Genomic DNA, 121,896 nt, shown 5'->3' with positions numbered 1-121,896 from the left:
AGAATTTTGATGGAATGATGCAAGTTAAAGCCAGATTGCAAGAGGTTAAGGAGTAACTATCTAGTGAAGAAATGGTGGCAAAGAATGTAGACTACTGTATTGTTTGCCACAAAGCATGGTAGTAAAAGGAATGACAGAGAAGGAATTGAAATTTAAACAGAAAGTTGGGGCCCAACAAGTTTATTTTACTTCATTTTATTTTTAATATTCGTGCTATTTGACCCAGGAAGCAGTCATCTACTTCCGTGGGATGACTTGAAGGACTCCTGGCTCTCTTCCAACCAAAAATAATTTTGTACTAGCCTACTAGTGATGTCCAAATTGCTACCATTAGTGATTTGGGGTTATTGAATTAAAGGATTATCTCCTAGCAGTTAGTAAGTACCCTCTTAGGCCCCCATCTGTAGGTAATTTATTAAGCTTTTAGCAGCTATTTGTATGTCAATGTGAATTGGCTTATCTGATTTTTTGGTAACAACCAAGAATATATTTTGATTAAAGGGGGGAGAGGGTGGTGGTGAAGAGCACTGAAGGGTTTTTTACAGTTTGGGATGTAGCACCCATAAGGAGGCAAGGTAAAGAACTCCCAAAAGGGAAGGTGAGGTTCTCAGGAGTAACCTGTCTATCTCACAGTCCTACCAAAGGCCAGCTGCAATCTGAAACTCTTTTCTTCTATCATGAACCATTTTTTAAAACAGCTTTTTTTTTTTTTTTTTTTTTTTTAATGATAGTCACACACAGAGAGAGAGAGAGAGGCAGAGACATAGGCAGAGGGAGAAGGAGGCTCCATACACCGGGAGCCCGACGTGGGATTCAAACCCGGGTCTCCAGGATTGCGCCCTGGGCCAAAGGCAGGCGCCAAACCACTGCACCACCCAGGGATCCCTTAAAACAGCTTTTGAGTAGAATATTGTCAAAATTTTCTGGGGAAACACATTATGTCCTGGATGATAGAAAGCAGTCCTGGACATGGATTCTGAAAACCTGTTCTCAAAAGAAAAAAGAAAAGGAAAACCTGTTCTTATCAAACACTTACTTTGCCTGTGAAGAAGCAGCCACATAGGTTGCAAGTGACACATAGGTTGTAAAATACCTTATTTACACAGATCCCTTCAAAGGCTCTGGGAGGGATCCTAGCACTGTGTTCACATGATCATGCATTTTTGGAAAATTTGCAAAACAAGGTAATTTAACTACAATAGACCACTGTCTCTATCCACTCCCATTTCCCTTTGTCACATTTCCCTTAGTGCTGGGTGGCACTGAAGTAACCAGTCATTTTTGCTATCCAGGGAACTTGAATTGGGGATATAGTTTGGGTTTACTGGTATATATTTTTATGGTTTGTTGTTATTTCTGTGTATTGTTAGGTTATTGTTAGCTCTTTTGGTGCAGGCATGTCTTATAAGGAATATTTCTACTGCTTGTTGAGCTAATTTATGTGTCACAACATGAATATGTAAGGCCCTTGATTACAAACTAGCTAATGAGTGTTGTCAGTGTCAAGGAAAATTGAAATGTCTATGTCTTGAAATCTGTTCATATATGAAAGAAACTTCACAGAGGCTTTCCCAATTTGATACCAATCCAAAAAATTACATATGGCATTATTAACGAATTATGAAACTGAAAGAAGCTTTTCTAAATCATGAATAAAATGTTAAAAACAACCCATAATAGAGGAAAGACTGAATTATCTATTCAAGTCTGTAGTGTAAAATTGTTGTCATATATAGAAGCAATAAAAGAACACACAGGGGAAAAAAAAGTAGGGAAAAAACTATTCTAGAGATATATATGAAAATTAATAAACTTATTTTGTTATCATTTGGATTTTGTGATGTTTGTTGTATTTGCTAGGTTTTAAAATTTTGTAATTGTTGTAATTTTGTACTCATAAATTTGTATCCTTTATCTTAAAGAGTATTCTCCCCTTCAAGTTATCTAAACTTTAAGCCCTGGAAAATCTGGATTCTTCCCTGGTCCTGTGGCTGCACAAGTAACGTGAGCCTCCAGTTTTATCTGGAAGGTAGGAACCATATCTGCTGACTCACCTCACAGCATTCTTGTGAGGAAGTGAGATGGTGCAGCTGAAAGGATCTCATTACTAGCTATGAAGAGCAATACAAATGTAAGTAAACTGGGATCACCGCTTCTTCCAAAAAATAGACCTTGCATTTTCCCTAAGAGGTTATCTTTTTTTCACTGATCATACTTACATTTCGGGTTATCCGGAATTGCAGAATGGGCTAAGGTCCCTTTGGAGAGCTTCATATAGATGACAAGCAGCCCCAGGCAGAGTTAAAAGCCTAAGAAAGAATGATGTTGCATTAGCACAAGTTCATCCGTTACTATGGCTGGGAAACCAACATAACGGGCCCTCCCTGGTAGAGGTGGTGAGCTGACCTGCTTCTAAAAACAGCATTTAGCATTCAAATTCAGTAATATTTCAAATATGTAGATGACATCTATTAAAACATAATTTTAATATGTACAGCTTATTTCCTTGGCCTGTCATTTAATAAGGAAAAAATGGGAAAAGGGAAGTTCTATTCACTGAACACCTAATATATGTGAGCATCTGGTCCTCTGGTTTTATGTACATTACCCCAAGCACTCACAATATCCCTGGATATTACCAACCTCATTTTGTATAAGTAAAACCTGTGGCTCAAAGAGTTGAGTGACTTGCCCAAATCTATTGCGATTAAGGTATCTTAAGCAAGGTATGTTTGATCCCACCCTTTCAAGTATCAGTTTATTGCTACATGCTGTTTCTAGTATAGTTTTTCTTTTCCTATTTGCTTGTCTTTTCTATTCCTATTGAATCTGGTTCATACAGTCACACTTGTCTGCAAAAATAATTTTGTAGATCATAGGATATGGATAGGTCTTTAGTTCAAATGCATACTTCATCATGAATTTATGGAAAGTCGGGTGTATATCCGATGCAATAAAATATTCCTTTAAATCGTACTGAATTTGAATGAACAAATCTTTAATAGGAATTTTAAGTGTCTGAAAATGTTTGAAATGCATAATAAACTAGTTGACTACCAACCAGACTGTGCATATCAAATTAATATGCACAATCTAAACTAAGATATTTGATTTCATGCTAAAAAATTCAAGGCTAATCTCCTCAGTCTGAAAACAAATAGTAAGTCAACATTCTCAGGTTGCAGATTGACAGTGCCAGGCTAAAATGACTTTCCACGAGGCAGCTTTATATATATTTTATCAGAACTCAAAATTACACACAGTTCACTTGCTTCTGTCCATTAAAATTTAAAATCGAGATGAATTTAATAGCCAGTAGATCTTCACAGGGCTTTTGTGATTAAGATTTTATTGAAAATTTTTGTTTTCACCCTTACTTAGCCTAAGCATGGGGGTGGGGTGCCAATCAAAGATCTTAAAATTGGACACCTGGAGTTTGTGAGTTTTTTGTGTGTGTGTTTATCTTTTAATTTGTAGGTCTAGACTAAAATGGGGGAGTAAAGGAGGGAGGGAGAGAGAGAAAGAAGGGAAAGTTATTTTGGAAGGGGAAACTTCTATCATTCTGTAACAGACAAAAGCATTATGAATTTTATTATATAGGGTCCAGAGAGTGTGATAGCTAGAATTTTTGAAACCTAAAGGGATGACTCTGACCTGTTTGGGAAAATGTGCATGTGATAAGGTAATTTTCATGTTAGGAACCCAAAGCCACAGGATTCTGAAAAACGGTATGCTTAAGAGGGAGTATCAATCCCAGAGAACCTGACAAGTAGGTCAGAGCTGCTAACCTGAGGTATTTAAGTGAATGTTGGGGTCCAGCCTATATTCGTCACGTTTGCTCTTCAAATGAACTCAGAACTAGCAGTAAGCCTCCACTAATTCGAGACAGGTTTCAAGAAAGACCCATTCATTCTTTCAGTTTAAAAATATTTATTGAGGGATCCCTGGGTGGCTCAGCGGTTTGGTGCCTGCCTTTGGTCCAGGGCTTGACCCTGAAGACCCGGGATCAAATCCCATGTCGGGCTCCCTGCATGGAGCCTGCTTCTCCCTCTGCGTGTGTCTCTGCCTCTCTCTCTCTGTGTGTGTCTCTCATGAATAAATAAATAAATAATCCTTTAAAAAATATTTATTGAGTACCTACTAGTAGGCCAGGTCCTGGAAATATAAAGATGGATAAAATTCAATCCCTGCCCTTAAGGAGCTTACACTCTGGGCGAGGGGTGGGGGTGTCCAACATATCGACAAACGCAGACCTATATTACAATGCTTAGAGCACACATCGTATAAGGTCCAGGGAGAGCACTATAAAGGGAGCGGAGAGGTCTCCAAGGGGAGCGCCCCGAATCACCAAGGCCCCCTTGGAGGCGGCGCGGGCTTCCACTGGCACTGGCGAGCCGCGGAGGCAGGCGGCCGAGCGGGCGCAGAGGCGGCGGCCGCCGCAGCGAGCAGAGGCACAGGCGTCAAACTGCGTGTTCCGCCCTGGGATCGCCCTCGCGCCCCTCTGCCTCCACACAACGCGACTCCGCCGGCCACCAGTCCGCTGCGGCAGGGCGAGTCCGAGGCCGTGTGGGAATACAGATCCTAGCAAATAGAGCTGCAAGGCGTGATCCGACCTGAGGAGATCTAGAAGAGCCGGAATGGGAGCCGCCAAGCTTCCGGAGGACCCGGCGAGGGTGGCGGCGGGGGCCCGCCCGAGGGCAGCGGTGCCGCCGGGCCGCCGCTCGCGGGCGGTTTTCAGCGCTCCGCTTTCGGTCGGCGCCCCGACGGCTGGCGGGGATCTGCGGGGCGCGCCAGGCGCTCCGCCCCAGGCCGCGGCTGCCCGAGTCGCGAGGCCCTCTGCCGCACGCCGCCGGCCGCCGCCCAGAGCCCGCCGGGACAGCCGCGGCGGTCGGGCCCCGGCGCCCCGAGGCGCTTACCGCCGCGGGTGGCGAGCGGCCGTCCGCGCGCAGCCTCCTCACACGCAAGCCGGACGCGCGCGGCAGCAGCCCGCGCAGGCCCAGACCCGCGCTGCGGCCTCGCGGCGCGCGGCGCACCGTCTTGCACGAGGCGCACGAGCCCGCCGCGCCGTCCGGGGCTGTGGGCGAGCGCGCGCCTTTGTGTACCCCCGCGCCTCGGGTTTTAACCCCGCGTCCCCCTGGGTTCTGAGAGGTTTCCTCTCCTCGAGCTATTTGAGTCAGGGGCTCTTAACAATAGGACTGGCTCGCGGCCTACACGTCTGAGAGGTTCCAGGGCGCCTGGACGGAAAAGGTGGGTGTGTGGTGGAGTCGTCGCCTCCCGGAGTCGCGATCCGAACCCCGGAGGAGGGACACCCCTTCCCGGGGACTCTGGGCCCACCTCTGGGCGTCTCCGGGGAACAGAGTTGTGTCGGGGCTGCCTCCCGTACGCGGAACCCACGCACCCGCCGTTCCCGCCGCCCTGTCGCAGCAGGCCTCCAGGGGGCCTCCCGGCCGCGGCCTTCCAGTCGGCCGCTCCCGGCCCGGGGGCCGCCGCGCGGGGAGAGGGACGCGCCTCGGCGCCCGGGCCGGTGCGCGAACAATGACCCCTTTCCCCCTCGCCGCCGCCTCTTCCCCGACACCGCCCCCCTCGCACCCCCAGGCGAACCTATTAGCCATTCAGGCCGACAAAACCCCGCGGCCCCGCGCATTGTCCCGCGGAGCGCCCGGCCACCGTCATTAGCCCTGATTACGCTGAGCCGCCTGACAGCCCCGCGGGCCGCTCGGCAGACCCCCCATTCACGGCCGCCCCCGGGCCCCGCCTCACAATGGGAGCGGAAATCGTCCGCGCTCCCGCGTCCCGGCTGAATAGAGCGAAAAGCTGCTTCTCTTCTCCTCCTCCCCCCCCCCCCCCCCCATTCACGTTCTCTTTGGATACAATATTTTTTTTTCCTTTTTGTTAAAATTAGGGAGAGAGAACGAGGTCAAGGAAGATTTTGATTGAGCTCTTTGCCTGTCATTTGTTTAATGTAAACAAAGAGCAAGTCCTCCCCCCACACCTCCTCCCCACCCCAACCTCTCATCCCCCCCCCTCCCTCCCTCACTCCCAGATTTTTATAAACAAACTGGAGAAGGGAAAGGGGGCGGAGGGGGGGGGTGCTGGGCGGGTGGAAGCGAAGTGGGTCGTTAAAGTGGAGGAAGCGAGCAACTGCGGCATTTGGGGAGCGGGAGCCATCGCTCTTTTGGTAGAACTGGCGAGTGGTTGAAATATTTATAACCAATAAAAAAGCCTGAGCTGGGGCTGGTGGTTAAATGCACACATTGGTCAGTTTTTTTTAAAATGCAGCTTCTTTCCACTCCGCTGGAGTAACTGCTTTTTGGGAAATTGTTACAGGAAATAAATTTCAGAAGACCGAAAGGAAACCCACCATATGGAGATTTCTCCAAAGTCGGAAACCTTCAGCCTTGCTACACTACCTGGAATTAAAAACAAACAAAACAAAAACCTTTCTAGACCGGGATAAAACTGATACAGAAAAAAAAAAAAAATCTTGGAAAGAAAACGAAAATTTTTACAATACCTGCCCAAGGGAAGATTTGGACCAATTATCATAAATATCTGTGTGAAGATTTGGACCAATTTCCAACATGTAATCATCAAGGAATTGATTACTCACAAGAGCAATTAGGTGCCACCAGGTTTCAGATAAACATTTTAAAAATTCTTTAAAATAACATGTCACCCATTAAGATTCTAAAGTGAAATTAGATAAATAAACCTACAGATTGGTGAAACAGAATACCTGCTTTATAATGTAATCCTTAGACAACATGTTACTTTAAGCAAATTAAATGTATTGAAAGGAAAATGTACTTTAAAGGCTTTCACTAAAGCTGGAAGAAAAGTCCTCCATAACTGTTTGGTCTTCTCTTTTTTTTACCAAGCCATAAGGGTTATTTAAAAATTATTTGTAAAGAGATAGCTTAGTTCTTAGCAGTACAGCCCTTTGTTCTTGAGAAAAAAAAAATCTTTTTGGACATTTTCTTCTCCCTTTAGGCATCAATTGAACTGGTGAGTGGGATGGGATTTTTAGAATCTTAACTGCCTTTACATCATTCTGCTAATTAGTCCTTTCCCTTCCTTCTTAGACATGAAAACAGCAAATGCTGATCTGGATAGCTCCTTGCTTAGTACCTAGAAGGTCTGGTGAACAAGACTGGAAATCTCTTGATTTTTCCTTGAAGTGCAATACTCCTTGGCAGATTCAGGATGAGGGTGAGGCAAGGGAAGCACTTACAGTGCAAAATTTAAGGAGGCACTCATTCCCAGATGCTTTGTACTTGCTTGACCTTGAGAGTGAATGAATGAATGCCTCCTTAAATTTTGTACTCTAGGTACCTCCCTTGCCTCTTAGGAATCCTGGCCAAGCTCCTCGGCATTCAAGGAAGTGGGGGTGTGGGGTGGATTCCAGGAAACAAAATAAGAGTCTTCGGAAGCTCTACCACCCTAGTTTTTCTGGATCCACAGAAAGGCATTTGCTTGCTTTCCTGAGGAACACCAGCTCCATCAAAAAGACATCCCCACTCCTTCTATCTAGAGCTCTTGTGCAAGAGAGTTTTGATTGTTAACAGTTCTCTGGATAAGGGCCCCTCTCTATACAATTAAAACAATTTATAAAGCCCAAATGAGGCCAAATCTGTTTAAGTGATTTAAAAACCAAAAACCAACCGTATTCATGTCTTGGGCTTCTCTCATATATCTTGCCATTTGACTGCTTTTTGTCTTCCATGACTTCACTTTTTTTTTTTTTTTTTGGCTTGCACATTGGCACTTCTACCCAAATAAGTTAGTAGGCTTCTGAACCAAAGGACATCGGCTAAGGACAGAGAGGTGAATTGAAAGTCCAGTGTGTGTGTGTGTGTGTGTGTGTGTGTGTGGCAGGAGGAGCTCAAGGAGGGAAATTCAGCTTAAGTGATTTAAAGATCAGTGTCAAATTTTATAATATACAACCCATTTCACCAGGAAAAAAAAACTTTAGAGACTCTCGATATACTTTTTTTAGTGCAAGAACAGTGGGTTTGTTTTGTTTTTTGGTATGTGTGTGCCTGCATGTACCTACACACTTTGGGAGGACAAATTAAATCCTAAAAATACTTGATAGTTTCAATTGAGGCAGTTACAGGACAATTTGGAATCTAGATGACTCATTTCATGTTTAATACAGATATCAGACTTCTAAAATGCCAGTCATTTCTCTGCAACCTTCTATTTCACCTCAATATGTCTGATTACATCCTTTCCTTCATCTAAGTATCCCTTTGTGGAAAGTATGTTTGATTAAAATCTGCTTCTTCATCAAGAAGATGTTTAGTTATTAAAACCTCTCCTATCTTTTGTCTTATTTTAATAGGAGTTCAATCCTAGATGTAGTACATACTCACTCTAGCATGGTCATGGGTGCCTGTTGCTTTTGTATAGGAGGAGTCCTGAAAGGAGACCAAAAACCTTCCTAATTGTTGAGCCTAAATCAGAATACTCTTGCATTTTTATAAAATAGGACTCAGGACTGTGTCCCAGAGTTTGGCTTGTTAAATTGTTCCTGAAAGCCATTGAAACTTCATAAAAGTGAGTGTCAGGTAGATAAGCAATAGTAACCTGTGCTTGAGGATGTGTGGAGTTGCCTTATACAGGATGCTCATGTTGCCATTTTCTAGGTTTAATTATGTCATACACACATATATACATACAGACAATTTTTGAGCAGGTGGTTATGGATCTACCATGGGCCATTAAAAAATATAAACCAGGAGACATCAGAGAATGCGAAAGAGAAAAGAAGACTCTCCTGAGACTGTTTGCACAAGGGCTCCTGCTTACCTGGTGAAGAGTTTTTTTTTTTTTAAGGAATCTGAGAGCATCTCACTTAATTAAGAAAGGTTGCTCACCAGGTTTTTATTGTTTGGCTTCTTCACACGGAACCCACATCTGCTCCACCGTGCCCCTTTAGAAACAGCAAGTTCCCAGGATACAGAGAAACCTATCAGGGCAGTCTCTTAAATAAGTAAATAAACAGCATATATATGTTTTGTTTTGTTTTTTAAAAAAAACCTTTAAAGCAAAAGTTATACATATATAACAGCGTCCTTTCGACGTGAAATACCCACGGGAGATTTAGGGCAGGCGCTCAGCGTGCAGTTCGGATTCCGGAGGCATCTTTGCAGCAAAATTCTTGGGAAAAAGCAAAGCAAGGAGAAGGTAGCGTTGGGTTGGGCCTCACCGCGGACCCCTGTGATAGCGGCCGGAGGGCGCCAGTGGAGCCAGGCCGGCGCGGGGCGGAAATGGGCAACCCGAGCCCACGGGTCCCTGGCCACCTGGTTTCACAAGCGCTGGGTTTGCTTGGTTTCTCAACTTCCCTCCCTATTTCATTTTGTCTTGTTTTTACACTGAATTCTGTTTTTGAGCGTGCTGGGTGGGCAGTTCAGATGTCGCACTCGCTGTCGCTAGACGTAATGGAGATGGCCGAAGTGGCTGCCTTGCTGGATAGGCTGGCGGCCGGGCTGGCGGCGGCGCCCAGCACCTCGGGCGTGCCCTCTTCCTCAGCCCTTAGAGCCCGCCCGGACCCCTGCGACAGGACCTGCTGCTGGAGTCTACGGAAAGGAAAGGGATACCAGTCACAGCGCGAAACACAGCCGCCCATTGCCCCCCCTCCCCCGGGTCTGCATCCCTTAAGCCCAGCGGCCACGGATCTCCCACAGACCCGGGCAGTTTAAGCGGGAGAAGTGAGGCAACAGGACAGGCCGGAGTCTGCGGCCGCCTCGCCTCCCCAAGTAGCCCTGCGGTTTTCTCATCCTTCTTCCGAATCCTTTCTCGGCTCCCCATCTGAGATGCTGGGCTCGCAGGATCATTCGCGGTTGTTTGCCACCTTTGGGAGATTTACAGTACTGTCAAGATAAATGAGCTGCGGGTGACAAGGACGTATCGGGCTCCTGGATTGGGACCCCCTTCCCAGCGGGCGCCTGCTCCCGGCGCTCGCTCGTGTCAGTGCCCTCGAGGCCGGATCAGACCAAAGCTAAAAGCAAAAAGCGCTGCCTGAGGACTGCACGGAACGTTTGGGCCTGGGGGATGAGGCTGGGTTCCTTGCCGCAAAGTTTAGCTAATTTAGATCCCCGCTCTGCGGAACGGAAAGCCTCAGCTGACTAGTTTGCTGTTTCGAGGCAGGGTTATCCACGCGTGGAAAAAAACAGAACTCACTTCCATCCAGAAGTCCATGGAAAACTGTTTTCAAACCGTCAGAGGAGAATTCATCTGGGCTTTTAAAATGACCACAGTAACCTGCCACATCGCTAATAAGCCAGGCTTTACTTATTAGGAGCCTGGGCCGAGGTTGACAAGAATTAGCCTCGGGGTCCCTAATTATTGCTGGGATTTTAAGTTTTATTTCTTTCTCCTTCCCAGTGCAGCCTTGGTTTGGTGACTGGAACTAGCAGGGGAAGCAACCCCCAGGCACCGAGAACCAGAGAAAGAGTATGGAGAACCAAGAGCCCTGAGGGAAACCTTCCCCCTCCTCCCCACCCAGGATCCCAGAACGCAGTGGGCTTGTACCTGAACACAGACTGAATTCTCAACTCCTGGGGATCCAAGTCGCCCGGCCCCCCGGGGTAAGGGCGCCCGGGTGCCTTCGCCCACCCCACCCGGCTGAGCGGCTGAGCGGCGCAAGGCGTGTAGGCCTCTAGGTACCAACCTGTTCTTGGCCGCAGCCGCCCGGTCCCTTTGTCGGCGGTTTTTGAACCAGTTGCCCACCTGTGTAGGGGTCAGTCCGGTTGCCTGGGCGAGCTCACGCTTTTTGCTGGGGTTGGGGTACGGGTCCTGCAGGTACCATTCTCGTAGCAGATGCCGCGTGCGCTCCTTGAAACAGTGTGTCTTCTGTTCGCCGTCCCAAATTGTGCGCGGCAGCGGGAACTTCTTTCTCACACGGTACTTGTCCACCGGCCCCAGGGGCCGTCCACGCAGCTTCTCGGCCTCCTGGTAATGCGCTTCGAGCCACAGCGCCTGCAGCTTGGCATGCGACTCCTTGGTGAACTTGTGGTTTTCCAGAATATGGTAGAGCTCGCGGTAGTTGCCACCATGAAAGGCCACGATGGCTCGCGCGCGCAGCACCGATTCATTCTTGTTGAGGGCCTCGCAGGCCGCAGGGGCCACGGGCAGCGACCAGAGGAAGCGACCCAGGCGCTCAACGTCGCCGCTCTCCTCCAGAGTCTCGCATACCCCGGCCACTTGCTGGGGACTGAAATTCAAGATGGGCAGCTGGAACATCGAGGCAGTGCCGACTGCAATGGGGACGCTGAGCGCGGAGCGGGACGCGCAGCAGATGCCCGCGGGCCTGGCCGGGTGCGCCAGGCTCTCCTCCGTGAAGCGGCTTAGGGCAGCGGGGACGCACTGCCCCGCCAGCTGCGGCGGCTCAACGGCTGGGAGCGAGCGAGCGGGAGGGATTGGAGGAGGTGCCGGCCCCGCAGCCTAGGTTCGGCTCGGCTGGGTTAGGGCACGCAGGCCGGCGAACTGGCGCCGCTACTAGAATGGGCGGATTGGCGGCGCGGGCGCCATGGAGACCCCCTGTCAGTCACCGGCCCTCTCTGCCAATCAAGACTGCGACCAGCGCGCCCGGGTCATTTCAGCACCTCCCCGCTCTCGACAGCGCCCGCCGTTCACCCGTGGACATTTCCTCGGTATTTTACAGAATCTGGAGGAGGAAAAGACTGGAGAATGGCTAGGAGAAAAAGGCAAGAACAGCAGCGTTTCAACTCCTTCCTCCAGCCTTTTTCTTCCATCCCCAACCCCCTTGCCAAAAGAGGCAGTAGTGCTACAGGAATCCACTTTGGAGTGATGCGCTGCCTGGGTCAAGAGGTCTCCAGAGGACAATGAGGACTGGGCCAAATTGAAATCCTCCGAGAATTCGCCAAGTGTAATTGTAATGAAACAGAAAACTTTGGGGGGAGCGCACGGATGGGGAGGGAGGAAAGTAGATTACTTCATTTTCCCCCCAGCACCTATCCCGCATGCCTTTCCCCCTTTTCCAGCTGCCAAAGCAGCCGAGTGGGAAGTGAGTCTGAAGCAGAAGGAACAGGACCAGGGATCTGTTAAGAGGTCAGTTCGAGCTATTCCCAACACCTTCAAAAGCCTTCTGAAATCATTTTAAATACCAACTAGAACAAATCCCATACCTGATAACACAGGTGTTGACCATGAAGTTAGACACTCAGGAAAAGGGGCGTTGCACCCCCTCCCAAAGTTTATACTTTTCATTCCCCTCTCCCCAGTTTAATGGACTTGAACAAATGTGCAGCATAGCCACATCTAGAGTGAGAAGTCACTGGTAGGTCAGGACAGCAACTTAAAAGCTTATTTCAAACATCTTTTTAAAAATATTGATTTGCTCTTCTTGCAGGCTGATTTTGCCCTACTCTGTGTTGGAACATTTAATTCTTGAGCTGGGGATAGAAACTCTAACCTTGGCCTTTTTGCCCCAAAGAAACTCAGTACAAGTAAAATAGAGAAGGGGGAACCTCAGCAATGGGAATGGGGGCAGAAAGCACTTTCTAAGCTGCTGAGCATTGACCTCCCCTGCAGAGAGGAAGGGCTTTCTTGGCAGCTCTGCCTTTAGGGCCAACAGATTGAATTGGCAACTTTTATTGATTACCAATTGACATCCACATCATACCATTTTCTGAGGTCTCTGTCAAAAGAAACTACGATCTTACCTGACCCTTTGATAGGGGCTTGCCTGTTTAGTTGGAAGAAAATAATTGGGAGAGCGGATTCCAAAGAAAATGGCTGAAGAAGCATCTTTGTAGATCCATCCCTAAAGGAATCAGATAGGAATGTTCGCCACAGATCTGGACTGGGCCCTGCGTCTTTTCTTTAGTATCAAGTACAATTTGTATGCGGCTTCTACAGCTCTGGTAAATCAGAAGGCGGATAGATAGCACAGATGGTTGGAGGTGTCGGGTCAGATTATGCTACGCCTGAGTGCAGGGCAAAGCTCGTTCTGACGGAAAACCCTGATATTATTTTCACAGATCTTCGCAGTTCACTCGGAAAAAAATAGCTGAGGTGGGGGGGTGGGATCTGCAACCATTTACATCATTTCTGTGAGACTGCCAGCTGCCTCCACGGAGATCCGGCTTTCTTTTCTAAGAGTTCATTTTTTTTTTTTTTTGAAATGCGACAAGGCAGGGGCAAAATAAAGAGGGCGGTGAGGATAATGTCAAAGCACAAATCTTCTCTAGCTTGGGGTGATTTACGAATCCGCTTGACGAACAACTTTTAGTGAGAAACATCGCACACAAAGTGCCCCAAATACGTAGTGTAGAAAACCTGGCGGGCTATGGGGATCGGGCAGGGGTGAAGCGGAAGCAGGAAGGCTGTGTTCCCCGTCCCCGCACTTTTGGTCAGGGAAGGAAAGTATCCCCTTGCTGGGGATGCCCCCCCCCCCCCATCCCCTTAGCAGAATGGCCTCAAGCTCTCCTTCTGTCCGGAAGAAGCCGCAAGTCTGGGAGACCCCACAACCCCAGAGCCCAGAGAGGACCCCAACACCTGCATCTAGCCGCTGGAGGTGAGAAGTTGCCCGTACCTCACGGGACTGTGCCTCTCCGCCCTTTTGCTAAACAGTTTGAAAACTGTGAATTCAGGGAAGACTGGGTTTTAACCCTTAGTTTTTGTCAGCAAAACCGTGTTAATTTTCCAAGTCTACCTTCCTTATCCAGGAAATGAGAATATCCCATTTTTTCGATAATAGTTCTGCAAATATTAAAGAAGAGGGCACGTTGGCTTCTGCGTGTTTGGGGCTCTCAGGCAACTGGGGCCCAAATCCTGGCTTGGCTGCACCTTGGAAGGGAGGCTAAAGGGCTCTGGTTAGGGGCAGCAGAGTCTTAGTTCTGCCAGACGCTATATTTGGACCCCAGGTGTGCAGAGGTCTGAGAAGTGTCTAGAGTACCGGGTCTACTATCAGAAAATCCTATCTTTGTTCTCACAGGGGACTTGGTTTAATTTTATTAACTCGAAGGAAATAAACCACCCCTGAGAAACTTAGGATCACATTTTCATTCATCACCTTCACAAACAGAAGAAATGCATGCCTGCCCCTGCCCCTCGCCCATCCCTTCGAAGGAGAGAAGCTCCCCTGGGTTCCTTAGAAATATCCCCATTGTGGACAAGGCGGTGATCCCCATCCCACCCTTAAAGTGCAAGGTGAAAGCTGGACCTTCGGGTTGACTTTTTTTAATTTTACAGAAGGATAGATTTTTACTAGTTTTGAAACTTTGCACCACCCGTGCGGGCAACCATCTTCTTGCCACCCCCAACTTTATTTTTCTTTTGTGTTTGACCAGGAAACCTAGAAAGCTCAGCGGCTCAGTCCTTGGCCTGGTTTGTAGCTTTCTATGGCTGGTCTGCAGCTAGTAGATTGGGGAGGCCTTGGGCAGGCAAATGCTTGATACTCACTGGGAATCCAAGGATGTCTATTCTGCTCTCTGCAGACTCAGTTTTACTTTACCAGGAAAAAAATATGGAGAAAAATTCTGTAGAAGGCAATGCCCCGGGGAAATTCTGGGTTTAATTATTCAGTGAGGGAGCAGCAGAGCAAAGTGCCCCTCCACCCCTCCTGGAAGTTGTGAGGTTCATACCAGAAATCTTCAGAGTGGGGTTTCTTGTGCTTATCGATGTCACCCCTCATTTTGTCCTTTCTGATTTGCCTTTAGAGTAGAGTAACTGGAGCCCCAGTTACACTTTGCTGAATGATTTGCCAGTGGATTGCGCTGCTTAGAGGTCAATACAGTCTTACCTCAAGACTCCAGTCTCTTGTTTTGTTTTGTCTTGTCCTGTCTTTGACTTTTCCTAAATCAAACACCTGTAAAATAAATGATATATTTTTGTTTTCTTTCCTACATAATTTCACAGTCAGGGATTTTAAGAACGTAGTAATTGAGTGCATCTGAATTCCCTGATAAAGATGTATCTGCTGCATGTGAGAGTCATAGACTGGAAGACAATGAGGTCCTAGTCTTTTGTGTAAGTCCATTTTGACATTTGGGGGAGAGATCTTGGTTTCCCTTTCCTGGGCCTCAAAGTTGTGTGTTGCTAGTGGATGAGAATAACATAAAAAAAGATCTAGAAATTAAAAAAAAAAAAAACGTTTTACTGTCTTTGAATTTACAGTATTACAATTTTACACTCTCAAACATTTATTCATAAGTTTAGTATTCTTTCAGGTGATAACATATGCATAAATATAGATATATGTTTATGCATTTGGTGGTCTAAATTTTTAGATTATGGAATTAATTCAATATCCTAGTTTTAAGATGCTGACTGTCCTAATAAGCTCCCAAGGTAGATTATTCTATTTCATGCATTTTTCCCCAGTATGTACCTTGTAACAAAGAACAGAGATGCCTCTTTATTGTGTATTCCTGAGAACAAACACCATTTGTCGATCTACACATATTTTATAGATTTCCTGGCACTGTGAAATTAACTGGCAAAAAATATTATAATTCAAATGTTCTAATTTTAAGGGATTAGAATTTTTTGTTGTTATTTGCAAAATTATTCACCAGTTATTTTTTAAATGATTCAAAATTGTTTATGTTGTTAAGTGGAGAAAATTTGTGTAAAGCTTAAATGTGGGAAAATGTACCATTTGAAAGTAATGATTAATTAGCAGTAACTTTTTTTTAAATGTTAGGCTGACTATACAACTCTGTTTTGACCTCTAGCTTGTGGTTAATCCTAGGCATTTGAATGAGAATTTGTATTTAAACCAAAGAGTATATTATAAGTCATACTCTTTGTTTAAACTACAGTCTTAAATTCACTTTTCTCTTTTTTCTGCTTCTGTGGCATGATTCTAAATCTGTACAGGGCTAATTATACCACAGCATAACTTGCTTTGGGCTATACCCCTGTGGGTTCGTGTATGAAGGATTAATGCTTAAAAATGTAACCAGCATGTCACTTATAAACATTTTATTATCAGTAATTAAACATTAGTTGAATGACTGGAAGAAGGATTAATTCGTAGTTCTCTACTGGAACTTTATTTTTTTCCACCAGCAGATTATTTTTGGCCATTTTCAAATCCAAGGTCAAAGTATCTTTCAATAATATACATAGAAATCTTAAAATTTAATGGAGTGAAAGAGTGTAAGTTTTTTTATGCCCTTTAGGATGAGCCAAACAGTATTCATGTTAAATTATGTGTGTGTCCCGTATATGTATTAATTACATGTATTTTATGTGTAAATAATAATTTCCTTCCAATACTGTAAAATCAAATAGAGGTATTAGCCTCTAATAAAAACCTAAAATTTCCTGGTAATCCAGTTGGTTAGCATAAAATAGTTTTAAAATATTGTGTTATAAAAATAAATAAGTACTGCATTACAAAAAAATACATTTACATGACCTCTTATCTTTCAAAACAGCAAATCTCAACAGAGAGCAATTTTACTCCCCCTTTCAGGGGACATTTAGCAATGACTGAAGATACTTTTGGTTGTCACAACTAGTCTCTAATGGGTCGATGCCAGAGATGCTGCTAAACTCTTACAATGGACAGAACAGTCCCCCAAAACAGAACGTCAATAGCACCACTGTTGAGAAACTGCTTCAAAGAATCTCAAAATAATCATCAAGGCATAGACATACAAAACATGCTAAAATTCTGTTTATTCTGGAGTCGAAGCACTTTGAAAGGAATCAGTGCCCTTTTAATTTCACCATAGGTCTAGTCCACACCAATAAAATCTGTTCCTAAGAGCTGACTATAATGTTATTTCTTCTTAAAATTTACTGTAAATGATACTTATGGTGACTGAATACTTATACATTTAGAAATATCTCTGGAAAAGGTGGAGTTTTGTTTCTATCATGTTGGAATTTATATTGTTTGAGTAATTGGTGGGATATGCAACAGTGGTTGAAAGTTATTCCTCAGCCCTTCTCTATTTTACAAATGAATAAAATATGAAAACAAAAGAGGCTAGTGATTACTTGTGTTGCACAATGATTAATGGCAGAGATAGATTTAAAACACAGATTCAAACCTCTATCCATTATATACCTTACTTTCCCTACCCAAGGAAGATGGTATAAATGCAGTTGAGTTTGAGCCCAGAGGATCTGAATCACACATGAATATTTATTGGTGGCTGCCATGTGTGAGGTCTTAGACTGTTTCCTGTTGCTGTGACTTTCAGAGGTTGGTGCACTCTAGTTCATGGTTCTCAGAGATATTTAAACCATTTGGGGTCCTGTCAAGTTTTGTACCCTTGCAAGCCATTAAAAGGCCTAGAATTTCAAATGTGACTTTGGGACTTCTCTGAGGGGGTGGGAATGTTGGAGTCTGGGTTTAATTGAAGACCTTTCTCTGAGTCATCATGCTGTATACTATGGGAAAATGGGACTGAATCCAGCCTCTTGGGGAGGAGAGATTGGAGTTGAGGTGCTGGAAGGCTTGGTTTAAGTAAAAAAAAAAAAAATCTGAACTCTTTTGTCAGGTTTTTCAAAAGAATAACAGTGATGCTCACTAGCATTTCTATAATTAACAAGCTGTCAACATTTCTATTACAACCACAGAAGTCTATTACAGACCACAGAATTGTGATAAATGTTTCTTTAGGTTTGAAATGTTAGCCTTCATCTTCTTTTCAGCCTGAGGGCAATTTTTGAAACCAATTTTGTTTCAATCATTTTGGATCAGTTGTGTGGTAATTTTGGAAGTGCAGATGCTCTAGGCCCACCTATTGAAATAAAGATTTTTAAATGGAAACACAGAGAGGAGTCTGCTTAAGCCCCAGTGGGGACCAGCTGCAAAGCTCTGGTAGGGAATTATACAGGCAGACAGTGGGAATAGATTTAGAAAAAAAATTAAGGGACAGAGAAATGTGTGTGTTTCCTTTAACAGCATATTTTTTTTTTTTTTCAGATCCTTTAAACTATGGAATTTTAATTCTCTGCTTTTTCTGTTTTGTATTCTGTCTGTTATTACTTTATTATTCTTGGGTTTTGGTGAAATTAGTGTAAGAAAATTTGACATTACAGCTATTAAAATTTGAGGCTGAAATGACTTTTGTGGAATTTTAGTATTTAATTTTTACCCTTCATTTAATTAAATTTTCTTCCTATTCCTCTCATCTCTTTTATGCTTACCTACCTTTTTATCCTTACCTATCCTTTTTGTGGACTCTGAAAGTTCGTATTTCCCAATGATTGTAGTTCTCTGTAGTGTAATGATTTGTATTTATTTTCTCTCTTTTCTGTTTGTTCCCATTCCATGACCCCTTCCTTTTGCTTCCCATTCTCCATTGCCAAATACCTCCTCACTAAACTAAGCCTTGTTAAAATTGTGAGATAGACAAAGTGCTTACTCTTGTAGATGGGGAATGGGAGTGGTTCTCAGAGAAGAGGGGTATAGTGTCACTATAGTGATGTTTCAGGGAAGTGATGCTTCTCAAGCTAAACTTTGTGTAAGTAGATAAAATAGTAGGAATAGCAAGGACTCTAAATAATTTAACTTTATATCATTACACTAACCACATGATATTAAGCTGCAGTTTCTTTATTGGATTATGCGTGACTATTCCTTGCATAGTGCCTGGCTTATAGTAAATTTACAACAAGTATTAGTTCCCTTCTTGTGGAAAACCATCCAGTTAATCTGTTAGTTTGACCCTCTATGTTTAGTGATGGCTCACTTTCCATCTTGTCCTCCGTCTCATAATCCTTTGGTGTTTTGCTAAGTTCTTTTGAAACTTTCCAAGGAATAAATTATTTTATTTTATTTTATTTTATTTTATTTTTATTTTTATTTTTTTAGGAATAAATTATTTTAAAGTAGACTTCGCTGTTCTGTGGACCACTATTTTTGCAATAGGTTAGTCTAAAGAAGTCAGTTGATAGTTACATGAAATTTCCCAAATGCTCACTATATTAGTTTCTAATAGCTGCTGTAACAAATTATCACAAACTGGGTAGCTTTAAACAACAGAAATGTATTCTCTCACGGCTCTGGAGGCCATAATTCTGAATCAACATGCAGTGCTCCCTTCAGAGGCTCTAGGGAAGAATGAGTTTCTTGCCTCTTCCAGCTTCTGATGGCTTGCTGGCATTTCTCAGTTTGTAGCCACATTTCTCCAATCTTTGCTTCCTTCACACCACATCTTTTCCTCTCCTTTCCTCTTTTTCCCTGAACCCCTGCAATCTTTTAAAATAAATTCCAATGTTGTTAACAAACAGCTATATTATTTTCAGGTATATAATATAGTGATTCAACAGTCCTATACATTACTCAGTGCTCATTAAGATAAGTGTACTCTTAATCCCCTTCACCTATTTCATTCTCCCCACCCCCTACCTCCCCTCTGGTAACCCTCTGTTTGTTCTCTATACTTAAAAGTCTGGTTTTTGAAGTGTCTCTTTTTTATTCATTTGTTTTGTTTCTTAAATTCCACGTATGAGTGAAATCATATGACATTTTCCTTTCTCTAACTTATCTCACTTAGCATTAAACTCCCTAGCTCCATTCATGTTGTTGCAAATGGCAAGATTTCATTCTCTTTTATGGCTGAGTAATATTCCATGGTACATATGTGCCACATCTTCTTTATCCATTGGATAAATCCATTCTTTATCAATGGATATTGATGGACATTTGGGCTCCTTCCATATAATTTGGCTATTGTAGATAATGCTGCATCCTTCCCTCCTGTCTTGCTCTTACTCTCACTATCTCTGTGAAAATTCCTTTGGCTTATATTTTGTAAATGCATGTGATTGCTTTTAGGGCCTACCTGTTTAATCCAGGATAAGTTCCTCTTCTCAAGATCCTTAACTTAATCATATTTTTGCCATATAAAGTGATATTCAGAGATTCTAGGGGTTAGGAAGCTTTTTTTCTGAGCCTACCACACCCACTTATATGACAAATGTGCTAGTCTCAAATGTCTCTTGGAAGAAAAGTAAGAGAATAGGGCATTATAAGTAGTCTGCAAGTAAGAAAATAACCTTTTGGCTTTGTTATTATAAATTGCAGACTTTTAACCTCATCATTATTCAGAGTTAAGATCGGCAAGATCCTAAATAAAGGAGAGTGGTCATTAATTTCTTTATTTTCATATTAAGTTTTCTTTACAACTTTACTTACAATAACTGAATTAAACAATTAAAGTAGTAGATTTATCTTATGTGGTAAGATAAAAAGATTCTATCTCTCTGCATGTGTTTATTATAAAAATAAAACATATTATGGTATTAGGTTGAAGTACAATTCACAGATATGAGAAGAAATTTACAGTTTATTTGTAGTTTTCTTTAGTTCAGTTAGTTGAAATAATGTTTTGGAAGTTCTGCAGTCATTTTTAGTCCATCAATGGTTATGTTTCTTTGCCCTGCTCTCCTTGATTGTTACATATGACTCTATTACAGTTTATAAACTAGATACTCAGGGACACCTGGGTGACTCAGTTGGTTACAGGTCTGGCTTTGGTTTGGATCATGATTCTAGGGTCCTGAGATCGAGCCCCACATCAGGCTGCCTGTTTCTCCCTCTCCCTCTGTCCCCACTCATCCTCTTTCTGTCTCTCTGCCAAATAATAAATAAATAAATAAATAAATAAATAAATAAATAACCTTTTTGAAAGATACTTAATATTCCCCAATCAAGATGTACTGTTTTTCCTACCATAAAATTTTCCACAATGGTGCACCAATTTGCATTCCCACCAATGGTGCAAGAGTGTTTCCCTTTCTCCACATCCTTGTCAACACTTGTTGCTTCTTGTGTTTTTGATTTTAGCCATTCTGACAGATATGAGTTGATATTTCATTTTGGTTTTGATTTGCATTTTTCTGATGATGAGTGACTTTTCACGTGTCTGTTGGCCATCTGTATATCTTCTTTGGAGAAATGCCTGTTACTGTCTTTTGCCTATTTTTAATTGGATTATTTGGTTTTTGGGTACTCAGTTGAATCAGTTCTTTATATATTTTGGATACTAATCCTTTATCTGATATGTCATTTGCAAATATCTTCTCCCATTCAGTAGGCTACCTTCCTTCAAATTCTTGGAAGTGAAATGAATGGGCTAAAGGATTTGCACATTTGAAAGATTGATACATTTCCAAATTGTCAGCCAAAAGGATTTTTACTTCTATTCATACTATATAAGCAACTAAGAGTATAAGATTTCCTCTCATGCCCTGGCTATTATTCTTTTAAATTTTTGCCAAATTGATAGATGAAAAACGGTTTTTCATTTTTAAAATAGGCATTTCTCTGGTTATTAATAAGGTAATATTTAGATTTCCACTTTGAGAATTTCTCAATTATATACCTTGATTGGGATTCTTTCCCCTTCATTTGTAATATTTCTCCAAAATATTAAAGATCTGTTTTTCCCTGTCCTATATTGCAAATGTTTTTCCAACTTTTTCACTTGCCTTTTAACTTTTGGTGTTGTTTTCCCTCTAAATTTATAATTTTTACATAGATCTATCAAATCCAATTCTTTTTTTATTTTTTTAAAGATTTGATTTATTTATTCATGAGAGACACAGTGAGAGAGAGAGGCAGAGACACAGGCAGAGGGAGAAGCAGGCTCCATGCAGGGAGCCGATGTGGGACTCAATCCCGGGACTCCAGGATCACTCCCTGGGCTGAAGGCAAGCACTAAACTGCTGAGCCACCCAGAGATCCCCATCAAATCCAATTCTATTTTGGATATTGCCTCCCTTTCAAATTATATAAATAATCTATATATTTTTTCTCCTACTCTACCTAGATTAAAAGCATGTTTTTTTTTCCCCTTCAAATTATTTTCTAATTCTTCTGCAATGCATTCTTTTACTATGGATTTGAGGTGCCACCATTATCATGCACTAAATTTTTATATATACATATTTCTATATATTCATACAATACATAGGTATTCTTCTGAACCTTTTATTCTTTTTCTTTGCTATGTCTAGTCCTATGATTTTACTGCAGTTAAAATACATTTTAATTTTTTATATTTTTAAAAGATTTTATTTATTTATTTGACAGAGAGAGAGCATAAGTAGGGGGAGCTGAAGAAGGAGAGGGAGAGGCAGGCTCCCCATGGAGCAGGGAACCAGTCAAGGGGCTAGATCCCAGGACCCTGGGATCATGACCCGAATAGAAGGTAGACACTTAACTGACTGAGCCACTCAGGTGCCCTTAAAATACATTTTAATATTTGATAGGGCAAATTATTCTTCAGCATTTTTAAAAGAAAATTCTTTGGCTGTTCTGTCAATATTTTCTTCTAGATAAAGGGTCAGTTTTGTTAAGTGTCTTTTTCACACCCCAGAAAGTCCAGTGGGAGTTTTTGTGGAATTGTGTTTATTTGCAAACTGGCCCCCATGTATGGAAGGCAGGAAGAGACCAAAGAAAGAAACAGCCTACTCCAGATTGGTATGTGGCAGATTTCATAAGCAAGGGAACTTGCTTACAAGATAAGTAGATCTCTGTACCTGCCTACCAAACTTAAAAATTTATATAGAGGCCATAATTGGGTTCAATCATGTATTCAGGTTTCAACAATATCTTACCCTCTCAAGGCTCAAGGCTATGTCCTTGAAAATGTCTCCCACTGTGGAAATGGTAGGCAGAACTTACATTCCAAGGATAGAGAATGGGGAGGCTCCAGCTGACTGGGCCCAGCTCTCAGGTCTATGGGTAGTCATGTCCTCTCAATGACGTTCTCCAATACTCCATCCTTCATGAGTGGCTCTTACAATCTTACATATACCCATCTTCCACATTATGCCCTGAGCAGTCAGTAAGGGATTTCATTAGCATAAAGATGGCCTATTTGGTGGCTTTCTAGCAGTGGGATGACGCCATCCTGGTGGGATGCCCCATTGTAAATTCCAGTAGTTGTTGCCTTTCCCAGGTATGATGGAGCTTTGGTGTTCTCAGAAGCATAGCAGGCTTTTGTGTATGTGTGTGTGTTTGGTTTTTTAAAGGAGAGAGAATTTTATTGAATACACTGCAAGGGAATGGTGGGTAGGAGAGCAAAGGAGAGACTGTCTGCCATGAGGCAGTGGGTGTGGCATATACTGCAAGGGAGAGGCATTCAGGACAGCAATGGAGAGGCTGTCTGCCAGCAGCATAGCATGTTGATCCTTGGTGAGAGCTGTTTCCTACAACTTCCATATCTTTATGATATTGGCTATCAGTAGGAGTCCCCAGTCTGGCATATGGGGGCAATAGGCTCTACTGGTTGATCATTCAAATATATTAGAGCCTAGGACAGTAGTCTATTTGGCCAAGGTGGTCTTAATTTAATCTGTTGCTTTATTATTATATTTTCCTTTCTACTAACTCTGCTGCTTATAGATTATAGGGGAGATGGAACTTCCATTCAGTGTCATGTTCTTTGATCCATTTTGCATATCATGACCTTTCAAATGTGATTCCCAATCGCTGTCTATTTGATGAGGGTATCTGTACATAGTACTCAGATTTGCTAAGGCTCTAACGGTGGTGGCCAGGTTAGTGCAGCAATAGGGGAAAGCTTGGGTTAGGCCATATGCAGTATCCATACAAACCAAGGCACATTTAGAACCCTCACTCTGAGGGATGAGACCAATATAATCAGTTTTCCCATTTTTCACTGGTTGAGAACTCTGGTGGATGGCCCCAGACAATTGTCTCAGGCATTGTTTAGTACAAACAGGGCATGCTATTACTGCATTAACCAAGTCACTGTATTTCAAGGGCAATCCAGCATCCTTGGCAATATGCCATCCCACCCGGGTGCTGTGGTGCCTGCTCTTTCTATACACCAAATCTGTAGCTACTGAAGGGTCAGTTGCGAGGGCTCATACCCAAGCCAAAGGCATCAGCTTCCTGATTGCCAGCAGGTGCCAGTGCCTTATGAGCTTGGACATGGAAGATAATGAGGACTGCCTCAAGCTCTGGCAGGTAAATCCAAATGTCTTTCTATGTATCCTAACCACACAAGGGCTTATTCATAATCATCTACCCCTCAGCTTGCTATTATCCAAGCCAAAGGGTTAATCCCTTCAGAACAGCCTGTCAGTGCAGAGGGTAATGGCCAGGGTTCATAAGTCAAACTTATGATCTGAGCCCATTGAAAATCACACATTGAACATCAAACTGTTCTAAGTTTAGCCTATTGGCTGCTTTGGTTTGTTCCTGTTTCCAAGCATCTGTATACTAGGCATCAGTGGGAATTCCCCCCACTCTCTCTCTCTACAGCTTGCAAGGGTCATCACAAGAATAGGAGCAGGAACCAGGTGGCTGGATGGCTCTGACAGTCAAGCATCTGGCTTCGGCCCAGGTCATGATCCCAGGGTCTTGGGATCCAGCTGCCTGAGCAGGGAGCCTACTTCTCCCTCTCCCTATGCTGCTCCCACTGCTTGTGCTCTCTCATTCTATCTGTCAAACAAATAAAATCTTAAAAAAAAAAAAAAGGAATAGGAGCAGGAGCATTTGGAGGATCTACATACTCTACAGGACTTGGTAACACAGCATGTATAGAGACAATGGGCTGGCAGACAGGATACTCCTCTGTTACAAATAAGCATGCCACTTAGACTTAAGAGTTTGAGCTATGGCAGAAGTGGGTCAAAGGAACATATTCTCCATGAGCTGCTTGATAGGAAGGGAAGATCTTACTATGATATGCTGTTCCTTTGTTAGAGGCTCTACCTAGAGGAACACTGTATACACTGCTAGAAGCTGTGTGTTTGTGTGGGATATATGGAGTTCTGCCCTCTTCCAGAGCTGGGACAAAAATTCCCAAGGGTACTCTCTTCTATTTCCTGTGCCATAGTGCCCAACCCATACCTTCTGGAGACATAGACACTTCTCACTCAAATGATAGCTCTGTGTGGGAGATGCCTAGAGCTTTAAGCTGCTTCATTAGGATTTTTGCCTTTTTAAAACTGGCTCTGATATCCAGCCCTACATGTACCCTTTCTTCACCAGGTGGTATAAGAGACAGAGGCACTGTAACAGATGAGGAATTAAAGTCCTCCTAAATCCCAAATCCTTATAAAAGCTTGTACCTCTTTCATATTCTTAGAGGTTGGATAGGCTTGCATGTCATTGATCACAGCTTCTGGGAAAACATGCATCTTTCCTGACCAAACAATTCATAGAAACTTTACAGCAGTGACTGGGCTCTGAATTTTCTGTGGGTTCACTGTCTATTCTCTCCCTCACAGATGTTCTAGCAAAGTCTACAGAGTGTCATGCAGCAGAGGCAAGGCTTTACATGTTAGTTCTGTATTGTCAACATAATGGGCCAATTTTACTGATAAGAAGAACAGGGATAGGTCTCAGGCTACTATTTTATAATGCAGGGCTATGCAGATAGCCTTGGGGAAGCACATGAAAAGTCTATTATTATCCCTCCCATGTGAAAGCAAATTGAACTTAGTTATCAGAAACCTATGCTTGTCAGAGTCTTTTCTATAAGTATCTTTGACAATGAAATACTTTTGCAGGAACACTTATATTAATAACATATATTTATGTGAAATAACAAAGTTTAGCATCACTTCTTTTTTTTTACAATGCTTTCCATGTAATTTTACATGACAAATATGCCTGATTAGTCTAATATCTCTCTTTTATAAGGAGAGAGAGCATATTTTTTGAGATATTCTAGGGCTCCTCTGAAAAATCCCAAAGTTAGCTCAAGGTCAATAAAAGCTTATTTAGAATTTGATTTTGGGGAATTTTGTCAAAATTATCAAAAAGTTAAAACTCTTGATTAAATAGGATTATAGGTCACTGTGATACAATACTTCAGTTATCCATTTAGCCAAAGTGATAATTAAAGATTTCAAATACCCAGGAATAAACAAGAAGGTGAAAGACCTGCACTCCAAAGCCATAAAATACTGATGAAAGAAATTAAAAACAAAACAAACAAATGAAAGGTATTCCATGCTCATGGATTCGAAGAACTAATACTGGTAAAAATTCATACTACCTAAAGCAATCTACAAAGACAATGCAATCTTTATTAAAATACCAACAGCATTTTTCACAGAAAAAAATAATACTAAATTTTTTATTTTAGTATTTACGAAAGACCCCAGATAGCTAAAGCAATCTAATCTTGAAAAAGAAGAACAAAACTAGAGGTATCACAATCCCAGATATCAAGATATACTACAAAGCTATACTAATCAAAACTGTGTGGTACTGGCACAAAAATAGACATATAAATCCATGGAACAGAATAGAGAGAATCTGTGACAAACAAGACAAGATATACAATGGGGAAAAATTCTCTTCAATAAATGGGGTTAGGAAAGAAAATTAAGTTTCAGTTTAATGTAAGAACACTATTGATTTTAAATCTTTTTTTTCTGTAAGCCAATTGAATAGAGCTCTTTTACAAATTTATTTTGGCAATACCTTCTGGAGGCAGAAAGTCATCACATATATACAACATATATCCACAGACATGCATAAGCATACAGACAAAATCAAAGACTCTGTAGTTTTCATTCCAAAACTTTATTCTTGAGTCAGGTATAACAATGTAAAACTCACTAATTTCTAAAACCCAAATGTGTCTCTGATGAACCCAAATGTGTCTCTGATGCAACAAGTTAAGGTTACTCACTAATGTGGCTAAAGCTTTTACTATTTGTGGAGAAGACTTTTAAGATTTGTATTTGCCCTTTACTAGTAATCTTTTGGTGGACTGGATCTGGAGTAAGGAAGGTTCTGTAGCTGTCTTTATTTTTAAAAACTTCTAGTGTGTCCGGGTATCTCAGTCGGTTAAGTATCTATTTTTGGCTCAGGTCCTGATCCTAGCGGGACTGAGCCCCATGTCAGGGCTCTCTGCTCAGTGGGGAACCTGCTTCTCCCTCTCCTCTCTCTCAGCCTCCCTCTTTCACTGCTCCCTCTCCCTCTTGCTTTCCACCAGCAAGTGTTTTTATTGGTTTTTCCACCACCTGCTTGTGCTCTCTCTATCTGTGTCAAATAAATAAATAAATGAAATATTTCTTTTTCCTTTTCTTTTAAAAAATATTTTATTAATTTATTCATGAGAGACACAGAGAGGCAGAGACACAGACAGAGGGAGAAGCAGGCTCCTTGCAGGGAGCCCGACATGGGACTTGACTGGATCCCCAGACCCGTGATCGCGCCCTGAGCTGAAGGCAGACAGACATTCAACCATTGAACCATCCAGGCATCCCAATAATTGAAATCTTAAAAAAAACCTTTCCCTCCCCTTTTTCTTCTTCACTTTCAGTCAATTGTAGGTCAATGTTTTAGTTATCTGCTGGGATGTTTACATTTCAAATATGATAAATTTACAACCTCAAAGGACAAAGAAAGAATGCACATTTTCTCCTAGGAGTTTTGGGGTATATTTTTCTATTTTCAGAATTCTAGGATAATTACTATTTAAAATTGTCCTTTGTATTATGGGTCAGACAGCATGGGACGCTCTGTATCATTGTGGATAACCACAACATCTTCCACTTTGCTCTCCTCACTTTTTCAGTAATTCTACCTTTTAGCATCCTAATCAGGCTTTGTCACAGGTGTTTGGATCTTAATCTTTGGCAGTTTGTGCTCTCCTTGCTTTGCAAAATGGCATGCTAAAGTCTCCAACTTATTTCAGAAACTTACTTCTGTGGACAGAGGGCAAGAGAAACCAAAGGAAGAGTCAGACTGTTTCAGGCAGGTAGGTGGCAGGTTAAATAAGCAGGGAAACTTATTTACAAGTCTTATCTTGGGTGGCACAAGATGAGTAGATCTCTGTATCCACATGCCAATCTTAAAAGTTTATAGAGGCCTTAACTGGGTTCAGTTATGTATACAGTCCAGTTGGTCTCATTAATACCTTACTCTCTCAAGGCTATGTCCTTGGTGGGACATGGTAGGCAACCCAAGGATAAGGGAGGAGTTGAGGAACCTCCAAGTGCTTGGGTCTAGCTCACAGGTCAACCAGCAGCCATGTCCTCTCGACCTCCTCCAAAAAATTGCATTACATAAATAGATTAATTTGGGATAAAGTACAGCTTTATGATGTTGAATATTCCCATTCAGGTACGTGGAATGGCTGTCACTTATTCAAATGTTCTTTTCTGTCCTTCAGTAAGATTTTATAGTTTCCTCATATAGGAAAAGCAGACATGAGAACTGCTTTCAGGTTATTTTTAAAAAGGTCTTAAGTCCTATACAATTCCATAGATTTTGTAGGCATCATTGTATACAGCATTGTACAATAATGAATATTTACTATTGTTTAAAATGAGGGCAGCCCCGGGTGGCGCAGCGGTTTAGTGCCGCCTGCAGCTCAGGGTGTGATCCTGGAGACCCTGGATTGAGTCCCATGTCAGGCTCTCTGTATGATGCCTGCTTCTCCTCCCTCTGCCTGTGTCTCTGCCTCTCTCTCTGTCTCTATGAATAAATAAAATCTTAAAAAATTTTTTCATTAAAAAAATAAAATAAAATGAATGAGGAAGTTTTTCTGTTGATTCTCCCTGAGTTGGTAGTTATAGATAATTAAAAGGGGAAGAGGAGCAGAAAATGAGGTTATAGGGATCCCTGGGTGGCTCAGCAGTTTAGCGCTACCTTCAGCTCGGGGCATGATCCTGGAGACCCAGGATCGAGTCCCACATCAGGCTCCCTGCATGGAGCCTGCTTCTCCCTCTGCCTGTGTCTCTGCCTCTCTCTCTCTCTATCATGAGATAGATGATGGATCTATCTATTTATTTATAATAAATAATAAATAAAATAAAATCTTAAAAAAAAAAGAAAATGAAGTTATAGCTTTGAAAAATTATCCAGAGCAGGGCCGTGGTAAATGGACTCTGCTATCCCTTCTTACTCCTGTGAATGCACCCAGACTGAAGCCTAAGAAATAGTCTGTAATGAAATTGAGTGATTAGCCTGGCAAGGTATTGGTCTCTCAAAATAGTGTTTATGCTTATTCTGAGCTTAGAAATTATGCTAGTACATTTGACAAGTAGTAAGGCACCTGAGGTGTTTAATGATATGGTGAAGAAGATATGTGATTCTTCTCTTTATAGGTGGGGAAAAGTATAATTGAAACTCCAGGAAAAACAAAATATGTATAAGAAATCATGGACCAAATATGAAACAAACTAAAACATGGCATGATTATAATTAATTGATGGAAACTAAACAAAGAAAATTTAATTAACTTTGATGCTTGGGAACTCAATGCAATGAATTTTCAAATGGCATTTGTAATGATACAAAATTTTATCATCTCTGTTTTTCTGCATTTAAATATAAGTGCAGGCAATATAAACTGAACTTAGACTATCATGAACAAATAGGGAATCTATTGACTTATAGAACTGGAAGTCCAGGAGTAGTTGACTCTTCTATATCTTGTTTCTGCTTTTGTCTCTGTTGCCTTCATTATAGGGCAGGTTTTTCCATGTGGAGAGAAGGACACTGAGTAGCTCCAGCCTTACAACGTTTTTGGAGCTCAGTAGCTTAGAGCGACATTTTTCTTTTATCATTCTGCACATACCATTTAAGGAAAGACTGGCCCCAGGGATGGGGTACTGTGATTGGCCAGGCCATTCCTGGCCTGGTCACATGTCCATCCCTGAGATGAGCCCTGTGATAGCTAGATACATAGTGTGATTGGTTTCTGTTAAGATAGAGGAGTTCTTTTTGTCTGAGAAGGGACTCTTTAGTGTCCTAAGCCTTTATTTCTCTACAACTGATTTAATTGGGTCAAGAAGAAACTTTCCAGTTGAGAGGAACATTGAACACAAAGCCATGGAGGCTTAAATAAACATAGTGTCTTCATGGATCAGTGAGAGAATTGGGCTGCTAAAAAGAGAGGATTTTGTTGGGAAATAAAATCAAGGTCAAATTATAGAAGGTCTTAAAATAGTACAGACATTCCAATTTGAAGGAGAGGAAAATTAATCATTAATTTCTTTCAAATTAGATGGATACCATAATGACATAGATGCAAGAAAAATCAGTATTGTTGTCGGATGGAATAGGAAGAATATAAGATAGATCAAAGGGATTGGATCATCCCCAGTCTGTTATAGTAATCCTGATATGAAATGATAAAACCATTTCTTTAGCACTTCTCATTCATTCATTAATTAAAGTATCTGTTGAGTGTTTATCTTGTGTCAGGCACTGGCTAGATGTTGGGCGTACAATGGTGAATAAAAAGAAATAAAAGTAAAGAATTATGTGACATAAAGGATAGAATAAGGGAGGTAAATTAGAATTTAAGATCTCACTTATTAGGATTTTAGAAGTAAGTAGATATACTTAGGGAAATAGGATTGCATCAAAACCAGAATCAAAGATACCTGAACAGTAAAACAATGAATGGGTCAAATTAACATTAAATGGTGCCTATGAGATCTACAGGAACAAAAAAGGCTGTTTTCATTTGTTTGTTTGCATTTGCCTAATATGGTTTGCATGCATTTAGAAGGAAACCTACTAGGATTAGGATTATTGTCAATAAAACAGAGCAGAGTTGTCAAATAACTACTCGTATTTTATTGATGTGGTAATTCAAGGAAGTGATGAAAGTACAAACCAAATGTGGCCAGGAGGGTGATCTAATCTTACCACAAGGGATCAGATGAAGAAACAAAGGAGAGAGGGTTGTTTTAATTAATATTAACATGTAAATTTAATATTAAAATGTAAATTTCATCATGCATATTTGAAAATCTGGGCATGCTTTAAGCTTTTTGTTTTATTTTTTTCATTGACCTGATTGCCATCTATATAAATAAATTTGTGTTAGCAAATTCAAATTGCTTTATTTCCTCCTCTATGATTGTTTTCCCTTATAAGGACTGTTCTTAGAATGGGGTGCCATTTAATACCTTATAATTGCATGTGAATTGAGTTGGGATTATTCTTTGTGGAGGTCAATGTGTTTGTGTATTGGGGGAGGGGTAACAGAGGGGATGGGGCCTGTTCTTATGAAATCTAAAAATATAATGGATGAGAGATATTTATATAATAATTACACACATAATGTAGAATTATAACCATGTTAAAGGCTATGAAGGATGAATACATGAACTCTGAGAGTTTATAATGAGCATTACCAAGGCTATGATACTTGAATAGAGATTTGAAGAGTTAGGATTTTATTAAATGAAGGATAGAGCATTCCAGGCCAGCAAGTGCAATGTCTGTAAAGGAACATGTTAAAAACTGAAAGAAGGTCTATAAAGCTGGATTCCAGGGAAGAAAATAAGAGTTGGCATAATATGAAGAAGCAGAGGTAGATAGGGACAGGATCATAAAGGGCCTTACAAGCCATAATAACAATTTGGTCCTCAGAACAATAATAGAAAGTCATTGCCATTGAAGTGTTTTAAGGTGTGTGTGTATTAGAGACAGAGAGACAGAGACAGAGACAAAGAAAAAGAGAATAATAAACTTACATTTAAAATCACTCCACTGAAAGATGAATGAAGAATGGACTAGCCCTTTCACGAAGAAGATGGCGCCGAAGGCGAAGAAGGAAGCCCCTGCCCCTCCCAAAGCCCAAGCCAAAGCCAAGAAAGCGGTGCTGAAAGGCGTGCACAGTCACAAAAAAAAGAAAATCCCCAGGTCACCTACATTCCGACGACCCAAGACCCTGCTTCTCCCAAGGCAGCCCAAATACCCTCGAAAGAGCGCCCCCAGGAGAAACAAGCTTGATCACTATGCCATCATCAAGTTCCCCTTAACTACTGAGTCAGCCATGAAGAAAATAGAAGACAACAACACACTTGTGTTCATTGTGGATGTCAAGGCCAATAAGCACCAGATCAAACAGGCTGTGAAGAAGCTCTTTGACATTGATGTGGCCAAGGTCAACACCTTGATCAGGCCTCATGGAGAGAAGAAAGCATATGTTCGACTGGCTCCTGACTATGATGCTTTGGATGTTGCCAACAAAATTGGGATCATCTAAACTGAGTCCAGCCAGCTATAAATCTAAATATAAATTTTTTCACCATAAAAAAAAAAAGAAGAAGAATGGACTAAAGGGCCAGAGTAGATATACAGCAAAACTAGTTTGGAAGCTATTCTAATAATCAAAGTGAGAGAATGATGGCAACCTGGACTAAAATGGTGGCAATTGAGATGGAGAGAAATGGATGGATTTGAAAGATATGTAAGAGGTAGATTAGATATGGCAGATGATATGAAAGGAAAACTGTCAATGATGATGCCTAGATTTATAGCATGTACAAATGGACACTGGTCATATTTATGGAAAGAGAGATAACAAAAAAGGCCCAGCATTAGTGGAGGGAAAAACATGAGTTATGTTTTGGCTAATTGTGTAGGCAATTAAGATATTTACATCTGCAACTCAGAGGATAGGTATCATAGAAAGTTTCTGTTATTTTTTTTACTTCTCAGCATTTAGATTCACTTATAATTAGAGAATATTTTTTACCTTCAGTCTTAAGGAAACAAGAGATGGAGCGCATGGCCTAGGCTTCCCCAAATCAAATGTACCCATCCCAAATTTTGAATTGGGAGTGACACAAAGAAGTGTGCCCTGGGAAGAATTTCCTCTGTCAGTGGTGGCAGTTAAAATAAGATCAAGTTTGTAGGGCAGTTTTGGTAGTAGAGGTAACAGAAGCATCTTGTGCTGGTGGTAGTGGAAAAAACTATAGTCCTTAGTGCTTTGTGGTTGTGTTGTCTTGACCTCCAATTCTTTGATATGAATTTGGGCATTGCTCCTTGCTAGGTTGCCTCTGAGTCTGGTTCTGTAGCTATTCTGGGGATTTTGTGATAGGCAATATCATTTAAACAAATTCTGTTTTTGCTTAAATCAGCTACAATCACCTTCTGTTGTTTGTCACTAAGGATGTGGATTGATACTAGAGGTCTGGGCTAGGGATATACATTTGTGAGTCATCTGTATAGTAGTTGTAGAGCAAGCTGCATGCAGGGATGAATTACTTTAATGTAATTCATTACATTACAGAATAAGGAAAGGGCTAGGAATGAGCCCAAGGAATTTATAACATTTCATGATTAAGTAGAAGATGAATCTGAAAGAAGAGATCAATTATTAGAAATAGAAAAAACAGGTAAATACTGTATCTCAGAAGTCAAGATGCTGGGTTTTTTGTTGTTGTTGTTGTTTTGTTTTTAAATAATCTCTAAACCTTACATGAAGCTCAAATTTACAATCCTGAGATCAAGTTGGTACAACAGGTAACTACCTGTTGTACCAACTGAGTCAGCCAGGTGCCCAAAGATGTTAGACTTACTCATTCTCATTTTATATTTGAGGAAACTAAGCTTGGGTTAGAAGCTTGCCCAATGCTTTAATTTAAGAAATTATAGAACCAGAAGTTGAATCCATATCTGTATGCCTACAAAAACGGTTTATGAAGTTGATTGGATATATATGAGGGATATATTAAAGAAAAAATCAACAAGACTTTGTGAATAGTTACAAGAGATGAAGGGAGTAATGATTCATAAAAGATACCAACTTTCCATGTAATTGATTTTGGGGGAGGATAACTGCTACTGAGACAGATGTGTTAGAGGGAAAGGAAGAGATGACTTTGAATTTGGATCAGATTGAACCCAGATTGATGGAAAAGCATGTAAATGTAAATATTTATATAACTCTCAGATAATAAGATAGGACCAGAAATACCGATTTGGGAATTTTAAGCACAGAAATAACTAAAGTCATTAGAATGAATAATCCAAAGAAAAGAGTATAGAGAAGGGCAGAGTTCAAGAAAAGGCTTTGATAAGAGTCCATAGTTGGGTAGTGATGGTAAACAGTAAAGAAGTAGAAAGCAGAATCAGAACTGCAGGTAGGAGAGGTAGAAAACTATGAGAGACTAGTGTCTTGGAAGTCAGGGTTGCAAAGACTTTTAATAGGACCAAAGATGGGGAAGTTTTTTTTTAAAAAGGTGGGGGGATAAGACTGAGAAAAGACCATTAGATTTGGGGTAAAATTATTTTATTGATTATCTGATAAAGCAGCTAAATGTGATGGGGATAGCAGATGAGTTTAAAAAGTCAATGGGGAAAGGAGTGGAAATCAATAGTAAACAGGAGATGTGTTTCTGTTGGATAGATTTAGAAGTGAAAGGAAGAAAAGGAATACAGTACAATTAGAATGGGGAGCAGGTTTAAATAAAGAATTTCTTCAGTTTCTGATTTGCATGTCTGGAGCAAAGAGGAAGGTGCTAATAATAGGTAAGAAAGGATTTTTTATGGGAGTACTTTCCCAGAAAATGATTTGTTAGGATAAGTGTTTACCTGAGTCAGTGGTCTGTAAGTTTTCAAATGGTGCTGTATATTTTATTGGGGTAATATAGAAGGAAGAATAAAATTTGTTATTTAAAACTCTCCAGTAGGGACACCTGGATGGCTCAGTCTGTTACGTGTCTACCTTTGGCTCAGGTCATGATCCCAGGGTCCTGGGATTGAGCCCCTCACCTGGGAGCCTGCTTCTCCCTCTGCCTACTGCTGCCCCTGCTTGTGCTCTCTGTCAAATAAATAAATAAATAAAATCCTTAAAAAAATAAAATCAAACTCTCTAGTAGTTCCAAAATCAACTTCTTCATTTTCATTGCTTTCCAGAAGGAATTTTTTTTGGAATGGAATCCGTAGTAGTGGTTTTGGTAGAATGCAGTTGTATTTTTGTGAGAATAATCAGGATATGCATAATGTGAATTTAAATGCAAACACATTTATTTTCGGGTGTCAGCAAGGTGGGGTTTCTAGGTTTCCACAAATTTTTATAAGAAAATCTACTTTTAAGTTGAACTGAATCAACTCTTTTGACCTACCAAATTGTCTTGTCATAGCAATGTAGTACCAACAAATCTAAATAAGTTTAACTTTCATATTTATGCTCTTATGCCTTCCTAAACAGATGTCATAAACAAGTATATGAATAAAGCTGTTAAATCTCTTACTTCATCAAACTTCATTAGTTTTGACGGTTTACTATCATTAATACTAATGAGCAACTTTACATCACATAATAAAGTCAGTTATGCACACATAATCTGAGGTATTTAAGCAAGAAAAACCTCTGAAAATTTCTTTTTCATTTTCATAATCTGTGAGTTTGAGTTGCGAATTGAGGCAATTATTTAGATCATTTAGTATTAAAAATGTCTTTACCAGAAATATACCAATAATTAAAACAATTGGGGGCTAATTTGCTTAAATAACTTTTTTTCTCCACTCTTTTCTACTTTGGATATGCTGACAAATTCTAAGAGCACAAATTATCCAAAGGTAAGCAATTCGACAAAAAATATTAACGTGCATTTTAGTTGAAACTACACAAACGAGTCACTCAATGTTTGTTGAACGAAAATGTGTTTGAATTACCACGCTTGCTTTTATTTATTTATTTTTTTTCCACGCTTGCTTTTAAAGAAGCTTTGAAAATGCTCAATGCAAAATTGAATTCCGATGATTGATTTCGAGTTTTTTTTTTTTTAACTTTCACGTTACAGTAATTACCAATTTTTATTGCCGTTCTCTCAAAACACTTTTTTAAACTGTTCTGTCACGAGAGGAATGAATAGTCTTAAAACAGCATTTGTCTTCAAGGCCACAGGAGAATCCCTGACGGGGCCCCCGTTCCTCTCGTCAGGGCTCCCGACTCCCCACCCCTCCGGGGGTTCCAGGGAGCTCGGCTCGCGCTTCGCCCGGGGAGGCAGGCCGGTTGCCGCAGCGCAGGTCTCGCGGGGAGTTCGATCTCGCTCCTGAGCGCGATCTGCAATTCCCGCCGCGGGCTTCGCGGGCTCTCCCGGGGCTGCGTGAGGCCGAAGAGGACGGCCGCCCTCCTTTCGGTGTCGGGTTCTGCGTCCAGGACCCCGCGCCGGTACCCTGGGTAGAGCTGTGGGACCCGGAGAAGGGACGGTTTGAACGTTCGGGTCCCCGAGGGGCTGTTGAGGTGGGCGGGGAAGGGAGCTGTGTGCGGCAGTTCGTCCCTGGGCCGGCGAGCCTGAGGGGTCTGAGGGGCTGACGGGCCCCGTCCCCGGAGTTCGCGCAGCGGTCGCGTGGGGGGCTTGCGGGCGCGCGGCCTCCCCCCGACCCCCGGCCTCGGAGCCGCCCCAAGCAGTGGGCGCCTCCGCGCGGCCGGAGGGCGGGGAGGGAACCGGGTGAGGGGAAGCGCCTAGGCCGTGAGGGTGGGGGTCGTGAGCGAACTTCGCGCTTCAAAACGGCTCCTCGAATCTGCGCGTGACGGGTAATACGAGTCCCGCCTCGGGCGTATTTTGTAACGCGGCTTGGCAGTCCTGTGGAAACCTCCACTTTTTAGATTTTTTGGTGGGAAATTCGTTAAGTGTAAATTAGCCCTCTTCCTTGTTTTTTTTTTTTTACCTTGGTGTCGGTTAAGGACTTTCCTTAGGGATCTTGCTAAGGCGTAGTAGTACAAACGCTGAGAAAGGACATCCTCAGAGATAATATTTATTTTAAAGGTCATATCCTTTAGAGAAGTCTTGGTGCCTGTGCACTCCAGAAATTCAACGAAGTGTTGCAATACCACGTCTGAAGGATTATGAGGCCCCTCCCCCCGCTCGCGCCCCCAGATGTTTCAGTCCTGCAGCGAGTTTCAGCAAGTTATTCCCTAAGTGCCTTACTAGGGCTGTGCCCAGTCCTGAGCTGAAGGGGTCTCGCGCCTCCTCGCTGCTTGCTCCCCCCACATTTTTCTGTAATAATGCCTGGTTAAAAAGGTTGTTACCGAACGAATATATGCTATTTTGGATATGACTTCAGAAAATCCTTAACAATTCTTTTTCTTTTTTAAAATACAGTATTCAAGATGAATGACAGCCTCTTTGTCAGTTTGGACAGACTTTTGCTAGAATTTGGTAGGTATAAAATGAAAAAGAAATAGGTAATTATTTGTATTATCATTTAACATTTTAACAATGAAGTCACAAAATAATTACTTTTTTTTTTTTAGTTTTCCAGTATGAGCAAGATATAAGTACCAAAGGAGATATGATTCAACGAATTAATAGTAAGTCTTTTTGCATGATAAAGTTATTCTGTTTTTTAAATTTTTTATGGTATATAAGACAATAAACATCTGCCTTGTTTAGGATAACTTATAGTTGGCATTTTAACTTTTGTGCCGGTTCTATATAGTGACTAATACTAAGCTGTTTGCCCTAATTACAGCTTTTCAGTACTAAATTTCTGTATTCATCCTTCAATGATTTTGCATTGAAGAATTTTGCTTTAAGCAGACATAATGACTTAATTAAGCACAGTTGAAAATACGTTATTTTTCTCAAACAGGTTGTTTCAAACGAGTGAATTTTTTTATTTCTTTTTAAATTTTTTTAAAGATTTTATTTATTTATTCATGAGAGACACAGAGATACAGGCAGAGAGAGAAGCCTCTGCCTGTAGAAGACACTGGATGCGGGACTTGAAGGCAGATGCTCAATCGCTGAGCTACCTGGGCGTCCCTTGATTTTATTTCTAAATTTATTTTTTTGTAGTTTCAAGTTTTTATTTAAATTCCAGTTAGTCAACATGCAGTGTAATATTAGTTTAAGGTGTAGGATTTAGTGATTCATTACTTACATGCAACACTCAGTGTTCATCCCCAGCATCCTCCTTAATACAGATCACTGATTTAACCCATTTCCCCCACCTACCTTCCCTCTAGCAAGCCTTGGTTCTCTATTGTTAAGAGTCTGTTTTGTGGTTTGCTTCTCTCTTTTTTTCCTGTGTGTTCATTTGTTTTGTTTCTTAAATTCTACATGTGAATGAAATCATAAAGTATTTGTTTTTCTCTGACTGACTTATTTTACTTAGGATAATACTCTCTAGCTCCATCCGTGTCATTGCAAGTGGCAAGATTTCATTCTTTTAAATGGCTGAGTAATATTCCATTGCATATATACACCACATCTTATTTTTTTTTTGGAATTATTTATTTATTTGAGAGACAGCATGAGTGAGAGGGTCAGAGGGAGAGGGAGAGAGAATCTCAAGCAGACTCCACACTGAGCATGGAGCTGTTTGGGGGGCTCAATCACACGACATGGACATCAAGACCTGAGGTGAAACCAAGAGTCAGATGCCCAGTTGACTATATCCAGGTCACCATATCTTTATCCACTCATCAATGGATGGGCATTTAGGCTCTTTCCATAATTTGGCTATTGTTGATAATGTTGCTATAAACATCAGGGTGCATGTGCCCCTTCGAATTTTTTTTTTTTTTTAAGAAAGAGAATGTGCAGGGGCGAAGGGGTTGCAGAGTGAGAGAGAGAGATCCTAAGCAAGCTCCACACCCAGCACAGACCCTGACCCAGGACTCCATTTTACAACCCTGAGATTATGACCTGAGCCAAAACCAAGAGTTCATTGCTTAACTGACAGCCACCCAGGCACCCCTCGAATCAGTATTTTTGTATCCTTTGGGTAAATAATGAGTAGTGCAATTGCTGGATCACAGAGTAGTTCTATTTTGAACTTTTTGACAAACCTCCTTACTGTTTTCCAGAGTGGCTATACCAGTTTACGTTCCCACAGCATTGTAAGAATGTTCCCCTTTCTCCATATCCTTGCCAACATCTGTTGTTAATTTTAGCAATTCTTACAGGTATGAGATGATCTCTCATTGTGGGTTTTTTTTTAAATTTTTGTTTAAAGATTTATTTATTTATTCATAGAGACACACACACACACACAGAGAGGCAGAGACACAGGCAGAGGGAGAGGCAGGCACCATGCAGAGAGCCTGACCTGGGACTCGATCCAGGGTCTCCAGGATCACACCCTAGGCTGCAGGCGGTGCTAAACCGCTGCGCCACCAGGGCTGCCCTCATTGTGGTTTTGATTTGTATTTCCCTGATGATGAGTGATGTAGAACATCTTTTCATATGTCTATTAGCCATCTGTATGTCTTCTTTGGAAAAATGTCTGTTCATGTCTTCTGTTTATTTAAATAGATATTTTGTTTTTTGAGTGTTGAGTTTGATAAGTTCTTTATATATTTTTGGGTCATTTAAGTGAATTTTAAAAATCTTTTTAGACATAGTTGGCTATTGTGGACATTGCTGCTATAAACATTGGGGTGCAGCTACCCCTTTGGATCACTATATTTGTATCTTTGTGGAAAGTACCTAGTAGCTATGGAAAGAAGTCAGATGTCCATTGATAGATGAATGCATAAAAAAGATGTGAGATATATGCATATATATGCATAAATATATATGAATATATATGAATATTACTCAGCCACCAAAAAGGATGGAATTTACAATGATATGGATAGAACTGGAGGGTATTATGCTGAGTGAAATAAGGCAGTTGGACAAAGACAATTATATGGTTTCACTCATATGTGGAATTTAGGAAACAAAAGAGATGATCATAGGGAAAGAGAGGGAAAAATAAAATATGAAATTAGAGAGGGAGGAAAACTATAAGAGACTCTTAAGAATAGGAAACAAACTGAGGGTTACTAGAGGAGAGGTGGCTGGGGAGTTGGATAACTGGATGATGGTCGTTTAGGAGGGTACAAACATGGATGAATAACAACTCTACTTCTGAAACTAATCATACAGTATATGTTAACTAATTGAATTTAAATAAGTGAATAAAAAAATAAATCTTTTAGATGTCATTATTAATTTCTTAATAGTTCTGAAAATGTAGAATTTGATTAACATTCTGCAACAAAAAAGAATGTAGAGTGTTAAGGCTTTATTTTAATCTTTAAGAAATTGCATTTTTGTATTTATTCCCTAGTAACAAAGAAATAAGTGAGTTGAAGGTGCATTTAATAATTAGTTGACATGGAATCGATGAAGACAAATTTTATATTTGTCAAAACCAAGATCAGCTAGTATCATATGAGACTAAATATTTACATGAACTCATACTCTCAGAAGATGCCATTGATCTTAGATGTCACTTAATCTAGCTCTCTTATGTTAAAGATAAGGAACAGGGACATTTCTTTCTTTCTTTCTTTCTTAAGTTTTTATTTAAATTCCAGTCAGTTAATTTCTAGTATACTATTAGTTTCAGATGTACTTCTCTTCTGTCCCAAACACAAATCCTTTGCTTCTGGATCTAGGAGCAAGCCTGGTTCTGGTTCTGTGCTTTTTAGTATTGGGTCTTCCCATCTCAGTCCTCATTTCCTCTCCTTTCTCTAATTCTCCTCCTTTTAGGTCAGTTGCTATACCCCTTTTTCCTCTGTATTTGTTAATTTTGAGTTTATGATTTCTACCTTAAGAAAATAAACATTTCTCCTTTCCAGAATGCTTTGAAGATATTAAAGAAAACAAGGCAACTATTTGTAAGATACATGAAACTATAAATACAACAGATGAGGAAATTGGTCATTACTGTAAACATAGTAAGGAGATCAAAGACAACTGTAGTAAGTGAGTATTTGAAAGAAAGTAACTTTCAGTAATTGTTAGTAGATTTTTTAAAAAGATTTTATTTATTTATTCATGAGAGACACACAGAGAGAGGCAGAGACACAGGCAGTGGGAGAAGCAGGCTCCATGCAGGAAGCCCGATGTGGGCCTTGATCCTAGGACTCTGGGATCATGCCCTGAGTCAAAGGCAGACGCTTAACCGCTGAGCCATTCAGGCGTCCCTGTCACTAGATTCTTTATTCAAGGTTTCTGTTATTTATAATTTATATCATTTATAATTGAAGACATTGTTGCTTTAAAGTAGTGTTTTGTACTATCAAATAATCAGGTCTTAAATTGCTTTGCTACATGCTTTGGTAAAAAGGGATCATAAGAAAATCAAAAGAAAAGTAGAAGTGCTGTAAGATCTCTCTAATTAATACAGCTCCAACTCCAGAATTCTACAGAATTTTGAACAATATAGGCTCAGTATATAAAGTTCCTATTAGGTCAGTACAGTTGAAATGATTTCCATCTTTAAGTTTTTAAGATTATCTAGGGGAATCTAGACTCAAATAAGTTCCTTTTCATTTTTTTTTTAATTTCTTTTAATTTTTTATGATAGTCACACAGAGAGAGGGAGAGAGAGAGAGGCAGAGACATAGAGGGAGAAGCAGGCTCCATGCACCGGGAGCCCGACGTGGGATTTGATCCCGGGTCTCCAGGATCGCACCCTGGGCCAAAGGCAGGCGCTAAACTGCTGTGCCACCCAGGGATCCCCATAAGTTCCTTTTCAAAGTGAAAATATTCAGTATGTTAAGAATTCTTTCAACATGGTTTCAGGTTCTGGAACATAGTAGTTAAATTTATTATAAGACATAAACATTTTGAAACAAAGCATATTAAGAAAATAAAATGTATTAGTTTTCTGTGCTTTATGTAGACCGTTATCTTTGTATTAACTACTATACTTTAGAATCATATTTGTTTTAAAAATATTTATTCAAAATTTTAATAAGTCTTTTTTGATTTTCCCTTTTATAAAGATAATACATACCAGGAATAGAAATTCAAAAACTATATAAATGTGTAGAGTAAAAAGTTATTTTCTGCCTGCAGTTCCCACCTCAACCCTGTCTTCTTCCCTATAGGTAATCATTTTTAATGGCTCTGGCTATCTTTTCAGACATTTTTCAATAAAAATACAATGTCATTGGGGATCCCTGGGTGGCGCAGTGGTTTGGCGCCTGCCTTTGGCCCAGGGCGCGATCCTGGAGACCCGGGATCGAATCCCACATCAGGCTCCCGGTGCACGGAGCCTGCTTCTCCCTCTGCCTGTGTCTCTGCCTCTCTCTCTCTCTCTGTGACTATCATAAATAAATAAAAATTAAAAAAAAAAATACAATGTCATTATTAAATAAACTTATGTGTACATCTATCTATATATTTTTTTTTACAAAATGGGATCATACTGTACTTACTATTTAAAAAATCAACATGTTCTGTAATTGATACTATACATGTAATGATTATGTATAGATTTCAATCTTTAACAACTCCATAGGATATAGTCTTGGTTTATTTTAAATGTAATCATTCTCCTATTATAGACAGTTAGGTTTCCAGTTTTTCCCTCTTATGAACAACCTGTACAGGTATCCTTCCACATTTATAGACCTGTTGCTGTAGAATGAGTCTAGAAGTGTGGTTGTTAGATCAGAGAGTATGCATATTTAAACATTTGATAGATAATGCCAAACTTCTCTCCACAAAAGGATTATATTAATTCATACTTTGGCCAACAGTGTATGAATGTTCCTGTTTCCTCATGCCCTTGCCAACACTGGAATTATGTTTATTTTTTAATTTTTTTATTTTTTAAATATTTTATTTATTTATTCATGAGAGACACACACAGAGAGAGAGGCAGAGATACAGGCAGAGGGAGAAGCAGGCTCCATGCAGGGAGCCTGACATGGGACTTGATCCCAGGACTCCAGGATCACACCCTGGGCTGAAGGCAGGTGCCAAACCGCTGAGCCACCTAGGGATCCCCTGGAATTATGTTTAAATTATTTGCCAATCTGATCAACAAAACATATTGTTGAACTTTCTCTTTTATTTTGATTTAAGCTTTATTGTAGGACATTTTACCAGTGGTTTCCTTCAACTAGCTGCAGTGGTCATGGGAAAAGTAGTTTCCTTTTAGAACCTGCTGTGTCCAAGATATAATATACTTCATACGTTTAATCTCTGCTGGGTTCTGAGGACAATTTTTTTTGAAAGATTTTATTTATTTATTCATAGAGACAGAGAGAGGCAGAGACACAGGCAGAGGGAGAAGCAGGCATCATACAGAGAGCCTGACGTGGGACTCAATCCAGGGTCTCCAGGATCACGCCCTGGGCTGCAGGCGGCGCTAAACTGCTGCGCCACCGGGGCTGCCCGGTTCTGAGGACAATTAGTAGGATTTTAATACCATGATATACCTCTAATTCATGATTTCAGCATACTGGTTAAGAGATTTAAATGTGGAATATGAATTCATAAAAGTACTAGAAGAAATATAAGTGACTGTATAATCTCAGAGAGTAGAAGGCCTTTGTAAGTGTAACATCAAAAGTAGAAAGTAGGGAGATCCCTGGGTGGCTCAGTGGTTTAGCGCCTGCCTTTGGCCCAGGGCGCGATCCTGAAGTCCCTGGATCGAGTCCCTGGATCGAGTCCCTGGATCGAGTCCCTGGATCGAGTTCCACGTTGGGCTCCCTGCATGGAGCCTGCTTCTCCCTCTGCCTGTCTCTGCCTCTCTCTCTCTATGTCTATCGTGAATAAATAAATAAATAAAATCTTTTTTAAAAAAAGTAGAAAATAAAAGGAAACAATGGATAAATATGATTACACACAAATTAAAAAGAGAAATGCCCTCAAATGATACAAAAGGCAAAAGGATAGGGTAGGAAAAGTATCAAGTAAGTGCTAATTTTTAAAAATATAAAGTACTTGTGGAAAATAAGTAAATACCAAAATGAAGAAACATATGTCTAATAAATATGTGAACAGATGTGGAATCTTACTATTAATCAGACATCCAAATTAAAGCAACAATAAAATGCTATTTTTTTTGCCCTTAAGTTTTGTAGAAATTTAAAGAAACACAATATCCTGTGTTGACCAGGGAATAAGAAAATCACTTCTCTTGTACACTATAGTAATGTACACTGGTATAAACCTTTTAGATGACCCATCAGTGTATTTTTAAAAAGCTTTAAAAATAAGCCTGACTTTTGATTAAAAGTTTCTATTTCTGAGAATTTTTCATAAGGAAATAATTAGGCACAATACTGTACAATAAGGTGTTTATTTCAAACTTTTCTTTTTAAAGATTTTATTTATTTACTCATGAGAGAACAGAGAGAGGCAGAGACATAGGCAGAGGGAGAAGCAGCCTCCCCATGGGGAGCTTGATGCAGGACTTGATCCCAGGACTCTGGATCATGCCCTGAGCCAAAGGCAGATGCTCAATCACTGAGCCACACAGGCATTCCTATTTCAACCTTTTTTTTTTTTATGATGGGAAAACATTGGAAAGATCTAATGTTCAACATTAGGTGATGGGTTAAATGAATTTTGGTATATGCATATGAATTAACAGTAGGTAGCCAATAAAATTGTAAGTGTATATTTACTGATATGGAAAGATGTTAACTTTCTATTAATATGGAAAGATGTACATTATGAAGTAAGCAAAGCAATAAAACAGCATTCGTAGTATGAGCCCAATTAAGTAATTGTATATATATAGTAGAAATAATCTAGGAATATGTATGTCAAAATGCTTACAGGAAATACCTTTTTAAGGAACATGTATTTCTTATGGAATTTTTAAAATACTCAGAATATGTGTAATGTATAACCTTTGACCTTATCATCTCGAAGATGTTAAATATAGGGATGCCTGAGTGGCACAGTCAGTTAAGCCTCTGACTGTTGGTTTTGTCTCAGCTTGTGATAGGATGGTGATATCCAGCCCTGCATAGGACTCCTCACTCAGCGGAGAGTCTGCTTGAGACTCTCTCCCTTTGCCCCTTTCCCCACTATTCTCTCTCTCTCAAAGATATAAATAAGTCTTTAAAAAAATATAATAAATATATACTTTATAATAAAAGTTAGAAATAATTTAAACAATCATAGTAGTTATTATTCAGTGTTGAGAATAATGGATAATGGTTATTTTCTTACATATACTTTTCTGTGTTTCCAGAGTGGGTATGTGATTGTTTTGAATCTGAAAAGAATATTAAGACATTAGAAAAAAGAGAAAATAGTTGAACAACACTTAGAATGGAAGCTGACATGGTGTATGCAAATTTTAGATTTTTCCATATTGGTAACATTTTTTAAGTCTTGTAATAAGACAAAAAATATATAAGACAGCTATTCATTTTATTCTTAGCCTCTGCTTTTATAAATTATTTTGGTCTAGTTTCTTTCTTTCTAGTTCAGGACGGTATAGCAACCTGACTTTCTAAGTTTCGAAAGAAAAAAAAAAAAGCCTCTCTTTAGCCCCTGTTCTTTGAATCCTTAACTCCAAAAGAATTTCTTAGCCAAGATCAAGTATGATGAGAAGAGAAGCCTGATGGTGGAGTGTTGCACAGTATCTTCTAGAAATGCAGGAGCAATACACAGTCCAGCCATGTAACATTTGCTCCTGCCTTAGTCATGGTTCCACAATGGGTTTTATGTAAAAATTAATGGATAGTTTTCCTTGAGTGTATTTATGATTGCCTGAATGATGGTAGTGGTGGTGATAGGGGGGTAGGAATATTTTTTTGATATAAGCTTATTTTCTCTAGGAAGAGAAAGATTCATTTATTTTTAGATGGTTAAATTCATTTTTATTATCTCTTACAAGTTATCATTCTGAGATTCTAATTACATTATTTTTTTTTCCATAGCTGGAAGCCAACATGTGATGTTTTTCATAAGCATGAAGACTATATGCAGGACCAATTTACTGTTTATCAAGAAACTATTGAAAAAGACAAGTACAATACATATATTATTAGTTCTATAATTTAGTACTGATAGGATATGCTTAGTAAAAATGTTGCTTAAAAAATGCAGAAACTTTGTATATTAGGAGAGGTTCTTTTTGTTTTTATTTTTAAGTAAACACAGTGCTTTGGACTCTTTGGGTGCCATTGGAGGCCTACTTATTTGTTATAAAGTTCTACCAAACTCTGAATATGTTTAGATATGTCCTTAGAAAAAAACAATTTATCAGTAGCAATTATTATAGCAGAGTGCTTTGATTAAAGGTTTTTATAATTGAATTGTTAGAGGTAAACATCTGGGGAATAGTTAGCTATAGAATTAGATTATGAAAAATTTGGAGTATTGACTTTTGAAGGGGATTCTATATGAAACTTCTTTTTTTTAGAGAGCTTATGTAGTGGGGTGTTATATTCTAATGTAGAGACCCATTGTATAGTTTTATTTTATTAATGTATAAAATAACCTCATTTTGAGGACTAAATATAATTAGTGAATATAATGAAACAAGGTGAGAGACTTTGAACACATTATATAGTATTATAATTTCACTTAATTTAAAAATTTAAGTGTTTTCATTTTTAATATAATTGGACAAGAGCATGATTATACACACACACACACATATATATATATATATATATATGAGAGAGAGTGAGAGAGAGAGCACAAACAGGATGAGGGACAGAGGGATAAGCAGACTCCCTGCTGAGCGGGGAGCCCCATGTGGGATCCAGTCCTGGGATCATGACCTGAGCCAAAGGCAGATGCTTAACCAACTGAGCTACACAGGTGCCCTGATTTTTTAATATTTTTAATATTTTTGTTATCTTTTTATACTTTATTTTTATTTTTTACTACTTTTCCTCCCAGCTTTATTGAAATATAACTGACATAACATTGTTTAAGTTTGAGAGGTACAAACATGATGGTTTGATACATGTATATAATTTAAACTATCTGGTTAGGATAAGGTTAGGAAGGTAGCACATCTGTCACCTTGTATAAGTACTATTTTTTTTGTAGTTAGAACATTTAAGATTTACTCTTAGTAATTTTTAAATATATAATACAGTATTGTTATATTTACCATGTCGTATATTATATCCCCAGAACTTAATTCACCTTATAACTGGAAGTTTGCATCCTTTGAGCAACACCTCCCTATTTCCTCTACTCCTGGCCCCTGGCAGCCACCATTCTACTCTTTGTTTCTATGATTTGGCTTTTTTTTTTTTTTAATTAATTTTTATTGGTGTTCAATTTACCAACATACAGAAAAACACCCAGTGCTCATCCCGTCAAGTGTCCGCCTCAGTGCCCGTCACCCATTCCCCTCCACCACCTGCCCTCCTCCCCTTCCACCACCCCTAGTTCGTTTCCCAGAGGTAAGAGTCTTTATGTTCTGTCTTCCTTCCTGATATTTCCCAACATTTCTTTTCCCTTCCTTTATATTCCCTTTCACTATTATTTATATTCCCCAAATGAATGAGAACATACACTGTTTGTCCTTCTCCGATTGACTTATTTCACTCAGCATAATACCCTCCAGTTCCATCCACGTTGAAGCAAATGGTGGGTATTTGTCGTTTCTAATTGCTGAGTAATATTCCATTGTATACATAAACCACATATGATTTGGCTTTTTAAAAATTTTACATATGAGTAGGATCATACCATATTTGTTTTTCTCTTATTTACTCAGCTTAGCACTCTCAAGGTCCATCCATGGTGTTGAAGATGGGAACAGTTCTGTTTTATGACTGGATAATATTCCATTGCATGCATAAGATTCATTTTATTATTATTATTTTTTAAAGGGTTGAAACTCAGTGCCCAATGTGAGGCTTGAACTCATGATTGTGAAATTTAGTCACATGTTCTCCTGACTGACCCAGCCCAGGTGTCCCTATATACACATTAAAAAAAAAATTATTACTGAAGAATAATTGATGTACAATGTTATACTATTTTCTGGTATACAACTTAACGATTTGACAATATTTTTAAAAGATTTCTTTATTTAGCTTAGAGAGCACTCACAAGCAGGGAGAGGGGCAAAGTGAGAGGGAGAGAGAGAATTTCAAGCAGATTTCCTGCTAAGTGTGGAGGTCGATGTAGGGCTTGGGATCCCATAACCCCAGAGATCATGACCTGAGCCAAAACCAAGAGTTGGACACTCACCTCACTGAGCCACCCAGGTACCTTCTCATTTATTTTATGACTGGAAGTTTAAACCTCTTAATCTCTTTCATGTATTCCACCTCCCCTGCTGCCCCTATCCTGGCAATCACTAGTTTTTTTTCTGTATTTAAGAGTCTGGCTTTTTGTTTTGTTTGTTTTTAGATTTCACATGTAAGTGAAATAATGTATTTTCCTTTCTCTCTGTGACTTATTCCACTCACATTAGTACCCTTTAGGTTCATCTATGTTGTTGCAAATGACAAGACCTTATTCTTTTTGTGGCTGAGTAATATTCCATTTCATATATATATATAGATGATATATATATCATCTATAGTATATGTGTGTATATGTGTGTGTGTGTGTGTGTGTGTGTATATATATATCTCCTTTATCCATTCATCTATTGATGGACACTTGGGTTGCTTGCATATCATATCTTGGCTATTGTTAAACAATTCAACTGTAAACGTACGGGTGCAGATATATTTTTGAATTAGTAGTTTTATTTTTTTGGATGAATACCCAGTAGTAGAATTACTGGATCATAGAGTATTTTGGGATCATTTCTATTTTTAATTTTTTGAGGAATCTCCATACTATTTTCTATAGGGTTGCACCAATGTACATTGCCACCAATAAGTGCACAAGGATTCTTTTTTTTCCACATCCTCACCAATAATTATTATGTCTTGTCTTTTTGTTACTAGTAATTCTGACAGGTGTAAGGTGACATCTCTTTGTGGTTTTGATTTGCATTTCTCTGATGGTTAGTGATGTTGATCATCTTTTCATGAACTTTTTGATCATTTGTATGTCTTTGGAAAAGTGTTCAGATCCTCTGCCCATTTTAAATATGAATTATTAGCCTTTTGCTATTAACTTATATGAGTTTATTATATACTGATCCATGAACACAGAATATCCTTCCATTTATTTGTGTCTTCTTCAATTTCTTCAATCAATGTCTTACAGTTTTAGTGAACAGATCTTTCATCTCCTGGATTTAATTTACTAAGTATTTTATTATTTTTGATGCTATTAGAAATGGAACTGTTTTATTTTCTTTCAGATAGTTCATTGTTAGTGTATAGTGATTTTTGTATGTTGATTTTGTAGTGTGAAATTTTACTGAATTTGTTGATTAGTTCTAACAGTTTTTGGGTGGAGTTTTTTATGTGTAAGATCATGTCATTTTGCAAACAGAGACCATTTTACTTCTTCCTTTCCTACTTGGATGACTTTATTTCTTTTTCTTGACTAATTGCTGTAGTTAAGATTTCCAGTACTTCACTCCTATTTGATTAGGAGTGGTGGGAGTGGCACACTTGTCTTATTGGTATTTTTGGAGGAAAAGCGTTTAGTTCTTCAGAATTGACTGTGATGTTAGTTATGGAATTGTCATACATGGCCTTTATTATGTTGAGGTATGTTCCTTCTGTACCCAATTTGTTGAGAGTTTTTATCTTGAAAGGGTGTTGAGTTTTGCCAGATGCTTTTTCTGTATCTATTGAGTGGATCATATGAGTTTATCCTTTATTCTATTAATGTGGAATATCATGTTTATTGACTTGTGTATGTTGAACCATTCTTGCAACCAATGGATAAATCCCACTTTGTCATTGTGTATGATCCTTTTAATGTGCTGTTGAGTTTGGTTTGTTAGTATTTTGTTGAGAATTTTTTCATCTATATTCCTCGGGAATATTGGCCTGTATTTTTCTTTTCTTGTGGTGTTCTCATTTGGTTTTGGTATCAATGTAATGCTGGCTTCATAAAATGAATTGGAGGGTGTTGCCTCCTCTTCAACTTTTTGGAAGAGTTTGAGAAGTCTCTTATGATCCTCTGTATTTCTGTGGTGTCGGTTATGTAATTCTTTGTATTTCTATGGTGTAATATTTCTTCTTTCATTTATAATTTTGCTTATTTGAGTCCCTCTCTTTTTTTTCTTGGTTAGTCTAGCTAAGGGTTTGCAAATGTGTTAATCTTTTCAAAAACCCAACTCTTTCTATCATTGATTTTTTTTCTGTTTTCTTCCTCTTCCCTATTTCATTTATTTCTGCTCTAATCTGTGTTACTTCTTTCCTTCTGCCATCTTCAGGCTTAGATTGTTCTTCCTTTTCTAATTCCTTGAGGTATAAAGTTAGTTTGTTTATTTGAGGTCTTTCTTTTTTCTTTTCTTTTTTTTTTTTTAAGATAAGATTTTATTCATTAATTCATGAGAGACACACAGAGAGGCAGAAACATAGGCAGAGGGAGAAGCAGGCTTTCTGCAGGGAGCTCGATCCCAGGACCTGGGATCATGCTCTGAGCCAAAGGCAGATGTTCAACCACTGAGCCACCCAGGCATCCCAGGTCTTTCTTTTTTCTTAATGAAAGCATTTATTGCTATAAATTTCCCTTTTAGACCAACTTTTGCTGCATCCCCTAGGTTCTGATGTATTGCATTTTCATTTTCGTTTGTCTCAAGATACTTTTGATTTCTTCTTTGACCCAGCACTGATTGGGAGTGTCTTGATTAATTTCCACATATTTGTGAATTTTTCATTTTCCTTCTGCTGTTGATTTCTAGTCCTATATCATTATGGTCAGAAAAGATACTTGATATTATTTCAGTCTCCTTAAGTTTATTAAGGTGGCTTTGTGACCCAAGATATGATCTCTCCTAGAGAATGTCCCATGTGTGCTTAAGAGGAATATATGTTCTGGTGTTGTTAGATGGAATGTTAGATTGAATGTTTTGTATGTTATTGTTAGGTCTATTTTGTCTATAGTGTTGTTATTCAGATATACTGTTTCCTTACTCTGTCTGGATGATCTTCTCAGTATTGAAAATGGGGTATTGAAGTCCTTGACCATTATTGTTCTTATCTTCAGTTATGTTAATGTTATGTTATGTTAATATTTGTTTTAAATATTCAAGTGCTTTAGTGTTGGGTTGTGCATATATTTTCAATTATTATATCTTACTGGTGAATGATCTTTTTATCATTTTATAGAGATTTTCTTTGTCTTATGACTGATTTTGACTAATGTCTCTTTTATCTGGCATAAGTATAACCACTTTTTCTCTCCTTTGGTTGTCATTTGCATGAAATATCTTTTTCCATTCCTTCACTTTCAGCCTTTGTGTGTCCTTAAAGCTAAAGTGAATTTCTCATAGATGGCATATTGTTAGATCTTGTTTTTTATTTTATTTTTTAAAAAATTTTATTTATTTTTAATATTTTATTTTATTTACTTCTTTTATTTTTAAAATTTATTTGACACACACAGAGAGAGAACACAAGCAGGGGGAGCAGCAGGCAGAAGGAGAGGGAGAAGCAGGCTTCCTGCTGAGCAGAGAGCCCAATGTGGAGCTTGATCCCAGGATGCTAGGATCATGACCTGAGCCAAGGCAGAGGCTTAACCAACTCAGTCACCCAGGCACCTTCGATCTTGTTTTTTAAATCCATTAAGCTCTGTACCTTTTGAATTTAGTCTGTTTATGTTTAAAGTAATCATTTTTTAGAAGATGTATTTATTTGAGAGAGAGAGTGTGAGAGTGTGAGACTTTGGGGCAGAGGGAGGGGCAAAGGGAGAGGGAGAGAATCTCAAGTAGACTCCATGCTGAGCATGGAGCCTGATGTGGGGCTTGATCCCACATAACCTGAGATCATAACCTGAGCTGAAATCAAGAGTTGGGCACTCAACCAGCTGAGCCACCTAGGTACCCCTAAAGTAATTATTGATAAATAATTATTATTGCCATTTAGTTAATAGTTTTCTAAGTTTTTAAAATGGCTTCTGTCTTCCTCTCTTGTTATCTTCCTTTGTGATTTGTTTTCCATAGTGGTATGCTTTAATTCCTTTCTCTTTATCTTTTGTGTATCTACTATAGGTTTGTTCTCTGTGGTTACTATGATGCTAACATAAAACATTTACAAATGTAACACTATTTTAAGCTGATACAACTTACCTTCAATGCATATAAAGACTCTACACTTTCACTTCCCCTCCCCAAATTTTATACTACTTACATCTTTATTTTTTTAAAGAATAAGGGTTATATAGGTGGTTAATTAATTAATTAATTTAAAAGTTCCTTTTATTGTTTAATACATTTTTAAAGGTAATCTCTACCTCCAACATGGGGCTCAAACCCAGGATCCCAAGATCAAGAGTCAGACACTCCACTCACTGAACCAGCCAGGCACCCCACTTTATATCTTTTATACTGTGTATCCATTAACAAATTATTGTAACTATATCTATTTTTTAATATTATTGTTTTTTAGCTTATATACTAGAGATAAAAGTGATTTGCAAGTCATTAATACAGTAGTATAGTATTCTGAATTTGACTATATGTTCACTTTTACCAGTGAATTTTATACTTTTATGTGTTTTCATGTGGCCTTTGTCATTTCAACTTGAAAAATTCCTTTAAAAATTTCCTGTAAGGCAGCTCAAGTGGTAATGAATTCTCTGAGCTTTTTGTCTGTCTGGAGAGGTCCTTATTTCTCTTTCTTGAAAAATGATTATTTGAGTTCTTTGGAAGGTAAATAGTAGATCTCTATTCCTTTGGGGTTAGTTACTAAAGCTTTATTACTTTCCTGAGTGGTTTCATATTTTCCTGGTATTTTGTGATCTGTGTAGCTTTGCATTAGTGTCTTTATACTTGAATGAACAAAACCTCTTTCAGTCTTTACAGATTGGTTTTGGCAGGTAAAGACCTTTTCCTGTTGGTTTCTTAGACTGATGGGATTATCTCTAGACTTGCAGTCATGCTGAGTTAGAGTTGGTTTTGATACAGTCACTTTGTCTACATTGGGATCCATGGTTGGTGTGCTTATTATGAGGGACTCAGGCAGGTATGATCCTTCCTGGTCCCTGGGTGAGTGTAACTGCTTCCAGTAGTTCATTAAGTTGGATAGCACTTGGGACAAAGGTCTGCTTCAGGTTCCACAGTTGATCCCCAGTCAGCAGGACTTATATGGCTCCCACTAAGAACCTGGTAGAGCTCTTGCCTGATCACTGGATGGATCTGCGGGTGGTCAGAACTGGCTCTAGACTGGCCAGGAGGGGCTAGAACTGAGCCTTAGAGATGTTTCAGGTTCTACAACGAAGACTGAGGTCGGTAGTCGTGGTTCTGAAGGCGCAGATGGGCATGTCTGCCACCAGTTCCCTGGGTAGGCTGGAGTATTCCCTGACCGTATTTGGGGGACTGGAGCCAAGTATAGGTCCCTTTTAGGATCTCCAGGGGTACCTATAGGAGTACCTATTTCTGGGTTCTAAGGCTGGCAGTTCTGCTGGTGGCTTTTAGCTATGAGGGACCTGGAGTATACCCATGTATATGGTTCTTTAGAATATATTAGGGTGCAGATAGGAGTGTCTCCCACTGGGAACTAGTTTCTCAGTACTGCTGGCAAACTGTGGCTCTGAGGGGGTTGGAACCAAGTATAAGGCGCTTTCAGGATCTTCAGCGGCACAGATAGGAGTGTCTCCTGCTGGGTCTCTGTGCCAGCAGGATTCTTTGGTGACTGTGGCTGGATTGGGCTGGAGCCCAGTTATAGGGCCATTTCTGAATCTATGGTCTGAATGAGTTTGGCAGGCTAACCTCCAGGGGCTCCCAGATTGCAGCCACAGGGACTGGAGCTGGTTCATGGGTCACTTCAGGATCTATAGCTGGACCAGAGTATGTATGCCTATTAACTGACACATGGATAGGCATGACTTCTTCTAGGTCCTTTGGTGAATGGTGCTAGTAACAGACCCAGAACCAAATGGGGCTGTAGCTAAGTTCTCAGGGGGTATTAAACTATTTCCAGGTCTGTAGCCAGGACCACAGTCAGTGAGTTAGCTACCAGGATGTGAGCCTGCTTTCTCAAAATGACTCTCCTTAGTCTTGGACTACACTAGGGCTTCAGTCTTCTATCTGTATCCAAAAGCTCCCCCCCCCCACTTTTGTCCATGGATGGATGTTAAATTATTATTTTTGATGTGCAGTACATGAGGGATGTTTTATTCTGTCATTTTGCTGACATCACTCCAATCTTTTGTATTTTAATTAAAAACCAACATGCAGGAGGGGGAGGGGCAAGATGGCGGAAGAGTAGGGTCTCCAAATCACCTGTCCCCAACAAATTACCTAGAAAACCTTCAAATCATCCGGAAAATCTACAAATTCGGCCTGAGATTTAAAGAGAGACGAGCTGGAATGCTACAGTGAGAAGAGTTTGCGCTTCTATCAAGGTAGGAAGATGGGGGGAAAAGAAATAAAGAAACAAAAGGCCTCCAAGGGGGAGGGACCCCGCGAGGAGCCGGGCTGAGGCCGGGCGAGTGTCCCCAGGACAGGAGAGCCCCGTCCCGGAGGAGCAGGAGCTGCACCAACCTTCCCGGGCGGAAAGGCCTCCCGGGGAATTGGAGCAGGATCCCCAGAAAGGCGGGGATGCCCTCAGGCTCCCTGGGACAGTAACAGAGGAACTGCGCCCCGGGAGAGTGCGCCGAGCTCCCTAAGGGCTGCAGCGCGCACGGCGGGACCCGGAGCAGCTCGGAGGGGCTCGGGCGGCGGCTCCACGGAGGGGGCTGCGCGGCTCCGGGAGCAGCTCGGTGGCGGCGGCGGCGGCTCGGGCAGAGTAAGAAGCTCCGCGCGGAGGGGGTGGAGCGGAGGGGGCTGCGGGGCGGGAGCGCGAATCCAACAGCGCAGGCTCCGGAGCACAGGGCGCCGGGACACAGCCCAGGATCCGGCCTCCCCCCGGGACAGGCAGAGGCCGGGAGGGCCCAGGACAGCAAGGACGCTCCTGCCTGGAACTGAGCAGATCAGCGGCCCCGCCCGGGAGCCCCCAGGCCCTGCAGACGGAGAGCCCCGGAGTTACTGCGGGAGCTGACTCCAGGTTCCCAGAGCTGCCGCCCCACCACTGTGGCTGCCTCACGGGGTAAACACCCCCCACTGAGCCCTGCACCAGGCAGGGGCTGAGCAGCTCCCCCAAGTGCTAACACCTGAAAATCAGCACAGCAGGTCCCTCCCCCAGAAGACCAGCTAGATGGACCAGTTCCAGGGGAAGTCAAGGGACTTAAAGTATACAGAATCAGAAGATACTCCCCCGTGTTTTTTTTGTTTTTGTTTTTGTTTTTGTTTTGTTTTGTGCTTTTTTTCTTTCTTCTTGCTTTCTGATTGCTTCCCCCACCCCACCCCCTTTTTTTTCTTTCTTTTTCTTTCTCTTTTTCTTCTCTTTTTCCCCTTTTTTTCTTCTTTCTCTTTTTTCTTTTTCTCTTTTCTTTCCTTCTCTCTCTTTTTCTCCTTTTCCCAATACAACTTGTTTTTGGCCACTCTGCACTGAGCAAAATGACTAGAAGGAAAACCTCACCTCAAAAAAAGAATCAGAAACAGCCCTCTTTCCCACAGAGTTACAAAATCTGGATTACAATTCAATGTCAGAAAGCCAATTCAGAAGCACTATTATACAGCTACTGGTGGCTCTAGAAAAAACCATAAAGGACTCAAGAGACTTCATGACTGCAGAATTTAGATCCAATCAGGCAGAAATTAAAAATCAATTAAATGAGATGCAATCCAAGCTAGAAGTCCTAACTACGAGGCTTAATGAGGTGGAAGAACAAGTGAGTGACATAGAAGACAAGTTGATGGCAAAGAGGGAAACTGAGGAAAAAAGAGACAGGCAATTAAAAGACCATGAGGATAGATTAAGGGAAATAAATGACAGCCTGAGGAAGAAAAACCTACGTTTAATTGGGGTTCCCGAGGGCGCCAAAAGGGACAGAGGGCCAGAATACGTATTTGAACAAATCCTAGCTGAAAACTTTCCTAATCTGGGAAGGGAAACAGGCATTCAGATCCAGGAAATAGAGAGATCCCCCCCTAAAATCAACAAAAACCGTTCAACACCTCGACATTTAATAGTGAAGCTTGCAAATTCCAAAGATAAGGAGAAGATCCTTAAAGCAGCAAGAGAAGAAAAGTCCCTGACTTTTATGGGGAGGAATATTATGGTAACAGCAGACCTCTCCACAGAGACCTGGCAGGCCAGAAAGGGCTAGCAGGATATATTCAGGGTCCTAAATGAGAAGAATGTGCAACCAAGAATACTTTAAGAGAGAGCAAGGCTCTCATTCAAATTGGAAGGAGAGATAAAGAGCTTCCAAGACAGGCAGGAACTGAAAGAATATGTAACCTCCAAACCAGCTCTGCAAGAAATTTTAAGGGGGACTCCTAAAATTCCCCTTTAAGAAGAAGTTCAGTGGAACAAACCAGAAAAACAAGGACTGAATAGAAATGATGACACTAAACTCATATCTGTCAATAGTAACTCTGAACGTGAACGGGCTTAATGACCCCATCAAAAGGCGCAGGGTTTCAGACTGGATAAAAAAGCAGGACCCATCTATTTGCTGTCTACAAGAGACTCATTTTAGACAGAAGGACACCTACAACCTGAAAATAAAAGGTTGGAGAACCATTTACCATTCAAATGGTCCTCAAAATTAAGCAGGGGTAGCCATCCTTATATCAGATAAATTAAAATTTACCCCGAAGACTATAGTGAGAGATGAAGAGGGACACTATCTCATACTCAAAGGATCTATCCAACAAGAGGACTTAACAATCCTCAATATATATGCCCCGAATGTGGGAGCTGCCAAATATTTAAACCAATTAATAACCAAACTGAAGAAATACTTTGATAATAATACACTTATACTTGGTGACTTCAATCTAGCTCTTTCTATACTAGATAGGTCTTCTTTTTTTTTGTTTTTTAGAGGCAATTTTAGATCATTTTATTTATCTGTCAATTTATCGCCAAGATCTAACATTTATGATTTTGCTACATTTGGATGAGCACATGAGAAAGAATGTAAATTAAATACTATGAAAGTTGCCTTTTAATGAATCATGATCTTAACAGGAATGGATATATAAATTTAGTGGTTTTATTGCATTATTAGAAAATTATATTATGAAAGATACAAAAAAAATCAATAGATGTTACTATTGCTGTTTATTTCACCATCAGTATGCCAACTTTTACCATTATGGCTTTAAATTTTCAAACTGCCCAATAGATTTCAAAGAATAGTTTATTACATGCCTAATAAAACACTTAAAATATTTACAGATTCAAAATAGGTGTTTCAAAACATATCCAAAGAAACGAGAGCTTTAAATGATACACTGGACCAGATGGATTTCACAGATATCTACAGAACTTTACATCCAAACTCAACTGAATACACATTCTTCTCAAGTGCACATGGAACTTTCTCCAGAATAGACCACATACTGGGTCACAAATCAGGTCTGAACCGATACCAAAAGATCGGGATAGTCCCCTGTATATTCTCAGACCATAATGCCTTGAAATTAGAACTTAATCACAACAAGAAGTTTGGAAGGACCACAAACACGTGGAGGTTAAGGACCATCCTGCTAAAAGATGAAAAGGTCAACCAGGAAATTAAGGAAGAATTAAAAAGATTCATGGAAACTAATGAGAATGAAGATACAACCGTTCAAAATCTTTGGGATGCAGCAAAAGCAGTCCTGAGGGGGAAATACATCGCAATACAAGCATCCATTCAAAAACTGGAAAGAACTCAAATTCAAAAGCTCACCTTACACATAAAGGAACTAGAGAAAAACCAACAAATGGACCCAACGCCCAGCAGAAGAAGAGAGTTAATTAAAATTCGAGCAGAACTAAATGAAATCGAGACCAAAAGAACTGTGGAACAGATCAACAGAAGCAGGAGTTGGTTCTTTGAAAGAATTAATAAGATAGATAAACCATTAGCCAACCTTATTAAAAAGAAGAGAGAGAAGACTCAATAAAATCATGAATGAAAAAGGAGAGATCACTACCAACACCAAGGAAATACAAACGATTTTAAAAACATATTATGAACAGCTGTATGCCAATAAATTAGGAAATCTAGAAGAAATGGACGCATTCCTGGAAAGCCACAACTACCAAAACTGGAGCAGGAAGAAATAGAAAACCTGAACAGGCCAATAACCAGGGAGGAAATTGAAGCAGTCATCAAAAACCTCCCAAGACACAAAAGTCCAGGACCAGATGGCTTCCCAGGGGAATTCTATCAAACGTTTAAAGAAGAAACCATACCTATTCTACTAAAGCTGTTTGGAAAGATAGAAAGAGATGGAGTACTTCCAAACTCATCCTATGAGGCCAGCATCACCTTAATTCCAAAACCAGACAAAGACCCCACCAAAAAGGAGAATTACAGACCAATATCCCTGATGAACATGGATGCAAAAATTCTCAACAAGATACTAGCCAATAGGATCCAACAACACATTAAGAAAATTATTCACCATGACCAAGTAGGATTTATCCCCGGGACACAAGACTGGTTCAACACTCATAAAACCATCAATGTGATAGATCATATCAGCAAGAGAAAAACCAAGAACCATATGATACTCTCATTAGATGCAGAGAAAGCATTTGACAAAATACAGCATCCATTCCTGATCAAAACCCTTCAGAGTGTTGGGATAGAGGGAACTTTCCTCGACATCTTAAAAGCAATCTACGAAAAGCCCACAGCAAATATCATTCTCAATGGGGAAGCACTGGGAGCCTTTCCCCTAAGATCAGGAACAAGACAGGGATGTCCACTCTCACCACTGCTGTTCAACATAGTTCTGGAAGTCCTCGCCTCAGCAATCAGACAACAAAAAGACATTAAAGGCATTCAAATTGGCAAAGAAGAAGTCCAACTCTCCCTCTTCACCGATGACATGATACTCTACATAGAAAACCCAAAAGCCTCCACCCCAAGATTGCTAGAACTCATACAGCAGTTTGGTAGCGTGGCAGGATACAAAATCAATGCCCAGAAATCAATGGCATTTCTATACACTAACAATGAGACTGAAGAAAGAGAAATTAAGGAGTCAATCCCATTTACAATTGCACCCAAAAGCATAAGATCCCTAGGAATAAACCTAACCAAAGAGGTGAAGGATCTATACCCTAAAAACTATAGAACACTTCTGAAAGAAATTGAGGAAGACACAAAGAGATGGAAAAATATTCCATGCTCATGGATTGGCAGAATTAATATTGTGAAAATGTCAATGTTACCCAGGGCAATTTACACGTTTAATGCAATCCCTATCAAAATACCATGGACTTTCTTCAGAGAGTTAGAACAAATTATTTTAAGATTTGTGTGGAATCAGAAAAGACCCCGAATAGCCAGGGGAATTTTAAAAAAGAAAACCATAGCTGGGGGCATCACAATGCCAGATTTCAGGTTGTACTACAAAGCTGTGATCATCAAGACAGTGTGGTACTGGCACAAAAACAGACATATAGATCAATGGAACAGAATAGAGAACCCAGAAGTGGACCCTGAAATGTATGGTCATCTAATATTCGATAAAGGAGGAAAGACTATCCATTGGAAGAAAGACAGTCTCTTCAATAAATGGTGCTGGGAAAATTGGACATCCACATGCAGAAGAATGAAACTGGACCACTCTCTTTCACCATACACAAAGATAAACTCAAAATGGATGAGAGATCTAAATGTGAGACAAGAGTCCATCAAAATCATAGAAGAGAACACAGGCAACACCCTTTTTGAACTCGGCCACAGTAACTTCTTGCAAGATACATCCACAAAGGCAAAAGAAACAAAAGCAAAAATGAACTATTGGGACTTCATCAAGATAAGAAGCTTTTGCACAGCAAAGGATACAGTCAACAAAACTAAAAGACAACCTACAGAATGGGAGAAGATATTTGCAAATGACATATCAGATAAAGGGCTAGTTTCCAAGATCTATAAAGAACTTATTAAACTCAACAGCAAAGAAACAAACAATCTAATCATGAAATGGGCAAAAGACATGAAGAGAAATCTCACAGAGGAAGACATGGACATGGCCAACATGCACATGAGAAAATGCTCTGCATCACTTGCCATCAGGGAAATACAAATCAAAACCACAATGAGATACCACCTCACACCAGTGAGAATGGGGAAAATTAACAAGGCAGGAAACAACAAATGTTGGAGAGGATGCGGAGAAAAGGGAACCCTCTTACACTGTTGGTGGGACTGTGAACTGGTGCAGCCACTCTGGAAAACTGTGTGGAGGTTCCTCAAAGAGTTAAAAATAGACCTGCCCTACGACCCAGCAATTGCACTGTTGGGGATTTACCCCAAAGATTCAGATGCAATGAAACGTCAGGACACCTGCACCCCGATGTTTCTAGCAGCAATGGCCACAATAGCCAAACTGTGGAAGGAGCCTCGGTGTCCATCGAAAGATGAATGGATAAAGAAGATGTGGTTTATGTATACAATGGAATATTACTCAGCGATTAGAAACGACAAATACCCACCATTTGCTTCAACGTGGATGGAACTGGAGGGTATTATGCTGAGTGAAATAAATCAATCGGAGAAGGACAAACAGTGTATGTTCTCATTCATTTGGGGAATATAAATAATAGTGAAAGGGAATATAATGGAAAGGAAAAGAAATGTTGGGAAATATCAGGATGGGAGACAGAACATAAAGACTCCTAACTCTGGGAAACGAACTAGGGGTGGTGGAAGGGGAGGAGGGCGGGTGGTGGAGGGGAATGGGTGACGGGCACTGAGGCGGACACTTGACGGGATGAGCACTGGGTGTTTTTCTGTATGTTGGTAAATTGAACACCAATAAAAATTAATTAAAAAAAAAAAGCCATAGAATGGATGGGTGGCTGGAAACAACAAAAGTCTAATATATAATTTCCCATCTTTCTCTAGAATTTGACTTCACCACAAAATCTGACAACTTTCAATAAAAGCACATATTGAGATTGATCTTTACATGAAAATGATTAACTTGATCCACAAAACATACAGTAAAAACAAGTGATAAAGAAAGGAAGCTAATAAAGGAAATTGATTTATTTGAAACAAACAAACAAACAAACATGCAAAATCTAGACTATAATGACCTTTATATTTAAAAATGAGTCTTAAGAGAAGGTAGGGACTAAAGTAATAGTAACAAATTTCATATAATTTTATGTATCATGAAATATTATGATGACTTTTTCAATAATTTGAAAGTCCCACTCAAGACTTGTGGTCAAATAGGTGACCACCTATCTCTACCTGAGTTGGACTGGAGGAGTGCCTCCAAACTGCTGTAATTTTCTTCTTGTTTTCCCTAATCTTCCATTCAAGACATTCATGAAGACTAGTATTGTTGGCAACAGATGAGATAGTCACGGTTCTTCTTGAATCATGACTTGGCTCTGCTGGTGTCTGCTAAAGTCCCTGTATGGAGCGTATAAGAAGAGTGGGCATGAATATAGAAACTGGTGACTCAGACTCAGTTTTCTAATAGGTATTTCCTTCTTCCCTGGACCAATTCCCCAAGAAGTGAGGGATTAATTAGCAAATACACATTTAGAGGAATAGGAGTTTGTTTTGGGCTCAACTGCTTTATTTTGAAAAGGTGACAGAGTTATTAAGTTAAAAGTTTTTCATTATTAAGAAATCAAAACGTTCAGAAAATTCAGATCTGCTGACCAGTACAATGTTGTTATCCTTATTTTTTTCCTCAGTATACAAGCATTTATGAAAACTATTCTTGTTTTCTCATCTACTAAGATGAGATCATCATTTTAGTATCTTTAAATAAATTTCCACCATATAATATGTCTTGATTTAGAAAACTTATAGAATTATTAGGAACATAAGGACTATATATATTTTTAGAAAATTTTCAATGAATATTTCTTAAAACTAAGTATTTGACAAAAATTGAGCAAAAAGGATCTAATAATATATTTGCTATAATGAACCTGGATTGAACGTTCTCATTGTTGTAGATTAGGATTGGCAAACTTATTTTTAAAATAAAATGCCAGATAGTAAATATTTTAGGCTACTTGTTATATAGTCTCTGTTGATACTTAACCCGCTGTTGTAATGCAAGGACAACTTTAGACAATATGTAAATGAATGTGTTCTAATAAAACTTTTATTTGTGGATATTATAGCTTGAATTTCATATAATTTTGATGTGTCATGAAATATTATGATGACTTATTCAATAATTTTAAAATTCAAAGATTATTTTTAGCTCACGGGCCATACAAAAACAGGTGACAGGTTAGATTTGGCCCATAGGTTAGGATTAGCAAAAAAAAATGAGATGGAAGAATTAATATCCTTTTGCAAGAATTAACTCTCCCACTCAAGACTTGTGCCCAAATAGGTGACCACCTATCTCTACGTGAGTTGGACTGGAGGAGTGCCTCCAAACTGCTGTAATTTTCTTCATAAAATAATTAATGGTTTGTATAATAATGATTATGAACCCAGAGTTCTAATACATAAAACATGATCTTCTGTTAAAATGCCAGCTTAGAGAATTGAAGACTTAAAAGGCATAGTTATAGAGATAGCTGAACTGAGGAGAGTAGAAACTGAAAACTCCAGGAGGATAGAGATCAGGAAGTCATTGGAAGAACCATGTTCTCATTGTAGTTCTAATTTGTGTTTCCCTGATGATGAGTAATGTTGAGCATCTTTTCATGTATCTGTTGGCTCTCTATATATCTTCTTTGGAAAAATGTCTATTCATGTGTTCTGCCCATTTTTAATTGAATTATTCATTTTTGGATGTTGACTTTTATAAGTTCTTTATATATTATGGGTACTAACCCCTTATCAGATACGTCATTTGCAAATATCTTCTCCCATTCCATAGGTTGCCTTTTAGTTTACTGTTTCCTTTGCTGTGCAAAAGCTTTTTATTTTGATGAAGTTCCAAGTATCAGTAACACAAGAAACAACCATGTGTTGGCAAGGGTGTAGAGAAAGGGAAACTCTCCTGCACTGTTGGTAGAAATGCTAGATTGTGCTGCTACTCTGGAAAACAGTATGGAGGTTCCTCAAAAAGTTAGAAACAGAACTCCTCTATGATCCAGCAATTGCACTACTAAGTATTTGCCCAAAGAATGAAAAAATAGTAATTCAAAGGGACACATGCACGCCAATGTTTATAGTAGTATCATCTACAATAACCAAATTATGGAAACAGCTCAAGTATCCATCAACTGATGAATGGATAAAGAATATATAGTACCTATATACAATGGAATATTACTCAGACATAAAAAGAATGAAATCTTGCCACTTGCAATGACATGGATGGAGCTAGAGAATATTATGTTAAGCAAAACAAAAACAAAAACAAAAACAAAAAAACCCCAGAAAGACAAATACCATATAATTTCACATATATGTGGAATTTAAGAAACAAATAACAAAGGGGGAAAAAGAGAGAGGGAGGCAAACTGAGAAACAGACTCTTAACTATAGAAAACAAACTGATGACTACCAGAGGAGAGGTAGGTGGAAGGATGGGTTAAATAGGTGACGGGAATTAAGGAGTCCACTTGTTGTGAGGCTGGGTGATGAATGGAATAATTATATTTTATATCTGAAACTAATATTACACAGTATGTTAACTAACTGGAATCTAAATAAAAACTTAAAAAATGTAGGTTCTGCAATGTCAATTAGGATGAGAAATAAAAAGATCACTGAGTTAGACAATTAGATCATTGGTGATCTTGGGAAGGGTAGTTTCTTTGGAATGGTGAGAGTAAAAGTTAAATTGAAGAGGATTAAGGAATGAATCACTCAGGTAGTGAAAAGAAAGACTAGACAGTTGAAAAATGTGATAGAGTTTAGGAAAATTTGAAGGGCAGACAGTATTTTTTTTTTTTTTAAGATTTTATTTATTCACGAGAGACACAGAAAGAAAGAGAGAGAGAGAGAGGCAGAGACACAGGCAGAGGGAGAAGCAGGTTCCATGCAGGGAGTCTGATATGGGACTCGATTCGAGGTCTCCAGGATCAGGCCCTGGGCTGAAGCAGCGCTAAATCGCTGAGCCACCAGGGCTGCCCAAGGGCAGACAGTATTGAGGGAATAGGGATAAGTTGGTATTTGGCTTGCCTTTTATGCTTAACTTACTAGACTTTAACAGGTGATACTTAGAAAGTTTTTAGATATATTCTTGTTATATTGACATTATTTCTTTTAATTTTAACAGAAAAATGTACCATGGTTATATATGTCAGTATAAAGATGTTTTGAAGCAATATCAATTAAAATATTCAGAAACACCCCTTTCACATGAATATTATAAGAAGAAAAGAGAACATGAAGAAATTCAAAATAGAGTGTTGGCTTGTACTGAACAACTAAAAATGAATGAAACTATCTTTATGGAATTTCTAGGTATTAACATTTTTGTTATATATTGTTTAAATAATGATATCTTCGTAATGAAAAAATAATGAATCAGACTGAAGTATGATTTTGTTTTTCAGTGCCTGCTCCTTTTCCATCGCTTACTAAATGGACATTACATATGTATCCACAAAGTATTTCTACCTATAATTTTGTTAGATAAATATTATTTCTGTATTTTAATTGTTATTGTATTTCCCTTGTAAGAATCAAATGGATTTGGAGTTTTTAAATTATATATATATATATATATTTTATTGGAGTTCAATTTGCGAGATTTTTGTTTAAAAAAACTTACACGTTACTTTGAAGGTCATTTGAGGTTAGTTTTCATACATGTGCATGTGATCAGAAGCAAGCAATTCTAATGAGCATAAAGTGGTATATGTATCTAAGTGTTGTATCTTAGCAAAAAAAAAAAAAAAAAAACAATGAAAAAGTCATCTTGGTCTGACTTACCAAAGAAAGAATTCCAGTTAAATCAGTTGAATTATTATTTGTTAGGATGGAAGGTGATAAGGTGAGTCACAATTATCTACTGACCTATAGTAATTCATTGGATATTGTGCCAGGCAATGCTCAAAAAGATACAGAACTTTCTTGCAAAGGCCTCACATTTTAGTAGGGGAGACAGACATGTAAACAAATAATTCTAATACAGTGGCATTGTCTTAGATGATTAAGTAATTCTTAATTGGTCTAAGTCTCATCTGTTTGTCCAGGAGATTTTCCCTGATGATGAACTTAGAACTTTAATCCTCTTCCAACCTCTACAATCCTTCATATGCTTTCCTATCAGATTATAACTCCACTGTTTGTACTAAGACTTCTTTATCCCTGCATTCTACCTTTTATCGTAAATTATCCTTTTAACTCCTTAGCTCTTTGTTCTCTTCACGTTTAGATTTTAGTTTACCCTGTTTTTAGTTGTTCATTTGCTGCCTATCTGTGTTGTAATTTCTCAATGGGAAGAGACAGAAATTGGTTGATACATGAAGTATAGCAGGAGGTTAGGAAGTTTGATGTAGGAAGGGATAAAATACAAGATTATGTGAGAAACAAGAAGAGGTGATGGAGGTAGGGAGAATTGAACATTAGGATTTAAATGTCTATGTAAAAAAAAGTCTATGTAAAAATTTTATGTATACTTTTTATAATAATATAGCATTAAAATTATATTCATTACATTCTAGCATATATATTATGTATTTTAAGGCAGAGTAGGAAATATTCTGCCTTAAATAGACAGGTTTTCTCTGGAGTTCTTGTTCACTACCACTATTCTATTAATTTTTAATTTCTCCTTAATGGTTTGCAGAGTAACTTAGGAAATTGTAGTAGTTAATAACCATGCAAGATGTCTGTTAACAGGTGAGAAATTCTCTACTTAAAATTGGGTATAAATCCAGTCCATGCAGAAAGACCAGATGGAAGATCTAGCTGTCTTTTAAGCCCTGCAGGCTGCACTGATGAACCTTACAGAGCAAGAAAAGGGAAATTGGGTGGATATTTATTTATTTATTTATTTATTTATTTATTTTTTAAATTGGAGTTCAATTTGCCAACATATAGCATAACACCCAGTGCTCATCCTGCCAAGTGCCCTCCCTCAGTGCCCATCACCTAGTCACCCCAACCCCCCATCCACCTCCCTTTCTACTACCTCTTGTTCGTTTCCCAGAGTTAGGTGTCTCTCATGTTTTGTCACCCTCACTGATATTTTCACTCATTTTCTCTCCTTTCCCTTTATTCCCTTTCACTAATTTTTCACTGGATTTTTATTTTATCTATCTATCTAGCTATTTATTTATATTTTTAAAATATATATTTATTATTTTAGAGAGAGCATATGTGTGTGTGTGGACAGGAGGGGCAAAGGGAGAGAGAAAATTTCAAGCAGACTCCCTGCTGAACATGGAGCCCCACTGTGGGGCTCGGTCCCATGACCCGAAGACGAGGACCTGAACCAAAATCAAGAGTCAGACACCCAACTGACTGAGCCATGCAGGCACCCCAGGTGGATTAAAATAAATGTTGGCTTTGGAATAAAGAAATAATGGAAACACAAGAATTTAAATTTGGATCTGAATTGATTATGTATTATTAATCATGCCAAATGACATGATGAACTTGGGTAAAAAAACAAAAGCAAAAAAACCACATATAATTATTTAAGTGAAAGAAAAAATTCTAACAAATATTTTAGATGAAATGTTTGCTCAATATATAACATAATTTGCTCAATATATAACGTAGGTAAGCAATAAATTATCTTTGTCAGCAAAATGTTTATGTTAGCTTTATCTCTATTTTCAGGTACTGTTATTGTTGCTTATTGCTTACATGGAACATATATATAACGTTACATAATATTAACTATTTCTGATATGGTACATATATTATAAATGTAAAATTTACTCCCATAACAAAATTCCTTAACATGAAAGTGTTAATGTGAGATGTAAAACACAAGATATTCTTAAACATGCCAGCAATTTTTCCAAAAGTTCATCTGAATTGAAGAAAGAAGTAGATGAAGTGGAAATAGAAATTAATTATTTAAACCAGGTATATATTTTTAAATATGTCTAGTGTATGTATTAATGTATAAGTATAATGCTGTTAGTCAACAGTCTTAGAAGAGCTGTTTCTAAAGAGCCTAAGTATGGAGAAAGACTTATTTTTAAAAAAGATTTTATTTATTTATTTGAGAGAAAGAGAGGAAGCATGAGCACGGGGAGGAGCAGAGGGAGAAGTGGGATCCCTGCTTAGTGGGGGCTCCATCCTAGGATCCTGGGATCATGACCTAAACTGAAGGTGGACACTTAACTGGCTGAGCCACCCAGGCACCCCGTGGAGAAAGACTTATGATAACTTATTTACCTTAGATTGCCTTTGGAGCCAAAATATGTTTTAGGTACTGAGTATATTTAGTTATGAGTTTTAGGGAACAGTTTTCTTTGGCAGCTGAAAAAAGATCAATAAAGAACAAGATGCAGCTTAAGAACAGGAATTTAAAGGCACTAAAAGGGCTTACAACAATGTTGTTAAAAAAGAGAACAAGACAGTGGATTGTTCAGAGAATTTAATCTTGAAAATTTATGGCTATAATCTATAGAGCTTAGCTAGAACTAGTTTAGCCTTTAAGATTGGTGGTGCATGTATTTTCTTGAATACATGTTTAGTGTCATCTATTGAAATGGTTTTAATTGACTGAGAACTCATCGAAGTCACTTCCAAATTCTGAGAAAAAAACTGAATAGCTAATTTTCTGAATTTTTTGAAAAGTCTATTAAAGAAGATATATTTACCATTCGTAGCTATAAGGTTCCAAATAGCAATAAAATCATTTTAGTAATAAAAACAAAGTAGATGCTACTTCCTTTAAAATATATGGTAACTATATCTATATATAGGAAATTGATACCTACTTTGCTTCTGACTGTCCTTTTTAAAAGAGAAAATGGAGGGGATTCCCAGTGGCTCAGCGGTTTGGCACCTGCCTTCGGCCCCGGGTGTGATCCTGGAGACCCGGGATTGAGTCCCACATCAGGCTCCCTGCATGGAGCCTGTTTCTCCCTTTGCCTGTGTCTTTGCCTCTCTTTCTCTCTCTGTGTCTCTCATGAATAAATAAATAAAATCTTAAAAAAAAAATAAAAAAGAAAATGGAAGTTCATTGAATCTAGGTTTGCTAATGGAGTTGTAAGGAAAAGTTAAAGGAGTATGATTTGTTGTTAATTTTTACCCTGTTTTAGCAACTTTCACTAAAAGATACCTAATGCCACAAAAGCATAAATTCTGTGATTATATAGAAAAAATCATATTCATTAGTTGAAGCATATGTTTCTTAATGCTTTGCAGATAATTATTTTGTTTCGTCATTTTATTTTTTAGCAGATTGCAAGATTTCATGAAACTAGGAATCTTGCAGAAACTCTGGAAGAAAAAAATAAACACATGGAAAAGAGAAAGGAATTGAAAGAAAGGTATTGGTAAACTTTATTTTTTTAAGGTTTTATTTATTTAGGGAAAGAGCATATATGAGCAGGGGGAGAGGCAGAAGGCAAGGGAAGGAGAATCTCACGCAGTCTCTATACTGAGTGTGGAGCTGGATCCAGGGCTTGATCTCATGAGCCTGACTGAGATCATGACCTGACCTGAGATCAAGAGTTGGATGCTCAACTGACTGAGCCACCCAGGCGCCCCTAGGTAAACTTTAAAATGGGTTTGGGTTTTATGAATGGTTATTCTGCATCTGAGCATTTGATTCTATATTCTATCCCAAACCACTAATATTCACATAGAATCTATATAAATTTTTGTGTAGGCTATTTTCTGCTTATTTCTTATGAAAAATACTGATTTTACCTTTAAATATTATAGACTAACATTCAAATACACTTGTTACTTAGCAAGGACAAGGATAATGTGTAGAGAAATAACGTAGTAGCAGCACATTTGCTGTTTTATAACCTGTCATTGTACATTTCATTGAGTTTTCCATGATGAGTCACCAGTAGGAATAAAACAGGAACAGTAGTGGGAACAGTCTTGTATTTACCTTTTTATCATCCTGTCACCAGCTTGATTAGTTCTTTTGCCACAGAGAGTAAAGATGAATCAAAATGCTATTGAATCTGTGGAATAATATGTTTCCTTGTCTTTCCTCCTAATGGTGAAAAAGTAGACATCAGTGGTGGGGGCATTAAAAAAAAATAGATTGATTTTGTCTGTTATTGTGTGGCAGAAAAATAGGTGTATTGCTGTTGCTGTTTCTGATTCTGTCTCTTCTCTTTCTGCCTGTATCCTTTATAATTCTTAAAGTCGTCTCTTTAGGCTCCATTACTATTGTCCTGACTTTTCAACACTTTCCTCTCCCAAGTTAATTTCTCATATCTCACTTCTTTGGATCTATTATTTTCTTGATTCCCCCCTTCCACTTCTCGCAACCATAATAATGTGTCTTTAATTCTGTGAAAAAGTCGATTAGAAAAATAAGTACATGTACAGAATTCCACTTCATTGACAATGTTATAGTATTGTAAAACCCCTCTATATTGAGAGGAACTTATTTTTTACTTAATGTCTGTTTTGATAAATAACATCATTTTTAAGTTATTTAACAATCAATAGTTAAAATTATTTCTTTAATTTAGGAAAAATTCAATGAAATTATTCTTCCAGTAAAAAACTTTAAAGACATATTTATGATTATAATATTGTTTTAGTGATTTCTAGATTCATGCTAGCTGATTTGTTTCTGAATAATTATTTTTAAAGTTTAAAGTACTATGAAATTTATGGCATGCTTTTTGTGGATAAGTTTTGGTTAAAATGTTTTTGACAGGTTTAGAAATTCTTTAAAAATGATTGTGTTTTAAAAACAAGAGTTTGGTATGTCGAAAAGAGCACTGGACTTAATCAGGAAAAGTGTGCTTTAGTTGTGACACCAGTAAGTAATTTAATAATATTGGGCAGATTTGTTAAATTTTCTGGGGCTCAGTTTCACTGTCTGCAAAATGATTTTAAACTAAAGTACATAAATATCTCTCCTAGCTTTAAAATATATTAATTTTCTACTTACTAAATATTTAATGTAATTCACTTTTAGAATTTTTGAAAAAGATGAACAACATATACTTATATTGAATAAAGCCCCTCAAAACAGTCAATTATTTCTTCCATATGAATCTCAGAAATTAGTCAGACCAATGAAGATGCATTCTTCAGAACCAGAAGTTATAGGTACAGTATCTGTTCATTATTTAAAAGCTTAATTTTCTCTGCAAACACATAGAAGAAGAAATAGAAGCAATTTTTGTTATAATGTGGTGTAGGCAAGAACAAACAATACTAGAGACTGGTAGACTCAAGAAAGTACCAGTTTGATTCTTTCTGAGAGCAAACAAGTTATGCGGTCTATAGCAAAGTTTTTTCTCTAAAAAAAATCACTCAGAAGATAATAAAGTATTCTTGTCTGGTTGCACAGCTGTCAGAAGAGGATGAATAATAATAAATTTTTCATTTGAGAAGTTGTGTTATCAGTATGTATAATTAAAGTGGGTAGCAGACTTGTGTTAATGGTATTTGTGACTTAGTCACTAAGATATTTGAATCATATTTCATTCAGTGGATCCACAGATTAGATTAACTACATTGTAGTAGATTAACTGCATTAGCTGTTCTTTTTCTTCTAGTCGTTTTTGGTTCCTTATTATAAAGATGTAATTTTGTAAGCTGGCTTTCTTTTTACATTCATGCTTATTGTAATAACTGGTATATATATATAGTGAGGAATTAAAAGTTATGTAGGATTTTCACATTTCTATATTTTAATTTAAATGTTCATGTAACTTGATTTTTTAAATTATAAGGGTAGGTTGAATGTTGGGCATAAATATTGATTCTGTCTCTGGAATTCATTTGAAGTTGTACAATTTAATAATCTAGATAAAAAAGAAGAAAGTTCTGTGAAGCATGCAAAGCTTGCCAATATTGATTTTAGACAGAAAGAAAACAAGATGCAGGTAGGCATTTTCTTTTTTCATAGTATACATTAAATATTTGCTTGCATTAAATGAGATAGGCAATGTACTGCATTTAGAACATGGGTTTGTGTGTGTGTGTGTGTGTGTGTGTGTGTGTTATAAATATATTAACTCAGCTGATACTACAACCTCAAGGTCTAAAAACCTTAAAAAGAATGTCAATATGGCAGTCTGAACATAGACTGTGACCTTCTCACTCTTAAAAATACAAAAGATATTTTACAATACCAAGCCCTGGGGAGCTGACTGACTAGAATTTGGCTCAGGTTATGATCTCAGGGTTATGAGGTTAAGCCCTGAATTCAGCACCATGCTGGGCATGGAGCCTTTCTCTCCTTCTGCCGTGGCCTCTCCCTTGCATGTTCTCTCTCACTCTTTCTCTCAGAAAAACAAAAAACAAAAACCAACAACAAAAAAAGCCCCAACCAAACAAACCAAGCTGTGTTCCTGGTAGACCAAAAACATATTTCTGAAGGAGGAAAACAGGATTGGATTGAAGAGGGAAATTGTGGCCCAGGATTTGCATACAATATTTTTGCAGAAGGTATAGCTGAGGGGACAATGAGTAGGTAATTGATTGGGTTACTTCAGTGGAAGCTAGTTAAAACCTGTTCATCTCATATCCCCTATGCCTTTGGGCAGTCATCAGCAAGGGGATGACTGTCTCCAGGTGGAAGCAGTAAGTATAGGAGCTTGGGTTAGAGCAATAGATGGTACGTTAGGGGATTCTTGATGCTTATGGAAAACAAGGAACATACCACACAGAAAGCTAGCTTCTGGTGTGGCACATCTGAAAATTCTCCCTGAAAATAATCCAGAGGGAAATTTTCAATGGAAAATATGATTGCCTTTCATTAATTCATAATTAATATACACAGATAGAGGTGTATTGATAACCAAAGTAATTAGTGAAACTTACTAATTCTCAATATGTATTAATGACAAAAAATATAAAAATCTGGTACTTAAATTTCACACAAGATCAATATGGAATGAAGGTGGGAAGATAAATGAAGGAAACAAAAGTTTACCCAAGTTTTTTTTGTTTTTTTTTTTGTTTGGGGATGGAGGTAGAAGAAATAAATACTGATTCACATATATTTTTGGAAAAATGTGAATTCATTCTTGTGTATTAAACATGTAAAGGTAACGAACATAAGAGAAGTACAGTGTGTAAGTTTTAAAATGTTAGAAGAAAAAAGATAAAACCTTAGTCTAACCAAAGACACGAATGGGAGAGTGGATAGAATAGCTAGAACTGGGCAGCCCAGGTGGCTCAGCGGTTTGGCACTGTCTTTGACCGGGGGTGTGATCCTGGGGCCCCGGGATCGAGTCCCATGTCGGGCTCCCTGCGTGGAGCCTGCTTGTCCCTCTGCCTGTGTCTCTGTGTCTCTGCCTCTCTCTCTCTCTGTGTGTGTCTCTCATGAGTGAATAAATAAAATCTTTAAAAAAAAATAGAACACATTATAAATAGAAAATAAATAGGATGTCATAAATAGTTCCAAACAAATCAATTATCAGAAATACAACAGAGTGTGCTTCTGTGGGATATATACAAATACAGCCATATACTTTTTTTCTCTTCCAAGTTTTTAAATTCTAGTTACTAAACAGAGTGTAATATTAGTTTCAGGTATAGGATTTAGTGATTCATCACTTACATACAACATCTAGTGCTCATCACAGTAAGTGCCCTCCTTAATACCCATCACCCATTTAACCCATTCCCCCTTCCTACCTCCCCTCCAGCAACCCTTGGTTTGTTCTCTATAATTAAAAGTCTGTTTTATGTTTTGCCTGTTTTTTCCCCCACAGTGTTCATCTGTCTTGTTTCTTAAACTCTACATATGAGTGAAATCATATGGTATTTATCTTTTTCTGACTATTTCACTTAGCATAATGCTCTCTAGCTCCATTCATACCATTGCAAATTTTCATTATTTCATTATTTTTTATGGCTGAATAATATTCCAGTGTGTGTGTTTGAATATCTTCTTTATCCATTCATTAATCGATGAGCATTTGGGGCTCTATTTGGCTATTGTTGATAATGCTACTGTAAACAGAGGGGTGCATGTATTCCTTCTAATTAGCATTTTTGTATTCTTTGAGTAATACCTAGTAGTGCAATTGCTGGATCATAGGATAATTCCATTTTTAACTCTTTGAGGAAACTCCAAACTGTTTTCCAGAGTGGTACAGCCATATACTTTTAAAACAGAAGAGCTGAAACAATTTGACAAATGGTAAAAGTAGAAGGAAATGAGAAATTATACCAGGCAAATGCAAATAAAAAGCAGATGTAACAATGCCATATAAGATAGAGTTCAAGACAAAAAGCATTAATAGGGATAAATATATTTCATGTTTTTAAAGAGTAACTCAACAAGTCATAAAAACTACAGTGCACCAAATTATACAGTTTTAAAATACAAAAAGTAAAAATTGATAGATTTCCAAGGAAGTATTGAATCCACAGTTTAAAAAGGAGAGCTCTCTCAAAAAAAGGTACCATCTTCAGTTTAGGGGTTGGGTTTGGCTACATGTGTAATAATACAAAACCAAATGAATGAAATAATAGCATCTTAAACAAGATAAATACTTATTTTTCTCTTACCTGCCATGAAATTGAAAGTAAATGACTCAGGTTGACTTATCAGGGCTGATAGCAACATTTCTACAGCATCATTTTTCAGGCTCCATATAGGCTTTCTTTTCCTGATATTTGCAGTATTCACCAAAATTGACCATTTACTACAAGTAAAAGGATATTTCAACCAGTTCTAAAAAGTTGCTCTCTTCACTTACCCCTATATAAAAAGAGAGAAGTTAAACAAAAAGAAAACCTTCCTTTCAAAAAAGTACTTAGGGATCCCTGGGTGGCGCAGCGGTTTGGCGCCTGCCTTTGGCCCAGGGCACGATCCTGGAGATCCGGGATCGAATCCCACATCGGGCTCCCGGTGCATGGAGCCTGCTTCTCCCTCTGCCTGTGTCTCTGCCTCTCTCTCTCTCTCTCTGTGACTATCATAAATAAATAAAAATTAAAAAAAAAAAAACAAAAAAGTACTTAGCAGAGGAAAAAGAAATATACACACTTTCAAATTATTTGAGGGTTATAGAAGAAATCAAAATAAAATTTAAAAACTATTTAAAAGAATACTGTAAATCCAAACCTGTGGAATATAGCCAAATTGGTCCTCCGAAATATATATTTGAAAATAGTATATTAGAAAATAAAGATTAAAATTAGCTGAATTTTAAGTATGAAAAGTTCAGTTCACAGTATGAAAAAAGATCAACTCAAAAGAGGAAAATAACAATCCAGAGAAAGTAGGAATTAATAAAGAGAAAAGCAGAATTTTTTTTAAGGGAAAGGCAGAAATTAATGAAATTAAAAAGTTGGGTTAATCAGTATAGCTAGAAGTTAATAATTTCTAAATATCAACAAAATAAAATTTCAGCAAGTATAAAAGAAAAAGAGAAGTCCCCCCCCCAAAGAAAAGAATAATAAGGGAAAAAATACATATCATTGTACATATGGAAGAAATTTTTCCAAAGTCCTAAGAGAATACTATGTAAGAATTTATATCAATAAATTTGAAAATTTAGGTGAGGGGTCAACTTTCTAGGTCAATATAAATTGTTAAATAGACTAAAAAAAATGAATACATCAATAAACTAGAAGAAATGGAAATATAAGTGAAACTGAAATGTAAGCAAATCTGTGTTTTCCTCTTTTCTCCCATACTTGCCTTATTCGTCTGTCACACACACACACACATACACACCTTTCAGAACACACCAGAATTGGGACACCTGGGTGGCTCAGTGGTTGAGCATCTGCCTTTGGCTCAGGTCATGATCCCGGGGTCCTGGGATCAAGTCCTGCATCGAGTTCCCCACACAGAACCTGCTTCTCCCTGTGCCTGTGTCTCTGCCTCTCTCTATGTGTCTCTCACGAGTAAATAAATAAAATCTTTAAAAAAAAAACCACACACATCAGAATCAGTTTTCAGGTGCATTCTACCAAACCTTTAAGGACTAAATCAGAGTTTCTAAACTGTTATACTATTGACATTTTAGGCCAGAAAATCCTTTGTTATAAGGTCATCCTGTGACCTCCTAGGGGCAGTAGCACCTCACTCCTAAAAAAAGACAATAGAAAATGTCTCCAGACATTGTCAGATGTTCTCTGAGAGGCAAAATTGCCAGTTGAGGTCAAATTTTTTATATAAGCAATTCTAGAGTATAGAAGAAGTTGGAAACTATCCAACAAATTATGCATGGCTAATTCATTAGATAGCAATGATAAAGGTAGTGAAAGAAAAAAAATTATACATCAGTCTCAAGAATGAACATACATGTAGAACTCCAAAAAATTAAAAAAAAAAGAACTCCAAAAAATTATAAGCAAAACTAATTTGGCAATGTAACATTAAAAAATAGTATAACTAAAACTTGGTTTTCCCAAGAATTGCAATGATAGCATTAGAAAAGTCTGTCAGTCATTTTGACACTACATTAGCAGAATACATGATTTTAAATAAAGATTTAGAATAAAAGATCTTTTTAAACATTGTAAGGAAAACTCATATTCTTAGATATCAAAATGTTTATCATAAAATTCATTTTAAAATGTACATCTCAGTGGTTTTTAGTGTATTCATGAGGTAATGTAAACATCACCACTGTCTTTTTTTTTTTTTTACACCACTGTCTTAATTCCAGAACATTTTCATCATCTCAGTTTTTTTGCTTTTTTGTTTTTTTGTTTTGTTTTGTTTTGTTTTGTTTTAAGGAAGGAGAGAGAACAAGCGAACCAGGGTGGGAGGGGAGGGGCAAAGAGAGAGGAAGAGAAAGAATCTTAAGCAGGCTTCACTCCCAGTGCAGAGTCCACTGTGGGGCTTAGTCACAAAAACCTGAGCCAAAATCAAGAATTGGTGGTTTCACTGACTGAGCCGCCAAGGGAGCCCCATCCCAGAACACTTGTAAACATTATCAAAATGCAGTGATTATAACAGTGTGGTATAAGTAAAGACAAATTGATCAATGTACTACATCAAAATAAAAAACTTCTATGTGACAAAGACACCAACAAAGTTAAAGACAATGACAGAATGGATAGGAGATTGGTATGCAAAATCTATAATATGTAAAGAAATACATACTGCTTACAAATTAATTTTTTAAATAGGCAAAAGATAAGATAGTTTACAGAAAAAGTGTCACGAAACATAAGAAGGTGCTTGATCTCAGGGGTGCAGAGAAATGCATATTAAAGCAATGACATTCTGGATCAGATTTGCATACACTACAACATTTGATAATATCTAGTAAAGTCAGCAATAGTGGGAATGTAATTTGGTGTAATTACTTTGGAGGACTGTTTCATAGGTACTTATTACAAATAAAAATGGAAATATTCAGCAGTTTTAGTTATTGGCATCTAATCTAAACGACGACTAAATTTGTACAAATACCTGTACTAGGAAACCCATACAAAATGTATGTTTTTTAAAACATACATCAAAACAGTAATAACACTTACTCTTTAAGGGACAAGGCAAAGTCTTTTCCTATGATCTAAAAGCACAACAAAATGACAGAATTAAGACCAGTGGTGGTTATAGCAAAAATAAATGAGGTAAACTTTCATATTAAAATAAAAATATTTTTATGTTGAGTCAAATAAGAAAAATCCAGAACTCTTCAAAATGAGTAACTGACAGAGAATGAATAACTTGAAACAGACAATACAAACATTAGAAAAACAGTGGCTTAGATATTAATATTAAATAAAATTTAATTAAAATTAAAAATTAAATAATACCTTTTTCATGCATATTTTTTAAAAATTCAGGTTTTAATCTTTTAACCTATTTTGCTTTTTTTGTGTTCAATTTAAGAGGTTATAGAGAATAGATACAGAAATCATTTGAGAAAACATTAAGATTGACTTGATTAGTCATAAATACGGGATAAAAATTTTAAGTTTACCTTAAATGTAGAAATACTACCAAGCATAGTTGTTATATGTGTCCAAAACATCAAATTCCGTAGGAGTCTTAAACTTTGTTTACCAGTTGACAATATTTTGTATGTAGTGGTTTCAGTTAATGTATATAGTTGCTGTTCATATTGATAATGATGAGGAGGAGAATGACAGTATTCTTGGAGGATCCTCAGTCACTATGGCAAACAAAAGATTTGTTTTCTGTGTAGCCAGTCCTAATGTTTAATTTCTTTTGTTTAGGTACTTAATGACTCTACTCTGAATATCCATTCAAAATGCTCAAATTCTGTGGCTATTAAAAATTCACAAAATATGATGCATTTCAGGTAACTTTGAAAAGTAGGAAGATGCTTTGATTTCTGAAATAATTCATCATCAACTCAGCGAATAATATAAAAATTTTATTTATTATATTTTAGATTGTTAACTCCACAGAAACAATCAGCTTGCAGCCAATGGTTTGAAAAAGGAGATGCAGGTATTTGCTGTTTATGTTTTTCCTAAGTGGAAGTAACAAATTATATCCAGTTTTTATACTATTCAGATACACTGTGGATTATTTGCATATCTGGTTAAATGACCATGCATGCCTGGTTTAAAAACATTTTTCACTAAATATAAAACATACCATCTCATTGTAAAAGACTTGGAAAACAGAGAAAAATATAAAATAAACAAAGATAACCATCATCCAGGTATAACTAACACCGTTCATATTGGTATACATCCTCATGCTTTTTTCCTATGTATATGTGTTTTTTTATTTCTTCCCCCAAATTTGAAACATACTATGTATATCATTTTGTAACCTTTTCTTTCTACTTGATATACTGTTGAGGGTATTTTTCTATGCCATTAAATAGATTTTATTTTTAATGACTGTATCATATACCATTGTAAGGATGTGCTATAATTTATTTAGCCATTCTCTCAAAATACTGATTATTTTTATATCAAATTATTATACTTAGCCATTCTCTTTTAAAATATTAAATATTTTATTGTTTTCAGGTTGGGTTTTTTTTTTTGCTATGATGAATAATGCTACTATATTCTTTACCATAAATCTTTTTATCTTGGATTATTTTCTTTGAATAAAATCATAGGCCACAGGATATGTATATATATATATATATATGGATATGGATATACAGATATATGTATGTATATATGACTTTATTATCCTAGAATCAACTAGGTGTTGGAAATTTTTAAGGGTATCATATCCTTGAAAAAACTCCTTCATGTCTTTATGTATATATATGATATAATGTGTAACATAAGACATCTCATATGTACATATACATATATACGTATATTGGTAATCCAGTAATGAATAACAGTTATTCCACTATGTATATATTAAGCTATATAAAAAGTTTTCACTTATTACTTCTTTTTTTTTTTTTCACTTATTACTTCTGAAGCATGTGGATTACATACCTTTATTTTGAAGTTTTTATAATGGCTAATTCTGTTGAATTAGTAGTAAAAAAAAAATCTCCCAACAAGTAAAAGTCCAGGGCCAGATGGCTTCACAGGCAAATTTTACCAAACATTTAAAGGAGAGTTAATACGTATTTTCTCAAACTATTCCAAAAGATAGAAAAGGAAGGAAAACTTCAAAATTCATTTTATGAGCCCAGCATTACTCTGATACCAAAACCAGATAAAGACTCCACTGAAAAAGAAAACTACAGGCCAATATCTCTGATGTACATGGATGCAAAAATTCTCAAAAAATACTAGCAAACCAAATCCAGCAGTACATTAAAAGAACCATTCACCACTATCAAGTGGGATTTATTTCTGAGTTGCAAGGGTGGTTGAATATTCACAAATTAATCAAAGTGATACATCACATTAATAAAAGAAAGGATAAGAACCATACGATTTCAATAGATGCAGAAAAAGCAGTTGACAAAGTACAACATCCATTCATGATAAAAACCCTTAACAAAATGGATTTAGAGGGAACATACCTCAACATAACAAAGTCCATATACAAAAAAACCCACAGCTAAAATCATCCTTAGAGGGGAAAAGCAGAGCTTTTTCTCTATGGTCAGAAACAAGACAGGGATGTCTACTCTCATCAGTTTTATTCAACATAATACTGCAAGTTCTAGCCACAGCAGTCAGACAACAAAAAGAAATTAAAGGCAGCCAAATCAGCAGGGGAGAAGTAAAACTCTCATGATTTGCAGATGACATGATATTCTATATAGAAAACCTGAAAGACTCCACCAAAAAACTGCTAGAACTGATAACATGAATTCATTAGAGTCATAGAATGTAAAATCAACATACAGAAATCTGTTTCATTTCTATATGCTAATAATGAAGCAGCAGAAGGAGTAATTAAGGAATCAGTCCTATTTATAATTGTGCCCAAACTGTAAGATACCTAGGAATAAACCTAACTAAAGAGGTGAAAGACTTGTATTCTGAAAACTGTAAAACACTGATAAAGAAATTGAAGATGACACAAGGAAATGGAAAAACATTCCATGCTCATGGATTGGAAGAACCAATACTGTCAAAGTGTGTACATTACCCAAAGCAATCCATACATATGATGCGATCTCTATCAAAATACCACCAGCATTTTTCACAGAGCTAGAACAAATAATCCAAAATTTGTATGGAACCACAAAAATCCCTGAATAGCCAAAGCAACCTTGAAAAGCAAAGCTGGAGGCATCACAATTCCAGATTTCAACTTAATATAAAAAGCTGTAGTGATCAAGACGGTAGGTACTAGCACAAAAACAGACATGTAGATCAGTGGAACAGAGTAGAAACCCCAGAAATGAACCCACAGTTAAATGGTCAATTAATCTTTGTCAGTGCAGGAAAGAATATCCAATGGAAAGAAGACAGTTTCTTCAACAAAAGGTGTTAGGAAAACTAGACAGCCGTATGCAAAAGAATGAACTGGACTATTTTCTTAAACCATACATAAAAATAAATTCAAGATGAATGAAAGAGCTAAATGTGAGATAGTAAACCATTAAAATCCTAGAGGATAACAGAACCTCTGACCTTGGCCATAGCAACTTCTTACTAGATACATCTTCTGAGGCAAGGGAAACAAAAGCAAAAATGAAGTCTTGGGACCTCACCAAAATAAAAAGTTTTCGAAGGAAACAAAATCAACAAAACTGGTATCTGATGGTTACCAGAGAAGAGGGAGGTGGGGGGATGGGTTAAATAGGTGATGGGAATTAAGGCATGCACTTTTGATGAGCACCAGATGTTGTTTGTAAATGTTGAATCACTAAATTGCACACCTGAAACTAATATTACACTGTGTTAACTAACTGGAGTTCAAATAAAAACTTAAAAAATAAGGGGCACCTGGGTGGCTCAGTTGGTTAAGTGTCTGCTTATGGCTCAGGTCATGATCCCAGGACCCTGGGATGGAGCCCACATCGGGTTCCCTGCTCCAAGGGAGAGCCTGCTTCTCCCTCTCCCTCTGCCTGCTGCTCCCCTTACTTGTGTTCTCTCTCTCTCTCTCTCTTAAATAAATAAAATCTTAAAAAAAAACTGGCTCATTTTGGCAGTAGAAAATTCTGTAAATGTATATTCAGAATGGTCTTAAACTATTTCTATTTCTCTCACTCTCAATATAATATTCAACCAGTATAATGTGCTTGTTCCACGTAGATGGATTTTCTTCCTGCTGTCTTCTGGAATAATTATATCTTACCTGCCCAGGTGATTTGTTCCACCTGTTCATAATCCTCTGTATATACTAAGCTGATAAAATGTCAAAGGAGGAATGGCTGTTTTCTAGGAACAGTGCACCCCTAATACAGATATGTGGGGAAATGAATAGTCTAGCTACCATTCAACATATATGGTAAGGCTTCATACCCAAAAAGGCGAGTAATTATCTGAGGAGAAAAAAAAGGACTCTTCAACAATCTCCAAGTTTGTTTTTTGAGGAAGTTAATATGTGGTGAAAATAATAGTTGTGACTTAAATGCAAAAGGCAAAACTACAAACCTTTCAGATGATCAAATAGAAAAACATCTATTCTAGGTAGGAAAGAATTTGCTAAATAAGAATTAAAAAAAAACAATTAAAAGGCCCAATCATAAATGAAAGGTTGATAAATTTGGCTATATAAAACTTAAGAATTTCTGTTCAAAGACATTATAAAAAGAATGGAAGATGAGGATATATTTTCAACACATAAACCTGTCAAAGAACTGGTTTCCAAAAAAGTATAAAGAACTACAAACCAAAAAGAAAAAGCCTAATTAGAAATGTGTGCAAAATATGCAAATAGGCACTTAATATGTAGAAACTCATGGCAAATAAACACATGAAAAGATGCTCAGCAAATTAGGAAACTAAAAAGTAAAACCACAGTGAGTTATTACACATCCAACAGATTAACAAATTCAGAAAGTCTGACAATACTAAGTATTGATAGGGTTATAGTATGATAACTCTCATAGCTATTGGGAGGAACTCTCGTTTATAAATGACTATATGTTGAGACTGTATCTAAATTATAATTAGAGCTAATAGTTTGGTGAAATTGAATGAGTTCCTTAGGTAACTTGGGATGACTGGGTACCACAACAAAAATTGATAGTTTGGAAACTAACCTTTGGAGAATATTTTAAAATTTGGCAAAATGTAAGATAGACACACTTTATGCCTTGTAATTCTACTCCTAGATATATACCTGGAGAAATGCAACTACATACATACCAGTATATATAAAGTATATATAAAGGAATGTTCATATCATTACTGTTTGCAATAGTCTCAAAGTAGAAACACCCTGAATGTCCAGTTGCTGGTAGAATAGATAAATGTGTTGTGTTTGTACAATGGAATACTTTACATCAATACAAGTAAGCAAACTATGTCTATATCAAGCAATACAGATGAATTTCACAAGCCTATGCTGAACCAAAAAAAGCAAGACAAAGAATACCTGTGTTACTGTTTCATCATGTAACATTTTAAAACAGGAAAAAAAAACTGTATTACTTAGATGATAAAACTATATAAAGCAAATCAAGGAAATAATCTTCACAGAAGTCAGGATAGTGATGACTGCTGAGGGGGATGATATAAGGAATATGGGCCTTTTGAAGTATGTGTGATGTTCTATTTCTTTACCTGGATGGTGGTTACATGGGTATTCTCTATAATTTTCTTTATTAAAATGTTCATATGGGTTTTATTCTTTTATCTGTATGTATTGGGTTAAGCTGCATGAAATTGCTATTTTTGTAGGTCAAAAACAGTTAAACATTGGAAATTTCTTATTGTTCATGTGTTTTATTTACAATAAAATTGCCAAAAGCAAAAATAGTTTGTTCTCATATAACAAACAGATGCTGAGTGTGAAGTTAAAGGGACAGTAAGACAATTGAGAGAATCAAAATGTACACACGTAAGTCAAATGTTTGGTTTCTAATTCCTAAGCAAAATATTCCAATTTAAAATATTGTTTCCACTTTAATTTCAGATTAACTTTAAGGAAGATTATATATGTGAGATATACATGTTATTAGGGTAGTAATCAAGCTCCTGTGGTGTCAAAGCTTCTATCCCTTAGATAAGTTTTAGATTAAAAAATGAAGCCACCAAAAGTTACCATGAAAATATACAAAAAGAGTTGTCACTAATATTTCACTGTATATATTGACACCACAACTAAATCACAGCTGAAGAAAACAGTTTTGTTAAAATTGAATGATTTTCTAAGGCAGTTCAAGACCAGTAGTTGCCACAGAAATATCTTCAAGATATTTTTCAGTAATGGAAACCTTCAATGATAGATGTAGAAACAATGTATATTGACTTACTAAGTAGCTACCAAGGGTTAAATCAAGACTAATGACATAGTAGAATTCTGCTCAAGAAATACAGGTAAAAAGAACATTATAAATTTTTTTGGTAGACCCAAAGTTTTTCTGAAATAGGATTTAGTATAGCAAACATATTTGAGAAATCATATTCCTACCCTACAAAATGATATAAAGGAAAATTAGTATTCAAGTGCTCAACGTTTGCAGAGAGAGTAAATATAATGAATCTGTAAGGACAAAAAAGTACAAAACACAGCCAATGAGAATAAGATTGCTCAGAAGTAAATTACTTTTTCCATTTAAGGAGGTATCATTCACAATTCCTGAGCCAGAGCATGATGTGGAAATTAAAAAAAAAAAAAAATCATTCCCAACCATTTTTCTTCATCAATTTGAGTATGTTCTGATTATCATTTACTTTTTTCAGGTAGAGGTAAGGGAGGTGGCGCTGGGAAGAAAAGAAAAATTAAAAAATTAAAAAATAATTATTTTTCCATATTTTGTACAATTATATTTTGGTATCACTTTTATCAGTTATTCTTATTTTTCTTACTTTGTCTATGAAATGATAACATCATAGATTAATATGGTGTTTTCTACCTCATTTTTACATATGTGAATTTGTTAATGTAATAACATTCTTTTTAAAAAATAACAGTTTTATAGTTTTCTGTTATTTTAAATTTGCAGGTTATATGTGCAGAACATTTTGGGAAGCCAATAGAAAATAATAGTGATGAAGTAGAAGAAAGGGCTGAGAATCTTCCACAAACTCCAGAAATTCCTTTATTTTTAAGAACTCCTGAAGCTGTGAAAACACCTGAATCTTTGGAGAAATTATTGTTCCCTAAAACTCCCTCTTTTGAAATGTAGGATTTTAATTAATACTTATAATTAAAGAATCTATATATATATTGAGCCAATATTATATAAATAATTGATAGGAGTAGTAAAATGTCTAGTTCCTGTAACTTTAAAAACTTTTATTATAGAATATTTCAAATACACAAAGGAGAGAGAGGCTAGCATAATGAACATCCATGTACCTACTATCCTGTTTAAACAACATTTTGCCATTCTTGTTTCATAGAACCTCTTCCCCATTTTTTCTGCATGTAGCTGAAGATGGTATAAATTCTGAGTACTTATCTAGTGGGCAATACTGTATACATTTAAGATTTTCCAAAGGATAAAAAAATACAGAAAAATTAAATGTCAAGCTAAAAAGCTATAATCATGTATGGTAAATTGTGGGCATTAATTATTGAATAATGTTCCAGCTGTCATTTTTCCTTATGTTGTAGTGTGTAAAGCAAGAATTGCCATCTGTTAAGTTACCTTGGTAGGCAGAAGTATCTCTAACCCGATTATTTAACTTTGGAAACCACAGATTTGTGGTTTACAGCCAAACGAATAGGCTGCATTTAACCTTTTTGTTAGTTTAATCCTTTTAAAACTATAAACTTTAAGATTTTTAAAAAAGATTTTATTTATTTATTCATGAGAGCACACAGAGAGAGAGAGGCAGAGACACAGGCAGAGGGAGAAGCAGGCTCCATGCAGGGAGCCTGATGTGGGACTTGATCCCAGGTCTCCAGGATCACACCCTGGGCTGAAGGCAGGCACTAAATCGCTGAGCCACCCAGGGATCCCAAAGATTCTTTTAAAACACATGTCAAACAGATTCCTCTTCAGAAATCTCTTACCCATGTTCTACTTCTGCATTTTAATGCAGTAAGAGTTTTATATATATGAAAGTCATGCTGTGGTCTCACATACAATATATTCAAAGTGGAACCCATCAAATATAAGAACTGTAAAAGGATATGGCAGCCACATGCTAAAATCTCTATTTATGGATGAGAGAACTGATCTGCATCTAAATATTTTATAAATATTGCTTGGGCAGCCCGGGTGGCTCAGTGGTTTAGCACCGCCTTTGGCCCAGGGTCTGGTCCTGGAGACCCAGGATCGAGTCCCACATCAGGCTCCCTGCATGGAGTCTGCTTTCCCTCTGTCTGTGTTTCTGCCTCTACCCCCCCCCTTTCTGTCTCTGTCTCTGTCTCTCATGAATAAATGAATAAAATCTTTAAAATATATTTTATAAATATTGCTCATTTAATATTCACAACTTTATGAGATGAAAATACATTATGCTTATTTTATAGAGAGGAAACAATCCCAGGTGATACAACTTGTCAGTAATTGAGTTGAAATTCAAACTCAGGCAGCTCTATCTCCAGAATTCATGTATTTAACCACTCTATTCTCTAATTATTTTTCCCAAATAATTTTATAGTTTAACTTCCTTATGCAATAATATATAATAGCTGACTCCTCATCAAGACTATAACCTTGTAATTGACACTCAAGATCTTGGAGACAGTATAGCCTCAAAGTTAAGAGCTTGGACTTTGAATCTGGATTGTTGAATTCAAATCCCAATTCTGGCACTTACATTTCTTGAGAGAAAGTCATTTAACCTTCCTAGATTTCAGAATTTTCTTTTGTAAAATGGAGATGGTAATAATAGTACCAATTTCATAGAATTACTGTGAGGAATAAGTACGTTAATGCCAGTGGAGATATCTAGAATAGAGCCTGACAGTATATTCTCAGTTGGAATTGATTTTTATTTCGTAATTGATTGTTCTACTTTAACATTATTCTCCGCCTCAAGCCATCTTTTTCTCAAGAGGTTTGTCACTTCAATAACTATTCCCTTCCTTTCACTGCTGTGCTAATTCTTACTTCTGTGCTATTGCTTATGGTGCTTACCAGTCTGCAATATTTAGTAATATATTTTTAACATTTTAATTATTTTTTATTTTTCTGTAACAGAAATAGAAATATAATTCCTGAGGGTCAAACACAAAAGGAATCCCCTGGATTTTCTTTTCTTATGAATTATACTTCTAGATCTCCTGGATTGAATTTATTTGATTCTACCATATTTGATTCAGAAATCTCATCAGATCAGGTAATATGAGAAGTTAAAATTTTATTTCTAACAAACTACACTGGAACCTCAAGTAATATTTGTTTAAGAGGGAGAGAGCACACACATACGCACACACAAACAGGGGTAGGGAGGGGCAGAGGGAGAAAGAAGGAATTTTTCTTTTTTAAGATTTATTTATGAGAGAGAAGGGACAGAGGGGGAGGGAGATAATCTTAAGCAGACTCTCCACTGAGTGTGGAGCTCTGTTTGAGACTCCATATCACGACCCTGAGATCATGACCTGAGTGGAAACCAATAGTTGGAGGCTTCACTGACTGAGCTATCCAGATGCCCCTCAAGTAATTCCTTTAGTATCAAACTGTTTGGGACAGAGTACAAAGCAGAGGCAATTTTTTAAAAGATTTTATTTATTCGCGACAGACACACAGAGAGAGAAGCAGAGACACAGGCAGAGGGAAAAGCAGGCTCCAGGCAGGGAACCTGACGTGGGACTCGATCCCGGGTCTCCAGGATCAAGCCCTGGGTTGAAGGCAGCACTAAACCACTGAGCCACCCAGGCTACCCAGCAGAAGCAACTTTTTAAAAAAGATTCTGAGTATGGATAGTGTGGCAGAATTCCCCCATTATGTTGTTTTGAACTTCAGGTGCCTTCAGTTGATATCTGTTGATAAAAAAAAGCAATTTCAGGATAGGGATGACTTAAATTGCAGTTAAAGGGCAGTTTAAAATTAATTTGGCTTTATAGTTCATGTGCCTAACTTCTAAATGAACTTTGCACATTCTTATTGTGAAAAATTCTCCAGGTTATATGTGTATGTACATAGCAACATTATTAGTTAATAAAAGACCTAATTTTCTTCTAATAGTGATTTCTGTTATACAGTGATAAAACAGTCAAGTGCTTATTTCTATATTTGGCAATTGAAACTGAAAATTAAGATGTGCTTTATTTGATCAGTAGAGACAGCATGGTGTAGTGGCTAAGACTAGACTCTTATGCCACACTAGTTGAGTGTGTACAGGATGTAGGATTTTGAGTACATAGCTCTCCGTTTCTCGTCTGTAACATGGAAATAAGAACTTTTATCTATTGGTTTTATGGATATTGAATGAGTTTATATGCATAAAGCCTTAGAAAAATTCTACCCACTTAATAATGTTAATGTATGTAGCAGTGTAATATAATAAGTATTGTATTTTTGTTGCTCATTTAAATTAGTCACATTTAGCTAGTTTTAGTGAATTAAAATATTTTATTCCTACACCCCCCACATTATATTAAATTGTTGAAATTATAAGTTTATTGATGGTTAATATAGTACTATACATTTCATAGCATTTCATGTCTTCAGTTTTTTCCCAATTTTTATTTCAATGCTTATTTTAAAACCAGGTAATTCCCAGAAGGTATGTGCCGGGTATAAAAAAAGTAGAATATAGTTAGACAATTACCATTTACAATATTAGCTTTAATATAAAATACATATATATAACTTTAACAGGAAACATGTACATATGGATAAAGCAAACCACAAAAATTACTAAAAACTTATTGAGTTCATGGAGAGACATACCAAGTAGATAGATGGGAATAAAATACTGTAAATATATATTTCTTCCCAAAATAATTTATAAATGTAATCCAGTTCTAATCTAATTGGGATCCTGGCAAGATGGTTCAACTTTAACTTTTTGTTTTGTTTTGCTCTGTAGTGTTGGGGTGGGGAATGAGATTGGCAGATAATTGCTAAGTTTCCTGGTCAAGAATAATCAAGGAAATGTTCAAATTAAGATTGGCAATAATTAAAATGGAATTCTAAAGAAAAAACCCATTAACCCAAAATAAAGCAGAGAATTAATAAAGTAACAAGACACAGATAAAGCAAACAGAATACAAACAGTAAAATGTTAGACCAAAATATGAGGTTTTAATAATCACATTAACTATAAATGGGCTAAACACTCCATTAAAGGTGGAGATTTTAAGAGTGGATCAAAAAGCATGACCTGGGATCCCTGGGTGGCGCAGTGGTTTAGCGCCTGCCTTTGGCCCAGGGCGCGATCCTGGAGACCCGGGATCGAGTCCCACATCGGGCTCCCAGTGCATGGAGCCTGCTTCTCCCTCTGCCTGTGTCTCTGCCTCTCTCTCTCTCTCTCTCTCTGTGTGTGTGTGTGTGACAAATAAATAAAAATTAAAAAAAAAAAAGCATGACCTAACTATAAGCTATCAATAAGAAACACACTTTATTTTTTATTTTTTCAAGTTTTTATTTAAATTCCAGTTAGTTAACATGCAGTGTAATATTAATTTCGGGGTAGAATTTAGTGATTCATCACTTTTACATACAACACCCAGTGCTTATCTCAGGAAGTGCTCTCCTTCACATCCATAAAACTTTCACTATATGATACACACACACACACACACTGGAATATTAATCAGTCACTAAAAAGAATGAAATCTTGCCATGTGCAATGATGTGGATGGAGCCAGAGGGTATTATGCTAAGTGAAATAAGTCAATCAGAGAAAGAAAAGTAGGATTTCATTCAAATGTAAAATTTAAGAAACGAAACAGATGAACATGGGGTAGAGAAGGAAAAATAAAGATAACAGAGAGGGAAGAAAACTACAAGAAACTCTTGAGAATCAGGAACAAACAGTGTTGCTAGAGAGGAGATGGGTGGGGGGATGGAGTAAATGGGTGATGGGCATTAAAAAGGGCACTTGTAATGAGCACTGGGTGTTATATGTAAGTGATGAAGCAGTAAGTTCTACACCTGAAACTCATACTATACTGTAGTTAACTAACTGCAATATAAGTAAAATCTTGAAAGTAAAAAAAGTAAATGGAAAGAAAAAGATATATAAAAAAACTATAAGAAGGTAAAATGGCTATACTTATATGATTTTAGGTAATCTTCAAGGCAAAGAATATTGCTAGATATAAAGAAGGACATTTCTTAAGGATAAAGGGGCCAGTTCTTAAGGAAGATATAATAATGACAAATGTGTATATGCCTAATAATAGCTTCAAAATACAGAAACAAATGAAAAGCAGACAATAAGTAATACAGTCAATGATATGTAATAGCAATGTAATGGGACAGATTGTAGCTATCAATGTGATGAACATAGCATAATGTATAAACATAGCATAATATATAAACTTGTCAATTCACGAAGTTGTATACCAAAAACTAATGTAACATTGTGTGTCAACTATACTAGAAAAAAATACAGAAACAAAAATTGACCAAATTAAAGGGAGAAATAGAAAAAAAACACAAACTTGTGTGGAGATTTCTAGTACTCTTCTCTCAAAAATTGATTGAATTAGACAACATAATCAATAAAGATCTATAAAATCTGAACACCACCACCAATTCCCTTGACCTAACTGACATGTAGAGAACACCAACCACATCCAGCAATAGCAGCTTATATGGGCATGTCTTATTTTATTATACTTTGGAGATACGGCTTTTTTTTTTTAAATAAATTGAAAGTTTGTGGCAAACCTCTGCCAAGCAAGTCTACTGGCATCATTTTTCCAACAGCATTTTCTCACCTTGTATCTACGTGTCACATTTTGGTAATTGTCACAATATTTCAAACTCTTTCATTATTACATTTGTTATGGAGGTCTGTGGTCAGTGATTAAAACTCAATGAAAGCTCAGATGAAGGTTAGCATTTTTTTTTTTAGCAAAATGTATTTTAAAATATTAAGTATGTGCATTTAAGACATGATGCTGTTGCACACTTAATAGTATAGTGTAAACGTAACTTTTATATGCATTGGGAGACCAAAAAATTCATTTGATCTCCTTTATTGTGTATTCACATTTTTGTGGTGATCTGGAACCAAATTTATGATATTTCTGAGGTGTGCCTGTATATTCTTTTCAAGTGCTGATGGTACATTCACCAAGACCATATTCTGGGCCATAAAATAAGTCATAATAAATTTCAAAGGATTGAAATCACAAAGAATATGTTCTCTGCCCACAATATAACTAAATTAGAAATCAATAATAACAGAGAAGGAAAATTGTAAATAAGTAGGCCATGGATCAAAGAAGAAATCATGAGAAAAATTAGAAAAGATTTTGAAATGAATGATTATGAAAATTCAGTGTGTCAAAATTGAAGAATGTTGCCAAAACCAGAACAAAACCATAGCTTTAAATAATTTAATTATTATTTTAAGTAATTCAATTAATAGAAAAGTCTTAAATAAGTAATTAGGTTTTCACCTTGAAAATCTAGAAAAATAAGAACAAAGTAAACCCAATGTAAATATAATGAAAAAATAAGATAAAAGAAATTAATGAAATAGAAAATGAGCCTTATTTTACTATAAGCAAATGATAGGTTTTAAAGATAGGTCTCTTTTTTTAAAGTACAGTAGTATGCTATAGGCTCTTACCATTTTGTCTATATTTATTATGCTAATTAGAAGAACCAGGCTTTATGGTCAAATATAAATGCCATATATATACTGTTCTACTGACTTCATGAGTAATAATGAATGAAAATTATTTTTCAGTTTAGTGAACATAATTCCGCAGGAAATTTAAACCTTCTCTCATCACAACAAGAAATTGGTAAGTGATTTGAAGTTTGCTGCATATAAAAAACATGTTAATTTCTCCACTTTTTATTTAGTTTGCCTCTGATTTTCTCAGGTCCTCAGTTTATTCTTTTAAAATTGTTACTTCTGCAACACTCACTAATTATTTTTGGTAGCAATTTAACTTCTTTTCTCACTACTCCACCAAATTCTCCAGTATTACTAGTGACTTAACAATTATTAAACATTATGGGAATCTTGTGTTTTATCATATTCACTATCTTTGCAGCATTTAATGTAGTTGACTATTCTCATCTTTCTGAAGTTTATAGATTTCCTCTGATCTCTTTGGTGCTTACTTTTTATTGGATCTTCTTTCTTCTTTTGTCCCATGATTAATTCAACATATAAATATATATATGTGTGTGTGTGTGTATACATATAGTATATTTTATATCCAGTATAAAAATATTTATGTTTTTACATTTTAAATGTATGTGTATATACATATAGTATATTTTATATTTGGCTCTGGTCATAGAATAGTGGACAAGAATGAAAATTTCTTTTTTTTTTTTTAAGAATGAAAATTTCTAATGGGGTTTTTGTTCTGGTGGGAGAAACTGAAAGTAGAAAAATGATTATATGTCCGGTAGTGCATGAAACAGCAGTTGATAAGGGTTTGAAGAGGCAGTTGGATCCATACATTACAACTTTTAATCTAATATTAGATTTACTTAGGTTTATAGAAAGATACAGAATAGGTAATAACAGCATTTATGGTATCTTAATCTCACCAGTCCACCAGCTCCCCAAATTATAAGGTTTCATTTGTCACCTCACTCACACGGGACATGTTAGGCTACTATGGACAAAAGGTATGGTGCATGTAGGTCACCTTGAACTCGTCTCATCTACTTCAAGTGCAGTCCCTCACAGTACACTAGGAAGATACAACATTATACATTTATTTTAATTCTGTATTTTCTAAGAAAATAGTGCTGTGAGAAATAAGACTTCAAGATCATTCTTCCAGGTGGTCTTGAATGAGTGCAGGCTTGATGTTACCTCTTTACTTACTGGTGGTGATAAATATTATTAAGAAAAGTGAAACAGAGTAAAGGAAATAGGGAGCACTTGGATTGGGAAGGTGATTGTGATACAAGATAGTAAGGGAAGGCATCACTGAAAGGCATTGAGCAAAGACCAGAAGGAAGTGCCAGGTACAACCTACTAGGATAAGTGTTCTAGGCAGTAGATGCAAAGGTCTTGAGATGGGAGCATGCTCAGTATGTTCATTGAATTGAGGATAAATTAGTATAAGTGGAATCAAGTAAGAAGGGACAAACTTGTAAGAAATTAAATCAGAAAGGTTGGAGGGAGAGCAAACCATATGAGGCCCTAAGACAATTAAGAACTTTGGGTTTTTCTCCTAAGTGAGATGGGAAGCTTATTGGAGAGTTTTGAGCGAAGGACCGAAGTGATTTAATACGTTTTAAGAGAATTATTTAGCTGCTATATGGAGAATAGACTGTATGGAAGCAAGGGTGTAATCAGGGAGATTGATTAGGTAACTAAAATAATATGTGTGAGAATTAATGATGGCAAGGATAGTGGTAGTGGAAGTGGTGAGAAGTGGTCAGATCTGGTCATTAAGGGTTCTGAAGATAGAGTTGTATGGATTTGCTTATGGACCAGATGTTAGGTATAAAGGAAAGAAATAAAGATAATCTGAAGATTTTGACATGAGTAACTATAAAATGGAAATGTCATTTATTGGAATATGGAAGGCCATACATTAGAGATTGACAGGAGCTGGAAGTTTAGTTTTGGAACTGTTAACAACTGAAAAGCCTATAATATTACATAGCTAAATAAAAGTAAAGTAGGAAATTGTATATATGAATCTGGAATTCAGCGGTGTGGAAACATAAATTTTGGAATTATCATAAATGGCATGTAATGCTTTGAGACCAGAATGCATCTACCAATTGTAGACATTCTTTAAATGCCTACTATCTAAAATAATAAATTTATTTAATATTCTTTCCTTTGACAACCTTAGTCATTTGACACTCATTCACTTCAAATATTATAATATAGGTCCTGATCAAATTTATATGTTCCTTCCCTGACTTCTAAACTTTAGGACCTTATTTTCTTAGTCTTTTTTTCCAGTTTTATTAATATAATTGACATACATGACTGGATAAATTTAAGATGTACAGTGTAAAGGCTCGACTTACATATATTTTTAAATGATTATTGCAGTAAGTTTAAAGAATATCCAACATCTCATATAGATTCAGTAAAAAGAAAAAGAAAAAAATGAAAATAATTTTCTTTGTGATAAGAACTCTTAGGATTTACTCTCTAGATATCTTTCCTATATATCATATAGCAGTGTTAACTATAGTCATCATGTTGTACCTGACTTCCCTATTAGCATTTATCGTATAACTGGAAGTTTGTATCTTTTGACTACTTTCCTCTAAATTCCCCTCCTCCGCCCCCAACCTCTGGTAACTACAAATCTGATCTCTTTTTCTATGAGTTTGGTTTTCTTTTTTCTTTTCATTTCTTTTTTCTTTTTTTCTTTCTTTCCATTCTTTGTCAGTTCCACATATAAGTGAGATCATACATCATTTGTCTTTCGCTTACTTCACTCACATAATGCCATTAGTGTTACTGTAAATGGCAGGATTTCCTTGGTTTTTTTTTATGCCTCAATAATATTCCATTGTGTACACACACACATATATATAACATATATACACATCCATATATATACACATCCATGTGTGTGTGTGTGTATATATATATATATATATATATATATATATATATATCACAACTGTTTATCCATTCATCTACTGATGAACACTTAAGTTGTTTCCATGTCTTGCCTGTTACAAATATTGCTGCTATAACATGGAGGTGCACATATCATTTTGAGTTAGTGTTTTCATCTTCTTTGGATATATTCCCAGAGGTAGAGTTGCTAGATCATATGGTTTCTCTATTTTTAACTTTTTGAGAATCCTCCATACTGTTTTCCATAGTAGCTATACCAGTTTACAATCCTACGAGTGGTGTTCAAGTGTTCCCTTTTCTGTACATCCTTGCCAGCTTTTATTATCTCTTGTCTTTTTGATAAGGAGCATTCTAACAGATGTGAGATGATATTTCATTGTGGGTTTGATGATGGCAATCATCAATGCTACTGATTTTTTGCATTTCACTAATGACTAGTGATGTTGAGCATCCTTTCATATACCTGTTGGCCACCATAGTACCTGTTGGCCTTGTAGTATCTTCTTTGGAAAAATGTCTACTTAGGTCATTTGCCTGTTTTTAATGGAATTATTAATTTTTTTTGCTATTGAGTTGTGTGAGGTCTTTATGTATTTTGGATATTAGTCTTTTATCAGATACATGCTTTGTAAATATTTTTCCTGTTCTCTAGGTTGCCTTCTCACTTTTCACTTTATTTTTTCTTTTGCTGTGCAGAGGCTTTTTAATTTGATGTAGTTCCATTTGTTAATTTTTAAAATTTTGTTGCTTATACTATAGGTGTCATACCCAAAAAATCATTGTCGCCTTCCTTTTCCCTCTGCTCCTTTCTTGGCTCATGTTCTCTCTCTCTCTCAAATAAATAAAATCTTTAAAAAATTATTGTCAAGACCTATGTCATGGAGTCCTTAGGACTTCCATGGTTTTCAGTCTTAAATTTAAATCTTTAATCCATTTCAAGTTAATTTTTGTGAGTGGTGTAAGATAGGAGTCTAATGTCATTCTGTTTACATGTAAGTATCCAATTTTACCAGCACTATTTATTGAAGAGACTGTCTTTTCTCCGTTGAGTATTCTTGCCTCCCTTGTCAAATGTTAGTTGACTATATGTATGCGTGGGTTTATTTCTGGGCTCTCAGCTCTGTTCTGTTGATCCTTTTGTCTGTTTTTTTATGCCAGTGTCATACTGTTTTGATTAATATAGCTTGATAATTTAACTTGAAACCAGGAAGTGTGATGCCTCCCATTTTGTTCTTTCTCAGGATTGTTTTGGCTTTTGGGAGTCATTTCTGGTTTCATATAAATTTGGGGAGCATTTTTTCTACTTTTATAAAAAAAATGCCATTGGAATCTTTGTAGGGATTGCATTGAATCTATAGATGGATTTCAGTAGTAGTGATATTTTAACAATCTTAATTCTTCCAATACATGAACACAAGATAACTTTCCATATATCTGTGTCTTCATTAATTTCTTTTACCAATGTCTTGTAGTTTTCAGAGTAGAGGTCTTTTAGCATTCTTGGTTAAGTTTATTCCTAAATATTTTATTCAGTACAATATTTATAATATTATCCTATTGTAAAGAGGATCATTTTTAAAAATTCCTTTTTTAGATAATTTTTGTTGGTGTTTAGAAATGCTACTGATTTTTTGTATATTAATTTTATATCCTGCAACTTTATTGAATTAATTGATTAGATATAACAGTTTTTTGGTAGAGTCTTTAGGATTTTCTATATATAAAATCATGTAGTCTGTACATAGAGTCAGATTTACTTCTTCCTTTCTAATTTGAATGCCTTTTATTTCTTTTTCCTTGCCTGATTGCTCTACCTAGTACTTCTAGTACTACTTTGAATAGGAGTTGTAACAGCAGGCACCTTTATTTTGTTCCTGATCTTAAAGGAAAAGCTCTCCTCTTTTCACCATTAAGTATAGTGTTATCTGTGGGCTTGTCATATATGGCCTTTATTATATTGAGATGTATTCCTTCTTCTATGCCTAAATTGTTAATTTTTTATCACGAATGGATTTTGAGTGTTGTCAAATGCTTTTTCTGCATCTATTGAGATGATCATATGATTATTTTCTTTTATTCTGTTAATGTGTTGTATCTAACCTTGTTCTAACATATATTTTAAGCTTTTTTTCTTATAAGAATAATGTATACTTTTGGCCAGACTGAAGAACTCACTACGTCCCAAATATGCCCACCTTTCTTTCCCATATTTTTCTTCCTGAAATCCTCAGCTTCCATTTCTTTTTTTAAAAGATTTTATTTATTTATTTGAGAGAAAGACAGAGAGACAGAGATAGCAACAGAGAGCACAGGCAGGGAGGAGAGAGAGAAGCAGGCTCCCTGCTGACCAGGGAGCCTGATGTGGGGCTCAGTCCCAGGACCCCAGGATCATGACCGGAACCGAAGGCAGACACTTAACCAGCTGAGCTACCCAAGCACCCCAACTTCCATTTCTTTCTAACCATCTTGCAAGACCAGGTTCCATAAATCCTTTTTTTCCCTTCAACTTTTCATTCCAAAAGATCTCTCCTTCACTTTTCTGCATGTTTCTTTTTTGATATACTTTTAAATATTCTATTTTTTGTTACTATTTATCAATATATATAAAATCTCTTCTAATCACAGGTCTTTGAGGACAGGGGTTCTGTTTTATTCACCTTTGAATTGTCCAGCACCTTGCACAGTCATCTATTATATTATTTATAATGATATATATATAATTTATATATAAATTATAATTTATAATAAAGACTTCATAAGAACGTTTTTTTCTGAAATTAAATTTAAAAATCATATTCATTCATTCAAAGGCAGATTCGAGATTTTAGTTTTTTCTGAGCCTATAGCTATATTACAGCTATTTTCCCTTGTTTAAGTCTTATGGATGTGTACTGAAGTCAATGGAAAAATAAAGGGATAAAGGAAGAACTCAAGTATCTGGTAATTAGTCCATCTGTCTTTCTAACCATCCCTCCATGCACCCATCCTAATTCTGGTTGGCTCAGCTTTACTTAGGGTGACATAATTGAGGTTTTTAAAGATACATGAATCTTCAAAGTACCACAAAGTAAATTGTTCTGCTTAATGTACTAATTGAATTGGTTCTCCATGGAAAAAAATACAGGTGCTTTAACAGACTTGCTTCAAGTAAGATTTTAGATTACTGTGCATTTTGAGTTGTTTAATAATAATTAAAAATTATAATAAGTATACTAAAAATATTTTTATATTTACAGTCTTACATAATATAATGAATATTAAATAATGTTTTCCCTAAGGGGCAATTCTTGGAGTCATTATCCAAATAATCAGTTAAGCAAAGTTGATTTCAGAAATTCCCACCTGAGTGGCTCAGTTGGTTAAGCATCTGACTCTTGGTTTTAGCTCAGGTCATGATCTCAGGATCATGAGATAGATAGAGCCCTGCATAAGGCTCCATGCTCATCATGGAGTCTGCTTGAGATTTTCTTCCTCTCCCCTTTGTCCACCCTGCCCCACATACATACACACTTGTACTCTCTCTCTCAAATAAATTTTTTAAAAATCTTAAAATATTCCTTTTAGAACTCTAGAACCTTTTCACTATTCTGTTTCCTTGAACAATGAATGCCACAAGCAATACATTGTAGTAACTTATAAACAATAGTTGAGTAAGTTTGACTTCTGCAGTATCTCTCAGATCCAGCATTTCTTATTTCTTTCCCTATTCCCTTTGCTATGACTATAAGACCAAACTTTCATCATCTCTTTCCTGTTATCCCTACCCACTTCTAGATACTCTACTATTTCAGCCTCTTAATGCATTCTTTCCTTAGTAATTCTCAGAAAGTAGTTCAAATCCTGTCATATCTCCACTTGAAACTTAAAAAAAATTTTTTTTTTAAATTTATTTATGATAGTCACAGAGAGAGAGAGAGAGAGGCAGAGACACAGGCGGAGGGAGAAGCAGGCTCCATGCACCGGGAGCCTGATGTGGGATTCGATCCCGGGTCTCCAGGATCGCGCCCTGGGCCAAAGGCAGGCGCCAAACTGCTGCGCCACCCAGGGATCCCAAAAAAAATTTTTTTTTAAATTATTTTGTTGGGAGGGAGGGAGAAGAAGAGTGAGAATCTTAAGCAGTCTCTACAGCCATTGTGGAGTGGGAGATGGGACTTGATCTCACAATCTCGAGATCATGACCTGAACAGAAGTCCAATGCTTACCCGACTGAGCCACTCAGGTGCCCCTCCACTTGAAAACTTTTAATGGCTTCCTCTTAGATATCAAAGTCTGGATTCTGGATTGAATGTCCATTCAGCAGTCTTTCCAAGCTCATCTTATTTAATACCTTTTAATAACTTATTATTTCTCAGTGCTCCTGACAGGCTGAACTGATTTCTCTTATACTTCTATGCATGCCTGTTTCTGTGCCTCTGTGCTTTTCTCTCCATTTGAGTTGTTTTATCCCCCACCTATTTTTTTTAACCATATATGCTACCCCTATTTACACTTGAGTTCAGATTATTTGAAAGTAAGTTTGAATCTACTTGATTTTTCATAGTACAAAGGACAGTTGTTTGCACATAGAAATACAGTTAAATATCAACTTTATAAGTCATTCAGTGTTACCCTATTTATTGTTTACAGTATGTTGTAATTCAGTAGATTATGCAAATAATGTAACATGAATAGTATGATATTGTGATGTTTATCTTCTTCAGGAAACTTATTTGGGAAATCAGAAAGAGAAGATGCTTTTACATTTTCTTTTTCATCAGACTCTTCAACTCATACATTTGGAACTGGAAAAGATGATTTTAGTTTTCCATTTTCATTTGAACAGGATCAAAACTCAACATCTTCTTCTGTAAAAGGTTTTTCATCTTCCTCACAAAATACAACACAGTTTACTTTTTTTTGAACTAATTACTAATTTCTCAAATTATTTAACTGCTCTGTGATCATTTAGGGCATAAATTTACATTATTACTTTAAAAATGAAGACTACTATCTTTTGTTGATTAAAGCAATAATAGATTATTATAGTTATATTATTTGATCATATTTAAATATTGAGGGAAATTAACCCTGTGTCATCAAATTTTGTTTTATTTGCAGTATTTGCTATTGTTATTTATTTTGGTGTGGATTTTGCAAGCCATTTTTAGGCAGAATTAATCTTAATAGAATTTGATGCCTTTTCATTAGTCTGTACTATAAATTTTAAGTCTGCTTCTCCCCAGAAACTAAGTTTCATTCTGGTAGTATTTTAGGTTCTTTGATAAGAACCAGAACTTTAGACCCTCAGAAGATCTTTTAGCAGTAACTAATGCACAATTAATGCTGAGGTATACTTTGTACATTAGCTACTAAAAAATGCTTTTAAAACTACTGTGTTTCATGTATGCTTCACTTTCGTTGTAGTATAAAGAGTGGTACTTTAATAATAATCTCACAGAATTCATGTTATTGATAGTGAATGAAATGTTATTTTCTTCTAATATAACAAATAATAAAATTCTACTTTTATTAGTTATTCTAATATCTTTAATGGAAAGAAATTAAATACGAAGGGCTCAAATCATTTCTGAAAATTAGATTGTTGTATTAATGATGATACTGTTATATTTTCTTGCTTAAACTTTTTTGAAGAACATTTAAAATTTTGTTTTCTATCTCTAACAAAAAAATTCACCTTCATGTTTTATATGCAGCATTTGCTTGTTAATAATATAGGTTAAATGAAGATACTTAAAATTTGATGAAATTTTATAAACATATTACTCAACATCTTTGTATTTTGTGTAATTAGTTACATTGAGTTATTGAGTAATAAAGAGTTTGACTCCAAATTTTGGTGTGTGACTGCTGACAGATTTTAAGCTTCACTGCATTTTCTTTCCCTTCTGCTCCATATCTGATCAAGCTGATAAGAAAGCCCAGATGTTCCTACCTTTAGCACCAGTGGGAAGTTCAAGCCATACATAGGAACTCTTGTTCTGGTTCCACTCCCAAACAGCATGAAAACTCACAGCTAGTCTCCTTTCTCTGATTGCTCAAGTCTTTTTCAGACAAACTAGGTCCGGCCTGCTCTTGCCAGAAAATGTCATTATATGAGTAATAAATCTTTTCATAACCTACTGGGGTGTGTGTAGGGCCATTAGTCTGAATACCCAAACCAAATTTTGGTTGAGAATATCTCTTGGTTCTTCAGGGTGTCCACAACATATCACAATTGAATTATATTAAACCTTCCCAAAGGCTTGTTAGAAGAGAATGATACAAATAATGAGAGAATTTAAGGAAACTTTTAACTGTGTTTAAAAAATAAAAGCTTCAACTGGTTGAAAGCTGAAAATTTCAGTTAAAAACCTGATGTTTTCTTTTTTATATCAAATATTTTATTTACCCTATGATTGAATTAATTAGTAGTTTTAATATAATAAAAACATTAGCCAATGTCTATATATGAGAAAGGAGAAAATGTTGTAATTGGTTTATTTGTTATTTAAGAGGTTCAAAACTGGTTTTAGTCTTGAGAGACCCAGTGATTCCTTGGTTTATTTTTACTTTAAATAGAGAAATGCCTAGCACACCAGTATCATGTGTCAATAAAAGAGGTAAAGTGAAATAAGTATTTTTAAAGTATCTACAGTGTGCGTGGCACTTTGAGAGCACATAGAAGAGCTTAAAGACAGAGGCTTATGCTTAAAGAATTTATAATTTAGTTGAGACATAACTTATGAAGCAACAAAAGCACATTACAATAAAATAACTTATAATCAAATTCTATAGTTTACAGCTTGCTCTGTGGTAGAGAAGAGATTGAGTGCTTTAAGAATTATAAAAGGGAAGGATATCAGGCACCTGGGTGGCTCAGTAGTTGAGTGTCTGCCTCAGCTCAGGTCATGATCCTGGGGTCCTGGGATCGAGTCTCGCATCAGTATACCTGCAGAAAGCCTGCTTCTCCCTCTGCCTGTGTCTCTGCCTCTCTCTCTGTGTCGCTCATGGATAAATAAATAAAATATTTTAAAATAAAAATAAAAAGTAAGTTTATCATGGACTGGAAAGCCTGGGAAGGATTCACTAAAGAGGTAGGATTTAAATTAGGACATTAAAGTTATATAGATTGTAAAATTATTGAGTGTTAATGTTGTTGCCTTTTTTTAAGCTTTGCATTTTTGTTGCCTAACTCTAGTGACTAGTAAGATTTCATTAATTTTTTGTTGAATTAATAGAATTGAACTGAATTGGTAAAAGAGGCAAGGAAGGCTTTCTGTAAAGGGAATATGAGCAAGAGAAAAATGCAATCACAAATTTAGTACAAATGGAGGAAATTCAAAATAGGTCTAAACAGAAATAGAGTAATAGTTGGAAATTGAAATTAATAGATATGGTAAGACTGATTTATAGAGAATCTTCAGGTGTTTTGACTTGGTTTCTGAAGCTGATAAGGAACTTCTTTCTTAAATGCCAGAGTTGCAAGATAAAAGGAATGACTAAGAAACATTAATTAGGTAATACAGTTAGAGTTGGGAGAAATTAGAACTAAATCAAGTAGGAGGCAGTTGCGCTGGTCCAGGTATGTGGTGATAGGTTCCAGGTCATAACAACTAATTGTGTGGTAGTTTGATGCGGCTGACACCTAAAATTATAAAAGTATATGTTGCTTAAAAGAGATGTATTTGATTGAATGCCATCTGGATATAAGGTAAAAAGAGAAAGGAACCTGGAGTTATTTGATTGTGTTTGAATATCATAAATCTCAACTAGTGAAAATATGTACAGTGTTTCTAATATAGACCAAGAAATAACTGTAAAATCAAATAGCCTCCTAAAGATAATTTTTTAAAGAGCAATGTTCCCCTAATGATGGATGAAATCTTCAAAATAGTTGTCATCTTCAAAATAGGAATTTGTCTCCACTTCTATTCAATAAGGCTTTAGAAATGTGGAGTCCAGTCCCAGAGCACCCTGTTACATTTAGTAGAAAGACTAAAACTGCATATCTGATTATGTTTAAGAAATAAAGCTATTTTAATATGATTAGATTAAGTTTTTTCTCTATGATTAGGAAAGGTATTCTTTTTTAAAAATTTTATTTATTTATTCATGAGAGACACAAAGAAAGAGGCAGAGACACAGGCAGAGGAAGAAGCAGGCTCCATGTAGGAAGCCCGATGTGGGACTTGATCCTGGGTCCCAGAATCACACCCTGAGCCAAAGGCAGATGTTCAACCACCAAGCCACCCAGGCATCCCTAGGAAAGTTATTCTATATTTACAAGAGGAATATTCCAAAATCAGTTAAGACTGATTTATCCTCAAAGGAGGTCTAATCCACTATAGTTACTGTGGTATCACTAATTCTCAGTGGATAGAGCTAGGAAATATATGTTTGTATATTAACCCATGTACACATCTGTCTATCAGTCATCTATCTACATACTTAAAACATGACTTTGTACTGATAACTCCATCAACATGAGGGTCATTCATTCTAGTCTTCTCGTTTTATTTGAAACCTCTTTCTCTGACAGTGAGAAACTTGGTTTTCATTAATTATAATTTATTTACTCTTTTGTTCAACCCTAGTATACATGTAATTTCAGAATTGTGAACCCATATCCTGTGAGAAACATTTATACATTAGGGTATGTTAGTTTCCTATGGGTGCTGGGACAAATTTGGTGGATAGGAATAGGAAATTATTCTCTCACAGGTCTGGAGGCCAGAAATCCAAAATCAGTTTTACTGGGCCAAAATCAAGGTGTGAACAAGACCATACTTTGTACAGAGGCCTCTTCCAGTTTCTGGTGGCAGCTGGGATTCTTTGGCCTGTGTCCTCCATATCACTCCAGTTTTCAAGGCTATTATGTTAGAGTTCAGAGAAACAGAACCAATAGCATCCATCTCTGTCTTTTGTTTATATATCCATCCATCATCTAGGTTTATTTTAAGGAATTTGTTCTCATGATTGTGGAAATTGCAAATCCTAAATCTATAGGGCAAGTTGGCAGGCCGGAAATTCAGATAAGAGTTGATGTTGCAGTCTTGACTCTGAAATACACAAGGTAGACCAGGCAGGCTGGAAACTCAGGCAGAGTTTCTATGTTACAACCTTAAAGCCAAATTCCTTCTTTGGGAAACCTCAGTCTTTGCTCCTAAGGTCTTCAAATGATCAGATAAAGTCTGTTCACACTATGAATAATAATTTGCTTTACTCAACATCTACTGATTTAAATGATAATCACATTTAAAAACACATTCATGGCAAAATGTAGAATGGTGTTTGACCAAACAATGATACATGATAGCTTAGTCAGATTGACATATAAAATTAACTATCACTGCCAGGATCTTCAAATCTTTCTCTGTCTGCTTTCACGTGACCTTCTCTATATATATGAAATTTCCCTTTGCTTTTCCTTTATAAGAACATGTAGTTGCATTAAGGGTCTACTTGGATGGTTAATTCAGATAATCTCTCTATCTTAAGATTCTTAACTAAATCACATCTGCAAAGATCCTCCCTCACACTTTTCTTGTCATATAAGGTCACATCAACAGGTTCCAGGGAGTCGGATATGGATATTTTTTGGGGGGGCCATTTTCTGGCCAATGACAAAGGGTATATATAGTGTTTGTGTACTTTCTTTTAGTCTGTGGTGTTAGATTATCTAGCCAAAACACTTTCAAAGTTACTTGGGATAGCTCCTTGTCTTCCTTACCCCCTAATTATGATTATGTCACTCATAATCCAGTTACATTCATTTGTGCAACCCATCTTAAGTTTATCTGAATTCCTCATTGATCTTCACTTTTTGCTTTTGAAAAATTTTTTACTTGAGAGAGTGAGAGAACAAGCACGTGCAAGCAAGGAGAGGAGTAGAGGGAGAGGTAGAGAGAATCTCAAGCAGACTCCCCACTGAGTGTGGAGCCCGAAGTAGGGCTCAATCTCATGACCCCAGGATCATGACCTGAGCCGAAATCAAGAGTAGAATGCTTAACCAACTGAGCCACCCAGGCACCCCTAAAATTTTTTATGTAGTAAAACTCCCTCTTTGTGATGTACAGTTCTATTCATTTTGACAAATAGAGTTATGTATCCACCACCCCACTAGTACAGGCCCATAACCCCCCAAATTCCCTAGTAACCCTTTGTATTCAAGCCCTCCCTCTACTTTCAAAGCTGGAAACCATGGGTCTGTTTTCTGTCCCTTTAGTTTTGTCTTTTCCAGAATGTCATATAAATGGAAACATACTATATTTTAGCCTTTGGGGTCTGGCTTCTTTCACTTAACATAGTATTTAAGCTTCATCCCTGTTGTATGAATCAATTAAGTGTTCCACTGTATGGATATGGTACAGTTTGTTTGCATGTTGATAGGCAGGTAAGTGGATTTTGGAGATTATGAGTAAAGCTGCAAAAACATTCATGTATGGAATTCTATGTGAATGTAAATTTTTATTTCATTTGAGTAAATACCTAGAAGTGGGATTCTTGAGTTGCACAATAAGTATATGCTTAACTTTACAAGAAATTGCCAAACTATTTAACAAGGTGACTGTACCATTTTGTGTCCCTGCCACCAATGTATGAAGACTCACATCTTTGCCAAAACTCGGTATTCCAGTTTTTATGATTTCAGCCATTCTCATAGATATAAAGTGGTGTATCATTGTAGTTTCATTTTGCATTTCCCTACTTGACGTTGAGAATTTTTTCATATGCGTATTTGCTATCTTAATACCTGTGTTTGTTAAAAAACATTGGAGGGTATTTTTTATTGTTGAGTTATGCAAGTACTTTATGTATTTTGTATACAAGACCTTTATTAGATAATGTGATTTGCAGTTATTTTCTCCCCATCTGTGACTTATCTATTTATTCTCTTAACAGGGTCTTTCACAGAGAAAAATGTTTTAAAATTTTTAAACATTAAAGTCCAGTCTGTCATTGAATTATACTTTTGGTTATTTTTTAGATATGCTCTTTGCCAAACCCTAAATCATAAATTTTTCTGCTATCTTTTCTTTTATTTTATTATTTTTTTTTAATTTTTTTTATTTATTTATGATAGTCACAGAGAGAGAGAGAGAGGCAGAGACACAGGCGGAGGGAGAAGCAAGCTCCATGCACCGGGAGCCTGATGTGGGATTCGATCCCGGGTCTCCAGGATCGCGCCCTGGGCCAAAGGCAGGCGCCAAACCGCTGCGCCACCCAGGGATCCCTATCTTTTCTTTTAAAAATTTTAGTTTTTGGGTGCTTAGCTGGCTTTGTTGTAGGCATTGGCTCTTGATCTCAGGGTTGTGAGCTTAAGCCCCACATTGGATTAAAAATTAAATAAATAAACTTTAAGAATTTCAGAATTGGGGCACCTGGGTGGCTCAGTTGGTTAAGCATCTGCCTTCAGTTCAGGTCATGATCCTAGAGTCCTGGAATTGAGCCACTTGGGCTCTCTGCTCAGTGAGAGTCTGCCTCTCCTTCTCCTCCTGTGCTTATGCTTCCTTTTCTCTCTCAAATATGTAAATAAAATCTTTAAAAATAATTAGAGTTTTGTATTTACATTTAGGTCTGTAATACATTTAAGTTAATTTTTATATAAGGTGTGAGGTATGTATCAAGATAAACTTTTGAGTGGCACCATTTGTTGAAGATTGTCTTTTTTCCATTGAATGACTTTTGTATCTTTGGCAGTAATCAATCGGTATGTTTATATAGGTCTATTTTTTTTTTTTTAAGTAGGCTCCACTCCCAGCGTGGAGCCCAACCTGGGGCTTGAACTCACAATCCTGAGATCAAGACCTAAGCTGAGATCAAGAATCATCTAGATGCTCAACCAACTGAGCCACCCAGGCACCCCTATATATATCTATTTGGGGGTTCTGTATTTTTTCCATTGATTTAGATGTCTATTTTTTCACCTACAATACATTGTCTTCATTATTGTGGATTTATAATGAATCCTGAAATTGAGTGGTGCAAGTCCTCCAACTTTATTCTTTGTAAAAATTATTTTAGTTCTTCTAGTTGTTTTGCCTCTCCATATATATTTTAGAATCAGCTTGTTCATTTTTAAAAATATCTTTGGAATCTTAATTGTGATTGCATTAGACCTATAGATTCAGCATTTTTTTTTTTTAGGGGAAGGGGTGAAGGAAAGAAAGAATCCAAAGCAGACTCCATGCCCAGCACAGAGCTTGACCTGGGGCTCAATCCCACAACCCTGAGATCATGACTTGAGCTGAAATCAAGAGTCAGATGCTTAACTAACTGAGCCACTGAAGTGCCGCTGCCCTATAGATTCAGCATTTTTAACAATTTTGAATCTTCTAATGATCAGCATGGTATATTTCTCTATTTACTTACATCTCTTTGATTTTTTTGATTAGTATTTTGTTATTTTCATAGTGCAGGTTCTGCACATATTTTCTTATATTTATTTTTCTTCTTTTTCTCCTTTTGGTACTATTGTAAATGCTTTATTTTTTCTACTTTTTAAATTTCGGATGCCAATTATTTATTGCTAGTATAGAGAAATAAAGTTGATTTTTGTATATTAACCTTACATCCTGTGATCTTGTTAAACTCACTTATAGGTCTTGTAGCTTTTTTATAGATTCTTTGGGATTTTTCTGTGTAAGTAATCATGTTGTCTGCAAATAGAAGCAGATTCGTTTCTTTTTTTTCCCCTCAATATACATGCCTTTTATTTCTTTTGCTTACATTATTTCACTGGATAGGACTTCTTTTTCTTTTTTTTTTTTTTTTGTTTATAATCTATTTTATTTTATTTTATTTTTTAAATTTTTTTTAATTAATTTTTATTGGTGTTCAATTTACCAACATACAGAAAAACACCCAGTGCTCATCCCATCAAGTGTCCACCTCAGTGCCCGTCACCCATTCCCCTCCAACACCCGCCCTCCTCCCCTTCCACCACCCCTAGTTCATTTCCCGGAGTTAGGAGTCTTTATGTTCTGTCTCCCTGATATTTCCCAACATTTCTTTTCCCTTCCTTTATATTCCCTTTCACTATTATTCATATTCCCCAAATGAATGAGAACATACACTGTTTGTCCTTCTCCGATTGACTTATTTCACTCAGCATAATACCCTCCAATTCCATCCACGTTGAAGCAAATGGTGGGTATTTGTCGTTTCTAATTGCTGAGTAATATTCCATTGTATACATAAACCACATCTTCTTTATACTGGATAGGACTTCTAGTAGGATGTTGAATAGGACATAGGGAGTGAAGACATCCTCGCTTTTTACCTAATCTTAGGGAGAAAGCGTTCAGTCTTTCACCATTCAGTATGATAGCTGTAGATTATTATATAGTTGCCTGTTTCAGGTTAAGAACATTCCAATCTAAATCTAAAATTTCTGCTGTGAATTTTTAATAGGAATGTCTGTTGAATTTTGTCAAATTCTTTTTCTGTATCAATTGATAGTATTATGATTGTATTTTTTTCAGTCTCTTAACATGGTGAATTACACTGATTGCTTTTTTTTTTTGATTGCTTTTTAAATGTTGAACCAGCTATAAATTTCTGGGAGACATTCTGATGTATTGTCCTTTTTACTATATTCTGATTTCAATTTGATAATATTCTTTTGAGGACTTTTGCAATTTATGTTCATGAGAAACTGTAATCTGTAGTTTTCTTCTATTGTCTATTGATAGTAGGGCAGTGATGGCCCATTAAATGAATTAGGAAGTGAATTAGGAACCTTTATTATTTTCTGTAAGAGTTTTGTAGAATTTTTTTTCTTAAATGTTTGGGAAAACTTGCCAGTGAAACCATCTCAATTAAGTTCAGTTTCTTAAATAGAGGAATATATTATATTTTCTTCATAAATGAGCTTTGGTTGTTTGTATCTCAAAGAATTAGTCCATTTTATCCAGGTTTTCAAATGAATAGTCAAAGGGTTGTTTATAATATATTTTTTAAGATTTTATTTATTTATTCATAGAAACAGAGAGAGAGGCAGAGAGGGTTGTTTATAATATATGTATATTTCCTCATTAATCTTTTATTGTCTATGTGGTCTTTCATTCTTTTTTGGGGGGGCTAAAATTTTACATTTTATTTTTATTTATTTATGTATTTATGTATTTATTTATTTTTTAAATTTTTTAAATTGGAGTTCAATTTGCCAACATTTAGCATAACACCCAGTGCTCATCCCACCAAGTGCCCGCCTCAGTGCCCATCACCCAGTGACCCCAACCCCCCGCCCACCTCCCTTTCCACTACCCCTTGTTCGTTTCCCAGAGTTAGGTGTCTCTCATGTTTTGTCACCCTCACTGATATTTTCACTCATTTTCTCTCCTTTCCCTTCATTCCCTTTCACTAATTTTTATATTCCCCAAATGAATGAGACCATATAATGTTTGTCCTTTTCTGATTCCCTTTCACTAATTTTTATATTCCCCAAATGAATGAGACCATATAATGTTTGTCCTTTTTGGATTGACTTATTTCACTCAGCAAAATACCCTCCAGTTCCATCCACGTCGAAGCAAATGTTGGGTATTTGTTGTTTCTAATGGCTGAGTAATATTCCATTGTATACATAGACCACATCTTCTTTATCCATTCTTTATCCCTACACTCTGAAGAGTTGATCCATTCATCTTTCGATGGACACCGAGGCTCCTTCCAAAGTTTGGCCATTGTAGACATTGCTGCTATAAACATTGGGGTGCAGGTGTTCTGGCATTTCACTGCATCTGTATCTTTGGGGTAAATCCCCAGCAGTGCAATTGCTGGGTCATAAGGCAGATCTATTTTTAACTCTTTGAGTAACCTCCACACAGTTTTCCAGAGTGGCTGCATCAGTTCACATTCCCACAAATAGTGCAAAAGGGTTCCTCTTTCTCCACATCCTATCCAACACTTGTTGTTTCCTGTCTTGTTAATTTTTCACCATTCTCACTGGGGAGAGAGGTGGTATCTTGTTGTGGTTTTGATTTGTATTTCCCTGATGGCCAATGATGCGGAGCATTTTCTCATGTGTTTGTTTGCCATGTCTATGTCCTCCTCTGTGAAATTTCTGTTCATATCTTTTGCCCATTTCATGATTGGATTGTTTGTTTCTTTGGTGTTGAATTTAATAAGTTCTTTATATATCTTGGATATCAGCCCTTTATCTGATAGGTCATTTGGAAATATCTTCTCCCATTCTGTAGGTTGTCTTTTAGTTTTGTTGACTGTTTGTTTTGCTGTGCAGAAGCTTTTTATCCTGATTAAGTCACAATAATTCATTTTTGCTTTTGTTTCTCTTGCCTTCATGGATGTATCTTGCAAGAAGTTGCTGTGGCCATGTTCAAAAAGGGTGTTGCCTGTGTTCTCCTCTAGGATTTTGATGGATTCTTGTCTCACATTTAGATCTTTCATCCATTTTGAGTTTATCTCTGTGTATGGTGTAAGAGAATGGTTTAGTTTCATTCTTCTGCATTTGGATGTCCAATTTCCCTAGCACCATTTATTGAAGAGACTGTCTTTTTTTCAGTGGATAGTCTTTCCTGCTTTGTCAAATATTAGTTGACCATAAAGTTGAGGGTCTACTTCTGGATTCTCTATTCTGCTCCATTGATCTATGTGTCTGTTTTTGTGCCAGTACCACACTGTCTTGATGATCACAGCTTTGTAGTACAACCTGATATCTGACATTGTGATGCCCCCAGCTATGGTTTTCTTTTTTAAAATTCCCCTGGCTATTTGGGGTCTTTTCTGATTCCACACAAATCTTAAGATGATTTGTTCCAACTCTCTGAAGAAAGTCCATGGTATTTTGATAGGGATTGTATTGAATGTGTAAATTGCCCTGGGTAACATTGATATTTTCACAATATTAATTCTTCCAATCCATGAGCATGGAATATTTTTCCATCTCTTTGTGTCTTCCTCAATTTCTTTCAGAAGTGTTCTGTAGTTTTTAGGGTATAGATCCTTTACCTCTTTGGTTAGGTTTATTCCTAGGTATCTTATGCTTTTGGGTGCAATTGTAAATGGGATTGACTCCTTCATTTCTCTTTCTTCAGTCTTATTGTTAGTGTATAGAAATGCCACTGACTTCTGGGCATTGATTTTGTATCCTGCCACACTGCTGAATTGCTGTATGAGTTCTAGCAATCTTGGGGGGTGGAGTCTTTTGAGTTTTCTAGGTACAGTATCGTGTCATCTGCGAAGAGGGAGAGTTTGACTTCTTTGCCAATTTGAATGCCTTTTGTTTATTTTTGTTGCCTGATTGCTGAGGCTAGGACTTCTAGTACTATGTTGAATAGCAGTGGTGAGAGTGGACATCCCTGTCATGTTCCAGATCTTAGGGGAAAGGCTTCCAGTGTTTCCCCATTGAGAATGATATTTGCTGTGGGCTTTTTGTAGATGGCTTTTAAGATGCTGAGGAATGTTCCCTCTATCCCTACACTCTGAAGAGTTTTGATCAGGAATGGATGCTGTATTTTGTCAAATGCTTCCTCTGCATCTATTGAGAGGATCATATGGTTCTTGTTTTTTCTCTTGTTGATATGATCTATCACATTGATTGCTTTACGAGTGTTGAACCAGCCTTGCTCCCGGAGATAAATCCCACTTGGTCATGATGAACAATCTTCTTAATATACTGTTGGATCCTTTTGGCTAGTATCTTGGTGAGAATTTTTGCATCTGTGTTCATCAGGGATATTGGTCTGTAATTCTCCTTTTTGGTGGGGTCTTTGTCTGGTTTTGGAATTAAGGTGATGCTGGCCTCATAGAACAAGTTTGGAAGTACTCCATCTCTTTCTATCTTTCCAAACAGCTTTAGTAGAATAGGTATGGTTTCTTCTTTAAATGTTTGATAGAATTCCCCTGGGAAGCCATCTGGCCCTGGACTTTTGTGTCTTGGGAGGTTTTTGATGACTGCTTCAATTTCCTCCCTGGTTATCGGCCTGTTCAGGTTTTCTATTTCTTCCTGTTCCAGTTTTGGTATTTTGTGGTCTTCCAGAAATGCGTCCATTTCTTCTAGATTGCCTAATTTTTTGGCGTATAGCTGCTCATAATAAGTTTTTAAAATAGTTTGTATTTCCTTGGTATTGGTGATGATTTCTCCTTTCTCATTCATGATTTTATTAATCTGAGTCTTTTCTTCTTTTTAATAAGGCTGGCTATTGGCTTATCTATCTTAATAATTCTTTCAAAGAACCAACTCCTGGTTTTGTTGATCTGTTCCACAGTTCTTCCGGTCTCTATTTCATTGAGTTCTGCTTGAATCTTTATTAACTGTCTTCTTCTGCTGGGTGAAAGTTTTATTTGCTATTCCTTCTCCAGCTCCTTTAGGTGCAAGGTTAGCTTTGTATTTGAGTTCTTTCCAGTTTTTTATTTTTTATTTTTTTTTTATGATAGTCACAGAGAGAGAGAGAGAGGCAGAGACACAGGCAGAGGGAGAAGCAGGCTCCATGCACCGGGAGCCCGATGTGGGACTCGATCCCGGGTCTCCAGGATCGCGCCCTGGGCCAAAGGCAGGCGCCAAACCGCTGTGCCACCCAGGGATCCCTCTTTCCAGTTTTTGAATGGATGCTTGTATTGTGATGTATTTTCCTCTTAGGACTGCTTTTGCTGTATCCCAAAAATTTTGAACGATTGTATCTTCATTCGGTCTTTCATTCTTGATACTGATAATTTGTAGTCTGTTTGTCAGTCTCTGTCAGTTTGGCTGACAGAGGTTTATCAGTGTTACTGGTTTTTCTTTCCCTCTAGAACTACCTTTTGGTTTCATTGATTTTTCTCTATTTTTCTGTTTTCAATTTTATTAGTTTATAAAACTTTTTAAATTATTTCCTTCCTTCCATTTGCTATGGCTTTAATTTTCTTTTATTCTTTTAGTTTTTTAAAGTGGAAGCTTATATTACCGATTTGAAGCTACTCTTCTTTTCTCAAAAGGAGTTAATGCTATAACATTTCTTCTAAGCTCTGCTTTAGCTATCTCCATCAAATTGTGATATTTTATTTTTATTTTCACTTAGGTAAAATTATGTTTATATTTCCTATTGGACTTTCTTTTTGACCCATGGATATTTAAAAGTTTAATTTCCATACATTTAGAAAATTTTAATTATCTGTATGTTGTTGATTTCTAGTTTAACTTCATTATGGCCCAAGAAAAACTTTGTATGATTTCTTTCTTTCCTTTCTTTCTTCCTTTCTGGTGCAAAAAGTGCTTTTACAGCATGGGGACAGGATCTGTGGGTAGAAAGAGCTGTGATTGTAAGGTGTGACTGATTCTATATTTTTAGGTTGGAGATGGTTAAAGATAAGGGAATTCTCTAAAGGGATTTTTGTACTTTAGAGAAGACTTACAGGATCCTGGAAGTCTGGCTATTATCAAGCTAAGGTTGCTTTTAGTGTCTTGAAAAGCATTAACTTTAAGGCAGCTGTGAGTCCCTTGAGAAATGTCACACTCTACATACCTCAGGTATTTATCAAAGGGCTGCAACTTATAAGGAAACGTAATTTTATCTTCATTTCTCTTGCCTTTGTTCTCCTCATTTTCACCCCTGAACAATTTTGACCCTTAAATCTTTAAGGTTGCTGAAGGTGGGAGGTCTTATCTTCTGTAACTTCTTCCTGCTGAAAAGGGCATAGAGATGTCCCTACCTATGGGTCAATATTGATCATTTGGGGAATTTATATATAGAAGCTATGAAAGACAGAGGCAGCCAAATCCAAGGTAGACAACACATATCAATCTCCTTGAGTAGAAAGGATCATGTGTCGGCTTGAAGTCATGGCAGTGAAGGAGTCTCAGCTCCAGGTGGAGAGACACTGGAAAAGATAATAAAATAAAGGTTAATATTATTATGAGAAAGGTATGTCTGAGTGACTCAGTTGGTTAAGCACCCCACTCTTGATTTTGACTCAGGTCATGATCTCAGGGTTGTGAGGTAGAGCCCCATGTGGGGCCCCATGCTGATGAGAAGCCTGCTTAAAATTCTCCCATTCCCTGTCCCTATGCCCCTCCTTTTCTCCCTGCACACACTTTCTCTCTCTCTCTCAAAAAGTAAATATATATGTGTATGTGGTGTGTGTGTGTGTGTGTGTGTGTGTGTGTGTGTGTGTGTGTAAAATTAGGAGATAAGCCCAATAAGAAGACCTTTGATGGTTATCCAAAATCTTCCTCCAGTCCTGGAATTTAACCAATAATTAAAGGAGAGGGAAGGATCATGTAAAGCACCAGTTTGAGTGTTTATATCTTTTATCAATCTTGTTACATGATTTATTTCTTTTCTTTTAAATTTGTTACAGTTTTTTTATGACCAAGAATATATCTTGGTAAATGTTCTGTGCATAGTTGGGAAGAAAGTACATTCTGCTATTTCAGGGTGGAATTATTCTAAAAATATCAGGCCAGATTGGCTGATAGTGTTGTTTATGTAATCTGTATTTTTTTTTTAAGATTCATTTATTTGAGAGAAAGTGTGTGTGTGAATGACAGCGAGGGGCAGAGGGAGAGAGTGTGTCTTAAGCAGACTACAGGCATTGTGTTTTTGAAGTGCTGTTGTTAAATATTCCCATATTTAGGATTATATCTCCTTAGAGAATTGACTCACCTATCATTACACAATGCCCCACTGAAGTTAACTTTGATGTTAATATAACTTTCTTTTGATTAATGTTTATATGGGATGTCTTTCACCATCTTATGACTTCAAGTTATTTATGTCTTCATGTTGCATTTCTTTGTAGACAACATATAGTTGGGTTATACTTATTTATTTAATCTGATAATCTCTTTTTATTGGTATGTTTATATTTAATGTCATTATTGATTGTTGTATTAAATCCTACAATCTGGATGTTTATTTGTTCCATATGTTCTTATTTGTTTCTCATTTCCTATGCCTTTTCTTGAGATAACTGAACATTTTTTACAATTTCCTTGTATTTCTTTTGTTGGACTATTTTGCATGCCTCCTTATAATTTTTTTTTTGCGGTTTCCCTGGGATTTGCAATGTATATCTTAATCAGAGTATACCTTTAAATACTATTATACCACTTAATGTGTAGTGTAATTAGGTTTTGATGGTCTATTTGTAATTCCACCTTTTCATCCTTAGGCTATTGTGTTCACATGTTTTACTTTTATATATGCTATAACACACAATAATATATCCCTACTATTTTTACATTAGCCAGTTAGCTTTTGCATCAAATGATGGAAAATAATTTAATTTTACCACCTGTTTTTCAATTTACAGTGCTCTTCTTTCTTTGTGTAAGTCCAGCTTTCTGTCTTGTATCATATTCCTTCTGCCTGAAGAATTTCCTTAATCATTTCTTAGAGAATAGGTCTGCTGACAAACAACTTTTGCTTTTCTTTAGAAGTCTTTGTTGCTTACTTATTTTTGAAAGATATCCTCACTGGGTATCAAATTCTGGATTGCTAGGAGTCATCCCCTCCCACACCGCCACCCCCTCCTTGGCACTTCAAAGATGTCACTCAATGATTTTCTGATTTGCATGGTTTCTGAATAGAAATCTACTGTAGGGCAGCCCGGGTGGCTCAGCGGTTTGACACTGCCTTCAGCCCAGGGTGTGATCTGGAGATCCCAGATCGAGTCCTGTGTCGGGCTTCCTGTATGGAGCCTGTTTCTCCCTCTGCCCGTGTCTCTGCCTCTCTCTCTCTCTCTCTCTCTCTCTCTCTCTCTCTGTATGTCTCTCATGAATAAATAAATAAAATTTAAAAAAAAAGAAATCTGTTGTAATTCTTATCTTTGTTCTCTGGATGTAATGTCTTTTTTCTCTGGGTGCCTCTAGGATTTTCTCTTTGTTTTTTTGTTTTCAGAAGTTGGAATATGATATACTTAGGAATTTTTTGTTTGTTGAGCATTTATCCTTCTTGGAATTCTCTAAGATTAATTATCTCTTGAGTTTGTTGTTGGACATTACTTTTGGAAAATTTTTAGGCATTGTTTCTTCAAACATTTCTTTTGCTCTGTTCTCCCTCTCCTTTTCTTCTGGGATTTCATTTATGTGTGTGTTAAACCTTTTTATATTGTCCACAGCTTGCAGATACTCTCTTTTTTCTTTGTTTTATTAGTGTATTTTCTGTAGACCTATCCTCAAATTCACTGATTTCTTCTTCTGTTGTGTCAAACCTACTGATGAACCCATCAAAGGCATTTTTCATCTTTGCTACTTTATTTTTCTTCTCTAACATTTCCATTTGATTCTTATAGTTTCCATTTTTTTGCTATAATTACCCATCTAATCTTGCATGTTGTTTATGTTTTAGAGTCTTTAACATACGATTCACTGTTAAATTCCCTAACATATTGTTCAATATCTGTGTCCTATCTGAGTCTGAATCTGATGATTGCTTTGTTTCTTTATTTTTTCCTTTTCGTATACTTCCTTTTTTTTGCTCAAAGCTGAGCACCTTGTTTAAGATAGGAGTGGCTAAGGGAAATAAGTTTTTATGCATCAAAGTGGAACACTTTTCTTTTTGCTATACCTTTAGTGTGGTGGTTTTAGTTAAACTAATTAGGAGTTTGGCTTGGTTTAAGATTTGTTGTTGATATTGTTACCTTCAGTTCACCTCAGGTGTCAATTCATCTAGTGAAATCCTGTGTTTAGGCTATTAATTTATTTTATAGAGAGTGTTTTCCTTCAACACCTGCTCCACCCTCAGCTTTAGATCTTTTCTTTGTGTGGTTCTCCAGAAGAATCTCATTACCCTATATTATTAACTTGGTTGTAGTGAGTAAAGGAAGGGAGAGCATTCTCCATCATTATGATTAAGCATCATCATAGTCAGGCCCTATGTCCCTGAGTCTCAGAAGTGTGGTCTTCTTCCTGTCTCTGGCATAATTTTGAGCCCGGCACATATTTCTGGCCCTTCCCTAATTGTAGAGATTTTCCCCTTTCTTTTCCCCCTCCTAGGCTGCAGTGGATTTTGCCACTTATAAAGTGACAGTATTTGTTTCACATCCACCCACAGATGAAGGTGTATAGGGGAGATAAAGGTAAAGTTACTAGCAGTTTTGTGCCTGTCTTGCAGTAGCTAATGTTCTTCCCCAGTTCCATATTACAAGGGAGATTTCTCAGGACTCTCTGAGACTTTGCCATGAGGACCTGGTCAGGTGTGGAGTAAAAGCCTGCAAGACAGTGTGAACTCCCATGTGGCTTAATTCTTGCCTGTAAATACCCAGTTGATGAGTATTTGCCAATGTCCATCAATTTGCCAATTTGTCTGAATTCCTTATACAAGCGTCTAGCTGCATCTTGCCCAGTTAAGCTAGTGCTTATATCTGGTGTCTCCATGCAGGTCCCTGTCTGTATTTAGATTTTGATCAGTTGGTTGCCCTCAGAACTTTGATAAGTTCAAGAAAAGTTGTAAATTTGGTGTTTGTCCAGCTTTTTTGGTTGTTGTTATAAAGTTAGGAGTAATGCTCCTTCCCAGGTCCCTTTATCCCTGAGTGGAAATTGGGAGAAACAATAAGTTGTATTTTTCAAAGTTTGTTAGTTTCATCTAAATTGTTGAATTTGTTAGTATAAAGTTCTTTTTTTAAGATTTTATTTTTAGGTAATCTCTACGCCTAGCGTGGGACTTGAACTTACAGCCTAGAAATCAAGGATCACATGCTCCACCAACTGAGCCAGTCAGGTACCCCATATAAAGTTCTTTATAACATTTTCTTACTATCCTTTCAGTGTCTGTAGTGATAATCCATGTTTCATTCCTCATATGGGCAATTTCTATTCTTTCTCTTTTTTATCAGTTCAACTTTAGGCTTATCAATTTTGCTGATGTTTTGAAGAAACAACTTTTTTTTAAAGATTTTATTTTTAAGTAATCTCTACACTTAAAATGGAGCTTGAATATATAATCCTAAAATCAAGAAATTCATGCTGTATTATTGACTGAGCCATTCAGGCGCCCCTCAAAGAGCCAACTTTTAACTTTGTTCATTTCTCTATTGTTTTCTATGTTGTTGTATTCTGCTTTTTCTTATTGTATTACTTCTACTTAATTTGGGTTTACTTTGTTTTTCTTTTTCTAGCTTTTTTTTAAAAAAAGATTTTATTTATTTGAGGAAGAAAGAGTGAGAGAGCACAGGCAGGGAGGAGGGGCAGAGAGAAAGGGAGAAACAGACTCCCCACTGAGCAAGGAGCCCAATGTGGGGCTCAATTCCAGGACCCTGGGATCATGACCTGAGCCAAAGGCAAATACTTAACCAACTGAGCCACCCAGCTGCCCCTTTTTCTAACTTTTAAAGACACAACCATGAATCATTGATTTTATTTCTTTCTTCTTTATAATGTAATAAGCATTTAAAGCTAGAAATTTATTTCTAAGCACTCCTTCTAGCTACATCCCAGAAAATCTTATGTGGTATATTTTCATTTTTATTTAGTTCAAAATAGTTCCTAAATGTCTCTTGTAATTTCTACATTGACCTATGAATTGTTTAAAAGTACTGTATTTAACTTCCAAGTATTTGGGAGTTTTGAAATATTTTTTTGTTAGTATCTAATTTAATTCTATTGGGATCATTCAGAATATGATTTCTATTCGTTTAAATTTGACACTTATGTGAACTCACATATAGTCTACCTTTGTAAACAAAATATGTGTACTTAAAAAGAATGTGTGTTTGACAGTTGTTGTGTGAAGTATGGTTGTCTATAAAATACCAGGTAGGCCAAGATAGTGGATCATTTTTATCAATTGCTGAGAAAGGGCTATTAAAAACTGTGACTGTGGGGCACCTGGGTGGCTCAGTTGGTTAAGTGTGTGCCTTCAGCTCAGGTCATGATCCCAGAGTCCTGGGACTGTCCCACATTGAGCTCCTTGCTCAGCGGGGAGCCTGCTTCTCCCTCTCCTCCCCACTTGTGCCCTCTTTTGCTATCTCTCTCTCTCACACAAATAAATAAATAAAAACTTTTTTTAAAAACCATAATTGTATTTTTGTTTTTCCCTTTAATTTTGTCTCTTTTTGCTTCACATATTTTGAAACATTGTCATTAAGTTTATATGCATTATGATTGTTATATCTTCCAGATGAATTGAAACTATTATTATGAAATCTCTCCCTTTATCTCTACTAATATTCTTTCTTAACTTCTATTTTATATTATATTAACATAGCTCCTCTAGCCTTCTTATTATTCCATAATATATTTTTTCTATCCATTTATTTTCAGCCCATTTGTGTCTTTATATTTAAAGCATATCTCTCGCAGATAGCAGATGGTTGGCTTTTTCTTTTTTTTTTTTAATTTTTTTCTTTATTTATTTATGATAGTCACACACACACAGAGAGAGGCAGAGACACAGGCAGAGGGAGAAGCAGGCTCCATGCACCGGGAGCCCGACGTGGGATTCGATCCCGGGTCTCCAGGATCGTGCCCTGGTCCAAAGGCAGGCGCCAAACCACTGCGCCACCCAGGGATCCCCGGCTTTTTCTTTTAAATTCATTGTAATAATCTCTGTACATACTCCCTTTCAAAGTTCCACATTAAAAAAATAAAAAATTGAAAAAATTGAAAAGTTCCAAATTACATTTTGGCTTTTGTCTCAGAATGACTCCTACCTTAATTGCAAGGGAAGCTAAGAAATGTGGATTTTAGGGGAGAATGTTACTCAGGGTTTTATTACTAAGGAAAGAGAGGTGACTGGATATTGAGAAGCAATTAAATATATATTATAGTATCTTCCTGGATATATTCCTTCTATGGTCAAGTACTTTATCAAGAGTAATTTCCAGGATTGTCCTTGAGCAATAAACTTTCTGAGGCTTTTTAGGTCTGGTAACATCTTTATTTTCCTCTTTCATTTATTTTTAAAAATTAAATTTATTTTTCTAAAGATAACATATTACCATGAGCACACACACACAGATACACACACATGCACACACACACAAAGGTAAACAGTGAAAATTCTCCTTATCCCTGTCTCCTCTATGTTTTCTACAGTCTTCATTTGTAAACATTGTTATTTGTTTTTTTTTTCTATTCTTCTAAGGTTTTTATGCATAAAAAGAGAATAAGGCCATTCTTATTTTCCCTTGTTTCACACTTAAGACACATTATAAGATACATTATATTGTACCTTTCTTTTCCCACTTAATTTATATCAAAGATCTTTGATTTTGCATTTATATAAAAGCTGGACTAGATACAACCATTTTTAAAAAGATTTTATTTATTTATTCATGAGAGACATAGAGAAGCAGAGACATATGCAGAGGGAGAGGCAGGCTCCTTGCAGGGAGCCTGATGTGGGACTCGATCCTGGGACTTCAGGATCATGACCTGAGCCAAAGGCAGATGCTCAACCACTGAGCCACCCAGGCACCCCATAGATACAATCATTTTTAGGAATAATTTTTTAAAACTATTTGTATAAGGGAGTGGAGGTGAAGGAAATATTTAGGGGCCAGCTAACCTGCCTGTACTTCTCAACTGCTCAACAGACCCAAATGTTTCCCTTCCTTTTCCCATCAACATGTTGCCACCACCATGAAGGTGAGATAAAGGGACATACCTAAAAACTTGCCAACAACATTAGCTCCCAAAAATGCATCATGTGATGGCTCATTTTATGTGCTTACATAATAGGGCCACAGAGTGCCCAATTTTCTGGGTGTTTTTATGAGGGTGTTTCTGGGTGATATGAACATTGGAATAAGTAGACTAAGAAAAACATATTGCCATCGGCAGTATGGGTAGGACTCATCTAATCCATTGAGATCCTGAATAGAACAGAAAGGCTGTAAGAGACTTGACTGTCTTTAGGCTGGGACAAAAGTCTTTTGCCTTTGGACTCAGACTCAGACTGGAACTTATACCATTGCCTTTCCTGCTTCTCAGATCTTCACACACGTATTAGAACTATACTGTTGTTTCTTCTGAGCCTCCAGCTTTCCTACTTCAGATCTTAGGACTTCTCAGACTCCATAATCTAGAGCTGATTCTTTATAATCAATCAGTCTTTGAAATATATAACATTTTCATATTTCTCTGGAGAACTCTGGCTGATACAAGTGTTCAGCCTAATGGTCCTTATATAAGTTTTGACAGATATCTCACCTTTTCTCCAGTTTTGTAATGTCTTTAGTTTTAGGTTTGAGGAGAGACCCAATGTTCGCTTGCCATTTTTGTTTTATACTCTTGTTTGGCTTTTATTGCATTTTTAAAGATAGCCCGTTTTTGCTTTTAGTTTTGTTTATCCATTGTTTTTTTTTTAGATTCCACATATGAGTGGCATCATATGGTATTTGTGTTTCTCAATCTGACTTATTTCACTTAGCATAATACCCTTTAGGCCCATCCATGTTGTGTCAAATGGCACAATCTCATCCTTTTTAATGACTACATAATATTCCTGTGTGTGTGTGTGTGTGTGTGTGTGTGTGTGTATGTTCAATTCAGTGTAAATAATAAGGAAACCCACCATTTAACTGACCTTGCTCTTTTTGAGTGTTCTGTTAGAATTTTAAGAGTGTAATTTAGACCAAATTTAAAGCTCAGAGAAATGAAACAATATTCTACTTGTATATTGTAGCATTAATATACTTTAGCATAGTCAGGGAATAAGATATAAATATTACCGACTAGAACATATTGAAATGTGTAAACTTATAGTATAAAAAGCATAAAAGATAGTAAACTCAAAGAAGAACTAATAAATAGAGAGATACTCCATGTTCATGGATAGAAAGACTCAATATTATCAAGATGTTAGTTCTTTCCAACTTGATTTATTTATTTTTTCCAACTTGATTTAAAGATTCAATTCAATTGCAGTCAACCTCAACAAATTATTCTGTAGATATCAAAAAGATGATTCTAAAGTTTATATGGAGAGGCAGAAGACCCAGTGTAGCCAACACAATATAGAAGAAAAAGTTGGATGACTGCAGACTACAAGAATTAGTATACAGCTCCAGTAATCAAGACAGTGTGTTGTTGATGAAAGAACAAATAGATCAATGGAATGGAATAGAGAACTCAGAGACCTACACAAGTTCATTCAATTGATCTTTGATAAAGGAACAAAGGCAATACAATGGAGTAAAGATAGTCTTTTCAAAAATGATGCTGGAACAACTGAACATCCACGTACCAAAAAGTGAATCTAGATACAGACCTTCTATTCTTCACAAAAATAAAATGGGTCACATAAATGTAAATATAAAATACAAATCTATGAAGTTCTTAGAAAATTACATAGAAGATAATCTAGATGATGTAGGCTTTGGTGATGACTTTTATTTCTTTTTTTTTTTTAAGATTTATTTATTATTAGAGAGAGTGTGTGAGGTGGGGAAGGGGCGGAGTGAGAGAGAGACAGAGTTGGGAGCCCAATGCAGGGCTTGATCCTAGGACTCCAAGATCATGACCTGAACTGAAATCAAGAGCTGGACGCTTAACCCACCAGCCACCCAGGCAACCCAATGACTTTTTTCTAGTCATTAGTATAATACTAAGGCACAGTCTATGAAAGAAATAACTGATAAGCTGAACTTCATTAAAATTAAAATTTTATGCTTTGCAAAAGACACAGTCAAGAGAATAATAAGAAGACACGGATCGGAGGAAAATATTTGCAAAAGACACATAAGAGATTGTTATCTATAACATACAAAAATTCTTAAAACTCAACAATAAGAAAAAAAACCCTCAACAGTAAGAAAACAAACCACTCAATTTAAAAATGGGCCACAGACCTAAGCAAACACCTCATCAAAGAAGATATACAGATGACAAATAAGCATATAAAAAGTTGCTCCACAACATACATCATCAGAAAAATGCAAGTTAAAACAAAGAGATACCACTGCACATCTATCAGAGTGGCCAAACCCAGAACATTGACAACACCAAATGCTACCAATAATGTAGAGCAATAAGAATTCTCACTCATGGCTGATGGGAATGCAAAATGTTAGAGCTATTTTGGAAGACAGTTTGGCATTTTCTTAAGAAACTAAGCATGCTCTTATCACATGTTCTAGCTAGCTATGGTGCTTCTTATATTTACCCAAAGGAGATGAAAACATATCCACACAGAAACCTGCATACAGATGTCTATAGGAGCTTTATTCATAATTGCCAAAACTTGGAAGCAACCAATACGTTCTTCAGTAGGTGAGTGGGTAAATAAACTATGGTACACCCAGACAATAGAACATTATTCAGGGTTAAAAAGAAATATATTATCAAGCTATGAAAGGACATGGAGGAAACTTTTTTTCTTAAAGATTTTATTTATTTATTCGTGAGAGACACAGAGAGAGGCAGAGACACAGGCAGAGGGAGAAGCAGGCTCCTCACAGGGAGCCTGATGTGGGACTTGATTCCCGGACCCAGGATTACCCCTGAGCCAAAGGCAGACACTCAACCGCTGAGCCACCCAGGTGTCCCGGACATGGAGGAAACTTAAATGCATATTACTAAGTGAAAGAAGCCAATCTGCAAAGACTACATACTATATGATTCTAACTACCTAACATTCTGGAAAGGGTAAAACTACAGAGACAGGAAAAAGGTCAGTGGTTATGAGGTGTTAAGAGGAAGGGAGGAGTGAATAGGCAGAGTAGATGATTTTTAGGACAGTGAAAATACTCTGTATCATGCTGTAATAATGGATACGTGTTATTACAAGTTTGTCCACCATAGGATGTACAACACAAAAAGTGAACCCTAAATAACTTCTAGACTTCGAGTGATAAATGATGTGTCAATGTAGGTTCATTGATTGTACAAATGTACCACTCTGGTGGTAGATATTGATAATGAGAGAGCTATGCATGTGTGGGGGTAAGGAGCTTATGGGAAATATCTACCTTTTGCTCAGTTTTGCTGTAAACCTGAAACTGCTCTAAAAAGTAAAATCTATTAAAAATCAATATAGGGAAAATTTGTACAACACACACACAGCTTTAAACCTTTCTACTGCTTTGCTGATGGCAGAGTTGTAAATCCTTTTTGAGTAATGGAAAATGTAAATATTAATTTTTTATTTATTGTGACAGAATTTCAGGGGCCTACACAGGTGACTGGAGCTTTGATCACTGCTAGCTGATGGCCAGAGAGTGTTAGTAATTTTGAAGTGAAGAAAATTACAATTTTTAAAATAAAGATTTCTCATCTTTTGAAGAAATGAATGAACAAGCAATGTATAAACGTGGCTGGCATGTTGATGCTTTCTCTTTGAATTTCAATTTGCTCCGTATAACTTGCCTTAGAGG

At 37.0% G+C, this 121,896-nt stretch overlaps 2 protein-coding genes across 10 annotated transcripts; one reads left to right on the top strand and one right to left on the bottom strand.

Annotated features, from left to right (window-relative positions):
• Window positions 1-8,861: 8,861 nt before the first annotated feature.
• On the bottom strand, window positions 8,862-12,978 carry SIX6 (SIX homeobox 6). 2 transcript variants are annotated; one of them, XM_072761691.1, is made up of 3 exons: window positions 12,690-12,978; window positions 10,676-11,698; window positions 8,862-9,581 (listed from the first exon to the last, which is right to left on the bottom strand). In XM_072761691.1, exons 2-3 carry the CDS (start codon window positions 11,245-11,247, stop codon window positions 9,413-9,415), a joined length of 741 nt encoding a protein of 246 aa, XP_072617792.1. In that variant the 5' UTR covers window positions 11,248-11,698; window positions 12,690-12,978; the 3' UTR covers window positions 8,862-9,412. The 2 variants fall into 2 exon arrangements, with proteins under 2 accessions (XP_072617792.1, XP_025856358.1); XM_026000573.2 differs by lacking the exon at window positions 12,690-12,978 and having other exon boundaries at window positions 10,676-11,875.
• Window positions 12,979-13,201: 223 nt separating this feature from the next.
• Window positions 13,202-98,492, top strand: C6H14orf39 (chromosome 6 C14orf39 homolog). Of its 8 annotated transcripts, none has more exons than XM_026000567.2 (18): window positions 13,248-13,543; window positions 36,796-36,852; window positions 36,948-37,004; window positions 40,269-40,395; window positions 45,327-45,416; window positions 63,710-63,897; window positions 63,990-64,032; window positions 66,357-66,477; window positions 67,804-67,895; window positions 69,521-69,654; window positions 70,360-70,436; window positions 76,711-76,796; window positions 76,890-76,948; window positions 81,834-81,892; window positions 83,001-83,179; window positions 85,152-85,290; window positions 89,824-89,881; window positions 97,362-98,492. In XM_026000567.2, exons 2-18 carry the CDS (start codon window positions 36,804-36,806, stop codon window positions 97,559-97,561), a joined length of 1,758 nt encoding a protein of 585 aa, XP_025856352.2. In that variant the 5' UTR covers window positions 13,248-13,543; window positions 36,796-36,803; the 3' UTR covers window positions 97,562-98,492. The 8 variants fall into 8 exon arrangements, with proteins under 8 accessions (XP_072617791.1, XP_025856352.2, XP_072617787.1 ...); XM_072761686.1 differs by lacking the exon at window positions 13,248-13,543 and adding an exon at window positions 35,724-35,861; XM_026000572.2 differs by lacking the exon at window positions 13,248-13,543 and adding an exon at window positions 35,765-35,870.
• Window positions 98,493-121,896: the final 23,404 nt, after the last annotated feature.

This window comes from Vulpes vulpes, chromosome 6, assembly GCF_048418805.1.
Source record: "Vulpes vulpes isolate BD-2025 chromosome 6, VulVul3, whole genome shotgun sequence".
Taxonomy (NCBI): Eukaryota; Metazoa; Chordata; class Mammalia; order Carnivora; family Canidae; genus Vulpes; species Vulpes vulpes.
This window is presented reverse-complemented; position numbering and strand designations above follow the sequence as displayed.

Bases quoted from the DNA above. Each gene is read 5' to 3' on its own strand.
- SIX6 (XM_072761691.1), bottom strand. From the start codon at position 11,247: ATGTTCCAGCTGCCCATCTTGAATTTCAGTCCCCAGCAAGTGGCCGGG. The intron at 9,582-10,675 runs GTTGGTACCTAG...TCCTTTCCGTAG, and splicing joins GCGGCTGCGGCCAAGAACAG to ACTCCAGCAGCAGGTCCTGT.
- C6H14orf39 (XM_026000567.2), top strand. From the start codon at position 36,804: ATGAATGACAGCCTCTTTGTCAGTTTGGACAGACTTTTGCTAGAATTT. The intron at 85,291-89,823 runs GTAATATGAGAA...ATTATTTTTCAG, and splicing joins CAGAAATCTCATCAGATCAG to TTTAGTGAACATAATTCCGC. The intron at 89,882-97,361 runs GTAAGTGATTTG...TATCTTCTTCAG, and splicing joins CTCATCACAACAAGAAATTG to GAAACTTATTTGGGAAATCA.